Genomic DNA, 124,641 nt, shown 5'->3' on the forward strand with positions numbered 1-124,641 from the left:
TCCCATGTACACCATAAGCCACGGCAAAGAATGGAACACCCCAGTCATAGTTCCTTCAGTCCTGCACCATAGCTTCCGCTCAGGCCTTTACCACGTCCCGCCTGGACTGTCCCAGTAACTGGTCTTTCTTCCACCAATACATCCTCCACACAACCAGAAAGTGATCGAAACATCAAAGCTAATCTTAAAACCCTTCATCTACCAGCCACTAAATCAAATCCCAATTCTTACATGGTATGAAAGACCACAAGGATCTGGTCCCTTTCCATTTCAACCATAGCCTTTGCCACCACCCCTCCATTCCACAGTCTAGGGGAAGCCAAACCTTCTCGGGCTCCCCTGCTCTTGCTCATATCCTGCTTCTCCACCTGATGCACTCAGCCTTGAAGACCCAGCACAGATGTTGCTCCTTGGTAAAGCCTTCCCTGATATCCTGGAGAAGTGAGTGTATCAGGTAAGAATGCTTCCAGCTGAAAGCAACAGAAAACCCAAGGAGCTTTTAAAAGTCCTCATCCACTGGACACATGCCAGACCAAGGTTAATCAGAATCTCTGTGGTGGGGGGCACCTGGGTGGCTCGGTCGTTGGGCGTCTGCCTTCGGCTCAGGTCATGGTCCCAGGGTCCTGGGATCGGGCCCCACATCGGGCTCCCTGCTCAGCGGGAAGCCTGCTTCTCCCTCTCCCACTCCCCCTGCTTGTGTTCCCTCTTTCGCTGTCTCTGTCAAATAAATAAATAAAATCTTTAAAAAAAAAAAAAAAAGAATCTCTGTGGTGGGCGCGGGCACCAGTAGTTTTCAAAACCTCCCCTATTCTAACGTGAAGCCAAGTTGAAAATCACTGAAGCAGGGGTTTATTTTTCTCACATAATGAAAGAAGCAGGCGGTTGCTAGTGTTGGTTGAGTGGCTCAGTGATATTCAGGCCAATTTCTCAGTGATACTCTTGGCCTTTCCTTCTTGCTTTGTTGCCTCATGGTCACAAGATAGCTATGGTTGACCCTCCATGTTCAAAGCAGGGAGAAAGCGGTAGGGAGAAGGATGGGGCCATCTTCGTTTATAAACAAATCAAAGACTGTCCCAGAAAGCCCTTCAGCAGACTTCCCCTTAGATGTCATTGAACTGGGCCAGCCCCCCAGCCATAAAGGAGGCTGGGAAAATGCGCAACAGGATTTCTGATAGACTGAGGGGACCAATCAGGCTCTATCAGGAGGGATCGAGTACATTGTTCCTCCCAAATCGGCGGGAGGTATAAAGGAAGGAAATAAGAAAGAGATATTGAAGGGGGGCAGAATACGCCACCCCAAAATATGTCACTTTGACATTACGATTATTTTGAGCTCAATTCACATTAAAAAAAAAAACAAAACAGATGCAAGAAGGGTATTCTAGTCTCCCCCCCTTTTTTCCCCTGAAAACAGGAGACAAAACTCCCATGTGAAAGATGCCCTCCTGGTACCATTCGATGGGGAGTCAAATCTGAGAGACTTCTGTACAAACAGACCTTGTTAAAAATAATCTTTCTCTTTCTCTAGCCTCTCCATATATTGTCTCTCTTTATTCAACCTAGCATAAAAGTATTCGCAACTTGCCACTTTTTTAGGTCTTCATTTCCTTACGAGGCTCCTAGGTGGCGTAAAGCTTACATAAATGTGTGTGCTTTTCTCCCGTTGATCTGTGTTGTGAGTTCAGTCCGCAGGCCCCGCTGAAAAGCCCTAAAGAGGGAAGAGGGAAAATGTCACCTCCCCGGCAACACGGCGTTGACAGCCGGCAGATTCTGCCACTGTTACTTATTCTCTCTCTGGGTCTGAAAGCTCCTCGTACTCACGTCAGACATCACGTGAACGCCCGGGGAGACATGGATCAACATGTCCGTGTCTTCCTTCTAGACGGGCAGTTCTCAGCTCTCAGCTCGGGCTGCACATGAGACATGCCTGCGGAGCTTGTGAAAAATACCAGCGCCTAGACCCCAGCCACCGAGAGTTGAATTTAATTGATCCGGGTGAAGAATAGCGAGCACAGTTCTTGGGACACGAAGCACACAGCACATCCTCGCTGAGCGGAGGAATGAATGGCAGAGAATTTCTGCCCCAAACTTGTCGACCCCCAGCCTGCACTGCGCACCATCCCCTGTGGTTCCCCCTTCCTCGGCGTTCCTTCTCTGCTCAGCACGGCCCTTAGCCACCCTCAGTTAACCACATGTGTGCTCCAGGTGGACCCTCCTGTCTACACATTGCCTGCTTCTCCTGCCCCTGTTGTGCTGGGCACCCCAGTCCTGCTCTCTCTCTCTCTCTCTCTCTCTCTCGGTAGCTGCCCTCGTCTGAGAAGGACATCCTTCCATCAACAGCCAGGCTCACTTCGGGCGCCTTAGTTAGCTAAACTCCTGCCCAGGGTGAGAGAAGAACAGTGTGAGGGGTAGGATTCCAAATGTTTGCTCTTCCACATTCAGCCACAATCCCAAAATGGACACGCAAGTTTTCAGTGGCAGAATGCCTAACAAGCAACTTAACAAGCAACCCACAGACAGAATTTTCGCTTCTCCTGCCCAAGTGTAGAAAATGTGTCTTATCTGATTTCTTGGACAAATGTGAGTCTGAGAAGTGCCTCTGTTGACGTCACAAGCATGAGTCACCGGTGAGTGTCTCCAGAGATGATATCATCCGATATCAGACTCTGGCCCTCATCACACTTCTGAAACTGCTTGATCAAAGGTCACCTGCAGGGCCAGCTTCACGGGCACGCGGCCTGTACTGTCCCACAGAGCCCCAGGCCCCGCACTCAGGAGGGTCCTGCACTTGGTTTTATAATCCGCTGTTGCCATCTCGAAATTCTTAACAGTTTTTGAACAAGGGGCCCTACATTTTCATTTGGCACTGGGCCCTGAAATTATGTATCAGCTTCTGGTCGCTCATAGTCTCTTACAAAATCCAGCGAGGTTTTTTCCTTCTTAGTAGGGTCTCCACAGCATATGACCTCAGCCTCCTTTGTGCAAGAAAGGAGGTGTCCTGTGACACCCCACTCCCCAGTTCTCTTTCACTGCATTAGGAGAGGGTGCTGTAATAGGGTTGCGTGGGGTGCAAATGACGGTTGAGATCAAGAGGCCCTGGGGAACGAGCCCTCCCTGGCTCCCAGACATGAGGGAGACTTAAAAGGACCAACTTGGGAGTCCAGGGCTCCAGCAAACAGAGACAACCGGAGTCAGCTCCAACCCAAAACAGAAAATCAGCAGGAAAACTTATAGGGGACCGTATCAGACTTCAGACACCTTGAAGAACCTGTTCCAACTCCTGGAGGGGCCATCCACCCATGGTGCAGAGGACAAACGAAAACTGAGCCACAGTGTCCTCTACCAGGCGAGAGCGTTGGGAGGAGTCAGGAGATGAGGTCCAAGTTTTGCAAGGAAAAGGCTGAGGGAAGTTCATTTACCACGGAAGAAGGTGGCCCAAGGCACCGTAGAAGGACAGAGAAGGAGAGTGGGGGAGGGACAGAACTGGGGGAGACGGCTGCTGGAGGCAGTGGATGTGAGATGGGGCCCACCCAAATTCTGCCCCGCGACCCCCACCCCAGGCCTGCCGAGCCGGGATCCTTCTGCTGGGCCAGGCTCTTGGCAAGCGGCAGAGGTTTTGGAAGGCAGAGTCTTAGCTCTGGCTCAGAGAAGAGGGACAGAAGATGGCGATGTTCAAGGCCTTAGGAGGGGAGCCTGAGGCAGAGAAAGGAATTGGGGCCTGGTCTCCCCATGGCAGAGTTCATCAGGGTCCAGGATCTGCCCTGTGTTGGCATCTCCTGGCCAGGCCATGGCTCAGGTATCTGACACCTGGGGCCCAGAGTCACATGCCAGGAAACCCAACACTCTTGGGCCCCAGCCCCCAATTTCCATCAGCTACAGGCAAACAGGGTTTCTGGAGGAGGAAGCGGGTCTCCGGAGTCGGGCAGCAGGGAGACAGACTACTTCCGGGGAGAGGACACACAGGAGAAGGCTCTCCCACCAACAGGGGTGAGAGGTTGAGAGGAGGAGAGAGGGGAGGGGCGAGGAAGAGCGGGGTGGAGAGGACAAAGCTGGGGCAGGCAGACGGGTGGGTGGTCCAGGAAAGGGGGGAGATGGCCATAGAAAGCAGGCCTTAGTCACCTAGCCTAGCTGAATGCCCTGAAGTCCGATCGCTGACTGGTCTTCCTTGTCTCTTTTATATGAGTGCCAACCTGGCCCTCTGGTGCCTTCGGGGCCCACCTGGCAGCCACCCAGGTAGCCTGGCAGAGAAAGACTTTATTCCAATAGGAAAAACTAATACATGCGTGGAAGCAGAGACTTGGAAGCCCCCAGACCCAAAGTGACCAACAGGGTCTTGGACCAAGAGACTTCATAGATTAACCCTCCAGAAACAAAGAGATGCTAGAAGAATCTCAGGCCCAGGGTACCTCTTACCCAAAGGGCCTAAAAAGGGAGCCTTAAACCCCAAAGAAGAAGCAAAAGTCAACCAGACCTGAATGAACCCCCAAAGGAAGGCCCCCGCCCTCAGAGCCCCCATGGGGGAAACCTCCAGAAGAGAGAGCTGGTGGTGGGGAATGTGTGGAATGGAATTCTCTCGACTCACTCTTCCTTTATGGGGCTTTTCTTCCCCAGCTCCTACTTCACTCCAGGACTATGCCAATCTTCAGCCATGCTCCCACCAGCCGGTCCCCTGCTGTCTCTCCTGCTGGTGATAGGCACATGTGGCACGGAGCCCAGGCCCCGGGGCCCTCCTCAGGGCTGCTACGTGGCCGAAGAAGCTGGTGAGCGGACATTCCGTTGCAGCCAGGCGGGCCTGAGTGCGCTGCCCACCGGCATCCCCAACGACACACGCAAGCTCTACCTGGACGCCAACCGGCTGGCCTCGGTGCCGGCAGGAGCCTTCCAGCACCTTCCTGTCCTGGAGGAGCTGGATCTGTCCCATAACGTCCTCGCCCACCTCTCGGGGGCCGCGTTCCGGGGCCTGGCGGGCACGCTGCGCCGCCTCGACCTCTCTGCCAACCGGCTGGCCTCGGTGCCCGTAGAGGCCTTCGTGGGCCTGCAGGTCCAAGTGAATCTGTCCGCCAACCCATGGCGCTGTGACTGTGCCCTGCGAGAGGTGCTCAGGCAGGTGAGGCTGACACCGGGCCCTGGAACAGGCATCGTGTGCGGCCCCGGAGCCCGCCCCGACCTCGTGGGGCAGGAGTTCCTGCCTCTGGCGGGCGAGGAGGAGCTGTGCGGGGCGGGGCGGGCCGGGGCCCAGCGGAGCACTGATGTGGCCCTGCTGGTCACCATGGGGGGCTGGCTGGTGCTCGTGGGGGCTTACCTGGCCCACTACGTGTGGCAGAACCGGGAGGAGCCCCGACGTCCCCTCAAGCGGGCCCCGGTGCTGCCCGGGCGCTCCGAGGACTCCTCCACCCTCAGCACAGTGGTCTGAGGACCGGGGCCACCCCTCCAGCCCCCTCTGATGACCTGGCCTACATTCCTCCCCCTCTGCCCTCTCCTTTCCCCTGACCCTCTCTGCCTCCTCTGCAGCCCCATCCCATCCCAATTCCACCCCCCTTCCTCTCCCATCTCCCCTAAAAACCCAATCTCTCTCTCAACCAACACCCTCTGTGGGGCCTGGAGTGTTTGGTGCCTACTCTATCTCGGAGACCCAAAGTTCCCAAGTCCCCACGGTGGGGGGCAACAGAACAGAGAATGACAGTAGATGGTACGAGTGCCCACTCAGAGGTAGGGGCAGGCGGCTGTGGGAACACAGAGGAAGAAGCCTCTACCCGGCTGAGTGATCTCCAGGCTTCACTGTGTGGATGTTTGAGCTGACTCTTCAAGAACGAGAAGGGCTTTGGGCAGAAGAGGGAGGACCCCAGCTACAAAGTGGTGAACAAAGGCAAAGAGGATGCAAACAACTCGGAAATTATGGGCAGAAACGAGACATTCCTGGGGGCTGAAGTAGAGGGTGCAGAGAGAGAGGAGGGGAGGCTGGGCCCTGTGGTCTCCTGCTCTCCTCTCTCCACCTCTCTCGAGAAGCTCCGCCCTCACTTCCTGCCTCTCTCTTGGCCCCAGGCTCCTCTCCCTCTGCCCTCTGTTGGGGACCGCCCTGGCTTAGAGGGCCCTGCTTCCTTTTCCAGAAATGCCCCATCTCTCTGCTCCCTCCTTTATACACTGACGGGCTTTCTGAACCCTTTCCCTTGGGAGAAGAGTGGTCTCCTCTATGTCGGAGCTGAAGATGGGTCACTGGGAGCTGGAGGGGGATGGGGACTAGGAGATCTCCCACCCCCAGAATATCACTGGACAACTCAATAAAGTCACTTTTATTAATGCCCCTGACCTCTTCCTTATTGCTCACCTCATTGAACGCCTGTGGCCTGACAATGAGGAGTGGGAGGGTGTTGAGCTCTTTACCACAGCTTCTGCCACCGCTTCGGTGGTGGGTGCTCCCACTGGGCTGGATGCCAACTCCTCTCTCCCCTCCCACCTCCCAGCTCCTGACACTGGAGTCTATCTGCTAGGGATGCCAGGGCCTGTGAATTAATGATGATGGAACCAGAATGGAGGATGGGAGGAGGCTGGAGGGAGGACAAAGGAGGAGGAGGGAAGGAGGACAACGTCCAGGCATCAGTCATCAGCTGGCAGCCTCCAGCCTGTGGACGGGGCAGAGGAAGCAAAGGGAGAGGGAGCTGTTCCCCTCTTGGCAATCTGTCTTTTCTCCCAGTGGGAGTCTGAGCAGGGGGTACAGAGAAATTAGATGTGCTCAAAGTTAATGAAGGAATTCCCGGGGTGGCAGAGACCAAGTCGGCCAAAGGAGGGGGGCCCTATGAGATATCCCTATCACCAAATTGGCTTCTCAAGGGACCAAAGGGGTCAACACACCCCATCCCTTGCCTCCATGTAGGGTGATCCAGCCATGCGGCCTCCGGGGAGGAAACAGCTGCTTTGGGGAAGCTCATGGGAACCCCAATAGAAGCTGAAGATAAAGCCACTGAACCAGTGCTCCACCCAGTTTGGGGCAGAGCCTGGGGTAGATGGGGCAGCCACTCAAGGAGAAGCAAAGAGGAACCCGTCACCTCCCCAGTCCCTCTGCCCCACCCTGACTTCCCTGTCTCCTTTCCACCACCACCACCCTTCCTGTTGCCATCTCTGAGGCTCCCTCCACCACTCCAAGGCTGAGCTCCCTCATATCATCCAGGAAGCTTCAACTTGACTCATCTCCGAAAAACCTGGGACCCGCCACCCCATCCTCTTTTTCAGGAGACATGGGCCTCCCACTTTCAGGGATGCTCAGGGGTGGGGAAAGAACGAGGATGTGGGAATTTTTGGGCTGCAGTTCGACCTCCACCCCAGCCACACCCCGGCCTGGGCCTTGGAATCTTGGCCCCAACCCTATCAAACCCTCCATCAGTTTCTCCCCTGCCACTGTCTGTCCCTCTCTGCTCACCTACCCATTCCTGAAATCAGGCCGGGACAACTCACTGGATGCTGGGAAACAGACCATGTAGACCCACGGGAGTGGGAGGCTGAGGGACAGGTGGGGCCCTGAGACTATCATCTATGCCCATCTCTGGAGCCTCGCTTGACTTCCTATCATCCTGAGCCGCAGAAATGGCATCTTTAAGATCTGCAGAGAATCGGTTCCCCCATCTGGACACCTAACACCAATTCCCCGAGGTAAGCTCAGGATGGGAAAGGATCCAGGGAGGGGAAACTGCCTGGAACCCAGGTCAGGAGGGGTCCTAGGGCCCTGGATAGTAAAAGTGATCTACTAGTTCTCCTGATGGCCCCCTCTGGCTCAAAGTCCTTTCTCTCTTGGGATCTAGGGCAGCAGAGGGAGAGGGAGGACAAGCAGGACAGAAGATGGAGGACTGGGGAGGTGCCAGGGAGAGACCCCTTCACCCCAGTCAGCTGGGGTCCCTGAGTCGGAAGTTGGTGGGGGGGGCATCAGAAGCTATAGCTTCAGCTCAGCGCATTACAGGACACTGGACAGAGCGGAGCCTCCACAGACTCGGAGATGCTCCCGCCTAGAGCAGAAGTCGCTGAACCCCTAAGCCCTTCCCTCTGCACCCTGGCCTCTGGGTCGTACTTGTCCAGTGGGCAGGCAGGAAGGGGTGGCATAACCAGTTTCTCCCCCGTCCTTCTCTCTACTGGCGACCAAGGATCATAGGACCCATGTTCTGAGATGCCAAGCCGGCAGCTGGACGGTTTCATTTTCGCTGCCTGCTTCTCACACTTCTGGCTGGTACAGATGCACTCTGTCAAAACCAACACTCCCACCGGCATGAGCGGGAGCCAGGAACAGCGCTGCCAGGAGCCAAGAGAGCCCAGCCACATATCTGGTCCAGAAGAACCTGAGAGGTCTGGGGCAGGACCCAGCTTGGCATCCACGTGCAGCGTCCTGGAACCAGCGGGCTGTAGGTAGGGGTGGGAGAAGAGAAGATGGCTCTGGAAGTCCCCCACTCAGCGCTCGCACACCAGTTTCTTCCTGCCCTGTGCAGCAGAAGCCTGGAGCGGCCCTGAGGGAGCTCCCAGTCTGAGGGGGAGAGACATGAACCTAACCCTCGGGGAACTCCCAGACTAATGGAAGAAATAGGATCTTTTCTCTTTGGGGAGCTCTGAACCTGGGGAGACCAAGACCTACCCCAGACACAGAGACTTGAGCATCTACAAAGCCTCGTTATCTACTAAAGGAAGTGAACAGGGAGCCAACTGTGGGTACCCAGGAGCTGAGGGAGGCAGTTAAGGAGCATCGGGTGGGGCGCAGCCCCCACCCTTCCTGTCCTGGGCTCACGTGCAGACATTTCAAGAGCAACACCGAGCTCTCCTGCAGAGGGAGGACATATCAGCCTCAAAACCAGAAGCAACCCGAGAGCTTACACCGAGGGGGGGGCTGCATCTCCCCCATTAGACTAAGGGGAGTTCCGACTACAAACAGCTTCACCTCATCTTGCTGGGACTTTGTCACCAGCAACCTCGCTGCCTATGAGGAACTGTGTCCCCAACCAGGAAGGCAGAAAACCAAGCAGAGCGAGGCCTCGAGCTGCCAAAAGAGATGCCACCACAAGCCCATTCATTCCTTCGACATTTATTGAGTTACTACTATGTGCCAGGCACTGCAGATACAAAAATGAGGAAGTCATGGGGGTATCCATCCTTGGGGACCTGACAGGTTAGCGACGGCAGCCGCCGTGACAGAGGCCGGCGGCAGGGGCCACGTGAGCCCAGTGGGGCACTGAAAGCAAACGCCGAGGTTCAAGCCAATCTTTGTTCGGATGGGTGAAGAAGATGGCTCTGGAATCTCCAGTACTGGGAGTGACTGCATCATGGCACTTCTCAGTTCTTGTCTCTCTGTCCCCGTTTAATGTCCTACTGCCGTCACTACTCCCACGCACCTGCCGGTCCCTGGACTCTAGCTTACCTGCACCCAGTCACAATACTCATTTCTGCACTTAGGGCCATCACTGTCTCCTCGAGTCTTTTGACTGAGTGTCTGAGTTCAGCCCTCAATTCTTCACTTGTGGGGTCAGGGGCAATTTATCATGCAGAGTCAGACCGTCAAGGAAGGTTCCTGCAAGAGATTGTGTGGGAACAAGCCCCTGTCCTCCAGAACCAAGAAAACACTGCAGAGTGAGGTAGGGAAGCCAGTTGAGGGTTCCAGGCCAGGTGAGAGGGGCTGCTCCTGAGGGCTGTTGCCCGCACCTGAGCAGCACAGGCTGTGAGAGCTGGCAGCGATCTTTATTTTACAAAAGGGCCCAGAGAGGGGCAGTGAGTTGTCCAAGGTCACACAGGGAGTCCGGGAAGAACTAGGACTAGAACCTACAGGGGCCCTGTCCCTCTGGGACACACACACACACACACACACACACCCTTCCAAGGGAAAGGGACAAGGGAGGGATAGGGAGAAACAAGGGTGGACCCAGGGATGCAAGTGAGGGAGCTGGAGGGGGATAGGAAGAGAGCCCCACCCACTCAGAGCCAGCCCCACTTCACACACCACAGGAGCTGAAGAAGCTTTGGGAGCATGAGAAGCTGTATGTTCTGGTGACCAAGGCTGTGGAGCCGCTGGAGGAAGGCACCCTGGAGAAGGGGGGAAAGCCTGGAGAGGGCATTCCATCCCCCTCCTCACTGCTGTGGGGTTCAAAGCTGGGAATCCTCAAAATGCTTCCTCTGCCCCACCCCCATGCACGCACACACTTGCCCCTCCCTTCCCCTCCCACAGCGCTGGACTCTCCCCTGCATCCCTGCCCACCATCAGGGCAACCTAACGTCTCTCCTCCTTACCTGCCTCTCACCCAGTTCCCCTAATAGCAACATCTTCATCTTTTACAATTCCCCTCTTCTCTTTCTAAGGACGTCTCCATCTAATGTCTCAACTTGAATCCTGTGAGGCAGGCTAGGTTACATTTGGAGTCCCCACCTCGGAGCGTTTGGGAAACTACCTCGGAAAAGTCTAGCGGCTTACCCAGGTTTCTGGGTCTCAGTGGGCTTTCCCTCCCAGCTCCACCCTCTGCCCAGTTCCCCTGTCTTCAGCCGTCCCCCAACCCCTCGTGGGGCTCTCCTGCTCTCCTGCTCCTCTATAGCAGCCACTCATGGTGACGGGGTGTGTCCCTTTGCCCTCTGCAGGATCCTCAGTGCCCCCTGGAAACTACTGTAAGGAGCTGAGCTCCCAGGCACCCCACACCAGACCTGCCCTGATCATCTTCCCCTGGGGAGGGGTACCTGAGGGAGGGCACAGGACGCCAAGGCCCAGAAGGGAGCCTCTGTGCCTGGGGGTGGGGGGCCCGCTCAGTGAAGTCACGTCGAGGCGGGTGGAGCGGGGTAGGGTCCTGGTCACCACTGTCCTGCACCCAGAGCTCAGTCTGGGCCTGAGCCGGGAGCACACGGAGTTTCAGGCGCTACGGGCTGCGGTGGAGAAGCGGCTGGAGCTGGAAGACCGGACCCGGGGACAGCGGCCGCCCAGCTAAGGCGTGGTGCGGCGGGAGTAGGGGACACGGCGGGGGCGGGGCGGAGGCTCCGGGGGCGGGTCAGGGGCGGGGCGAGCGGGCTTTCTCAGGCCGGGGGCGGGGTGATAAGGGAGATCCGGAGCGGGCCAAAGTGGTGGGGCCGGACTGTGAGCGCCAGGGGCGGGACCCGGGTGGAGATGATCGGGGGAGAGGGGCGGGGATTAAGAGGACAGGGGCGGGGCTTGGTGGCCTGGGCGGGGCTAAGGGTGGCTGGGGCGCGTGTGGGCTGGATGGGGGTGACGGACCTGCTTCCCCAGGGAGATCTCAGCGCACTGCAGGGAGGTTTCTTTAAGCTAAGCGAGAGACTGGGGCCTTGCCCTGACGGAGTCTTCTCTCTGAACGGGGAGAACTCTCTCCCTCCTCAGGGACTTCCCTGTCTCTCCAACTGTAGGAGTACCTAGCTGATCACTTCCCATATCTGCCAGGTGGATGGGGCCCTGATCTTAGTGAGCCAGAGGTTCTGGGGATCCAAGAGGCAGGGCTGGGGACTCAGTCCTCTGAATGACTGCAGGAGACTTCTGGTAAACCCAACCCCATACTGGCTGGTTACATGATCTACCTGTAGGGGCTCTGTGTGGTAAGGGTGGGGAGTGGGGTCGGGGTCCCTCCCTGACGTGACTGGCAGGTCTCCTGACTTAGACCCAATGGTACCAAGCCAGACCTACAACATAATTTACGGGTCTCAGTGCAAAGTGAAAACTACAGGAGTTCTTGCTTAAAATTATTAAGAATTAGGGGCGCCTGGGTAGCTCAGTCATTACGCATCTGCCTTCAGCTCAGGTCATGATCCCAGGGTCCTGGGATCGAGCCCCGCATCGGGCTCCCTGCTCTGCGGGAAGCCTGCTTCTCCCTCTCCCACTCCCCCTGCTTGTGTTCCTGCTCGCTATCTCTCTCTCTTTCAAATAAATAAATAAAATCTTTTAAAAAAAATTAAGAGTTAGTATTCTGCTGGCTGTGTCTGTGCAGAAAGAGTTCCTTCCTGACAGACAGAGCTGGTGAGGGGCCTGGGGGTTGCAGGACAGGTGTGAGGGGTGACAACTAGGGTAAAATCGAGTTTGAGCACAAGAAAGGATGCAAGAGCTCATGCAGCTCCACCCCCTCGGTCACAGATGATGTCTCTGGCCCTGAGAGGAAGGTACTTCTCCAGGGCCATACAGCGGGCTCCTAGCAGAGCTTTCAATGGAATTCAGGTCTCCAGACTCTTAATCTGTGCCCAACTCTGGCACTAATGGACAGAGGGGTCAAGGGTGGGAGCAGGGGCTATAATTTAAAATTTCACTGCAGACCACTTCTGAAGCTGGTGGTTCCCCAAAGCAAATCATCCCATGATATTTATTCCCTATTGTGCAGATGGAGACCTCCCTGGACTAGAATTTCATCTAGGGTGAGGTAGGGGTTTTCTGTCTTCACTTTAAGCTGCACAGGGACTTTCAGGTCAGAGCTGCAGGTGACCCGGGCCCTGGTAGGACCCCTCTATACCAGGGAGCACAATGCCTTGTCACCACTCTGTGCCCTCTATGCCACCCCCTCCATCCTTCAGGTGCTGGCCAAGAACACCTGGCTCTCCTTGACCAGGACTAGGGAAAGCAGAGTGGGCCTTTGTATAAACCCAGGGTTGCTGGTGAAATGGAGAGGCACTTTGGCTCCAAGTTCTCTTGGGGGGAGAACTTCAAAGGTTCCATCTGGGACCCAGTACCTTTTACAAGGATCTAGGGGCTCTGTCCCATCAGGAGGGGCCTAGCAATCATAGCTGAGGAGGAAAGTTTCTGTCTCATCAACCATGAAGTGGACCGGAGCTCCAACACCTCTTCCAGCTGCATCTCCAGGGGCTCAGGAAGAGCTGGGGTTCTGGGGGGAATCAGCTGACAGAGGAGGCATCTCTGGATTTGGGCTGGAACTGGCAGTGGACTCCATACCAGCCTCGTGGGTAGAGGGATTGGCAGTGGAGGGCTGGGGGCAGCGAGGGCTGACACCTTGAAGTATGACACATTTCTCTAATTCTTCAGCACAACTTCAAGTTGAACAAGTGTCACAAGACCCTGAACTTGTGACAAATGTCACAAGGCCCTGAACAGTATCACAAGACTTGTCTACTCAACCAGGAGTTCGGAGGTGTCTTGGGCCCCAAAGCTGATTTGGGAGTTTGGGAAGAAACCTCAAAGTATTTTAGAGGATAAGAAAGGATTCTGGCGGGGCACCTCGGTGGCTCAGTTGGTTAAGCATCTGCCTTCGGCTCAGGTCACGATCCTGGGATCCTGGGATTGAGTCCCGCATAGGGCTCCCTGCTCAGCGGGGAGCCTGCTTCTCCCTCTCCCTCTGCCTCTCCCTCTGCCTCTTCCCTCTGCTCGTGCTCTCTTGTTCGCTCTCACTCAAATAAATAAATCTTAAAAAAAGAAAAGAAAAGAAAGGATTCTGGGGGTTTTATTTTGTTCAGAAAGGAGAATTTATAGAAGTATAGCTCACAATCTGCAATCTGCACCCCAAGACTTCCAACCTCCCATAGGAAATATAAAATGCAACCCCCTTGGGGCCTGTTCTTCCTGCCTCTCCACCAGATAGTCACGCCTCCATTCCAGCCCATCTTCCTCCCTAGTTGGTTTTTACTCAGAGAAGATCTGGCAGTATGTCTGTGCCAGCTTCTTCTTGCCAGGATCAGTACCTTCCACCCTTGTGAACTCCACTAGCCTGTTCCCTCTCTGTCCTCTTTGGCCCCTTCCTAAGGAGAAAGTCAACAATCATAAAAGGAAAATGGGTAAGGAAATAACAGCCTGTTCCAACGTCTGCGTCTGCAGTGCACTCTATGGGTCAGAGAGACATTCAGGTTCCCAGAGAACAGGTGGCTTCCTCCCCTAGGTCAGCTCCCTTCCCTGATACCCATTTTCTAGCAACTACACACAAATCACAAGCTTGGTGCCCACGTTAGAGGTGATTATCGCAGTGACCACCGGAGGGAGATAGAGAGCAGAGCCTGCCGCCTACAACAGCACCCAGCCTCCTATTCTCAGTTAAGTCACTCTTAATTGACCTAAAGAGTTCTTACGAATTAGTCTAAATTAAACCTCTTCCAGCACAATTTAAATTATATCCCAGAGGGGCGCCTGGGTGGCTCAGTCGTTAAGCGTCTGCCTTTGGCTCAGGTCATGATCCCAGGGTCCTGGGATCTAGCCCCGCATCAGGCTCCCTGCTCCGCGGGACGCCTGCTTCTCCCTCTCCCACTCCCCCTGCTTGTGTTCCCTCTCTCGCTATCTCTCTCTCTGTCAAATAAATAAATAAAATCTTAAAAAAAATTATATCCCAGATTCCCCTGATTGTAAACCAAGACTCTGAGGAGAAGGAGCCTCTGGACTCTTAAGGGATTCTCTGGCCTCTCCCTAAGACTCCAAGGAAGGGGGACTGGAGAAGTAACAAAGAGACGGGATATTCTGGATGGGTGGGAGGAACAGTGCAGGGACAAAGCTGACATGGATATTTTTATTCCAAAAGCACAAGATTTTCAATCTGGCTGACCCCGCAAGCCCTTATTTCTTCTTTGCCTCAAACCCTCAAAGCTGCCTTCTTGGAATGCCATTAGGCAGTTTGGGGGATGATGTATTGGGACAGAGGTGGGATGGGGTGGCATAAAGAGAATGAGGACAGGCCTGGTAGAGTCCAGAGTGAATGAAGGAGGGCAAGAGAAATGAAAGGAGCAAGACTTCCGGGTCGGAGGAGAGAAAGCCGGCTACATGGACTTTAGAGGCCCCCAAAGAGAGCAGATACACATGTGGCTTCTAGAAATCACCGGTCTCCAGGTCTTTGGAGGATGACCTGGACTGGAAACTTTGGCCTGCAGCCAGTGGAAAGAGGGTAGACACCAGCAGGAAACTCCCAAAAGTCTCACTGAGGCAATGGTGGGCCAGTGGGAGGGTGGGGAGTGGGGCCACCTTCTCTGGAGCTGATTAAAGGATGAGAGACTGCACAGCCCAGGACGATGTGCTGGATGACAGGGGCATCACATCAAAGCACGGATTAAGAGATACAGAAAGGGAGAGATAGGTAGAGATGGAATGAATATAGCACATACACCTATTTCTGCACACATGTGCCCATGTGACAGGGACCAAATGACTAATGACTGCCTTCCCACACATCCAAGCCCTTGGTTGGAGCTGTTGAAGGAGGAAGTACTAGATAGTCACACAAGAAGGGCCTAGGGGATGGGAAGGAAGCTGAGCCAAAAGATAGGGGGCAGGGACCAGAGACCCCAGAGATTTTGTTTTATGACACAGAGAAGAGAGATTTGGGAGCATCTGTCATACTGAATGACACTTTGGAGAAAGAGGTATAATTTGGTTTTTAGGGAGTTTTGCTGAGCGTGGGATGGTCTGATCTTGGCATTCACCACTAGCCCCTGAAGAATACCTCCAGTAAAGACCTAGCTTCTCTTCATCTCATGGTTTTCGTTTCCAGAATTGAGGGGGGGGGTGCCTGGGTGGCTCAGTCAGTTGAGCATCTGCCTTCAGCTCAGGCCATGATCCCAGTGTTCTGGGATCAAGTCCCAAATTGGGCTCCCTGCTCAGCGGGGAGTCTGCTTCTCCCTCTCCCTCTGCCTCTCCCCCACCTTGTGCTCTCTCTTGCTCACTCTGTCTCAAATAAATAAATAAAATCTTTTAAAAAAATAGAAACAGAGAGAGAACAGAGTGGGGAGAGGACAGAGAGAGAGGGAGGGAGGAGAATCCTAAGCAGGCTCCATGCCCAGCTCGGAGCCCAGTGCTGGGCTCAGTCTCACCACCCTGAGATCATGACCTGAGCCGAAATCAAGAGTCGGACGCTTAACCAACTGAGCCGCCCAGGCGCCCCTCTTCATGGTTTTCAAGGCTCCATTTCCTTTTCGATGAGTGCTGAGGAGAGCCTCAAAGTTAGAGCATGAAGACAGACTCAGTTGTATTCAGGATAGACATAGACACATATCCCAACACTATAGGAGTCTTGCTTGGAAATGTCTTGATTTGTCATCTAGAAACCCGACCAGGTGCATAAAGTCCCCTTGAAAATTCCTATCAGGCACGGACTTCAGAACAACTCCCAAAGCAGACATGCCTTTTAGCCTTGCCACTAACTCACTCTGCCTCTGTATGTGTGCGTCTGTGTGGGTACAATACTCCAAGAGGAGCCGACGCGCTGAACACGACACACCAGGAAACCACTTGGTCTATCTCCGTCTCTGCCTACATAGACGTAGGCAGCTAGTGGTGCCATTGATATGTCTTTGTAGCTAAAACAAAGGGAGGGAGCGAATGATGTGCAGACAGACCAGCAGAAAGATGGAGGACAACTTTTCAGCCGCTCTGCTTTCTGCTGGAATCTGTGGACACACAGGATTTCTTACTCCCTTATCACACCCACAAGGCCTCGTCATGAATCCTAGATGCTTCCTGATGACCATGATGATGACAGAACAGAAATGCCTTCCCTCATCCCCCATCCACGTGCACACACACACATACACACACACACCCCTCCCACTGCCTCTCGGCTGCCCCTCTCCCAAAGGTGCCTTCCCTCCTCTCCTCTCTGCCCATCAAGCCAACCTTCAGTGGCCACCTGTCTCTGGTCTGGCTCCCTCCACCCACGCTGGCACCTCCCTGGCAGCTCCCCGCCCCCTCAGCCCTCAGGAGGCCAGGGCCCAGGGCCTGGGGCAGGGCACGCGTGGAACAGGTTGATGCTGTTCTCCTGGTAGTAGAGCAGGAGAAGGGTGGCGTCACCGGGGCAGGCGGGGTCCCTGGAAGCCTACATCCTTGCCTCCAGAGAGGCATAAAGCTGTAGCCCGTCCTGGTGAGGGACAGTAGCTCTCTCAACCTACAGGCTGAGTCCTGGGCCCTTATCCCAGATCCGGCTGCTAGAGAGGACCCAGAACTGCTCTCTGGTAAGAGCTTGATGACAGCAGGGGAGGTGGGGGTGTTCTAGGGATGAACAAGAACATGGGTGGGAAGAGACGGGCCTAGGAGTCCCCTCGAGCCCAGGGGAGTAGGTATCTTCATAAGCCTTGCGGGGAGAAACGAGATGTGGTCCTGTGAGCACATCTCTGGTAAGGAAGAGACAGAAGTCACCTGATCCCTTCCTGCGGGCATCAGACTGGCCCGTGGAGGTTGTCCTGTCCCACCCTGGCCCACTCGGGAATTAGAGGTGAAAAAGGCACCTTGGAGGTGGCCCATGCACCTGTGTGTGTGCCTCCCACTTCCCTGACTCTGCGAGGTGCCCACGGGGGCGGCGAGGCAGGTCCAGGCTAGCTGGTGCGTCCTCCCCCACCCATGGCTGTGCCTGCTGGCCGCCCAGCCACAGCACCTGGACTTGAACCTCAAAGGCAGGGACCTGAGGCTATGAAGTTCAGGCTCTTGCAGACCCCACATTCTCCAGGGCCCTCTCACCCCAGTATATGTCTCGCAGGGCCACGTTCATTCATTCATCTCTTCATTCATTCTGTGCACACACACTTGCCAGGCTCCGGGCCTGCACTGTGCTCAGTGCCAACGCTGCAGAGATGGCTAAGACTCATCTCCTGCCCTCTGGGAGGCCACAGTCGGGTAGGCGAGAGTCAGGTGAACAGATCATAACAACACGAACAACATGAGGCTACAGGTGTTTCGGGAGGGCACGTACAAAGTGTTCTGGGGACACAGGATAGAGTCACTAGCTGCCTGACGGGGAGTGAGAAAGGAGTCACAAAAGAGGTGACCCAAACTGAGTCTTAAAGGGTGAATAGGGATTCTTTAGATTGGGAGGGAGTGTACTACAAGCCAAGGCAAAGATTGAAAGGCCTGGGTGTATTGGGCGGCACCTGGGGGGAAGTGGGTCTGTTTAGAGCCAGGAGCCAGGAGGCGGACACAAAGGAAGTACAGGGTACGGAAGTGACCCCCACCCAAAGAAGGGGCCACTGGGGCAGGCCACTCCTCAGGCCCTCGGCACCAGTGGGGGCTGCCTGCCTCCCCGGCCTCCCTGGTCCCCGCTGTCAGAGTTCTCTGGGGAAGACAAGGTGGGCAGAGCTGTATGAGAGGAGCTTTACTTCCCTTACTCACAAAAGGCTCCAGCCCGGCCCCAAGTCCGTGAGGAAACTGAAGGAGGGGTGAGCCCAGAGCCCTTGACGGGGAAGGTCTGGCTTCTCTAACCAGCTGTGTGACTTCAGGCAAGTCGCTTCAGCCCTCGGGGCTGTGTGTCCTCATCATAAAGTGGAGGCTCCTTTGGTTGTTTTCAGCCCCGATACTCCGAGAGTCCAGGCATTTTTAAAGGAACCCCCTCCCCCAGAGCCAGGTGATCTCTCTCTGCCAGGGCCCCTACCATGTCCTGGTCGCCCAACTTGTCTGTCACTCTCCTGTCTCCCTCCACCCCCACAGAGAAAATGACCATCTTTGAAAATGTCACCCGGGCCCTGGCCAGACAGCTAAACCCTAGAGGGGACCTGACACCCCTCGACAGCCTCATAGACTTCAAGCGCTTCCACCCCTTCTGCCTGGTGCTGAGGAAGAGGAAGAGCACACTCTTCTGGGGTGCCCGCTACGTCCGCACTGACTACACCCTCCTGGATGTGCTTGAAGCCGGCAGCTCGCCTTCAGGTCAGGTCCGGCGCGGGGTTGGCTCTCGAAGGATGGGGGCCAGGCCCTGGCTTACGAGGAGGAACCCAAAGCTCCCTCTGTCCAGATGTGGCTTGGTGTCACGTAGCCCAAAGTTCTCCCAGAAGAGAGGGGAAGAGGCAGGCCTCTCAGCCTGGCCCCTTTCGTCTTCTCTCTCCTGCAGATCCAACAGACTCTGGGAACTTTAGCTTTAAGAATATGCTGGATGCCCGAGTGGAGGGAGAGGTGGATGTGCCAAAGACAGTCAAGGTCACGGGGACTGCCGGGCTGTCCAGGAGCAGTACCCTGGAGGTCCAGACACTCAGTGTGGCCCCTAAGGCTCTGGAGACCTTGCACCAGGAGAGGTGAGAGTGGTAGGGCTGGGGGGCTGCCAGGATGGGGTGGCTGGTGCTTGGAAAGGGTGCTTTGGGCCCTGAGTTAAAAGGCAGGGCCCTCACACTGCCCTTTACCTATGGGGTCATCACAGGAGGGCTCTTAAAGCTGACCATTCTGGGGGCGCCTGGGTGGCTTAGCCGGTTAAGCATCTGTTGTTGGCTCAGGTCATGATCCCAGGGTCCTGGGATCGAGCTCTGCATGAGGCTCCCTGCTTAGCTCAGAGTCTGTTTCTTCCTCTCTCTCTGCTGCTCCCCTTGCTTGTGCTTGCTTGCTCTTTCTGTCAAATAAATAAATAAAATCTTAAAAAAAAAAAAAATGACCATTCTGGCCCATGGGTGCATCTGGGACATCCCCTAACTACTCCCTCCCCCCATCCTTCCACTACTTCCAGTACCACTCCCCTGCTCTCTCTCTCTCTCACACACACACACACGAGAATGAGTATGTTCACATTAACTTGCCATGTGAACCTTGGCAAAGTCACTTCTCCTCTCAGGACCTCAGTTTTCTTTCCTGAACAATGATGGGGTTCCATGAAAATCTCTAGGGTTCCTTCCTAAACTATGAATCTATAAAAGGGAAAGGGTCTTATCTATTCCCTACTGAACCTTAGCCACAGTGTTCTGCTCCCATAAATCAAGCCATCTGCCCGGTCCCATACATACACCAGGCAGCCCTCGGGAATGTTGCCCCCGCAGCACAAGGGGTGTGGCAGATGCCATGTCGATGCTGGGCAGCTCAGATGTTGGGCTTGCCAGGGGAACTGACTTTTAAGTAGTTAAGTAGTGGTTGAAAGAAGTGAGGCAAGAAGGAAGAGCTAGGGTGCTTCAAAAGTCACCCTGTAAACATTCATACAGCCTCAAAGGAGTGCAAAACACCCCACTAGGAGCCGGGGTGCATTGGAACATCTTTGTCCAAGAACCTCGCAATCAGGAGTTGTAAAAAAAAAAATCTGTGCAACAGTAACTATAATCCAAGGCGAGAGGTAGTGCCTAGGAGGACTTTGCCTGAGTTTTGTGGCAGGCCAGACGGACTTCTGGCTGGGGAAATGAAGTGGAACTTCATGGAGGAGGCAGCCCATGATCCAGGCTTTGAAAGATGAGTAGAAATCGAACATGAAGGTCTGGGAGATGGACATTACAAAGGCACGTGGGCGAGAAACCTCAAAACCTCTAGGGAGCACGAAGAGCTGATTTGGCAGGAGCAGGAAAGGTAGGAGTGGAGCAAGTCAGAAGCAGAGGCTAAGGCCCAGATCATGGAGGACCCAGGTGCTTGGTCAAGGATGTGGAACTGTACCGTAGGCTTCAGGGGGCCCCCAAGGATGCCTTGATGTGTGTCGTGATTCATCTGGCCAGATGGAGGAAGTATGGCAGCCAGAGGATGAGAGGCAGGGGTTGGAAGCAGGCAGACGGGCAAGACACCGTTCCACTGTCCGTCAGAGATGCAAAATGAGGACCAGAGCTGGGAAGAGCAGTCAGAATAATGAGGGAGGAGCCATCAGGGCTGGGGCACTCTGGGGCGCCAGAATGGCCTGGACTTGGTAGCTGATTGCAGGTTGAGGGAGAAGGTTTTGTCAGAGATGACGCTGATGGAGATCCAATGTACAGCACAATGACTACAGTTAATAATTCTATACTGTCCACTGGAAATTTGTTAGGAGAGTAGATCACCACACATACACAAAATGGTACCTATGTGAGGAGCTAGATAGGTTCATTAGCTTCACTGTAGTAATCATTTCTCTATGTGGAGGTATATTGAAACATGTTGTGGGCGCCTGGCTGGCTCAGTTGGAAGAGCATGCCACTCTTGATCTTGGGGTTGTGAGTTCAAGCCCCGCGTTGGGTATAGAGTTTACTTAAAAACAAACAAACAAAAAAACAAAACTCTTAAAAAAATGTTGTATACCTTAAATAAATACAACTTTTTAAAAAATAAATAATTAAATATATGAGAATGTTAAAAAATGAACTCTGAGATTTGACCCAAGTGATGACATTAACAAACAAGAAGACAGACTTTAGAAGAAGTATTTGGAGAGAAAGACTGTGAGCTCCTTTGGGACATTTTGAGTTTGCGGGTCCAGTGAGACATTAGCTGAGTGACCACAGTTAACAACACTGCCTTGCATATGTTGTACACCTAAAACTAACATGATGCTATATGTCAATTTTATCTCATTTTATTTTTTTAAGATTTTATTTATTTAGTTAGTTAGTTAGTTATTGAGACCGAGTGGGGGGAGGGGCAAAGGGAGAGGAAGAGAAAGAGAATCCCAAGCAGACACCCCACCCCCAACACTGGGCCTGGAGCCCCACGTGGGGCCCAATCCCACAACCTCGAGATCATGACGTGAGCGGAAACCAAGAGCCAGATGCTCAACCGACTGAGCCACCCAAGTGCCCCAATTATATCTCATTTTAAAAGAAAAATTTTAAGGCAGTTGGAAACGAGGGCCCAGCGCTCAGGAGAGAAGTCAAGGTGAATATCCCTGTGGGGTGGTCGGCCATATAAAGATGGAAAACTATAGGAATGGAGTTGCAGGGAAGGGATGTTCTGGAAATCCAGACAGCAGAGAACTGCGAACAGAATCTCAGAGAACATGAAATTTGAAGGAACCGAAGAAACTAGCACAGGAGACGCAGACGGAACGGACAGGAATCAGAAGGCCAAAGCGGGGTGGCATGGTGGGACCAGAAGCCAGGAGAGGACCACGTCGCAGGGAGGCTTTGGGAGGCAGGGTCAGTGTTGTGCAGAGTGAGGGAAGGTCTGTGAATGTGGTGGGTGCGAGGTCGCTGGGATTTCAGTTGAGGAGTAGAAATGGAAGTCAAATGATGAAGAATTTAGGAGTAGACAGTGAGGAAGTAAGACGGTGTATATGGGCGCATCTTTCGAGAGACTTGCCAGTGAAGCAAAGGAAAGAAACAGGATGGTAATTTGAGGGAGTGGCAAGATCAAAGGACGGGTTTCTGGATGGCAGCAAGTGGGGAGGAGGGACTGGTGTTAATAGCAAGAGAGAGGGTAAGGGATGGGAACAAAGGGCCCCAGGAGAGAGGAACAGGACTAAGAACAGGGAAGAGGAAAGAAAAGGGAAGGCACCCCGAGGCAGAGGGAAAAGGGGGAAGGAGCAAGCAGGGGGGGCCTGTTCCGGGCCAGGAGCCATGCCAGATGATTTCCTAGTTTTCCTCTCAGCACCCCTGGAGGGAGGTGTTATTATCCTCATTTTATAGATGAGGCTCCCCGGACTCCGAGTGGCTGCCCTGCCAGTAAGCGGGACATCTGGGCTTCAGCCTCGGTCTCTTACTCCAGAGTCCTCACCCCTTTCCCTAACACCACCGTGCCTAGCTCCTGCGAATGACCGAGAAGAGAAGAGTATGATGGCCCAGGCGGGGAGAGGTTCTGACCCATCCCTTCACGTGTCTCCTGCCCCAGGAAGCTGTCCGCCGAGCACCCGTTCCTGAAGGAGATGCGAGACCGAGGGGAGAACCTGTATGTGGTCATGGAGGTGGTGGAGACCGTGCAGGAGGTCACTCTGGAGAGAGCCGGCAAGGCGGAGGGCTGCTTCTCCCTCCCGTTCTTCGCCCCTTTGGGACTACAGGTTTGGTTCTCTCTCTCTCTCACACACACACACACACACACACACACACGCACGCACGCACTTAACATTTAGCCTCTCCTTAGAGGCCGCATTAACACATTAACTTTGCCCGATCAGTGCCTACCCAGAATACTGAAAATGACCCACTCCTTCTTCCTGCTTTTCGAGATTCAGGCCCCTGTCGCCCAGACACAAGTCCTCTCTCTGGTCAAGGGTGCCCTGTGTGGGCAGATGCCTGTGCCAGATGCCACAGGGAGCTATCAGGGAAGGGGAAACTCTTAGTGGGTCATCCCTCATGGTGCTCCCAGTGCACAGGAGAGAGACATCCCTGCTCTCAGAAAAAGTTCTCAGTCTCATGGAGGAGACACACAGGTTAAAGCCCCGAGAACACAGGTTCTGAAGATTCGATGTAAATAAGTAATGCTCTACATACCTAAACCTAGTTTGTATAAATATTCAAGGGGTGAGTTGGAACTGAGAGTAGGGTTAGTCATGGAAGGCTTCCTGGAGGAGATGGCATGGGCCAGATGGTGAAGAGGAAGAAGGACTGGGGCCTGTGGAAACTCTCAGGTGGGTTGGAGATGCCCAGGCAGGTAGGTGATGGAGTGGGTCCGCCCAGTTCCTTCATGTGTCTGAACCAGGAAGAGAGATACACATCATTAGAGGGATGATGCAGAAGGGCTTTGAAGTGCATTCCATGGAGTCCAGACTGGGTGGAAAGGCAATCAGGGACACAAATGAAGGGTTTTCAATTTCTTATCTCTCCAGAGGTACTCGGCCTGCCCCTCCACATGCCCCTCCCTCACCCCTTGTCTCAGAATCTTGGTTCATAAATCTTCATTGTCTGATCCTAGGGATCCATAAACCACAAGGAGGCCATAACCATCCCCAAGGGCTGCATCCTGGCCTTTCGAGTGAGACAACTGATGGTCAAAGGCAAAGATGAATGGGGTGAGCGACACTGGCATGTTCTCCCCTCAAGACAAGAATTACCCGCATTAGCACTAAGGCATCCTGGTCCCCTCTGGTGGCAAGCCAGGGAAGGAGTGCTGGAGTGTATTGTATTGTGGCCCAGGGACAGAACAGCGGGGACTGCCCTGGAGAGGGAGTGAAGGAACCCCCTGGGTTCTGAGCACCTCCTGCGTGCTGGGCACTGCGTTAGCTGGAGGAAAGGGGCACGGAGATGAACAAGCACAGCTCTGCTCTAGAGAAGTCTGTGGCCAATGGAGGAAACAGACCCAGATATCAGCACTAGGATGCAAGGCAGAAAACAGTGTTGTCCTAGGATTTACAGAGGAAGAAAAGAGTTCTTTCAGCAACAGAGGTGGAGCAGGGGATTCGGTGGGGCCTTTGGGGACAGGGACTTAGCCCTTAGCGGAGCCCATGGACTTGAGAATAGAGAAGGGAAGGTGGGCAGCTATTTAAGGGTCCTCCTGCTCTCACCTCTCTTGCACCTTACAGATATTCCACATATCTACAATGATAACATGCAAACCTTCACTCCCGGAGGTAAGTGAAATTGCTTCCCCTTTCGCCCAACCCTGACATCATCTGCTAAAATCCTGCACCTCTAATAACATATACCATAATCCCTCAAGGAGCCCCTCGTTTTGTTTCCCAAGTGCCTTTATAAAAATATCTGTCCTAAACTTCTGGAAAGGCAGACAGAAGCACATAAATACTGCCCTAGAGAGACAGAGAAACAGAAAGAGACCGGAAGTCAGAAGCAGAAGCAGAAATAAGACTGAGAGATATTGTGTGTTCCCAAATTGGGGGAGCGGGGGGGCATGAGCTAACATAATCTCCATGTTTTTATAATGATCACTGATAAAGCTGCCTTGACATCCGCTCTAGATAAAAAGGCACAAATAGGTTTTATGCTGACATACGTACATTGTTTCTGTTTTCAGAAAAGCCAGAGGAGAAGTTCACCAGTAAGTGTTTCCTCTCATTTCTTTTTTTTTTTTTAAGATTTATTTATTTATTTTAGAGAGAGAGAGCGCAAGCAGGAGGGGCAGGGAGAGGGAGAGAGATTCTCAAACAGACTCCGAGCTGAGCACAGAGCCCTATGTGGGGCTCCATCCCACGACCCCAAGATCATGACCTGAGCCGAAACCAAGAGTTGCACGCTTAACCGACTGAGCCACCCAGGGGCCCCTTGACACAGAATTTTAAAACTCCAATCTTTTTCTTCTCTTCCCTGACGGACGGGGAACATGGCAGAGCAGGTCTCAGCAAACAACTGTCCCCAAAACATGGCAGAGATTCCAATAGCTGAGGAAAAAGTGGTGGCAGGGGGGAAGTCTTTGGACAGGATACCCAGGTAGTCTGATGTGTCAGACCTCTGTCCTCGAGGGCATCCTTAGCTGTAACCTGTCCCACGCATATCTGCTGCTCAGCCACCCAACATCCGGGACGGATGAGTCACTAAGTCACAGTGATGCCAACTCAATCAATCCAGGAGCTCCTTTTCACATTGCATTAGCTTCTCTCCTGCCCCATTCCTGCCTCCCATGAATGGAGCAAGTGTAGCCTTAAGATAGCTGAGATATCCCAGGAGACAGGATATATTTCCTAACCCCCATTAATGTTTCATCCCCTGGGCATGGCTACCATTTTGGAAGAATAGATTCTTGTCTTTTCTTTCCCCCCTTATCGTGGCACCTGATGCTGGTAAGGAATTTTCTGAGTTTCTCCCAAGACTTTGGCATGGAGGCAATGAGGTGGAGGGAGGGAAAGACAAGTGCTGAGTCCCAGGTCTGGGCAACTGGAGCCACTTCCAGGAGCTTCCAGAAGCTGCTCCCCTGGTCATATTCTTAGGATGCCAGGCCCTTAGAGGGTCAGGCGAAGATTCAAGGTAACGCTGATCCATCCACATCCCTGGATAAAGACCCACCCATCCTAGCCTTCACTCAGTCACCAAAGTCATTCTTCTTTGTCGAATAACTCCTAAGAAGGGGAAATAGACTTTCCTTCTCAACTTTAAGCTAGAGTCTTAGAGAAAGGGAAGTTAATTGTCTACTGTCACGGGATGGGGCTTGGGAGCCTGGGGAGAATCAACTGCCTGCTTAGACGATAATGTGGGTCCTGCTCCACCTCCTTGCCCCAGACCATCCCCCACAAGTCAGGGCTCGTGGAAACTTCATAATCATGTTCCCTGATCAAGAAGAAAGGGAGGCCAGGCTCAGGCTGGGAGCAGAGCACAGGGACGGGAGGGGGCTGAATGGGAAGGCTGCCAGATGGAGGGCGCTTGGCTTACCATGTTCACCGTCTCAATAGAGGAGGAACATGGGGACTTCAAGACACTAAAAGAAGAAGTTCAAAGAGAGATCCAAGAAGTGAAGAAGCTAAGCCGGGTAGGGCAAAGCTCCCTGCTCACCTCCCTCAGCAAACTTCTCGGGAAGAAAAAGGAGCTACAGGACCTGGAGCTCATGGTGAGGCCCCAGAGGAAGGTGGTTGGTGGATGTGTGGGTGGGTGTTGCAACTGGCAGGGGATCTGACAGGATAGAAGGTGGTCAGCGGCCAGGAGAATCCATAGTGGGTGTCTTCCTCGAGGCTGGCCAGGTGCCCCCCAGCCTGCCCGGCTGCCACTGCTCTGGAAAAGGGCACACAGGGCAGATTCCCTCAAAGCACATGCTCCCCGCGGACAGACAGAGGGTAGGCAGTGGGCCAGCAGGGCCCTTTCTTGGAAAGGGGACTGGAACCTTTCCTTCCCAGAGTTCAAGGCTCAGGGACCAAGAAATCCAGGAGTCCGGTACTTTTCAGGACTTGACACCTTGAAAAAGAAACAAGGAAAAGAGAGATAGTTAGCACATCTCAAGAGACTGTGATGTGCCAGGCACTGTGCTGGGCCCCTTACCCGTGTTATCTTAAATAGTTGCCCACCTTTCCCCGCAGCTTGAAGGGGCTCTAGACAAAGGACATGAAGTGACCCCGGAGGCACTCCCAAAAGATGTCTTGGTATCAAAGGAGGCTATGGGTGGCATCCTGTATTTCCTTGGAGCCCTAATAGGTAAGTAGAGAATAAAGTCTTCATTTATATACCTTTTTGGTGATAGGAATGAATCACTGGATGAATTCCCAGATATATGAATGAATGAATGAATGAATGCATGCATGCATGCATGCCAGGCAAATTATACCACAGTTAAAGTAGTTTATATCTACATTTAAAGAAATTGGTTATAGGATCACCTGGCTGGCTGTTGGTAGAGCATGCAACTCTTTATCTTGGGGTTGTGAGTTCGAGCCCCACACTGGGAACAGAGATTGCCTTAATAAAATAAAATATTAAAAATTTAAAAAATTGTTTACCTTCCCAAGGATTCATCTGGGCACCTTGGATAATCTGAGAAGGTGGCCTAGTCTTGCTAATAGAGGTTGGGAAATAACCCTAGTTTTACCAGCCACATATTTAAAATTTCTACATATGGCTAAACTCATCACTTCTTAAAAAAAGATTATCTTATTTATTTATTTATTTGAGAGAGAAAGAGAGCAGAGTGAGAGAGAACAGGAGCGGGGGGAGGGCAGAAGGAGAGGGAGAAGCAGGCTCCCAGCTGAGCAGGGAGCCCGGTGTGGGGCTTGATCCCAGGACCCTGGGGTCATACCCTGAGCTGAAGGCAGACACTTAACTGAGTCACCCAGGCGTCCCTAATCTCATCACTTTTATATAGAAATTTGTTAGCTTTAATTTCAGAGAGTAACATCTTCTCATCTTGCCCTGAACTCTCTTCTTCCCTCTCCACGAAACATTGCCCCACTTAGAAAAACTCTCTGGTCCTTCAGGAGTAAGCTGAGATGTCTGTCCCCTTAAAAAGCCTGCCCTCAAATGCCAAGTCCAAAGTAGACCCCTCAGCTATCGCTCTCTTAACACCCTGTACTGTCCCTGCACATGGCTTAGTCTTCTCCGCTGGCCTGCAAGTTCCCTGAGTGAAGGGATATGATTTTTACCCAACACCCCCAGCAAAGGTGCACAGCATAGAGCAGCATTCAACCTTGGATAAATGTATGGATTAATTAATGCTGAAATTCTGGAAGTGTACCTCTTTGGAGTCTGGAGTCTCCCTTTGCACCAGCACCACATGTTCATTTCTCTGTTTTTTTTTTTTTTTTCTCCCTCCAGAGCTAAGTGAAGCCCAACAGAAGCTGCTGATAAAATCAGTGGAGAAAAAGATCCTCCCCATGCAGCTAAAGCTGGTGAGAGAAAACAGCAGGTGCTGGGGAGAGCTTGGGAGGGAGTCAGCTGGAACCAGTGCAAAGATACGGACTTAGCCTAACGACAGACTGTCCTGGAGAGCCTCTGTCTGTCCTGGAGAGCCTCTGTTGTAGGGCAGGGGCTCTTGCCCACGGCTCATTTGTCTCCATGTTCTCCCTTGTTTGCTATTTCGCAACTGGAAGTAAAAGAGTGAATTTCTGGGCAGTTATCTGGGTTTTTCAGCTTGAAAAGACAGAAAACCCGGGCTTTGCTTCTCCACAGCCAAGTGATGTGAGCAAATCTCTTCATGTCTCTGAGTCTGTCTCAATTCACTCCTCTGTGAAATAGGGCTTAAAAAAAAAAAAGGGCTGCCCACAGTACAGGGTGGTTAAAAGGCCCACATGGAGCTGTAATGGAAAGAGTTATAATAAGAGACAGGTAGCCCTCTTCGTGGTTTTTATGAGTTAGGAGAAAGGAGGGCAGGTTTCCGGTTCTTTCTTTTCATGTTATTTTGGTTCCTTGCAGGTGGAGAGCACAATGGAACAAAGTTTCCTACAGGATAAAGACGGTGTTTTCCCCCTGCAGCCTGACCTGCTCTCCTCCCTTGGGGAAGAGGAATTGACCCTCACAGAAGCCCTAGTGGGGCTGAGTGGCCTCGAAGTGCAGAGATCGGGCCCCCAGTACACATGGGACCCAGACACCCTCCCCCGCCTCTGTGCCCTTTATGCTGGCCTCTCCCTCCTGCAGCTGCTGACCAAGGCCTCCTAACTGGCCTTTTCCACCTGCTTCCTGCCTCCTAATGCCTTCCCGACCTCACTGTGCTGTGTTCTTAACACCCAAGGGCATTTTAGAGCCCCCAGGCTGAAGATGATGGAGACCCTAGCTGATCACCCAAGATAAGCGATTTCCACTTGTCCAGCTCTACCTCTTCCCCTACCCCTTCAGCTCCGCAACCCATCTGCTGATGCTTAAATCCTTTAAAAGTGGAAAAGTGCAAATTTTTAAAACTATGAATAATTTCAGCAAAACCAAAAATAATTAATTTCCTATCCCAATTCCTCATGCGTATGCTTCCACAAATCAAGTTTTACTGGAATTAATGGAAAATATGATTCCACTTTGGATGAAATGTCTTTTGGTGTTTTTCTTAACTTCTGCCAGGAAAAAAAATAGACATTATCATACTACATACAGATCATGTGTACATGAGTTCTATTATACTGTCCACGGGTCAGCTGGAAAATGCCCAGAGAACTATGAGGGTGTAGAATGTAGAATCTAAATTCTAAAGTGAGAAGATCATCAAAGAAGCTTGTCTTCAAAGAGGAGGGTTTAGGATCCTCTGGACTCAGGTTAAGGGACTAGGACAGGCTTATTTGTGGTACAAACCCAAAACAAGAGTAAGACAACTTTCAAGTATATCAAAAAGAAAATGCAGGTAAGTCTTTTTAAAAAATAGTACCCAAGAATAAGACTGACCCATAACTTTTAAAAAGAAATTGTGATATTATCTTATTTCACCTTTCCCTCTTTTGACCTCAATTCAGGGTGGTTGTAGGAGGAAGTAATGTGGGCTTGCCATATGGACCTGCAAATATGGATATTGCAATCTTATAAAACTAGTGGGTTTATACCATCCTCCTCTGCCTAAAGCTGGGTTTTAACATCTTTCGCCAATTTCTTTTAAAGTAGTTTTATGCGTGGAATAATTTCTCCAAGGTTTTTGGCCCCAGGAATCAGACTCACCCCTTTCCTAGGCACCCCCTCCCCTGGCTAGTTCCCTCACTAAACAGGAATTCATGATCAACTGCCAAAAGCTTTCTGTTAAGCCATCCTCCCCCGTTCTGGGGCATCTTCCAATGCCTCACTACATTGCTCAAAGACATCCTGAGTAATTATCTGCTGACCTCGTTGTTTTTCTCTTGTGATGTACACTTAATAAAGAGGTGAGCTAACACCCTAACTATCCAGAAGGGTAACTTCGTAAGGATGAACAACAAAGCTCATCTGTTTTCTGTTTTCTTCCTTTACCCTTCTCGCCCACTTTCAGTTAGATAGGGTGTTATGAAGAAGAGGCTTTAATGAGTTTATTCCAGCGATGATTCAAAACTCCTGTTATCTGTCCCATAGCCCAAGGGGGCAGAGAGACAGGGAGGAATTGGTCAAGGCACGTTCCCTAAAACCGGACAAAATGTTTTTCCTTCAGCAAGCAGTTGTTCAGTGCAAGGAGTTATTTGCTGCAGTAGTATGACAAGGAGGAGACAAAAAATATCCTCTCTATATATGAATATAAAGAATATGGTCGAAACATATTCTCTGCCCTCTATGACCTTACAGCAGAGCTAGACTGCCTTGTAGGGTCTGACCTGGTTTAAAATTTAGGACTTCCAACTACAGAAGAGAGGAAAGTTCAAAGAAGGGGGGGGTAGTTTTTGTTTTGTGTCTTAAGAAGTTGGAACCTGTATCTTCCTCCTGCAGAATCACTGGAGGATTCCTTTGAAAAATAAATGGACAGGATTTCTGGTTCAATTTCCTTCCCCTGGGGATTCTTAGATTCTCTTTAGGTACACTATTATTCCGCTCCCCATTTCACTACGGTGTCTGTCTGGATGCAAACAGACGCCCCGACCGACTCCCTGAAGCCTCTGCCAATAGGGGCTTCCACCTGCTTTCCTCCCGCCTCACCTTCCGCGGCAGAGCAGAGCCTCCAGCAGACTACATTCTGGAGCTGTTTTTAAGAACTCCGCGCCCCGAACGTGCGAGCTCTGGGCCGTACAGAGAGTGGACCCGTGTATTTTATACTGCAGTGCTGGTACACAAACGCACTCTCCCCCCGTCCACACTCCCAGGCTGCAGGATTTTATGCCTTATTTTCAGCTCCTGCTAAAATCTGACAAGGAAGTCTGAATCCCAATGATTTCTCCTACTCCCCCAGTTCGGTGCTCACATCCCTCTTTCCCGGCTTCTTCCCTCGCGCCGGATGCAGTGGGCGGCGGTTGAGTACGAGCCTCGAGAATCTGGACCGAGACCCCCAAACAGGAGGCGGAGGACGGGGGGGCGCAGACTGAGCGAGGTGGGGCCTCATGACGTCATCACGCCCTGCGCTGCGACAGGCCTTACTCCACGCTGGCTGGGGTGCTCTTAAGACTCCGATGTAACCCACATTGGAGCCTGAGGGGACATCTCGTGGACGCGCACGGAAAAGCAGTCCAGAGGAACACAGAAGAAAATAACACACTGAAGCACTCCAAATGCCGGGCTGACGCACACAAGCTCCTCCCAGCTCCTTCCTCGAAGGTCCGCCTCCATCCTGCACCTCGGCTGTTGATTTCTTTTCCTTTTGTGGACTCGGCCTTCGGCCTGCCGGGCCTGGCGTTTCCCAGAAGGCCCAGCGTCGGGAAGGGGTTTGCAGCTGCTCCGTCATCGTGCGGCCCGTCGCGAGCCCGCGCTCGTGTGCAGGCCCGGCTCGGTTCCTGGTCTCTGGTGCGAGGATTCACGCGAGGCCCTGGTCTCGGTCCCCGGAGTAGGCCGCGACCCCGGGCGCCATGAAACAGGAGGGCTCGGCGCGGCGCCGCGGCGCGGACAAGGCGAAGCCGCCGCCGGGCGGAGGGGAACAAGAACCACCGCCGCCCCCGACCCCCCAGGATGTGGAGATGAAAGAGGAGGCGACGGCGGGTGGCGGGTCATCGGGGGAGCCTGACAGCAAAGCGGCGGCGGCGGCGGCGGCGGCGGCGGCGGCGGCTGAGCACTCCCAGCGAGAGCTGGACACCGTCACCTTGGAGGGTACGAGAGCCCGGGCCGGGGACGTGCCGTGGTCACGGATGACAGCGCCCCGGTGATCCAGCCTATCCTCGGGACCCCAGCGCAGATTCCACCACTCCCGATTCCTTAGGATCACCCCCAGTGCCCGCCCCCTACCACCCTGACACTCCTGACTCCAGCCCCAGTAATGAACCTTCTCTCCAGGCTCTGGATTTCTCCCTGAACATACCTCCTCCCTCCTTACCTGGGTTGCATCTAGAAGTGGGTCTCACTGGGCCTGTGGACTCCCTCCCTCTTCTAAGTCCTCTCCGACCTACTCTATTTACATCCACCGAACTGATTCTGACGCCCCCAGTATGTGATAGGTCCCTCTAGAAACCGGTGTTTGTATTTATGTGTGTAAAGGGGGTCAGGGTGACGCAGAATACTGGCCCCTGAATTTTAAGACTGTACAAAAGTTTTCTGTTGCCTTAGCTACCTCTGGGAAGCTCCCCTAAGACAAGCCTTTCTACTCGGTATCTTGCTTCCTTGTTTCTGTAATTAAGGTGCCTTTACAGTCCCGTTGCTCATTCTCTCCCTTCAGGCCTTTACTTCTGTTCCTAAAGAGTTGAAACACATTACAGACTTTCAAGTTTTTAGGTGTCATCTTTGAGTTCCTAATACTCACCTTCCACCTAAACTATGTATCAATCCCCCCATTTCTTTTCTCCTAGGTACTTGTTCCCAGTTTCTTACTACCGTCTTGGTCCTCCAAGTTCACATTTCACTTTTCTCAGAGCATCCTGTCCACGTTTGGAGTGGGCAGAGTGAGAGCTTCCCACTGTGAACCTGGTGCTGTTTTCCCAGCTCTGGATCAAGTGGAACCAGACTATTTATTGGGTTTTCTCTCTAACTGCATGAGAACCTTGCTCAAAAACATGGAGATAAGCAAAGTTAGGCTCCTGGGTGATGTTTTTGAGGATGTAATGTTGACTGCGTCAGCCCCTACTCTAAAGTTGGGCGACAGGCTCAGTATCTAATCAAGACCCTTTTACCTAAAATAATGATAGCGACGGCAGAGGTGCGACTGGGTACATACATATGTTTCTTATAAAGCGCTTCATTTTGTTAATATGAAGTAGTCCACGTTTCACTGTAGAAATTTTGGAAAATACGAGACGTCTAAAGTAGCAGGGTATAACATCGACCATGGTTAACATTTTTTCCTATGAATTTTTGAGTTGCTCTCCTGTAATTGAGATCAAGTTATATAGACAGTTTGGAACAAGGCATAACTAAATACAGATGACTTTGTGTTCTTTCATCTAACATATCCATAAACATAGTGTTCAATTTATTCCAGAAACGTTTATTGAATACCCAATATAGTGGCTAAGCATACAAGCTCTGGAATTCGTTTCCTCATCTCTATAAATGAGAGTAACAGTACCTACTTCACTGGGTCAGTGTAAAGATTAAAATGCTTAGAACGGGGCACCTGGGTGGCTCAGTCGTTAAGCGTCTGCCTTCGGCTCAGGTCATGATCCCAGGGTCCTGGGATCGAGCCCCGCATCGGGCTCCTGCTCAGCGGGAAGCCTGCTTCTCCCTCTCCCGCTTCCCCTGCTTGTGTTCCTCTCTCGCTGCGTCTCTCTCTGTCAAATAAATAAATTAAAATCTTAAATAAATAAATAAAATGCTTAGAACTGTGCCTAGCACATGATGAACACATAGTAAACCCTCTGTAATGTTAGCAGTTATCATTATTATGTCAAGGGGACCCAGGCACTCTATGCTAAGTGTACAAAGGTAACTAAGAAACTACCAATTCATGTGTTCCCTTATTCCTGGACACTTGAGTTGCTTCCAGTTTTTTACCATTATATATAGCTTTGCAGCAGTCATCTTTGTGACCCAAGTTTTTAATCTACCTTTATGATTATTTCTTTAGTACAGATTCTCAATATGCCTGAGTTGAGAAGGCAGATATTTTTAGGGTTTTGGATGGGTATTGTTCAGAGAAACTGTACTGATTTACATTATACCAACAGAAATGTCCTGTTCACCCCTGACTCTATATTTTTTTATAAGACACAAACTTTAAATATTAAGACATAGAATAGTTCAAAGTAATGTTATGATTTTTTTCTAAAGATTTATTTTAGAGAGAGCACAAGCGCACAAGCGGGAAGGGCAGAGGAAAAGGGAGAAGGAATCTCAAGCAGACTCCACGCTGAGCGTGGAGCCTGATGCAGGGCTCAATCCCAGGACCCTGAGGTAATGACCTGAGCCGAAACCAAGAATCAGACGCTCAACAAACTGCACCACCCAGGCACCCCTCTGTGTTACCAGTTTGGTAGTTGAAAACATTTCCATTTGCAGTTATTCAAATGCTAGTGAAATATATTTTCATATCGGTTAGCTGTCTGTCTGCTTTTTGCATTGTCTATTTGTGTTCATTTTTACTTATCCTAATTTATGCAAGCTCTTTGTAAAATAAGAATATGTCTCTGGTCACATTTGTTGCAAATATTTTTGTTTACACAGTTATTCAGAAGGATTTTTTGCAGAGTGGAGTTCATCATTCGTGTGTGTGTGTGTGTGTGTGTGTGTGTGTGTGATTTCTCCCATTATTTACATTTAGAAAGTCTTTTCCTATTTAGAAAACTGATAAATCTCCATGTGTTTGTCTTTTTTTTTTTTTTTAAGATTTTATTTATTTATTTGACAGAGAGCGAGCGAGAGAGGGAACACAAGCAGGGGGAGTGGGAGAGGGAGAAGCAGGCTTCCTGCCGAGCAGGGAGCCTGATGCAGGGCTCGATCCCACGACCCTGGGATCATGACCTGAGCCAAAGGCAGACGCTTAACGACTGAGCCACCCAGGCGTCCCTCCATGTGTTTGTCGTTGTTGTTTCTCATCGTTGCTTTTCCTTTCTTCCTCTTTCTGTCACCCTCTACCCTTTCCCCTACCCCAGCTTTATTTTTCTTTGTCTCTTGGTTATGTCTTAAAATCATTGTATGGCATCTGTAAGTATTGCTTAACCGTATTAGGCAAAAGAAATGACTGGCTACATCTTGCCCTTTAAAAGAGGTTCCCTAGAACTTCTTGCCTAGAGTGGTGGGAGAATAGGAAGAGTTAGAAGTAACATTTTTTTTCTTCTGTGGTCCTCCACAGACATCAAGGAGCACGTGAAACAGCTGGAGAAGGCAGTTTCGGGCAAGGAGCCTCGATTTGTGCTGAGGGCCCTGCGGATGCTACCTTCCACATCACGCCGCCTCAACCACTATGTTCTCTATAAGGCTGTGCATGGCTTCTTCACCTCAAATAATGCCACTCGAGACTTCTTGCTGCCCTTCCTGGAAGAGGTAAGTGAGTCAGGTGCTTAAAGGGTACAGGCTTGGCCTCAGACCACACCCCACCCCCACCTCTCGATGTAATTGTTTCTCATCCTAAAGACCTGTCTTACTACCTGCTGTAGCTGACTGGTGAAACAAAGCAGCTCGTTTTAATACTCATTTGCCCACTAACAAGGGAACCATCCTGCCCTGTAGTATCATTCTTCTGAGTCAGGGAAAAGAGCTGGGAATCAGGACCCTTTGAACCAAACTCCGTTCCCACTGCTCCCCAACACCAACACTCTCCTCCAGTTGGGTGGTGTCTCCATGGTCCTAGGAGAAGGTACCCCCACCTCTCTGCCTCCGAAGCCTCACCGTGGAGGACGTATAAAACAGTGGTTAAGAGCACAGGTTCTGGGCGCCTGGGTGGCTCAGTTGGTTAAGCAACTGCCTTCGGCTCAGGTCATGATCCTGGAGTCCCGAGATCGAGTCCCACATCGGGCTCCCTGCTCAGCGGGGAGTCTGCTTCTCCCTCTGACCCTCCCCCCTCATGCTCTCTCTCTCTCCCATTCTCTCTCTCAGATAAATAAATAAAATCTTTAAAAAAAAAAAAGAGCACAGGTTCTGGAGGTAGAGTTGAATTTGAAAACCAGCTCTACCATTTGGTACATGTGGGACTTGGACAAGTGATCTAATCTCCTGATGCTTCATTTTCTTCCTTTGTTAAATGTGGTGAACAGATTTGGGGGATGAAGGGGAGGAAAGGAATATGTGTAAAACTCTTAGAACCGTGCCTGGCACATAATGAATGCTGAGGAAGTTTGTTTGTTGCTGGCAGTGGACTCCGTGTCAGGAAAGACCCCTCCTTTTCCTTTCTGGCTGTAAAATCCCCCTTATGTCCAGGTCCTGCCCCTTCTCACACCTCATTGTCCCTTCAGCCATCTCCCTATATGCTCATGGGCTGTTCCATAGAACAGACTCAAAAAATCCCTTGAGGTGGAATGATGAAGAATTTATTGTCTGGGAACAGGGAAAAGCACCCTCTTCCTACTTCACCTGGAAAATTTTTTTTTAACCTATGTATCTCTGAATTCACCCCAACGTGTTTGTTTTTGAGCTGTTGCATATTATTCCAGTTTGGATGACTAGATCCAATAATAAGTACGATGTATATGTCAATTTCCCCCAAATTTCCTTTGTTCCCACCAAAAAAAAAATTATATCTCATTATTCTTGACCTCATCCCTAGAATTATATTACCTTGTTAAACCCTCTCTGATAAAATTGCAGTGGTTCCAGGTGTGGTGGTTTAATCTCTCTACTTAGATTGTAGACTCTTTGAGGGGTCTTCGTAATATCCTTTCTGTCCCCATTATATTCTGTAAAGATGTCTGTTATACTCCTGTCAGCCTTTTTTTTGCTTCTATTGCCAGCCTCCTTGACTTCCTTTGGAAGGGGACGGTGCCATCTTTATTTTTATATCCCAGTACCTAGAAAAATCTTGCATATAATAGGCACTCAGTGAATATTTGTTGAAATACATTGTGAGTGCTTAATAAATTCTTAATTGGTTGATCTGACTGAGCTTTTCCACAGTAATTCCTGTCTTCTCCTAGCCCATGGACACCGAAGCTGATTTACAGTTCCGTCCCCGAACAGGAAAAGCTGCGTCAACCCCCCTCCTGCCTGAAGTGGAAGCCTACCTGCAGCTCCTCATGGTCATCTTCCTGATGAACAGCAAGCGTTACAAAGAGGTATCCAGGACCAGAGCATGGGGTTTGCGGGAGAGATTGTCTCTGGTGAAGAACTGGAGAGAGTCCCTGGGCTCTTCTTCGTGCCCCCAGACCCTTTCCCCCATGTGGGAATGTACCAACCCCACATCCAGGGAAGCCCCCTTGGCTCGTGCTGAGACTCCGTGGGAAGTGGCAGGCATCTCTCTGGCACAGTACCGGTGCGGTGGGTTCTGTTAGGAAAGGGAGATTTAGAGACAGAAACCTGAGTTCAAATCCTAGCTGTACCTTATGGCAAATTAATTTCTCCTGGCTTTACGTCAGATGGGGGAAAACAATGCCCAACTCACAACATCATTGTTGGCATTAAATAAAATACTAGCACGGTGATCTGCATATAGTAAGTTTTCACGGTATTTTCATAAGTGGCAGCTCTGATGACGGGACTGAGCCACCCTCCCCCCGCCCCGGCTGGGGCCAGCTTCTTTGTCAGTCACAGCCACTATCCAAAGAACATGCTCAAGAAATGACAGGACTGGGGCGTCTGGGTGCCTCAGTCGGTTGAGCATCCGACTCTTGATTTGGGCTCAGGTCATGATCTCAGAGTCGTGGGATCAAGCCCTGAGTTCAGCTCCATGCTCAACAGGGGTCTGCCTGAGATTCTCTCTCTCCCTCCCCCTGGCTAGGACCCCCGCTCTTGAGTGTGTGCACGTGCCTACCCACGCGCTCGCTCTCCCAAATAAGTAAATCTTTTGGAAAAAAAAAAAAGAAAGAAATGACAGTTCCCCCTGTTCCATTCCCTGTTTTGTTTTTTTCTTGCTTGCCACGAATCGGTTTTTGTTTGTTTTTAGATATAATTCACCCCCTTTAAAGTGTACAGTTCAGGGGCGCCTGGCTGGCTTAGTCAGTAGAGCATCCGACTCCTGATCTCTGGGTCATGAGTTTGAGCCCGACATTGGGTGCAGAGATTACTTAAAATAAATAAATTAATTAACTAAATTAAATACATTAAAAAAAAAACTTAGGGTACAGTTCAGTGGGTTTTGATGTGTTCACAGTGTTGTGCGACCATCATCACTGTCTAATTCTAGAATAATTTCATCACCCCAAAAAGAAACCCCATTACGGTTAGTAGTCACTCCCCATTCTCCCCTCACCCCAGCCTCTGGCAACTACTCATCTACATTTTCTGGCTCATGGATTTTCCTATTCTGGACATTTCCTATAAATGGAATTATGTAACACATGGCCTTTTGTGTCTGGCTGCTTTGACTTAGCATAATGTTTTCTAGGTTTATCTGTGTTGTAGTGTATATCTGGATTCCAGCCCTTTTTATGGATGAATAATATTCCCGTTGTATGGATAATTATGAATAATGCTGCTGTGAACATTTGTGTACAAGCTTTTATGTGAACATACGTTTCCAGTTCTTCTGGATTCGTGCCTAGGAGGGGAGTTGCTGGCTCATATGAGAGCTCCCTGTTTAACTTTTTGAGGAACTCCCACTTGATTCTCTTGTGGCTGCCTCCCCAGGCACAGAAGATCTCTGACGACCTGATGCAGAAGATCAGCACTCAGAACCGCCGGGCCCTGGACCTCGTGGCCGCAAAGTGTTACTATTATCACGCCCGGGTCTATGAGTTTCTGGACAAGCTGGATGTGGTGCGCAGGTACAGGTGGCCAAGGGCTGACGCCAAGGTTAACAGCTGTCCCCCGGGCTCTTCCCTACACTCCACAGCAAGGGAGCATTGGTAGGTCAAGGGTAGAAGGACAGGCTGGAAAGCATTTCACTCCTCGGCTTAAAACTTGTGGTGGCTCCCGTGTTCCTCATGGAAGAGCTGACGTCACCATAGCATGTGAGGCCTGACGTGCTCTGGCCCCTGCTAACTGCCTTCCTGACTCTACCTCCCCCCGCTCCCCCCGGCTCACTCCTCCGCCACACTGGCCTCCCTGCCCTCCTGGGGCATGCCAGGCACACTCTTCTCTCTGCTGACGCTGCTCCTCTCCCTACTTCCTTTAAGCCTTTGTTACCTTTTCAGAAGTGAGTCCTGTCCTGATGAAGCTATTTAAAACTGCATCCCCATCCTCCTCGCCTCCTGCGTTTCCCGCTGCACTTTCCCTGGTTTCCCCACAGCCCTGACCTCCTCCTGTCATGCTACCTACGACACTCATCTGTCACAGTCGTCGGCTGTCTCGCCCGTTCGGATGCGGAGCTGTGGCCTCTTTGTGCGCCTGGAATAGCGCATCCCGCCACAGGCGCTCCAGGGTTGAAGAGTCAGTGAATAGCCAGAAAAGCAGTTTGTGCCACTTTTTTTTTTTTTTTGCAATTGAGAGAATAGAGCGTTCAAAGCCGTTCAAAGAGTTGTTCTTTGAGGCGTTTGACATGCTTTTTCTTGCCTTCGCGAAGCTTCTTGCACGCTCGGCTCCGGACGGCCACGCTCCGGCACGACGCAGACGGCCAGGCCACTCTGCTCAACCTCCTGCTGCGGAACTACCTGCACTACAGCCTGTATGACCAGGCCGAGAAGCTGGTGTCCAAGTCCGTGTTCCCCGAGCAGGCCAACAACAACGAGTGGGCCAGGTACCTCTACTACACAGGTGAGCGAGGGGCCCGGGGGGTGTCGGGCCCACGCGGTGCGGAGGTCCGCAAAATCGGGTGCACTTGGTGCCCGGGAGGCCCAGAGGCCCGTTCGGCGCCCTGGTTTGCAAGGGGCTCTGGAGGACGCCGTCCTGCTGACGCGCCCTCTCCTCCGCACCCAGGGCGAATCAAAGCCATTCAGCTGGAGTACTCAGAGGCCCGGAGGACGATGACCAATGCCCTTCGCAAGGCCCCGCAGCACACAGCTGTCGGCTTCAAACAGACGGTGAGCAGCGCTTCGCATGCCCGCGCCGCTCCCTCATCTGATAATGCTTTCGCTCTCCTTCCCTGCGCAGGGGCCCGGGAAGGCCTCCTGAACCTTCATTATCCAGAAGTTGCATCGCATGTCCGTTTGTGCGTAGCACTGATCAGAGCACATGAAGCAGACTCTGCTGCACCTCCCGTGGTTACGTTCAGAGTACTATCCTTCCTAGATAGCTTTTAGAATATTCCTGTTTCCCCGGCGCTCCTTATAGTCATTCCAGTCATGGGCCTGGGTTGTGTTGAGAAACCCCAGGCTCTTTCCTGGTCCCTCACATGCCCATTCGGGAGCAGTGTTTTCTTTGGCCAAGGAGCCCAGAAAATCGCCATCAGGCTGACTGATTCGGGGGCAGATAAATCTTGGCCACCCGAGAGCCGTCAGTCACCAAGTATTTTTTGAGTGCTGACCTTGGTGTTGGGCGCTGTGATCTAGGTAAACAGCGTTGACTCAGCAAGGCTTGAGGGCCCATGTAAAGTCACAGAGCCTGGTAGCCAGAATTTGGACCCAGCTTTCCTAACTACGGACCTCTGTTCCCACTTTAACATGACCTCCACCTCCTCGTGCCCTTGAAAGAGAACCAGATGGAGAAGTGCAATGATTAGGTCCGTGTGGTCAAGATTTGGTTTCAAGATTTGGTTTGTTTCTGTTCAGAAGTTCAGAGAAAGACAGGTTTGGTTTTGGTCAAATAATTAAAGACATCTTTAAAAAGTTAAATTTAATCTGGTTTTTGAAGATGGGTAGAATTTCACAGAAAGGAATGGCTTTTCAGACATACACGGTATGTGTACAGAGTATTAGATTGCTTACAACATATGACATACGCTAAAGTTTCTAAAAATACAGGTAATCAGTATAGAAGCGGTGTCGTGTACTGGGGAGCGGCATTGTGGGGTAAAGCAGAGTTTTCAAACCAGACTTCACTATGGATGGATGAGGGATAAGGTTTCAGGGGTTTCTGTGGTAGAGCCAGGTGGCAGGAAGGAGCAAAGAGAGCTGGAGTGAGGTCTTTGGCCAGCAGACTGTCGGCGGGAGCCACCCCCCACCCCTCCTTCCCCATCACTAAGTCGCCTCCATGTCTTTTGTATTTGTCTCCTCTCTGGTATCACCAGTGCCCTTGTTTGAGCCACTAGCATTTCTGGTCGTCTTCCTCCCCGTTCTGAGCCCAGTTTCCACACGCCTGCCTGACGAAACAGAGCTCCAGGCCCATCTCTTTGCCCAGGAAGCTTGCATTGCTCCCCATTACCTGCCCAGGAGAGTATTACAAGTCTTGTGAGGGAGGCAGGCGGGGGTTATGATGACACTGGATGACACTGCTGTGGCCACCGTTGCCGCCCATTGTAGGGACCAGGAAACCGAGGACTTGGTTGCTCAGCTTTTCTGAGCTAGTGAGTGAAGACTAGCATTCTGTCCTCAAACTCCGAACTCAGCCTGGCATTCAAAACAGCACGTCCCCAGACGGGCCCAGCCTCCCCCATGAAAGCCTTCCAAACTTCTTGAGACGTGTGCTCACACTTGTCCAGTCTGTTCCCTCGGCCAAAACATCCTCCTTTTTCTGCTTCATCCAAATCCTTACGGCGTGTCTTAACTTCTGCCCTTCGCCTGGGTTTCCCCTCACTCCTGGATTCTCCAGGGAACGGGGCAGCATTGCAAGTGTATGGGGCTGAGTGTCGGCATGATCACCCACCACCCATCTTTTTTTTTTTTTAAGATTTTTTTGGGGGGGGCGCCTGGGTGGCTCAGTCAATTAAGTGTCTGCTTTCAGCTCAGGTCATGATCCCAGGGTCCTGGGATTGAGCCCCGTGTCAGGCTCCCTGCTCAGTGGGGGAGCCTGCTTCTCCCTCTCCCTCTGCCCCTGCTCGTGTGCTCTCTCTCTCACTCACTCTATATCTCAAATAAATAAAAATCTTAAAAAAATATATATCTATTTATTAGGGAGCGAGAGAGAGAGAGAGAGCACACGCAGGGGGAGGGGCAGAGGGAGAGGGAGAAGCAGACTCCCCACTGAGCAGGGAGCCCGCCGCGAGGCTCCATCACGGGACTCTGGGATCGTGGCCTGAGCCAAAGGCAGGCGCTTAACCGACTGAGCCACCCAGGCGCCCCAACCCACCACCCATCTTAACCCCTTACTTCCCTCACGACTCTTGCTGTCACGTGATGTGGCCCTGTCCATCCTACTTGGTGGGCGGCTCCTTCATCGCTGGCATCATCCCCTCCGTTGTAATTTTCCTCACTTTGTGCCAAGTCCATGGTAGGCACTATTCAGAAATCCCTGAGTTTTATGGAGAAGGAAGGGCTGGATTTCCCAGGCAGCCTCCTGCATCCGCACACGGCCCATTCGCTGAGGTTCTGCCCGTCCCCTTCCCACGCTTCTGCCTCTGGCCAGGTGCCGAGTTCTCCACACTCACCTCCTCTTCTCCAGTATCGATCCACCTCCCTAAGCAGCATCTTTGGCTGATCCTGTTCCATTCCCTAGATCTCTGGGCCCTGTCCCCTCACCGTTTCTGAGCCACAGGACCTGCCCGTTTGGCCTGAACTTCCAGAGCGTTGCCGTTGCAGCGTGGTGTGCCGTGGACCTTAGGGCTCAGTGTGGTCAAAGGGGCAGCTCTTCCAGGACCTGGCTCTGGGCACAGGCCCAGCTCTGCATGGGCCTAATCTTAGCAGGGCCATTTTCCCTGTTTCGCAGTGTGGCTGCACTGAAGCCCCGTTTCTCTCCCTCCCCCCCCCCCCCCACTGGGGCTTCCTGCCCCCTGTGCTCCCGTGTCACACACCTCCAGGTGCACAAGCTTCTGATTGTGGTGGAGCTGCTGCTCGGGGAGATCCCGGACCGGCTACAGTTCCGTCAGCCGTCCCTCAAGCGCTCGCTCATGCCCTACTTCCTCCTGACTCAAGGTAAGGCCGGCCCCGCTCCCAGAGCTGGCCGGACCCCGGGCGCCGTGGCCTCCTCGGTGGGTTTGCCCGTTGGCGTCATCCGACCCACTCCTCTCCCCCTCCAGCTGTCAGGACCGGAAACCTAGCCAAGTTCAACCAGGTCTTGGACCAGTTTGGGGAGAAGTTTCAAGCAGATGGGACCTATACCCTAATCATCCGACTGCGGCACAACGTCATTAAGACAGGTGCGGGTGGGAGTCTGAGGGGCCGCTGGAAGAGCAGGACCCAGAAGAGACTTCTGCAAGGGATGGGGACAGCCCTAGGGGTGTCCGTGGGTGGGTGAAGGGGCTGTGCCCACCATGCCCACCCCACTGCTCCTTCCTCTCCCAGGTGTGCGCATGATCAGCCTCTCGTATTCCCGAATCTCCCTGGCTGACATTGCGCAGAAGCTGCAGCTGGATAGCCCAGAGGACGCGGAGTTCATTGTTGCCAAGGTGGGGCTGGCTCGGGGACTACACTTACCGCGCTCCTGCCGCATTTCAGGGGGCGGGAATGAGAGGAGATTGGTCAAGGAGGGGGTGGCATGGTCTTTTCAGGGAGTGCCAGTCTTAGAGTGAAGCCAGGAAGTTTCCAGAGAGAATGTGTACTCAAGTGAGCGTGTGAGAGTGTAAGGAGGAAAGGAACAGAATGTTCTCAGATTTAGAAGAAGGGCTCTCTGGTGACTTTGCGTCCCCCTGGGGACCTGCAGGCCATCCGGGATGGCGTCATTGAGGCCAGCATCAACCACGAGAAGGGCTACGTCCAGTCCAAGGAGATGATTGATATCTATTCTACCCGTGAGCCCCAGCTGGCCTTCCACCAGCGGATCTCCTTCTGCCTCGATATCCACAACATGTCCGTCAAGGTGAGAAGCTGGGGCTGCAGAGCGGGGTTTGGCAGCACCCAAGGATTCCTCAGAGATTAGCCTAGTTCCCAGCCCTTCTCTGTAAAGTTGCTGAATGGCAGGGCAGGGGGCCCAGAGGGAACAAAGGACTCGGCATGTGGGCCTGGAAGACCTTCGACTGCTTCTAAGGGCCTGGTTTCCAGGGGACCAGACGGATTCAGAGTGCAGGGCTCCAGATTTGCTTCCAAATTTGAGTCATTCGCCTTCTCTGAGACTGTTTCTCCATCTGTGAAGCTGATGGTGAGAGTGAGAGGACCTGCCCTGCGTGCTTCAGGCTTGATGACATTAAATGCAATCAGTGTCTCAAGGCACTTAGTGAAGTCTGAACTGTGGGAAGGCAGGGTGGGTGTCTAGTTCCACAGAGGCTGTTAAGCCCTTATCCTGTGGCAGGCACTGACTTGGGGGCTGGTACCGTGTGTCAGATTTTTTCCTGGTCTCTTCTTGCCCCGAGAAACTAGGGATGTTGTTGCCTTGCTTAAAATCAGGTAAATGCTGTGCTCAGGGAAGCAGGGAAGGCCAGGCCTTTTCACACATTGAAACCTCTGCCTGGACTGCCTTTCCTCCATTCGCACACCAGTCTGTTCCTTTCCTCCTTTCCCTCCTCAGTGCCAGTCCCCCTCCCTGCCCATTCAGGAGCATTAGTCACTTACACCTCCGGGGTCTCCTGATTCTCTCCTTTAGCAGTTAGCACGTGGTGTAGTAGTAATTCGCTTGCATGCCTAGCTCCCCACTAGACTCCACTGGAGAGCGAATAACCTTATTCATGTCGTGGTGCCCAGTACACAGAAGGAGCACGATAAACGTAAGTTAAGTGCGTGCCTTCTCTTCATCTTGTTCCTCTCTCTGCTGTGCTTTAGGCCATGAGGTTTCCTCCCAAATCGTACAACAAGGACTTGGAGTCTGCAGAGGTAAGGTGCCTTCTACTTTAGAGAAGACTGAAAGGTCAGACTTCCCTACAGAGAGGGAAGAGGGAGGCGGTTTCTGGAAGGGCTCGGAGCAGCTCTGAAGCTTTGGCAGTCCCTGACCTTGGGGTGGGCTGGGCTGGGTGAAGCACTGTGTGAGAGAGCCCCACTGGTCCCCAGCAGCCCAGCCCTCACCCCACCTCTTGCCCCAGGAACGGCGTGAGCGAGAACAGCAAGACTTGGAGTTTGCCAAGGAGATGGCAGAAGATGATGACGACAGCTTTCCTTGAGCTGGGGGGCTGGGGAGGAGTGGGGTGAGTGGGGACTGGCTCATTATCTTTCCCCCTTGGGGTCCCCTGCCCAGGGAACTGGCCCCTTTCCCCTACATGCCTCACAGACTGCGTATGTGCAGGGGGTGAGGGGTGCAGGGAGCCAGCCACCCCCCCCCACCCCAGGACCCCTCCCCAGCCAGTGACATAGCGCACGGTGGGCAGGAGGGTGGGCAGGCGGCCTCCCCAGGGCAGGGTCCTGGCTAGTGGTGTGGGCAGCAGGATGGGAGGGAATAGCCCCGTGCTCTCCAGGGAGTCGGGGACTGGAATTGGGACACGTGTTGGGTTGTATGTTTTTTGAAGCTTCAATTATGATTTTTAAACAATAAAAAGTTCTCCAAAGTTCTTTGTGCATCGTTTAATGACTCTACTTCGCTCTCGCACCTGCAGTACTGACAGAGCCAGATTTTTCTTTCCTGGTCTTGGGAGGACCAGCCCAGTGTGATCACCCAGGGCGACAGTGGATGAGGATGAAGCCAAGGGCAGGGTGAAGGGATGCTGATCTGGCACCAGAAGGGCCTGTCTCCTCTCTAACTGGCTGGCCAGTGTTGGGCAAGTCGCTAAACCTCTCAGGCTCCTTCCCCACACCTGTCCAATAAAGGGTTAGACTCCGTGCCCTGGCTCTAAAGTTAGAAATCTAGAGCTCTGGAGGGTCAAAGGAAAGGCCAGGGTCTGGCCCTCGGGTGAGGTTTGCAGAGGAGAGAAGGGGCTCTGACGGGTCTGCAGCCGGAGAGGGAGAGCCTGGCTTTGCCCAGTTGGCCCTCACCGAATGGGAGACAAGCTCCCCAGGGAGAGCAGACCTGGGTCAGGCAGCAGGGGGCTCCCTGGGGCCCCGCCCACTTACTCCAGCTGTGGGGGCGGGGGGGTGTCTGCTTAGGTCTTGAAGTCTCCCGGCTCCTAACAGCACTGCTCCCCATCGCGGGTCACTGAATTATTGCTGTGTCCCCCGGCAGCCCCTGGGACGCTGCCATACATGTTCTCCGCTCCGTCCAAGTGCTGTTACCTGAACACGGCCTTGTGGGTTTCCGCCTCTGCTTAACTGTTCCCTCTCCAGCCGTGCTCTGGCTCTCCACCCCATGGATTTCTACTCCAGGCTTCCTGCCTCGCAGTGTGATGGATCCCCCTGGCTTCTGGAACACTCACTTGAGATCAGATACTCTTAGGAGGTCGTGTGAAAGTCTTATCTTCCTGACTCGTAGGTTCTTAGAGAGCATGAGGCATTTGTGTCCTCCCGGGGCTTTGCCCAGTGCCTGGCACACTGGGTCCAATGAAGTCTTGTTTGGTAGGAAAGGTACGCTCCGTTCATCACCAGCTGAAGCTTTTCATCCCCCAGTATCCCTAATTTCCACTAAAGGCGTGTTTTAGACAGGCCTTGCTTTGGTTCCTGATCGCATGCCAGCCTTGGTCACAGTGACCTGGCATCACCCACTTCATTTAAAAAGCTACTGCCACCTCTCAGGGTAATGAAACTCTTTTTTTTTTTTTTTTTTTTAAGATTTTATTTATTTGAGAGAAAGCATGAGAGGGGAGAGGGTCAGAAGGAGAAGCAGACTCCCCGCTGAGCCAGGAGCCTGATGTGGGACTCGATCCTGGGACTCCGGGATCATGACCTGAGGTCAAGGCAGTCGCTTAACCAACTGAGCCACCCAGGCACCCAGTGTAATGAAACTCTTAAAAAAAAAAAAAAAAAAGACTATTTTGGGGGCACCTGGGTGGCTCAGTTGGTTAAGCATCTGATTCTTGATTTCGGCTGGGGTCATGATCTCAGGGTTGTGAGATCGAGCCCTGTGTGGGGCTCTGCACTGGTCGTGGAGCCCGCTGAAGATTCTCTCTCTGCCCCCCGCCATGTGATCGCTTGAGTCCACACGGTCTCTCTCTAAAAAAAAAAAATAATACTTCATTTTTAAGTAATCCCTGCACCCAACGTAGGGCATGAACCTACAACCCCAAGATCAAGTGTCACATGCTCTACCGACTAAGCCACCCAGATGCCCCAGGTTATAAATCTTAAAGTTAGCACCTGGCCCAAAGTGCCTCAGACCCTCTCCTGGTTGGTAACAGATTGGAGAGTGTGTCACCCTGGTCCAGAGAGCCGGGGTCATTTGCCATGATTTCCTGGTTCTCACCCACCTTGAGTCTATGGACTGTTTTTCTGTCTGCTCGCCGTCTGGAAGTTTCTTGTAATTCATACCCATTGGCTTGGTTTTCTCTTCCTGGAGAAGCTTAGTGTCCTTTTTATGCTTAGGGAGTTCACTGTGTTCACTTTCTAGGTTTTTTTGTTTGTTTTGTTTTGTTTTATTTTTTAATTAGAGAACTACAGAGAAGCATGAAGAATATCGTAACAAATACCCATGTATTTCCACGCAAGTTTAATAAATGGTGACATTTGGTTATCAAGTTTTCTCAACCGAGGAAAACCATCACAGATCAGTTGGAAGCCCATCTTGTTCCTTTCCCAGGCCCTTCCCAACCTTCCCTAGAGGCAGGCACTCCAATGAGTTCAGGGGGTAGCCTTCTAGTTTATGTTTTTATACCTTATGTTATGCAAAATATAGTAGTGTTTTGCGTTTTTAAATCTTTTAAATGATGTATCACATGAACGTAACTTGCTCTGTTCACTCAGTCTTGGTTTTGAGATCTAGTCGTGTTGATGCCATGCCCAGCACTGTCTTAGGCGCTTCGAAACAGCATAAATAAAGCAAATTCCTTTCCTCACGGTTTTTTATTCCTTGAGGGCTTGGGGCGGGGGTGGGGGAGGCGTATGCGGTATGAATGGACCACGATTTATTTAGCCCTTTCCTGACTGGTGCGCGTCGATTTGCTCTGACGGTCAGTGCCCCGGAGGACAGCTGTGTGTGTCCCCTCGTATGCAGGGACTGTATGTGGTGTGCAAACTTTTCTCAAAGGGCCAGATTGCACATTTTTTAGGCTCGTGAGCCATGTGGTCTGTCACAACTATTCATTTCAGTTCTGCCCTTCTTGAAAGCGGCTATAAACAATATGTAAACAAATTAAGAACACTGGGGTTTGAATTTCATATGATGATTACATGTTAGGAAATACCCTTTTGATTTTTTTCCCCCCAACCACTTAAAAATGTAAAACCCATTCTTGACTCGAGGTGTCCATATCTTGGCTCACAGGCTGAGTCTGCAACAAATGAGTCACCCCGGAGCCCTTTGAAAGATGCTCCAAGTCCAGTACCAGCTGAAAACAGGAAGCGTGAGGGGAAGTCGCTGACCAGTTCTAGCCATTGAGAAACACCTGGGAAAGCCTTTAGCAAGCTGGAAGGCAGAATGACAGCCAGAGGTCTCCGGAGCCAGGCCCTTTGCCAGAAGATCGTTCTGGTCTAGCTCAGCCTGTGCAACAGGGCCAGTAACAAGCCCTGCCTCTATCGTCCCATGGGTAGGGCTGACGTCTGGATCGAGCCATCAGCCTCCAAGAAGAACAGCTACCTGAACAGGAAGGTAGTGTAATGGGGACGGCGCAGGTTGGGGAAGCCTGACTGCACATCCCGCCTGGCTGGGCCACCGACGCCTTCTGTGATCTGGGGCAAGACCCTTCGCTGTCTCTAACGGGAGTAATCCGCATCCCTCCACTCGGTTTGTAGGATGACGTGACGAAAAGTGTGATGGAAGATGCCTGACATACGAGAGGTGTCCGATAACTGCTAGCCAACATTTGGATTCTCTCCCCCACGGAGTGGAGGCCAGGACACTTCCCGGGACGGGAGCAGCCCGCTCCGTCTTCTAACACTTCTGACCGCTGGAAAAGCTCGTTCCTTCCGTTGAGCTGAAAACTCGCTGGCTGTGTCTTGCACTCCCTGTCCCACTTCCAGCCCCTGAGAGCAGGCAACAACCCGCTCCCTCGCTTCCCCAGTCAAGACAGCCCGTTTTCTTCAAGTTGTGATCCTGAGTCCTCTCGCCATTCTGGCCACCGTCGTTAGAATTAACAAACATCCTACACACTTGAACTGTAGGTAAAGATAAGAGTCTGGGTCACCCACTCTGGCCGTGGGTGAGGAAGGCCAAACATTGGTTAAGAGATTCGATGGTTAAGGGGCACCTGGGTGGATAACTCGGTTGAGCGTCCAACTCTTGATTTTGGCTCCAGCCCTGCTCTCAGGGTGGTGGAATCAGGCCCGACATCAGCTCCATGCTCCCGGGGAGCCTGCTTGGGACTCTCTCTCCCTCTCCCTCTGCCCCTCCCCCCCCAAAAATAATTTTTTTTAAAAAAAGAGTTTAAGACTACGGCACAGGGCAGACCTTGGTTCTGCTACTTGGGCAAGTTACTCAACCTCTTTGAGGTCAGATTCATCTTCTGTAAAAGGGGAAATGGTTCTAGTACGTTCCTCATAGACTTATGGAAAGGCCTACACCCGATAATGAATGGAGAGTGCTCAGCACAGCGTCTGGGACCAGCTGAGTCCCTGGAGGTTCTTTGAGGGAGGGTGAAGGGACATGGCTGCGAAAGTGAATCTCTTGCCCTCCACAGCTCTAAACCCACCCCTCTGCTCTTGCGGAGCCACGCACAGAGCTGGCCTCAGTCCGTGCATGGTGGCAACCTGCATGGGGCGGAGTGAGGGGCCCCAGCCTCCCAGTGGACTGGGGACCAGAGGTGGGAGGTGGACAGATCAGCAGGTGAAGTCCCTGCCAGCTGTGGCCACCAGGGGGCAACCCCGCCCCAGAGATGGCCTCACCCAGGCGGACACACCGACTCATCAGAAGGCGTCTGTTCCTTGGCTCGCGCTGAGGTAAATTGGGACAGAAAGTGACAGCCTTGGGTGTGGTCAGCCAGCCCGCTAGGCAGGCCCGTGGCCTGTAGGGAACCCTCAAGCCTGAGGCGAAGGCCCAGGCGGTAACTCTGAGTCTGCTAGCCGTGACCCTGGGCAAGGCACTTCCCTCTCTGGCCCAGTTCACAGGGTGTAGAACAGACCCCAAGACTGGCACGGTTCTAGGATTCGAGGCTGGGGCAGTTTCTTCTTTCTCACCCCCAGCCCTTCTCCACCTCAGGGCAGCACACACTTGGGCAGGCGGGGAATCTGGCCAGGGAAGCCACGGGCCACAGACCATCCCCCAGCTCCAAGGCGCTGGGACACCATTGGAGGGAGGGGAACCCCGGGTGAGGAGGAGGAAGGGCAAGGTCAGGTGAACCAAGAGACCCAGAGCCTCAAGGGTCTTGCTTCATTTGGGACAGACATCCGGTTTCCTCTGGTTTCTGCCAGGATTCTGGGGGCTTAAGGGAATGAGTCACGGGGGGGATTGGGGAGTTCCCAGCTAACCAGTTCAGGACAGGAACCTGGGATGATGCCCATCAAAGTGTGGGGTGGAGACAGGAGGCAAGACCCCAATGTCCCTGCCTCAGGCCCCTGGCCCCTCAGGAAGGGACTCAGGAAGGCAGCCTCCTGGGAGTTTGGGGGGTAGAAATGGGGGCAGCTAGGTTCTTCCCTCTCAGAATTTGGGGTCTCGGGAGCAGGTAGCTTGGGAATCCCAAGGGAGAGTGCAAGTGGGCTGCTCCAGCTGACCCGCCAGGGGAGGGAGTGGGGAGGGGCCGCCTGGAGGCCTGCCTCTCCCCCCACACACCCCTCCCGGGTCAGTGTGACCAGCCTCCAGCCTCCAGGGCTTTTATCAGTGGCTCAGCCTTCATTCAGCCGTTTTGATCAAACACCCTGGGGCAATTTCGGGCCTGGGTGGGGCCGAGGGGAGGAAGAGAGTTTGAGGGGGACCAGACGTCAAAGAAGGATCAGGGATTCCACAATTTCACAAAACTTTCGCAAACAGCTTCTTGTCCCAGCCCCCCTGCATTGTCCTGGACACCAAATTTGCATAAATCCTGGGAAGTCATTACTAAGCCTCCATCGTGGCACCAGGTAATTTCCTCCCAGGCCTCCATGGGCTTCCATATAAAGGTCCTCTGGAGCCGGTCCCTGCCAGAACCCAGAGCCTGCCGACCCACGCAGACCTTCGGCTAAGCCTGCTGCCCAGAGCCCCATGAAGCTGACGGGTGAGTGTCCTGGCCCCCGGGGAGGGAGGCTGGAGTGGCCGAGGGGCTGCGGGGGCCCCAGGTGGGAGCAGTCGGCCTGTCTCCTGAGCCCCCCGTCTGCTGTCAGCCCTTCAGCTGCTGCTGTGGCAGAGCGCACTCTGGCTGGTGCAAGCAGCCGCCCCCCTGCGCCCGACCAGCTCGCTGCCCCAGAGCTTCCTGCTCAAGTGCCTGGAGCAAATGCGGAAGGTGCAGGCTGATGGCACGGTGCTGCAGGAGAGGCTGGTGAGTGAGAGGCGCGGAGGGGACGCGGGTGCTGGACAGGGGTGGAGGAGGGAAGAAGCCCCAGAGGCCTGAGCTGCAGGGAGGGAGGAAGGGGTGAGGGCTGAGGGAGGGGAAGGGAATGGCGAGAAGACATCATCAGGGAGGCGCGTGGGAGAGGAGAGACCCAGGGGGAAAGGGAAGAACATCGGGAGAGGTGGAGCCGGGGAAGGCTGGCTAGGAACTGGGGGAAGAGGGTGTCTCGGGGACGGTGCCCGGATGGCCAGGATCGCAGCGGAGGGCAGAATGGGGCTGAGCAGCCCAGCAGGACTGGGAGGGAGGGGAAGACCTCGGAGAACTGGGGAGGACTTGGGAAACAGGAGCAGCCGGGCCCCATCAGGTCCCCCTCACTCAGCATCCTTCCTGTCCCCAGTGCGCCACCCACAAGCTGTGCCACCCCGAGGAGCTGGTGCTGCTCGGACACGCCCTGGGCATCCCCCAGCCTCCCCTGAGCAGCTGCTCCAGCCAGGCCCTGCAGCTGGTGAGTTTCCAGAGGGGAGGAGGGGGCGGAGGGGAGGGAAGAATGGTCTGGAAGTCTCTCTGGACCTCCAGGGCTTGAAAGGAGCGCCCCGGGCAGCACCCCCTAACTCCCCTACTCCGTCCCCCAGACGGGCTGCTTGCATCAACTCCACAGCGGCCTCGTCCTCTACCAGGGCCTCCTGCAGGCTCTGGCGGGGATAACCCCCGAGTTAGCCCCCACCTTGGACACGCTGCAGCTGGACATCGGCGACTTTGCTCTCAATATCTGGCAGCAGGTAAGCCCCACTGGGAGCGGCAAGTGTTAGGGGCCTGGACTGGGCTGGTCCCCAAAGACCAGGCTGCAAGCCTGGGGGTCCCAGTTCTTTAGGGCCAGGGTGGGAGCCTTCTCGGGACCCTCTTGCTGCCAGCCCTTCCCCACCCTCCCTAGTGGAGGACGGGAGCCGGGTCATGGGCCCTGATGCAGACCTGGGTTCAAGGCCACCATTAACTGTGTGGCGTGAAGGCAGCCCTTCGCATTTCCTTAATCACGCCCACTCAGCAGGGCCTGAGTGCTGATCTCTTTGCCCCCACAGATGGAAGAGCTGGGGCTGGCCCAGGCAGTGCCGCCCAGCCAGGGCACCATGCCAACCTTCACCTCGGCCTTCCAGCGCCGGGCCGGAGGGGTCCTGGTGGTCTCCAACCTGCAGAGCTTCCTGGAGCTGGCCTACCGCGCTCTGCGCTGCTTTGCCAAACCCTGAGCAAAACCCTCCCCAACCAGTGTATTTATCTTTATTTAATATTTATGCTTATTTAAATCTAATATTTAAAGACAAGGAAGAGCGGGATGGAGCCCCGGACTCTCGGGTCCTTCCTGCCGTCTCCAAGTTCCATTCTCCTGCTTGTGGCAGGGAGAAAAGCCCCCGTCTTCCTGTCCCCTGGACTGGGAGGTAGCTATAGGTAAATACCGCGTATTGAGTCCTGTGACTGCTCCCTGGCCTGGCTCCACAGTGGGCACTGGGAAGAACCCCAGTGAACTCCTTACCCCAGCGGTACCCACCTTGAGGCCCCTGGAAGCATCAGGAAGTCTCCCATGTGGGAGACAAGACAACCCTGTTTAATATTTAAACAGCAGTGTTCCCCTCCTGGGTCCCCCTCGCTCTGGCCTCACCAGCTTGGCTTGCGCATGCCCGGTGCGCCAGGTCTTGCTTCTCCTCACGTCCCCTTCGCCACCAGCATTAGGCCCCACGGGAGGTGGAGAGCCTGGGCATCGTTGACATTTCTCATCTTTCTGGATGCCCTAGAGTGACAATGACAGGCTCCTGACGCCTGCCCCAGCCTCATTAGGGTCAGGATTCTGACTTTTCAAGGGCTGGGCAGAGGCTCATGTATCGGCCTTGCTGGGGGGGTGGGGGGGTGGGACTGGGAGGGTGGGAGGGGGAGATGTGGGGGGGTTATATGACGAGGTATATGAGAGGAATGCTCAGCTCTTCACCCTCCACCTCTGCCCCCACTTTCTCTCTGTAGCCAAACTTTGTGATAATAAAATATTTTGTTTGTCTCCGCTAAGTGTCTTTTCCTCCTTCTTGAGTCCAGCTGGTGCCCAGCCAGGGGTGGGGGGGGCGGGGAGTTGAATGGTGAATGAGGCCAAAGGGAGGGAAAGAGGAGGTGCAGGGAGGAAGGGGGCAGTCCTCTAGCTCCTCAACATTGATGCCTTTGGCACGGATTTCTCTTGTACCTACTCTGTGCAAGCACCAGGCTAAGTGTTAGGGACACGGCAGTGGACAAGGCAGGCAAGGTCCCTGCCCTCACGGAGACCCAGCCTAGTGGGAAGACAGAAGGCAGACGGGCCACCATACTGGGAGAGGAGAACGTGGGGTTGGGGGCAGGGGGGAGTCTTAATAGTCCAGGCGCAGACAGACACCGAAGCAAGGGAGGATTTAATACTTGCCATCTTCCATAAACTCCAGCCCACCCGCGCTCACCGTTGCCCACAGAGATAGAATGAGAAGTGCCCTTTACAGATCAGGCTCTGAGTTCAAGGTGACAACTTGGGTCAGAACGCAAATTCCCAGCCCTGCACTTCTCTCCCTCAAGCTCTGCCTCTGATCGGGCCAGGAGCAACCTCATGCCACCCGTCACTTTCCTGCTGGTCTCAGCCTCATGGGGCGGGAGGGCAGGTGCGTGTGTGAGAGAGAAGCAGAGAGCGGAGGGGCTGCTTCACATCACAGGCCGGAAGCACTCCTCCCTGTGTCCTCAGCCCAGACACACCTGTGGTCCCAGGGTGCCTCCACAAGACCCGGAAAGTCCAGATGGCCAACCGGTCCCCCACCTCAGGGCTTCCCCTGGGCTCCTCAGCGGCCTCCCACTTCCCCTCTCCATCTGGCTCCTTAGAAAGGAAGGTCTGGCTGAGCAGGGCCAGAACCCCCAGCTGCGTGGCTTAGAGCCCTCCCTCTGCTTGGTCCTGAAGAAACCGGGGCTTGGAGATGTGTGGAGAAGACAAGCAAGGGTTAAACAGATCCTGCCCCTCATCGCCCAGTCCTCTTCTGGAGAGAGATCAAACTCGGGGCCAGTCAGACTCTGGGTGGGATTGGGTCTAGTGGGAGAGGGTCAGAAGGACAGGACACCCTACCCCAGCAGCAGCGGGGCCTTTCGCCAAAACCTCTCCCTTCTCAGAGTTAAATCCGACTTTGGGGTGTGGGGTAGGCGGCACGCGTGCGTGTTGACTCCTTGTCGCCCAGTGTGGGTCTGAGGAAGGGAAGCCCTGCCCCTGCGGAGTGGACAGACACAGGAACCTGAGCCCAGCCCTCCTCCGTGCACCCCTCCCGCCCCCCTCAGCCACAGGACTGAGCCTCTTCCTAGGCCACAGCACATGGGATTCCAAGGAGATGATGTCTCCTGCCTCCGTGGGACGTGGACACTGACACCACTTGGGACTCTCACACAGGGACCCATGAAGATCTTTATTTACAAATGAGCTGAGGGGAACTTCCCTCATGTGTTACAAAAATATAAATATACCTACTCTGCACCTGCAAAGTTCCCAGAGCTACATCTACTGTTGGAAGGGGGAGGCGGGCAAGGCAGGGGTATGGGGTGCTGAGGGCCCTGGGCTAAGAGCCAGGCTGCGCACACTCTTTAGGTGCTGGCTGTGGGCAGAGGAAATTATGAAAGAAACTGGGAGACGTCTTAGAGGTCAGATGTCAGGATAGGGGAATGATCTGGAAATGACATAGGGCTCTTACATCATGTGGATATGAGCAATGATGTCTCATCTTTCCTCACTGTTCCCTTCTGAGGCACCTGGGGCTGTGGTCCCCCAGACGGCCCCTGCGGCCCCCCCAAGCCCGTCAGAGCGCAGCAATGGCCTTGGCAGCCACCTGGCGGCCCAGGGACAGGCTGAGGTCCGTGATGGCCAGAACCACCTTGGGGCTGGACATGGCTGACACCTTCACCAGTTCTGATACCTGCCACAGACAGACAAATGGCTGCTCGCTGGGGCTGCCTGGTGGTGGCTGCCAGGTCCGGGGAGGAAGGGCTCCTACTCCGAGGGCTGCCCCCGAACCCCAGGCTCTGCTGCCCCCATCTGAGCTGCGGGGGGGCCCCGCCCGCACCTGGGGGTGAAGCACTCACGGTGGTAAAGGGCATGAACTGCAGGATGCTGCCCCGGCTGCCTTGCTCCAGGCAGTCCACACACTCCTCCATGAACCACTGCACAAACTGAGTGTGCGGGCCGGCGGTCCGCGACCCCAGGATGGAGGAGATGAGCAGGAACAGGTTGGCTGTGTGGAATGGGGGGAGAGGGAGCACTCCGTGAGCAGGGTCTGAGAAGACGTGAGGCTGGGAGGTGGTGGCACCAAAAAGCAAAAAGAAAGAAGTGCTCAGAGTGCCCCCCTGGGGGGGGGGGTCAAAAAGAGGAAATGTGAAAGGAAAGCGAGCCGGGGGTCGGGGGGTGGGGAGAGGGACTAAATGGGGGCCTGGGGGTGACAGGAGAGCCAGAGCCTGGGGAGATGGAGGAACGAGGTGGGGACACTAACAAGGGTGAAGGGACACCAAGAGGCCCCCCCTCTAGCTGGCAAAGCCTCAGCCCCTCGGGCCGGAGGGCGGTGGGAGGACTCACCCAGGACTCGGTTCAGCGGGTCTCTCATGTTAACCGTGTGCAGCTGGGAGGCTGACAGGGAGCTGCTCATGGAGCGGTCGGCTGTGGGGCCAAGTGGAGGGTGACTGAGGGAAAGGTCCCCCAGCTTCAAAACCCCTCTGCCCAGGGGACACCCTCATCTGTCAGGTGTGGAGCCCCCCGCCCCAGGGGGGGTCCAGGATCCAGAGTCACAGAGGGGCCCTGAATACAGGTATCTCAGAGGGAGATGAGAGAGTACATTTGGTGAGCACTGCCAGGTGCCAGTCTGCGGGCTACACACAGATCAGGCCGCATAATCCTCACACCCCCACTTCACGGACAAAGAAACCGAGACTCAGATTTGCTGAGTAACCAGCCAAAGGTCATAAGGTTTGTGGGTGGCAGACGTAGCATCTCTCCTCTACTCAACTGCACAGTTGGCGCCCTAATGCCCAGAAGGCCTTAGAGAAACTTCTAGACTCAAGAGAAATTTCTGGAAACAGGAAAAATTAAATGCCATAGAAGAAGCCCTTGGCAGGGAGAGGTAATAACATCAAGGGGAGCCTGAGGGGGAGGGGTGCTCTTTAGGCAGGAAAAGTGGGGAGCGGCCCCAGGCCAGGCCGCAGGGCCTGTTGCAGGGGAAGGAAGGACACAGCTGGTGAGTCAAAGGCACAGACTGCCCAAGGCAGTGAACTCACTTGTGGTGAGTAAAGGGTAGGGAAGGGACAGCGGGGTGTCCAGGGCTGGGGGGGGTCTGGACAGAAGAGCTTCAGTCTTTTGGACGAGGTGCCCGGCAACCTCACTGGTCTCTCCGCAGGTAGAAAACAGAGCAGCAGTGGGGGGCAGAACGGGACAAACTCCCACCACACTCTGACCGGCAAAGATGCCAGCGGCCGGTTCTACGCCAAGCAGCTTTTCCAGGCAGGAGTGAGTTCCCAGAAAAGGAGCCCACCCAGCCCAGTCTGCACGCTCACTGGGACTCGAAAGGATGTTGGCGTCTTCCTCATTGGAGCTCAGCAGTCGCATCAGCTTTGAGGGCTGCATGTCATCCAAGGGGAAGAGGCTGATATAATCCTGGAGGGCGAGAGAGTCACTATTACCCACTAGGCCCCAAATTTCCCGATACCAGAGAAGAGAGCTAGAGCTCATACGGGAGGAAGAGTCCAGTCCCCACAGGCCTTGGCTGGCATCTCCAGTAGGGCCAGCTTCCGTCACCCTCCCACAGCCCTAGTGAGACACCCCCTCCTCACACCGTCACCCCTGGAGACGCTCAACCAGCTGAGCCGTGACGCAGCCGCCCAGGGGCAGGGCCTGGGCCTGGGAAGGTGCCTCTTACCCGCAAAAGGCTCAGCACATGTCTGCTGAGCACATGAACAAGTGAATGGAGGGGTCCCCTACCTCAATGTCTTCACGGTGTCTCTTCTTTTGGCGGGAGGACGCCTGTCCCTTATGGGAGGAATAGGAACTCAGGGCACACCAGACGGCTAGCCTGGCAAAGGGTTCCAGGAAAAGAGGGTAAAGTCAGGGGGCCCCAGAGAGGCCCTCTGTGCCAGGGCTGCCAGGGCTCCCCCACAGCCCAGCCTCCCGGGGCGGCCCAAGGTGAGGGGCACCCGGCACTGCGCCGTGGGGACCTGCGGCTCCGAGAGAATCCTACTTGGCAAGAGCGGTGCCGGGGGGGTCCATGAGGCTGTGCCACTTGGAGGAATCGGTGAGCAGCCCCGGCAGGATGTGGCCCAGCAGGACCAGGGTCACCTGCTGCATGTCCAGACAGAAGATGGAGTAGAGCAGCTCCACCGCCCGCAGCGTGTGCTCCTTCCGCGTCTCCTTCAACAGCTCCTGGACGCGCAGGGCAGGGAGATTAGGAGCTGAGGACCCCAACACGGGGTTCTCTGAGAGGGGACAGAGGAGCGGCCCCAGGTGCAGCTCCATCCCTTACTCCGCATCAGCCTCTGGCCACCGCTCCCTGAGGAGGTGGCCCCCCTCAGAGCCCAGGAGCCCCGAGACCAAGCCCTGCGGACCAGGCTGGGTGTAGGATGCTGGTTCTGCCCGGTATTCTCTCAGCTGTCTCCCTGAGTCCGAGGAGACCTGCTCCCCCAGCCTAGGTCTCCCAGGTACCTTAATCAGGTTGTTGCAGAACCAGTAGACACCTCCCATGTGCAGCAGGGTGTCAAAGATGTGGATGGAGCGGCTGTCCACCCAGCCCTTCTCCAGCACCTTGGCGAATATGTCCGTCAGCACCTCCTTGATGGGCCGCTTGGGGGGCAGCAGGTTCCAGTAGGGCATCGTGTCCACGCCCGTGGACGGGAACTTGATCTGGGCGGCCGTCTGCTGCAGCACGTCAGCGCACATGTGCTCCAGGATCGAGCTCATGATCACCACCCTGCGGACGGGGGGACGGCCTGACGTGCAGGTTCAGGCAACACCAGGTTCAAGAACAGAGCAACATCCAGGCCAGACTTTTCCCAGGACTTGAGTTACAGAAATATTCCTGGGGAATTAACCCCATTCTTCGCCACCGGAGGAGACAAGAGGAAGTCACAACCCCCTAGCAGACCTGACCCTACCGGTCCGGCTTCTGGCAGGCCACTCACCTGCTGGGCACAAAGCCTGGGGGGTGGGGGCGGGGGAGCAGTTTGCTCTCCTCCCCCAGGTTATTCCAGCGATATATTCATATTTCCTCTCTCACTGTCTCCAACTGCCCCCTTCCCCCAGACCTGAGCCCTGCCAATCCCTGGACATAAATAAATATAATCACTTCCCTCTGTGCTGAGTGCTGGGGGGAGTCCCCACCCAGCCCTGGCCTCCTCCCAAAATAAACTGTTACTTCCAGGACAGGGGCCCAAGGGCTGCCCCACTCGACTCTTCCCGGCCTTTGGTAGCTGGGCAAATAGAAGCGTATATCCAGGAATGTTCTCACGAGCAGTCTTTGACTGAGTTAGCGCTCACACTGGGGTGAGTGCTCACCGCTCCTGGAACCCTGGGTGGGTCTAAGAGCTGCTGCGACTTTCAGCGCCGCTTTCCCACCTGCATGATGCACCCACGGGTGTCCCACTGTTCCTCAACCAGGGTCAGGGTCAGGGTGCTTAGCACGGATTCTGTCAGAGCAAACCCTCCATTACTCGTGGGAGGAAGGATGTGAGGGAAGAAGAGAGAAGGAGGGAGGAAAAAGGTCACAACCTCACAGACCCTCTCCCACCACATCTTGGCACGATGTTCCCACTTCTCCCCTCTAAGGCACCTGGGTGGCTACCTGGGGAGTCCTCTCTCCTAGCTTACTGGTCGTGCATGCTCACCGCCTCGCAGCACTATTCCCAACAGCCAAGAGGCGGAAACTACCCAAGTGTCCATCCACCGATGCATGGATAAACAAAACGTGGCGCATACATACAATGGAATATTATTCTGAAGGGAATTCTGACACAGGCTACGACATGGATGAACCTTGGGAACATTATGCTAAGTGGAACACGCCAGGCACAGAGAGACAAGCACTGCAGGATTCCACTTAGTGGGGTACCTAAAGTAGTCAAATTCAGAGAAACAGAAAGTAGAATGGTGGTTACCAGAAGCTAAGGGAGGTAAAAGGGGTGAACTGTTACTTAATGGGTATAAAGTCTCAGATTTACAAGATGAAAAGGTTCTAGAGATCTGTTTCACAACAATGTGAATACCTCACACTGCTGAACTATATACTGGACTAAGATAGTAAACGCTATGTTAGGTATTTTTTTTACCACAATTAAAAAAAAAAAGTTATTGGATGGGGGAATCAACCAACACCACTGAACTCCACATGGATGAAGTCACCAGGGAGGTCCTCCAAGCCTCTGAAAAGCCAAGGCAGCAAAACGTCACAAGAGAGGGGCAGGGGGGAGGATGACGAGGGTGGGTGGGCCCAAGGCTCACAGATCTACGGATGGGCCCCTGGGGCCTACACTGGGCCGCAGCTAAGACAACCACTCTGTTCTTCCGGTAAGCTAGTTCTCCACAACTTGAGCTCTCTGAAGACAGGAATCATAGCAATTCGGGGGCTGTGTTTCTGGGACACGGCAGGTGCTGGGTCGTAAACACTCCCGGCACAGAGACACACACTCAGTGTCGCCGAGTCAGTGCGTGAACACGTAAATAAGAATGGGAGTGAGCGAGCAGCCTGTCTAGGAACGTTAAGAGGAGAGGGGGCTACTGGTTACTGGAGGTGCACCGGCCCACGGCAGGCCCTCGGCGCTCCCGGAGGGAGGGGACGGTTACTGACCTCTCGTTGTAGAACTGCAGAGTGTTCTCACTGTACAGGGGCCCCGCCAGCTGGCGGATCATCTGCAGCGACTTCTCACGCTCGTCCAGCCCCAGCATCCGCACATGGGCCACGAGCCAAGCCACAGCACACACTGCCAGACTGCATACCTTCCCCTTGATGTTATCTGTGATTTTCTGGGGGGAGGGGAAAGGGTGACTGAGGCCACGCTCTCCCCCTCCCTGACCATCACTTTCCCCGGCCTCTGTGGGCAGCTGAGTTTAGCAGGTGGAGTCCTGGACCGCATCCCACACCTCTTTTCCCCACAAATATGCTTTTCCCGAAGTTACCTGGGTGGGAGGGAGTGGCTAAGCCTATGATTACAAGGAAGATCAACATCCAAGCATGAGCTCCTGGATTTAAGGGTCTTCTTGTTCTTATAAAGTGTAACAAGCTATCAAACACTGGCTCTGTGTCTCAGGGAAGAGAGAAGGCTGCTGGAAAGGTGGGGCTACCTGGATGGACTCGAAGGCCAGTACCCCATTCTCCCAGGCATTGAGGATCTCCAAGATGGCCGCTGAAATGCTGAGACAGGCTTCGTGCCACTTCATCTGCCTATGAGGGGGTGGGGTGGGAGAAAAATCACCACGGGGGAGTGTGGGATGGACTGAGGGACAGGGTCGTGGCCTGCCCCCACCGCCACCCTTGGAGCGGGCACCCGGCCACTGACACCAGCTTCATCTCCGAGGAGTTGTTGAGCAAGGCCACCAAGGACTCCACTTTGGTGGAGTCAGGCCAGAAGCAGGGGTGGTCAGGGTTCAGGATTTTGCCCTCCTCGGGCATGCAAGTCTGCATCCACGTTTCAAAAAAGGGCACCTGTGCTCCTGTGCTCGACTCGGACAGAATCACCTGGAAAGGAAGGGGGCATCAGCAGCCAGTGCCCTGTGCCTCAGTTTCCTGCCCCACTGCTTCTACTTTCCAGCCTGAAGAACTGAAGACGAAGGAGTTGGTTGAAGGGAGAAAGACGGGGGCTGTGCTGCCACCTAGTGGTGGGTGTGGATGTGACACTGAAGGATTCAGGATGTGACCCAGGGGGCATCCATGGACCCGCCAAGGGTGGGGGCACCTGCATTCTGCAGGCAGCAGAACGAACTGGCTTGGGAGACCGGGAAGGCCAAGTTACTGGTCACTTCCTTCCCCTTCTCCCCGCCCCTAATCCTGGTGTCCCTAATCCTGACTGTTCTCCTCTCACTCACCTCTGAACCATAGGTCTGGGCCACGTGGCACAACATGAGGAAGGAGATGTCGAAGAGCAAGGCGCGAACGGAGGCTGCTTTGGCTACAGAGAACAAGACGGCTGACCCCACAGCCCCGAAGAGGGCCCAGAGCCCTCATCTGAATCGGGAGGGGATCAGGATTTGCCTCAAGGAAGGTCAGTGACCAAGTGGCTCCTTCAAAGCTCTGAGGCTCAGAATCCTTTTCTTGAGTCTCAATTAGAACATCATCCCTTCCTTGGAATCAAAGACTCCTGATACCCTCCTTCTTCTTCCCAGTACCCAGCCAAATCATAAAGGGGGAGGGCAAGAGACAGAGGTGGTTTTGGAAGAATTCTTTTCCCAGCATTCCCCCGTCAAGGCTCCACAAAAGCTTCAGTCAGTCATTGCTCAGAGGAGAAAACAGCCTCCCCAGGAGAAGCAATGGGCCCTCTGCCCTCCCCTGTTCTCTCCCTCCACCACTCCTCCCACAGTGCCGGGTCTGGGGGTGCAAAGAGCTGACTTACCGAGTTCTTCATTGCCGTGTGTGGTAAATTCATTCAAACTGGGGGAGGAATGGAGACAGGTCACAGCAAGCAGGGCAGGGGTCAGGGGGCTATACCTGTCCAGAAAGCATCACTAGAGTCTGAATTAGGGGTTAAACTTCAAATGAACACCACCGTTACACAGAAAAAAAATGCTTTCTGTTTTTAAAAGATTTCCAAGGCAGGGCGCCTGGCTGGCTCGGTCAGTAGAGCATATGACTCTTGATCTCAGGGCTGTGAGTCTGAGCCTCACAATGGGTGTAGAGATTAGTTAAAAATCTTAAAAGAAAAAAAAAAAAAAAAAAGATTTCCAAGGCCCAGAGAATGGCTCACTGGATGGAACAAAGTTCTGTATATCAAATTCCAGGTCAACCAAAAAAGTCAACAGTGTTTGAGAGCCCCTTATTAACAACTGGGCGCACCCGAATCCCTCCACGTCCACCATTCAATGCCTCTCATCTCATCAAACACCTCCACCTCGTGCTCAGCTGCAAAGAAAAGAACACTTGACACCCAAAGACCTGGCCCTTCCCCCAGAGTCTCCCACTGGGATGCTCTGGCTTGCCCTAGGCATCTCCAGGGAGACCCAGACCCCAGTGCCTTGCCCCTATTCTGCGACACTCCCTCCTTCAGACCTGCCTCCCTGACCCTGGACAGGGGCCCAGCCTTCCTTACTTGATGAATTTCCGGGCGAAGGATTTAAGCTTCCCCGTGGCAGCAGCGGCAGCCAGCAGCAGATCCAGACTCTTCCCGGACAGCATGTGGCCCAGGACTCCTAGCAGGCCCTCTGGGGACTTGGAGTGGTCTGCATCCATCGTCTGGGGACAGGACAGGAAATCAAGTCCTGAAGAACAACTGCAAAGCCCCCAAGATAGAGCCCAACCACAGCTTCCCTCCCTGCACGTCTCCATTAAATGGCATACCGCAACCTCCATCTGCAATTCAATCTACATCCTTCTGACTCCAATCTGGAAAACCATTTCCCAAATCTATCCTTGCTCTCTGATCCATCCCTCCCAACTAAACTGCGATTGTGGCAGTGGGGGTGGGGAGGGAAGATTCTCCACTGCTTCCGAGGGAGCAGGTGGAAGCCCCCCTACCACAGGGCCTGCCTTCCAAGTAATGCTCAACAAATGTGAGTTTTCAATGGCAGCTTCCCTGCCTTGCCTGTTTCTCTAGCCAAAAGATAGGGAGGTCTACGGCCTCAGTTTATCTATCTGGAAGCAGAGGCAAAAGTGGAAAAAAGGAAGAGATGACCCTGGAGGCAAGAGAAGGGCACACTCACCTTAAGGATATTCGTGACAGTGGGCTCCGCCCGGAGGATCAGCCCAGGATTGGGCTGGATGTTGGCATTTTCTCCTGATTTCAGCTGGGGTGCATGCTCCCGGTCTGCCGCGCTGTGGCCAGAAGCCGTTGGCCAAGAGAAGGGAAAAGAAATGGAGACTGGTTCCTGACGTGCTCCCTAGTCCGGCCCCAGAAGCAGAGGCTCAGGGAAGGTGGGGAGCACAGGAGAAGCTCTGGGGACATGGTGATGTTTATGAAAGCATATCCACTGTTGCAATTGCTTGTCTGTCACTAGGTAATTACCTCAATTTTGAAAGTTCACTTCAGATTAAAGGAAGATTTAGGATTTTTACTTTGCTCACAGAGGAGGGTGGGAATTCAAGTGCAGCCCGTAAGAGTGCAGAAGCGTGTCTGCTGCTCCTGGTAACCCCAGGCATGGCCCCAGGCACCTGGACGGGGTGGGGGGGGGGCACCCAGTGCTCCAGGGTGGACACGAGGGAAGGAGAGCAAGCAGCCCCGCGGCCAGCCCAAGGGAGCTCACGCTTACCGCTTGGCCATGAGGTTGGTCACACTGGCTTCAGACAGAAGCCCCTGCTTGCTACATTCTTGGAGTAGGAATTTTGTACAGTCACAGCTGTGAGGGAAAAAGATCATGAGGGGCCGGGGCACACGGCAGGGATTACTGAGGGGAGGGAACAATAGGCACCTGCCTGGTCTCCTCCCTCCTTCAGGACGAAGACTGTTTTGAGTGCCTGAGGGATGGGAGACGGGCTCAGGCACTCAAGGGCCTGAAGGGGCTCAGGCTGCTGTCTCCTGCCCCTGCCAAGGGGCACGAACCAGGTGACAGCCCCCTGAGGTCTGTCTGGCACAGAGGAGCAGGGGAAGAGCCCATAACACCTTCCAGCAGAGCAGGGGTGAGCAGGGGAGTTCGTACTTGCAGCGCTGGTCAGCTTTGTCCAGCAAGGGTGTGAGCTTCAGCAGGAACTCAAAAGCACAGCTGACGTCCTCGGTAAAGTCCTACAAAGAGCCAGGAGCTGCCATCCGGCTTCTAGGCCCTCCAGTCCACCCATAGCTTGTGATGCAGGCTCACAAGGACACCCCGCTGGATAGAAACCCCGACAAGCCGGTCACACCCACCACCGGCTTGCAGTGACACGAGGGGGAGGAGTGTAGAGCACCAGCACTCTACACTAGCCCTGGTCACCTTGGCCACCACGCATCCTGTGTGGCCCGGCCGCCTCTGTCTGGAGAACAGGTGTGTGCGCGTGGACACATGCAGATGTCAGGTGCACTCACATTTCCAGCCAGCCCCCAGGTGCAGGGACGCAAGACTGACCCTTCCCTTGCCCCTTTCCTCCCTTGCCCTTGTGGAAACAAGGATTCACCAACTCATTTCTCCAACTTACCTTGTCTCCGTGACAGTATTTCTTTAACTTCACCAAAACCTGTGGGATCTAGAGAGTGAGGCAAGAGGAGAAACAGGAAGAGCAATTTCTTCTCTTCCACTCAGAACTAAAGGCATCCCCTCCATCTCCCTGCTCCAAGCAGAGAGACAGAAACCCTTCCACCCTGGAAATGAAAGCACTCTCAGGGCCAAGTTAGAAGCTGGCAGGCATCCAAGCATCCGGTGCCTGATGCCTACAGGACACAGGGACCCCTCACTTCTGCTGGCTCCACAAGGAATCACCATAAGCCAAGGAAACCCTAATTCAAGGACTGGGGCCACTTCCCTGGCTCCCATAACTGCCCTGTGCCAATCTGGCTGATGACTGAGCTAAACGGCACCTGTGTGCTAAGAGATGGCAGGCGCCTGCCAAGTCAGCTAAATATAGCCCTGGGACTTTCAGAGAAAAGACTCGATGGGAACTTGCGCTGGGGGGCCTGGCAGGCTGCGGACGATGCCGGTGGGGAGAAACGCGGGACAAAGATCCTGGGTGTCGCTGCTTTTCCTGAGAACCATTTCTAGACTGGGCGCTCTGCTGCTCCCACGTCCCAGGTACCTTAACCAACTGAGCCACCCAGGTGTCCCTCACGGCCCAGGTACCTTGAGGAAGGTGAAAGCTGTCCACTTGAGCTCCTCCGTACCCTCGGGAGACTCGATGAGCCCCACAAAGCAAGCTTTCCAGATCTCCAGGACAAAAAGTGGGGTGGGAATATGCTGTGGGATGATCCGAGAGTGAAGCCTAAGAGGGTGCCCATCCCCCTTCATCTTCTGAAGGCCCCAGGGTGGGGGGAAGGTGGGGGCTGGTCAGGCAAGCTCAGAGACGGTGCAAGACAGGTACTGCCCCACTCCAGGGTGAGAAGCAGGGATGTCACGTGAAATGGCACCACCGCGCATGACAGGGATCCGCTTTCCACGGCGAATCAGGAGAAATCCCCTTTCTCCCAAGAAGTACCAGAAGAATCCTCCCCATTGCCCCACGTAGCCAGCCCGCCATGTTGACAGAGAAGCAGCTCTGGGCCCCCCACCTGCATACGCTTCACCATCATCAACTGTTCCACCAGGGGCTGTGTCTCGCCTGTCAAGTTCATGGTGCCCTCGAGCAGGACCACCGCGTGGACCGTGGGGTAGCCAGTCTTATGCAGCTGCTCCGAGTGCACAGCCAGCATTGTGGGGATGCTGAAGGGAACAGATATACAGGGGACAGTGTGAGCAGCCAGGAAGAGGTGGAGAGCAGGTGAGAGCAGAGGGGTGGAGGCCAGGGGCCACAACTCCCCACCCACACCCAGGGCCCGATCAGCCTGGGAGCCTGGTACCTCCTAATGAGCGTGCCACACTGCTCAGCCTGGCTCCGGAGCTGGGGGTTGCTGAGACTGGCCAGGATCTCCCCAAGCTTCAAGAGAGAATGCTCAATGGCAGTCCAGGAGGCTGGTGAAGAAGAGGAAATGCAGACACACGATGGGAAACAGAGGAGAGGAAGACACTGGCCCTGAGCTCAAAAACTTTGGCCCCCCTGGGCCCTCAAAACCACACATGGAGGTTTCCCCTGAGGATGACATGGAGGCCAGGGGCCTGAGGGCAGCATGCACTGTTTCTAGAAGGGGGGTGAGCACCAACAGTGAAGGCCCTAGAAACTAGCCCCAGAGGCCTGCCTTCTAGTGGAAGCACGCAGCCGACCTTAGAGCCCACGTATGGCCTAACACAGGCAGTGGCAGAGAGAGGCACAGCAGGGTTGGGGTCCAGTGGCTGGAACAGGGAGGCAGCCGCAAATCGCATCAGGAGTGGCCAGCCTTGCAAGTGGGCACCACTCTCTACGGCTGTCGAGCTAGGTTCCAAACCAGCCTCCTGGATTCACCCCTGCCTCACCCTGCTGAGGCCTCTGCTCTCACCGCCCACCCTCTGTAGGTGCCCCAGCTTGGCTCATTGCCACCTCTCAAACTCACTCTCCTCAAGCCTTTGTTCAAGCCCGGATACTTCAACAACTCACCCAATTGGTCCAACCCACTGACCTCTCTTCCTAAATGCTTGAAATGGTCTATACCGCATTATTTTGCACTTAATTATGAGTCACTTATCCTAGTTACAACTCCACAGGGTCAAATGATGAATATTGGCACCAACTAGCCCGTTAACCTCCATGTGGCATGGGGGGAAAAAAACAAAAAGATAAGACCTGAGATCCATTAAAATTAAGTTAAATATTCATTTACTTTTCAAGCCACTAAACATTTGTCAAGGGCTCAAGATAGGTAAGACACTGTCAACACAGCCCATTTTTATGGAGGGGTCACCTCTCTGGACTTTTGACAGTAACAAATATACTTTGAGATGTAACAAATATACTAATCCTAATAATAAATTCTGCAAACAGGTCCTGAAGACCTGGGTGTGACCCATTCTAGCATTCTTGTTACTGGGAGTGTAAGAGAGCCTTAGGTGGTCTCAAGCCACTACAAGACCATGGCCTTGGGCCCCATGTCCAGAAACACCAGAGTCTCCCCTCCCACCAGGTGATCTGTCTCCTCTCAGACTCTGGAGGGTTCCAACATTTCACATCTGCACTTGAGTCAAGAGGTGCATGATCCAACAGGCCTGACAGCAGACAGGTACCATGTTTAAAGGGACGTGTTAGGCAACACTCAAACCCAAGAGTCATGTGCTTTCAGACGAGTAGTGTGAAGACAAACACAAGGATGGATGGTGTGCTTCTCTCGTCCTCTAATTTCTTCCATGTATGTTAATGTACTGGTCTTGCTCCCCACTAGCATGTATGTTTGTTGAGGGCAGGGACCCTGCCCCATGCTCCTTTGGTAGCCCCCCGCCCCCCCGCCCCCAGCACCTGGCACAGTGCTGGGCGTACAATAATGCTCAGTAAATACCTGTTGGTTGATTGGCTCGGGTGCCACCCTGCCCAAGTCCCTGGGATGTATGCAATGCTTATGGGGAGAAAAAAAAGGAAGTGGGATGATTTCAGATCCTCCTGGAAAGAAGTGGGATGGCATCCTGCCTCTCCCCTCTCAATTAAAGAACCGGCTATGGGAAGAGCGGCAGGCGGGGCTCAGGGGACCCAGGGGGACATACAGGCCTCCTCTAGCTTGGCGATGTGGAGCAGGGCCCGGTTCTTGGTGCTGCTGAGGGTCTTCTCCAGGCGCAGCAGACACATGGCAAGCTGCTTCTCCCCGGCCGCTGGAGCTGGAGCGCCGGCCTCCAGCCCCTCCCGGAGCCGCTCAGCAGAGGCTGCAGTACAGCGCAGCAGCCAGTGGAGGGCGCTGAGAAGGGCCCGGCATAGCCCGATGCACTCCTCGGCTTTGCCATGACAGCTACCGGGGAAAGGGTACAAAATCTGTCTCGGCTCCAAAGGCTGAAACATGACCCACACCACTGTTCCCCAGAGTGGCCGGCACACCCCTCCTAGGGAAGAGAGCTGGGAAGCTAGCAAAGTCCTAGGGAAGACAGCCCCATCGGCTTCCACCGGACAAGATTTCAAATGAGCCACTCCAAAGAGAAAAGGCCTTTTGTCCTAGGGGACTAAGGAGAAAAGGATGGGGATGGGTGGGTGCAGATGAGCAAGAGGGAAGAAGAAGTGCGGGACCCCATCGAGTTGGTGTCAGTCTATGGACTAGGAGCTTCTCCCTGACACTAAGATAATGCTGGAAGGTTACGAGCCCTGCCATTACCTCAGTCGGTCACAAAACATGTCCATGATATCCAGCAAAGCCTGGACACACAACTCCCGGGAAAAGTCATCAAACTGTGGAAAGAACAGTAACAATGCTACGGAACATCCCAGTCAACCCCTGGGCTCACACATGAGGCAGATGGCATATTCAGGATGCCTGCTCATCTTTCCTCCAACCTCAGGTTTCAGACTCGGCATTCTTTCTTTCTTTCTTTTTTTTTTTTTTTAGATTTATTTATTTGACACAGAGAGAGAGACAGCTAGAGAGGGAACACAAGCAGGGAGAGGGAGAAGCAGGCTCCTGGCTGAGCAGGGAGCCCGATGCGGGCTCAATCCCAGGACCCCGGGATCATGACCTGAGCCGAGGGCAGACACTTAATGACTGAGCCACCCAGCCGCCCCCGGCATTCTTTCAACATTGGAAATTGGCTCCTAATATCCAGCCTCCACTTGCCAGGATCCCCCTCCCTCCAATGGAACACAGCAATGCCATCATGTGCTGCCTGTCCAGCCTCAGAGTTTGCATGATCAGAGCAGTCAAGGAGGTGGGGTCCCACCTATGACTATTATCTCTCTGCCCCCCCGCCCTCCACCTAGCTCATGAGTGGCTATGGTCATACCTTACTGATTGCTGTGAGGACAGAGGAGTAGGACACCATCTGGAGGGAAAGAAGAAAGACAAAGTTCAGACAAGTGTCGCACAGCTGACAGGATCAAATACTGACACTTAAAAGTTTCTGCAGCTCTCCAAAAACCTCAACCCCTTCAAGAGGCCTTCCTCAACCCATTGAAAGAGAGGCATTGTCCCTATTCCTGCTTCTATCGGAATCACCGTAAATGACATCAGCAGCATACACCCACTGAGAAGATGAGGGTGGGCATTCAAAGGTACCGAGTTCCATGTTCACACGCCACTCACTGTCCACTACATACAAGGTTCAAATGACTGTTGGTAGGCAGAAGAATGGACAGGAATGAGGTTATGTTACTTTACTCCTACAAGTTCTATAAAGGGTACTTTTATTTGGACAAGAAACGGAGCCGAACAAACATCCCCTGCAATGAACAGGCAGCACCTGCACCGTGAAGTAGGTAGGGAATTTCATTATGCGCACGCTTCCTGATTCTCTAGGACCTGCTCTCCAGGACTCCTCCAGGACACCTTCTCTGATCAATCCCAACCTCCCACCGTGAAATTCTTCCCCGTGTGCTCCAAGTAATTGCCTTATACCCGTCACGACACAGTGGGTGCCTGTTGCCCCCACCAAACCAGGAGCTCCTTGAGGACAAGGACGCTTTGACTCAGTGACCCCCGTGAACTTGCTGAGAATGTCTGTAGAATGAGTAAGGAAAGACATACCCTGGATCAGCATTTCTCAAAGTAGCTTCCAAGGTTGCACTGTTCGATAGAGAAGCCATAAGCCACATGTGGCTGTTTAAATTTAAATTAAATAAAATTTAAAATTCAGTTCCTTAGTCAGACTAGCCACGTCGCTACATGTGGCTACGGCTACTGTATCGGACGGCACGGATGTAGAGCATTTCTGTTACTGTAGCAATTTCTATTGCATGATGTTATTCCAAAGATTCCCCAAGATGTTAAGAAATTTTACACACACACACACACACACACAGAGCTTCTGTGTGATATTAATTTGAGAAACTGTGGAATAAATAAATATAAAGAGCTTTCTTTACTATAGAGTATCTCTAAATCATAACATGCGTGTATACAATGAGAACCTCTAAGATAAACGGAGACAAAGTAAGCAATACTTTCCAAGCTTATTTGCCTAAGGGAAATCCTATCTGAACTGTGAGCTCCTTGGGAACAGAAATAGTGGTGAATTTACATCTGTTTCTCTAGAACCTAGCCTGCGCCTAGCACATAGTAGGTCCTCAGTAAGTCTTTACTGCTTTGGATTGGTGAATTCTCAGAACTAGCATTCTGAAAAAAATTGTACTTTAAAAATAAACCTCTGTTAGTAAAACCTATTCATCACCATCATAAGATTAGAGTTGTAGTTCAAAAGAAATAACTAATTTGTCCTGAATGAAATTAAAACCTACGGAAAGCCTTCTAAGTTGTCATATTTTTAAAAAATAGTTACAACATGCTGATAAAATATGAGTAATACTTTAGAAAGTAGTTACATTTATATACTCAACACCAGTGGCAAAATACACCAAAATAAAAAAGCAGAATACAATGATAGAAACTGTCAGGATAATCACCAGCCTTGTGGGCTATCCTCCCTAGAGGAATAGAGATTTCCAAAGATTTAAGGAGAAAGCAAAGTCAGCCTCAATGGCCTTAGTATGGTGAATTTTACATGCATGGCAATGCCTTCTGTGTATAATTTCTCCAACAGAGTGCTCTCTGTTCAGACACCTTTAACTACTATTCTTAAATAAACAAGAGCGAAACACACAGAGGACTTAAATACACAATTAGTGTTTAGCGCCCCTCTCAGCAAGATGTTCTGTGAACCCATAGCTGGTGTCTGATGGTGATCAGAAAGTTGGGAGCCTGCCTGGGCAGGATGACCGTAACGTTCCAGGCGAGTGTTTGTTTATTTATAACTGATGTCCCCATAGCAAGAGCTTGGCAGAGAACTGAACCTTGTTGGATACCAACCTGAAGGGGGAGCTGGATGTTCCCACTGAAACGGACCCCAAACTACCAGAAGAGCAACTCCCCCCCCCAATTCTGTATGTTCTGAGGGACGCTGTATGTTCTAATATATTTATGGTCTCCAAATTCAGAATTCCATCCAGTAAGTTTTTGCTAACAGTATCAATAAAGCACTGCTACTCTTGAGACCTAAAAATACTTTCCACATGGCGAACTGTTACTGTTTTTCACAACAGGATTTAACCTCTTTCACTCTTAATATACCTATCAACATAGGAGTTCTAAGCTACCACCAGCCCCTGAGGTGGGAGCCCCTCTATGTGGCCCACTGCACACCTGGCTAGCCCAGACTGACCTGCGGCTGCTCTCTCCTCTCCTCTGCTTTTGATAGTCAATACCCCCAACTACTCCTAAGTGCCCTCTACGTGCACAGCACTGGACCGAAGAGCTTTTGACTCTGAAGAATCAATGCCTAATTTTGCATAGCACTTTACAAGTACTGAAGCTCCCGCATATACATTTATTTCTCTCACTGTTACTTCAGCCTTGCTCTCCCTCTTGCCTTCCCATCAGTGTTTACACATCTCGAGATTCTTCTATCTTGAGAGAACTTCCCGCAGACCCCCCATTTCCAGTTAACCACCATGCTCTCTCTCCTGCTCTTAGACTTCTTTTCAGACTCTTATGAGGAATCCTTTTCCTATGTGTGTTCCCTACATGTGATTGGTTCCTCGGGGATTTGGCTTGGGTCATTTTTTTTGCTCACTCTCCACCCTCTCTGGGCACTATCGTCCATGTCCACAGCTTCAATTACCATCTGCAGTTGACAACTCCAAAATCAACAGGACCAGTCTAGGTCTCTTCTTCTAAGTTCCACACATGTATGTTCAACTGCCTACCAAGTATTTTCTCTTTGATAGTCCACACAGGCACCTTACTTAAGAAGGCCAAAATCAGGGGGGCCTGGGTGGCTCAGTTCATTGAGAGTCCAACTCTTGATTTCAGCTCAGGTCATAATCTCATGGTCGTGGGATCAAGCCCACATTGGGCTCTGTGCTCAGTTGGGAGTCTGCTTGAGATTCTCTTTCTCCTTCTCCCTCTGCCCATCCCCCTGCTCGTGCTCTAGCTCTCTAAAATAAATAAATCTTTAAATATATATATATATATATTTTTTTAAAGATTTTATTATTTATTTGGGGCGCCTGGGTGGCTCAGTTGGTTAAGCGACTGCCTTCGGCTCAGGTCATGATCCTGGAGTCCCGGGATCGAGTCCCGCATCGGGCTCCCTGCTCAGCAGGGAGTCTGCTTCTCCCTCTGACCCTCCTCCCTCTCATGCTCTCTGTCTCTCATTCTCTCTCTCTTAAATAAATAAATAAATAAAAAGGTTTTATTTATTTATTTTACAGAGAGAGAGACAGCGAGACAGGGAACACAAGCAGGGGGAGTGGGAGAGGGAAAAGCAGGCCTCCTGCTGAGCAGGGAGCCCGATTTGGGGCTCGATCCCAGGGTCCTGGGATCATGACCTGACCCGAAGACAGACGCTTAATGACTGAGCCACCCAGGCGCCCCTATACATATATATTTTTTAAAGATTTTATTTATTTATTTGACAGAGAGCAACACAGCGAGAGAGGGAACACAAGCAGGGGGAGTGGGAGAGGGAGAAGCAGGATTCCCACTGAGCAGGGAGCCTGATGTGGGACTCGAACCCAGGACCCTGGGATCATGACCTGAGCCAAAGGCAGACGCTTAATGACTGAGCCACCCAGATGCCCCTAAAAATATATATGATTAAAAAATGTATTAAATATTTAATATATATATATAATATATAAAATATATTTTAAGAAAAGAAAAGAAAAACTATTTAAAAAAAAAAAGGCCAGGGGCACCTAAGTGGTGCAGTTGGTTGAGTGTCCGACTCTTAGTTTCGGCTCAGGTCATGATCTCAGGGTTGTGAGATCGGGCCCTGCGTCAGGCTCCACACTTCGGCGTGGAGTCAGCTTGGAACTCTCTCTCCCTCTCCCTCTGCCCCTCCCGACCATGCCTGCTCTCTCTCTCAAATAAATAAATAAATCTTAAAAAAAAAAATAGCCAGGGGCGCCTGGGTGGCTCAGTCATTAGGCTTCTGCCTTTGGCTCAGGTCTTGATCCCAGGGTCCTGGGATCGAGCCCCACATCGGGCTCCCTGCTCCGCGGGAAGCCTGCTTCTCCCTCTCCCGCTCCCCCTGCTTGTGTTCCCTCTCTCACTGTCTCTCTCTCTGTCAAATAAATAAATAAAATCTTAAAAAAAAAAAAATAGCCAAAATCAATGTCCTCTCCCCGGCTCAGCTGCACCCCAACAACGGCCCTACACTTCTCTCACTGTCTCCTTATGATCCCATCAGCCATGATTTCTTCCTCTCTCTCATGCCCCTCATCCTGGCAATCACTAAACCCTCTCATTTGCCACCTCCTTGTTCTTGAATTCATCTTCTTCTCTGCTGCCACTTCCCATGCTTATGCTAATATCATCTCTTACCTGAATTACTGCAATAGCCTAAATCAGGAGTTGGAAAACCATGGCTCAAAAGCCAAATTGGACCCATCACCCTTTTTTGTAAATAAAGTTTCATCGGGGCGGGGGCGGGGGGGGGGGGGAGAGCGCCTGGGTGGCTCAGTTGGTTAACCATATGCCTTCAGCTCAGGTCATGATCCCAGTCCTGGGATCAAGCCCCATGTTGGGCTTCCCTGCTTAGCGGGCTCCCTGCTTAGCAAGGAGTCTGCTTCTTCCTCCCCCTCTGCCCCTCCCCCTGCTCCTCTCTCTCTCTTGCTCACTTTCAATCTCTCAAATAAAAAAAAAATAATAAAGTTTCATCAGACCACAGGCATGTCCATTTACTTATATACTATCTATATCTGCTTTCAAACTATAATGACAGAATAATGGTGACAGAGACCACATGGCCTGCAAAGTGGAACGTATTTACTATCTGATCCTTGGCAAAAAAAAAAGGAAAAAAAAAAAAAGCCTGGGTGCAAGGCTGGCTCAGTAGAAAAGCATGTGACTCTTCATCTCAGGGTCATGAGTTTGAGCCCCAGGATGGGGGTAGACATTACTTAAATAAATAAATAAGCTTTAAAAATATACATATGCCTGATTAAATGGTCTCCCTGCCTTCTGTCTTACCTCCCTCCAACTCATTCTTCAAACTACCACCACAGTGATCTAAAATTAATCCACAAATTCCCCAGATCCACAAAGTCAAGGAAATCTCCATCAAAATACAACTGGACTTTTTAAAAGAATTTAACAAGTTGATTTTAAAATTTGGAAAAGAAAATGCCTGAAAACAGCCAAGAAATTTTTGAAAAATAAAACAACTAAGGGAAGACTTGCCTAACCAGACATCAAACATACTATAAAAGTATAGTAATAAAACAGTAAAGTACTAGTGCAAGCAGAGACAAATATATCAATGAACTAAACTAAAATATCAAGAAATAGACCTTTGTAAGAGAATTTAGGATACGGGTGAATGGCCTATTCAATAAAGGCAGTTGAGCCAACTGTCCATCTATTTGGAAAAATAAGTAAGTTTGGATCTCTTCCTCACACCACAATAAATTCTAAATGGACTCCCATCCAAGTACTAACTAGGCCCGACCCTGCTTAGCTTCTGAGATCAGATGAGATCGGGCGCGTTCAGGGTGGTATGCAATCAGACAAGAAGAAGAAATAAAAGGCATCCGAATCAGCAAAGAAGTCAAACTCTCACTCTTTGCAGATGATATGATACTTTATGTGGAAAACCCAAAAGACCCCACCCCAAAACTGCTAGAACTCATACAGGAATTCAGTAAAGTGGCAGGATATAAAATCAATGCACAGAAATCGGTGGCATTCCTATACACCAACAACAAGACAGAAGAAAGAGAAATTAAGGAGTCGATCCCATTTACAATTGCACCCAAAACCATAAGATACCTAGGAATAAATCTAACCAAAGAGACAAAGAATCTGTACTCAGAAAACTATAAAAGACTCATGAAAGAAATTGAGGAAGACACAAAGAAATGGAAAAAGGTTTCATGCTCATGGACTGGAAGAACAAATATTGTGAAAATGTCTATGCTACCTAAAGCAATCTACACATTTAATGCAATCCCTATCAAAATACCATCAACTTTTTTTTTCAAAGAAATGGAACAAATAATCCTAAAATTTGTATGGAACCAAATAGCCAGAGGAATGTTGAAAAAGAAAAGCAAAGCTGGTGGCATCACAATTCCGGACTTCAAGCTCTATTACAAAGCTGTCATCATCAAGACAGTATGGTACTGGCACAAAAACAGACACAGATCAATGGAACAGAACAGAGAGCCCAGAAATGGACCCTCAATTCTACGGTCAACTAATCTTCGACAAAGCAGGAAACAACATCCAATGGAAAAAAGACAGTCTCTTCGGGCGCCTGGGTGGCTCAGTTGGTTAAGTGACTGCCTTCGGCTCAGGTTGTGATCCTGGAGTCACGGGATCGAGTCCCACATCAGGCTCTCTGCTCAGCAGGGAGTCTGCTTCTCCCTCTGACCCTCCTCCCTCTCATGCTCTCTGTCTCTCATTCTCTCTCTCGCAAATAAATAAAATCTTAAAAAAAAAATTAAAAAAAAAAAAAAGTCTCTTCAACAAATGGTGTTGGGGAAATTGGACAGCCACATGCAGAAGAATGAAACTGGACCATTTCCTTACACCACACACAAAAATAGACTCAAAATGGTTGAAAGACCTAAATGTGAGACAGGAGTCCATCAAAATCCTAAGGAGAACACAGGCAGCAACCTCTTCGACCTCAGCCGCAGCAACTTCTTCCTAGAAACATCGCCAAAGGCAAGAGAAGCAAGGGCAAAAATGAACTATTGGGACTTCATCAAGATAAAAAGCTTTTGCACAGCAAAAGAAACAACAAAACCAAAAGACAACTGACAGAATGGGAGAAGATATTTGCAAATGACATACCAGATAAAGGGCTAGTATCCAAAATCTATAAAGAACTTATCAAACTCAACACCCAAAGAACAAATGATCCAATCAAGAAATGGGCAGAAGACATGAACAGACATTTTTCCAAAGAAGACATCCAAATGGCCAACAGACACGTGAAAAAGTGCTCAACATCGCTTGGCATCAGGGAAATCCAAATCGAAACCTCAATGAGATACCACCTCACACCAGTCAGAATGGCTAAAATTAACAAGTCAGGAAACGACAGATGTTGGCGGGGATGCAGAGAAAGGGGAACCCTCCTACACTGTTGGTGGGAATGCAAACTGGTGCAGCCACTCTGGAAAACAGTATGGAGGTTCCTCAAAAAGTTGAAAATAGAGCTACCCTATGACCCAGCAATTGCACTACTGGGTATTTACCCCAAAGATACAAATGCAGGGATCCGAAGGGGTATGTGCACCCTGATGTTTATAGCAGCAATGTCCACAATAGCCAAACTGTGGAAAGAGCCAAGATGTCCATCGACAGATGAATGGATAAAGAAGATGTTGTATATATATACAATGGAATATTATGCAGCCATCAAAAGGAATGAAATCTTTTTTTTTTTTTTTTTAAGATTTTATTTATTTGACAGAGAGAGATAGTGAGAGCAGGAACACAAGCAGGGGGAGTGGGAGAGGGAGAAGCAGGCTTCCCGCGGAGCAGGGAGCCCAATGTGGGGCTCGATCCCAGGACCCTGGAATCATGACCTGAGCCGAAGGCAGGCGCTTAACAACTGAGCCACCCAGGCGCCCCAAAAAGGAATAAAATCTTGCCATTTGCAACAACGTGGATGGAACTGGAGGGTATTATGCTGAGCGAAATAAGTCAATCAGAGATAGACATGTATAATTCTTAATCTCAGGAAACAAACTGAGGGTTGCTGGAGTGGTGGGGGGTGGGAGGGATGGGGTGGCTGGGTGATAAACAATGGGGAGGGTATGTGCTATGGTGAGTGCTGTGAATTGTGTAAGACTGTTGAATCACAGACCTGTACCTCTGAAACAAATAATACATTGTATGTTAAAAAAAAAAAAAAAGAAGAAGAAGAAGAAGATAGCAGGAAGGGAAAAATAAAGGGGTAGAAATTGGAGGGGGAGACAAACCATGAGAGACTATGGACTTTGAGAAACAAACTGAGGGTTCTAGAGGGGAGGGGCGGTGGGGGGATGTGTTAGCCTGGTGATGGGTATTAAAGAGGGCACGTACTGCATGGAGCACTTGGTGTTACACGCAAACAATGAATCATGGAACACTACATCAAAAACTAATGATGTAATGTATGGTGATTAACATAACATAATAAAAAAATGGTAAAGTGAATTGTAAAAAAAAATTAAAAAATAAATTCTAAATAAATTAAACAAAATAAATACAAAAAATAAAAGCGAAGTGTTGGCAGAAATTGGAGAAGAACATATTTTGATGCTTGGAGCAGGGAAGCCCTTGAGCAAGACAAAAGCCATATAGGAAAAAATGGTTAAATCTGACAATAAAAACATTAAAAATTTCTGCATGCTAAGAAAATAAAACCAGGGGTGCCTGGGTGGCTCAGTCAGTTAAGTGTCTGCCTTCGGCTTGGGTCATAATCCCAGGGTTCTGGGATCCAGCCCCGAGTCAGGCTCCTTGCTTAGCAGGGAGCCTGCTTCTCCCTCTGCCTGCCACTCCCCCTGCTTGTGTGTGCTCTCTCTCTCTCTGTCAAATAAATAAATAAAACATTTTTAAAAACAAAAGAAAAAAAAAAACCAAAAAGTTAAAAAAAGTTATAGAAAATTTCAAACATAAATAACAGATAAAGATGACAAGATCAATTATATTAAGACACTTAAAAATCAGTAAGAATTTTTCTTGGGGTGATGAAATGTTCTCAGTTGACTGTGGTAGTGGTTGCACAACTCTGAAAATACTACAATTCAGTAAACTGTATACTTTAAGTGGGTAAATTGTATAGTATGTGATTTATATCTCAATAAAGCTTTTACAATAAAAAAACAAACAAAAGAAAAATGGGCAAATGATATGCGTAAGCAATTCCCAGAAGTCATACAGAGAGCCAATAAACATATAAAAAAAAGTGCTCAACATCACAGTTATGGAAATACAAATTATAATGTGATGTAATTTTTTCCTTCTGGAAAGGAATTTAAAAAAATTCTATCCAGGGGCACCTGGGTGGCTCAGTCGTTGAGCGTCTGCCTTCAGCTCAGGTCATGATCCCGGGGTCCTGGGATCGAGCCCCGCATTGGGCTCCCTGCTCAGCAGGAAGCCTGCTTCTCCCTCTCCCACTCCCCCCTGCTTGTGTTCCTGCTCTCGCTATATCTCTCTCTGTCAAATAAATAAATAAAATCTTAAAAAAAAAAAAAAATTCTATCCAGCATTGGAAAGGTGTTGGGAAACACTATCAAACACTATGGAGGGGGTGTAAACCAATACCATCCTTTCTAGAGGGCAATTTGCAGAATCTACTGCAACTGAATATGGAGGTATTCTTTTTCTTTCTTTATATTTTTTTTAGAGAGGGAGGGAGGGGGGAGGGGCAGAGGGAGAGGGAGAGAGAATCTTAAGCAGGCTCCAGGCCCAGCATGGAGCCTTACTCGGGGCACGATCTCACAACCCTGAGATCATGACCTGGGTCGAAATCAAATCAGATGCTTAACTGAGCCACCCAGGCACCCTGAATATGTGGGAATTCTTTATTTTTTTATTTATTTTTTTTTGAGAGCTGTCCCCTTCATTTTTTAATATTATTTTTTAAAGATTTTATTTATTTATTTGACAGAGACAGAGACAGTGAGAGTAGGAACACAAGCAGGGGAAGTGGGAGAGGGAGAAGCAGGCTTCCCGCAGAGCAGGGAGCCCGATGCAGGACTCCATCCCAGGACCCCGGGATCATGACCTGAGCCAAAGACAGACGCTTAACTGATTGAGCCACCCAGGCGCCCCTAGGGGAATTCTTTAAACTAGCAATTCCATTTCTAGGTATCTATACTAGGGAAACATTCCCAGAAGTGCAGACAAGTAAGTATAAGAATGTTCAATGAGGGGCTCCTGGGTGGCTCGGTCGGTTAAATGTCTGACTTTGGCTCAGGTCATGATCTCAGAGTCCTGGGACTGAGTCCTACATCGGGCTCCCCACTCAGCAGGGAGTCTGCTTCTCCCTCTGCCCCTCCCTCTGCTCGTGCTCTCTCTCTCTCTCAAATAAATAAAGTCTTTTTAAAAAAAAAAAAAGTTCAATGAAACAATGAGTATAACAGTAAAAAATTAAAAACCTCTATTACAGTACATATAGAACATTATGCAGCAGTTAAAAAGAATAAGGTAGATGAATATGTGCTCACATGGAAAGCAGACATAAGCCAAGAGGAAAAAGGAAGTGTAAGAACTACATGCCACCTGAGGGATACTACTCAGCAATTTAAAGAGAATGAACTGGGGCGCCTGGGTGGCTCAGTCGATTAATCGTCTGCCTTCGGCTTAGATCATGATCCCAAAGTCCTGGGATCAAGCCCCGAGTTGGGCTCCTTGCTCAGCAAGGAGCCTGCTTCTCCCTCTCCCTCTGCCTGCCGCTTCCCCTGCTTGTGCTCTCTCTCTCTCTCTGCCAAATAAATAAAAAAAATCTTAAATAAAAATAAAAGAGAATGAACTGATCACATAAACAACCACAGAGATAAATCTCAAAAACATTTATTTTTTTTAAAGACCTATTTATTTATTTGAGAGAGAGAGAATGAGAGCACAAGGGGCAGGAGCAGAGGAAGGGAGAGCCCCAAGGAGACTCCACACTGAGCACAGAACCCAGCACCGGGCCCCATCTCACAACCCTGAGACCACGACCTAAGCCAAAACCAACTGCGCCACCCACGCACCTCTCAAAAACATTTATGTTAAACAAAAGAAGACAGAGTATAGAGTGTTTGCTATATGATTCCATTTCTTTCTTTTTTTTTTTTTAAGATTTTATTTATTTATTTGACAGAGAGCGATACAGCGAGAGAGGGAACACAAGCAGGGGGAGTGGGAGAGGGAGAAGCAGGCTTCCTGCCGAGCAGGGAGCCCAATGCGGTGCTCGATCCCAGGACCTGGGATCATGACCTGAGCCGAAGGCAGACTCTTTTTTTTTTAATTTTTATTGTTATGTTAATCACCATACGTTACATCATTGGTTTTTGATGTAGTGTTCCATGATTCATTGTTTGTGTACAACACCCAGTGCTCCATGCAGAACGTGCCCTCTTTAATATCCATCACCAGGCTAACCCATCCTCCCACCCCCCTCCCCTCTAGAACCCTCAGTTTGTTTTTCAGAGTCCATTGTCTCTCATGGTTCGTCTCCCCCTCCGATGCCCCCCACCGCCGAAGGCAGACTCTTAATGACTGAGACACCCAGGCGCTCCATATATGATTCCATTTCTATGAAATCCGAATATAGACAAGACTAATCTACAGTGACAGAAAACATTTAGTGGTTGTAGGAGGACGGGCTAGAAAGGGGCACAAGAGAACTTTCTGGGAGAATGGAAATGTTCCGTATCTTATTTTGAACGTTAGTGACATGGGTATATACAATTGCTAAAACTCACTGAATTCATCTTAAGGTCTATGCATTTTTTTGCATGTTAAATATCTATACACACACACACACATAAATCCTACCACACCATTCCTCCACTTAAAACTCTTTAAATGATTACTCATCACCCTAGGATAAAGTCCAAACTCTTTAGCATCACCCACAGGTCCTTTATCACCCACAGGCCTCCCTATGTCTCCCTAAACCAGTCTCCTTCTTGAAGTGCTAGCCCAGTAGTTCTCAAAATATGGTCCAGGAACCCCTACAGTCTGTGAGATTAAAACTATTTTTTAGGGGCACCTGGGTGGCTCAGTCGTTAAGCGTCTTCCTTCGGCTCAGGTCATGATCCCAGGGTCCTGGGATCGAGTCCCGCATCGGGCTCCCTGCTCCGCAGGAAGCCTGCTTCTCCCTCTCCCACTCCCTGCTTGTGTTCCCTCTCTCACTGTGTGTCTCTCTGTCAAATAAACAAATAAAATCTTTAAAAATAAATAAATAATAAAACTATTTTTTAAATACTGCTAAGATGTTATTTGCCTTTTCTACTCTCATTCTCCCACAACAGCATGTGGAATGTCCCAGAGGCTCCATGACATGTGAATCATATAATTAAATGTGTCAACAATTGGAATATCTGTGTAACTCAGTAACAGATATTTTCCACATGACCAATTCATGATATTATAAAATCATGCATGAGTAACAAATCTGTTCAAAGTGCAAGACAGAGACCAATGGATTTTAATGTAACAGAGTATTAGAAGCTCATTGAGGGGCGCCTGGCTGGCTCAGTCGGTAGAGCATGTGTGACTCTTGATCTCAGGGTTGTGAGTTCAAGCCCCATGTCTCGTGTAGAGCTTACTTAAAAAATAATTAACTATTTTTTTTAAGTTCATTGATGTGGTTTCACATCACCTGTTGAATTCAGCGTGTCAATGAATATCCAGTTTATCTGAAAAGCTTATTAACATTCTCTGCCCTTTTCAAACTAAATAGCTGATGTGTGAGGACAGATTTTCTTCATACACTTCAACCAAAATAGCCTACTGCAACAACTGAATGCAGAAGCAGATATGAGAATTCAGCTGTCTTCTATTAAACCATTAAAGAGATTTGTAAAAACGTAGAACAAAGCCACTTTCCTCACTAGCTTTTCTGTTTTGGAAAATATGGTTTTCATCAAAATGTTATTTATATTAACATGTAATGTAACAGGCTTTATTTAATAGACTTTACTTTTTGTTACTTTTAAATAAGTTCATAAATATTTTTTAAATTTCTCAGTTTTCATTTCTAAAATGCTAAATATGGATAGATGTAATACATATAAACAAAAGCTTTGCGGGAGTCTCAATAGTTTTTAAGAGCAGGAAAGGGTCCTGAGACCAAAACTACTGCTCTAGCCATATAAATTATTTTCGGCTCCTAAACAACATGTGATTTTTGTCTCCCAGCCTTTACATATGCTTTTCTTTCTGCTTTGTACACTCTCACCAATCTGCTTGGCTCCTATTTAACAATAAGGTCTTGGTTTAAACATCACTTTCTCCAGAAAGCCTTCCCTGATTGCTCAGACTGAATTCCGTGCCTCTCTCACATACTCCCCTAGTACTGTCTTAACCTACATCATAAACCCATCCTGTGACTGACTGCTTATTTTCATGTCTGTTATTACCCACTAAATTCCTTGTGTGCTGGCATCAGGTCTTGCTCACAGCTATATCCCCAGGGCCTACACCACTATCTGACACATTCATGACTATTTACTGATAGAACAAGTTAATGTAACATTCATCACAACCAATGAAGTATTATTATTTTCACAAGAAAACAGGCTCAGAGAAGTGTTGTGTTCAAACAAATTCACCTAGAAAGTGTAAGCTGACAACTATACTCCAAGTCTTTTACCTTCAAATCCTCACTCTCTGGAATAGGTGGGGCAGTTTACCTGGGAACTAATGGCATACTTCAGGTAGGACAGGATGAGAGGATTGGGGGAAGGTCCAATCATGGCCTGCTCCAGTAGTGCTTCTGCAAGGGGAATAACAAAGCAAGACTGAGTGGTTATAGCTTTTCTGGGTTTAGCCCTCCCATCCTTCCTTCCTACTTCACTTGAGACCTGCTAGGTTGAGAATGTCCCAGGTGGCTCCTTTGGGAAAGAATTTCTTCATGTTGATTGCCCACTGGTAGTCACTCCATCGCTCCTTCCAGGCTTGCAAAATGGCTTGCTTCAAGTTCACTACCTTCATGATTTCACTCTGAGAAGGGGCCGGTGGCGGTCAGCTCTAAGGTGGAAGAAACTGAGCTAAGAGAAGGGGAGAGGGGATTCTGAAGGAAAGAACCGGGGAGGGCCGAGTTGAATGAAACGGATATAGGAAGATTTAAGGCAGGCAGAAGAATCAGAAAGAAAAAATGGGGAAGAGGATAAGGAAGGGATTCTGTCAGGTTCCTCCCTCCTGGATCAACTGGAGCACTAAGAAAAGGGTGTCAAAGGGGCTTAATAAAAAGAGTGAAGAGGGTGGCAAGGGGTTAAGCCTATTCCGATTGCCTAATTACGCCCTTAGCTCTGGCTGCGTCCCTCAGCCCCTACCACCCCAAATCCACAGTTTTTTCCACCATTTCCTCCACCTTCCCCAACCTTGAAACTATAACTCCCTATTTCCTTTTCATCCACCACCTCCCCAATTTTGAGCCTACCGTGCAAGCTAGTTCTAGATCCTAGGTATCGCCATCTTGGCACTTATCAAAGAGCTTAACTTCTATTGGCTGGGAATAACAAACATGAGCCAGTAAGAATGCAGCAAGAGACATGTCTTCTGGGAATTGTAGTTCCTTGGACTCGGTCTCCTGGGAATTGTAGTTCCTTGGACTGGGCTAGCAGGGAAGCTAAGGGACTCCGTTAGCCAGCCCGCATTGTCTCTCTGCTTTAGAGAAGGACAGGTACGAGCTGAAGTATCAGAGACTCAGGGAGCGGAGGGAGCGGAGAGCTCTCGAAAGACGGTTCGCAAGCAAGCATCGCCCAAAGACGTCACTGTCGACCAGGCATTTAAATGATATTCTGACACCCTTTCATTACATGCTAGTTACTAGGCATTGCAGGGGTGTGGCGTTCGTTCAGCAATACGTTTTCCTCTTTCTTGACCTTTTTTTTTCTTTTTTCCTTTTTGATTTTGGTTTTGGTTTTGGTTTGGTTTTCTTTTTGGTGTTTTTGGTTTTGGTTTTTGTGGTTTTGTTTTTGTTTTCGTTTTTGTTTTTGTTTTTTTTTTTGGTGCTCCTACACCTCTGGGTGTACCAGAGTTCTTATTTCCACATCTGTATTCCAGAGGCTACATTGGGGCTTGATCAGTTGCATTTAACGCCCAAATTTGGCAGTCCTCCCAAAATCTCCTGGCCCTGCATACTGCTTGAATAGGGGGAGAAGTAAGGAGGAAAGTAAGGAGGAAACTGAGGTTAAAGTTATCAAAACTAAGGAGAGTCTAAGAAACTGTCATAGCCAAGAGGGCTTAAGGAGACATAATTATTAAATGTAACTTGGCATCCCGGATGTCATCCTGGAACCGAAGAAGAACATTGGATGAAAACTAAGGAATATGAGTAAAGCATAGACATTAGTTAATAATGACTTATCAATATTCATTCATTAGTTGTAAAAAATACCATACTCATGTAAGAGGCTAATAAAAGGAGAAATTGGCTATGGCATACGTGGGGACCCCCTACTATCTTCAAATCTTTTCCTGTAAATCTAAAACTGTTCTTTTTTTGAAAGTTTATTAAAAACAACAGAGATGTCTTGCTTATCCTATGGAACCAAATCGTGCATAATTATATTCAGGGCTTTAGACATTAGCCCTCTTTTCCCCCTCCAGTGAGAAGCTCAGAAGCAAATGCTATTCACCTCTGGCTTCAATGGCTGAGCCTTCTCTATATACAGTCCTTATCCCTGCCCTGTCCTGGGGACAGATCGTCCCCAACATCTATAACCTAGGACAAGAGTAAACATGGAGGCCCCAGCCAGTGTTCTGCCACCCCCTACTTTCAGCTCCCCCATCCCATACCCTAAGTCTGATATCCCAGTCCATGAGGCCAAGTTCCATCCACATTCCCCAGCAACCATTATTTGGCCACCCTTTCACTGGCAAAATCAGTCATTAGGGGGATGAATCTGGGAGCGCAGTGCGCTCAGGCTCTGGAAGTAAACTTGTTGGCCCTTGGGGCAGAGAATAACAGGATCCTGGGTATGGGAGCAAAATCACAGCAGGGAGACAAGGACCCCTGTTCTGAGGGGTAGAGTGCAGCTGAAGGAGGGCCAGATCACAATCCTCTAAGTTTGTTACTGCCTATGGCCTTTCTCCCTCCCCATGCACCCATACACACCACCTCCATTCTGCTCCCCTTTGTGCCTACCCAAGTGACACCACTGGGAAATAGCATTTCTGCAAAACGGCTGCCAAATATATAGAGCCAAAGCTTCCAAAGCAGGAAGGAGGGAGAACCCAGACTTCTCACGCTTAACTTCCAAACTGCCCCCGGCCCCACTTGAGGCTATCACAAACCCCACATTCACTCACACTTGAGACGACCACAAACTCTGTTCCTCTGAAGCCTCACATGAACCTGGCCTCCCTTCTTCTCCCAGGCCCCAACTCTACCTTTGCCTGCTCCCTCTGCTCATTCCTTTCTGGTTACAGCAGCCCAGGGCCCCCCACCTTGAGCCATTCCTGGATCCTATAGCTCCTTTCCCATCCCTCGTAGCCCAAACTGCCCCTCTTAGAGAGAAGCTGTCAACTTTGTGACTGCTCTTGACTGAGTTAGTGGGTGTTGGGTACATTTGGGGGAATATCTGGGCCCTGAGGATAGTGATATTCTGAGCTTAAACCATCCCTCTCTGGCAGGAAGCCTGGCAGATCTCTGGGGGATGGAGGGGTGCCTTCTTCCCACTTCACAGTGGCAGGGAGGCGGCTTTTGTAGTCAGGCCATCTGCCTTCCCCGTCCCCCCACCTCTCACCAGCAGCTCCTTTTCTAGGTTTGGCAGAGTTCCCCCAAGGACTGGACTCCTAAGGGACTATGAGGACTCCCTTAGCTCTGGACATGGGCCATCTTCAATTTCTCTACTTTGACTGTCCTGCCTCTCTGGTCTGTCAATATCAGAGAGAGCCTTTCCATACACCACCTCTTCCCTCCACACCACATTAGCTTCCTAGGACCCACCTGCTCCCTGGCTGGATCCTCTCTCCCCAAGGATGGGACTCTCTGAAAATCCTCCTGTGGGTAAGAGAAGAAATACCAGCATGCCCTCTGGAAAGGAAACCCTCCCTCCACACAGCCCCTCTCAAAAACCCTTCTTAGCCCCACTTTCTTTTGCTGTCCATTTCTTCCCCCTCAGCACTGATAAAGGCTGAGCTCCCACCTCTGCTCCCTTAGTTCCAAGCCCCAACCTCTTCATCTCGTTGGCCAGTCTGGTGGGGGAGGGGTCCGCCCAGCAAAGTGAGGCAGATGGAAGCCACCCAGGTGGAGTGACATGGCAACATTGGAGCCATGGCAGAAAGGGAGCTGGTAGGCCAGAGTGAAGGGCTTGGAGCTGGGTAAGAGGCCGTGGGGGAATAGGGCTTTGTGGTACCCAAAGGGATGGGGACATTCCTTATCTAGGCTAGAAAGAAGTGTAAGGAAAAGTGGCAAGAGTCAAGACCCAGAAACATTGAAATACTTGGTAAGCGTACAAGGCACAAAGGGTTTCAGCATCCCTTCTCTCCACAGGGAAACTGAGTCATTCGCCTCCCCTAGCTGGGATATTTTCTTTAGAAGCTTGCCTGGGTCCCCCCACTCTGGGGAGTTAATTGGCAGCAGGTGCACGGAGAAAGAAAGACTTGTTCCCACAAACTCATACACAGCTGGTTCCAAACCAATTCCCTTCCCCGACCAGTCCCACATCCAAATCCCCACTTTCTATCTCTCTGGGGGAGAGAAGGAGGGGAGAGAAGCCTACAAGGTGGACCCACCTCAGGACAGTTTCTGGATCTCCCACAGTTCCCTGTGTCTGTCTTCCCACTGCCCCACGGAGGTCCAGAGAGAGACCAGCTGGGACGATGAAAAGCAGAATTTGAACTAATCATTGGAGTTTTCCTCTCTGGACCTGAAGTTTCCTCTCCAACACCCTGAAGGATGCCTTCCCTCTCTACTCTCTCTACTCCCAGCTCAGAGAAGAGACGTCCTGTGATCCTGAGGCCCGAGCAATAATGGGAAAGGAAGCCAGCCTGCCATTTCCTTTGCACCACCCCTCCCTCCGGGCCCTGAGAACCGCTCTATACTCTTGGCCTCCACACCAGCTTGTCCCATCTCCTTTCATTGGAGGGGGGAGGGCTGCAGTATGGTAAGGTTCAAACTCTATGGTAAAGGACACTGTGCCCCTAGCTCTCCTCCCCTCTCTCCTGGCAAAGGCAGGATGAGGGGGCTCTGTGCAAGAGTATGAAACCAAAAGCTGGAAAATTTAGGGGGTCCAACATCTGGCACATATTAAATGCTTTAAAAAAAAAAAAGGTATCAAAAGAATGAATAAAAGTAGAAGAACCCCTAAAAGGCAACCTGGAGAAGGTGTCAGCTTCTTTTTCCACTTCTTCCCTCAGCTACCAAGAGCAAGGCTCAGCCAGGCCTGAGTCCCTTCCCAGGCCCTCTGCTTTGTGACCCATACCCAGGGCACGTGATGGCACAAAGATGATTGGGAGGAGGACATTAAGTAGCCCCTTTACCCTTAGCAGGTCAATTATTGGTGAATTTCCCAGTCTCTCGTCTCTGCCAGCCACCTGATCCCCAACTCCCATAAACTGTCCCCCCCTTTCTTTTCTCCATTTCCACTACCTTTTCTTGATTGAAAGATCACTAAGGGGGAGAAACACCTGAGGATTAGGTTCTCTTAGCTGGTTTCCCCTGCTGTCTTTCCAGAACTCCCCAATAAGTGGGCCTGTGTCTGCAGAGTCAAGGGGTATCTGCTGGACACCTCATCACTTGCTGACATCACCCAGAGCCCAGGAACTCCAGGTGGGGGAGGGGTGGATTACTGAGGCCCAGGCCACGGAGGTGTTCCAGGGCAGGCTGGTAGAGGGCCTGTCCCCTGTTTCAATCCTCACCCCCCCCCCCCCCGCACCGCCCCAACTGTTTGTGGCTTCTTGGCAGGGGTGGAGGATGCTGTGTGGGGTCTTGGCTTCCAGGCTTTTGGGGAAGCTCTTCAGAAAGATATCTGGATCCCCTGGTTTCTAGGGATGGGACCCTGAGAAATCTTGGGGTGCTTCCTAGCAACAGTCTGGGAGGGAAGGAAGGGAGAGAGGGCGGGGCCCAGGCCTAGCTGCTCCGATGGGAGCCCAGAGAACAGGCTGTTCCTGCTGCCTCCTTGGCAACCAAAATCTGAGAGGGAGGGGGCCATCAGGCAGATCCCCTTGGAGGGTCTCTATCCATCCTTACTTGTGCCCCACCCCCCCTGCTCTCCTCAGGGATTCAGCCCTGAAGCAGAGGTGGGGGGGATGGGAGGAAACAGCCTGAGTGGGGGTTTCCTGGCAAAGAGACAACAGAAGCTGGGGCTGAAATGACTCTGAGAGAAGCTAGAAGCTTCAAGAAATGGGGGTAGGCAGGATGAGTGGGGTGGAAAGGGGGCTGATGCGACACCAGGCAGGGGCTATAAGCCCAGACCTGGGCTGGATCCCGGCATCTGGCGGGATGCCTGCTTTGGAGGCCGTGTGCCCTTCACTTTGCCCTTGCCCAGGTCTATTACCAGCCCATGTTGGGAGCCAAGGAAGAGAGGTAAGGAAAAGATGGGAATGGTAAACTCTTACCTTTGAGTTCAAGGTGCCCCACTCTGCCCCTGGTGGGGGGGTGGGGAGGTAGATCAGGATGCACTTCATTTTCTATGGCTTTGGGTCTAGGATTTCAAAAAGTCTCCCTTACCAGGTATCTTTAGGGCCTTTCGTCAGAGAAACGTGGAGGAAGCCAGAATGGAAGGGAGACAAAACCATAGCACTTTTGTGTTCCCGCTCTGGACTCTGTCACCCTGTCCTAATCCAGATTAGTGCTAGACTTCCCCATGGCCTCCTTGTTCCGCCTGATGGATGCAGAGTATAAATGTAGCTCATCTCATAAATGTATCCCATGCATAGGGCTTCTATCTCAACTCCTTGGGCAGCTCAATCCCAAGAGACTATTTCCATACAGGGTAGAGCATGCACCCTAAGCACGGCACATCACAGACTTGTTCCCTCGGGTTTCAGCCAAACATGATCACTGAGGACGTGGCATTGACTGGCAGCCAGCCAGCCTCAGTGCACCTCGAACTGCACACTGCCCTGACTGCACGATGCAGCCTCCCACCCCACACTGCCACTGTTGCATGTCCACTGCAAGCCCAGGCTGAACCCACAGGTTCACTTACTGCATGCTGACTCTGCACACTGCAGCCTCAATTCTCCAGTGTGGCTGCCACTGCGCACTGCAGGCTTCCTTCTCCCCCTGCATACCCCTCATCACCACCCACTCTGCAACCCTCATGTTTCATCCCAGCTGCCCTTGTTATCCCCAAGATTCCCAGGGGTCCCAAGAGAGGCACCCTCCCCTCCCCTATGCATTGCAGACCCCAATTATGCTCCACCCCCCCACCCCAAGAGAAGTGGCTCCAACAGAGCTGAGGATGCAAGAGCCTGAGACTGATATGAACAAGGGCAGTCCTACTCAGATAGACTTAGAACCCCACACATAGCCAAGTGATTGTGCCTAGTATAAACTAGGCAAGTGGTAGAGCAGTTCCCCTTAACACACACACACAAACACACCTCCCCAAGAGCAGACTGTGGAGACAGGGCCCCGCCCTGGGAGCCAAGGAAAGGCTGTGGCCCCCGCTGGTAAAACTGGGCTAATGACAGTGGGGGAACCGGCGGGGCCGGGGGTGGGGGGAGCTGGGGTAATTAGGGTTCTGCCTGGCGCTGGGAGATCCCGAGATGAAAGGGGCTCTGGCGTCACTGAGATGGTTTTATGTCCATGAATGCAGGTGTGTGTGTGTGTACATGGGGGGTGGGGCTGGCATGTCCTCTCCTTTGGGGAAGGAGATCCATTTTTATGCAGCCTGCCCTCCTCCTTAGATTGGCCCCGGTACCATTTGGATTTTGGTGGGGGCAAACCCAGGAGGAAATATCACCACTGTGGAGTGAGAGTGGAGGAGGTAGGGCAAGCCTTGCCCCCTCCCCAGCTCACCAAGGGGACCAGATTGTTGAGGAAATAGCTGGTGACGGTGAATAGAAAGCCTATATTGGAAGAGGGTGACATTTGAAAGAGGAGGCAGTGGATCCGGTAATACCGTTAAAAAGGAGAGGGAAAGGGAGGTAATAGGGAGTAAACCTTCCAAAAGGATTAAAAACGTGGGATGATTGAGGTAAAAAGGACCTCAGGGGTCACTTGCCCAACCCTCACATTTTAAGGTTGAGGAAACTCTGTCCCCGAGAGCGGTGGTGATTTGCTCAAGGTCACACAGTGAGTTACTGGCAAAGAAGGGCCCCGAACTGAGATACAAATTCTAAAGCTCCTTAGGGTCTGGTATTTAGACTTTCTCGCCAACTTATAAGGAAGGTGCAGGCGGCCCGTCGATACTCCCTTCTCCATCCCCATGGTGCAAACCCCAAAACCTCTGATTCTTCCAGCAAGCCAAGGCTATTTTTTTAAAATATGTCACCGAGCACCACTCCCGCCGGCGGCGCCTGGAGTGGGGCGGGCGAGCGCAAGCGGGGCGGGGGCAGAGGCGGCCCAGGGGCGGCCGGGCGGCTGGCCGGGGTCCCGGGGCGCGGCGGGGGGCGGGGGGCGGGGGCCGGCGGCGGCGGCGGCGGCGGCGGCGGCGAGGCGGCCTGCAGGGAGCAGCCGTGAGCCGGCCGGGCGCGCCGAGCCCGAGCCCCAGCCGGAGCGGGGCGGGGGAGGGAGGAGCCAAGAGCGGCCGCCGCCTCTGCCGGAGGAGCCGCGGGGCCGCCACACTCGCCCCCCGCCCCCCCCCCGCGCTCGCTCGCACTCACACCCGGGCGCTGGAGGCGGGCGGCCCGGGCCCCACCGGCCCCCCATGGACGCCCCCGGCACGGGGCGCTGAGACCCCCGCGTCGTTGCCCAGCCCTGTCCAGCGCGCCACGCCGAGGTAAGGGGGAGGGAGCGAGGGGGCATTAATATGCAAATGCCTCGCGATTGATTATGCAAAGCCGTGGGGCTCTAGGGCCAGCTCCCTGGCGGGCTGGGGGCGCCCGGGGGGTACCCGCTGCCAGCCTCAGCTTTCCCCGGCGCCCCGGTCACCCTGTCACAGTCCGGGAGCTCGCAACTTACGCCCTGGGGAAGGGAGGTGTTGCTGGGAGGTCGGTGGGCCCCGGGGTTCGCCGGCAGAGATGGCGTCCAGGCCTCCCCCTCGAGGGCCCGCCCGGCCTCTGTCCGGCCCGTCTGCTGCGCACTCCCGGGCCCGGCCCCGCTGCCGGCCGCCGGAGCTCCCCCGCCCGCCGCGGTTTGTTTACGGTGCGCCGGAGGCCTGCCCCCCCCAGCCCCCCCCCCCTAGCCTCCGAGGCAGAGGCCGAGGCCGAGGCCGAGTGGCCTTTGCAAAGCCGCCTCCAGTTGCGGAGGGCTGTATGAGTGGGATGGGGGGTGGGCTTGCACAGGCCCCGGGAGAGGGAAGTCTCCCCCCCACCACCATTCCACCCGCCTCCCCAATTGAGCATGGCTCTCTGGTTGCAACACTCCTAATTGCAAAAACGCAGCTTGGAGGGGAGGGAGTGTGTGTGTGTAGGGGGGAGTGTATGTGAGGGTCCCTAGGTGATCTGGAGAGTTGCAAGCTAGTGCGGTTGGGGAAGAGAGGGAGGAAGGGACCTGTGTGGTGTGCCTCCCCGCCTTGTTTCCCTCCTCTTGCAACGTGTCTCTGGTGCCCCTTCTGTGCCTGGGGCCCTCCCTTGTCCGGTGTGAAAGAAAGGCCTGGGGCGGGGGGCAGGGATGATAGGGCCAATGGAGAGAGCCACCCTTTACAGGGGTGGAGGTCGCAGAAGAAAAGCCAGTGGGATAGGAGCCTGCCCCTCAATGCTGGCTCTGGCCCCAGGAAAGGGAAGGGATGCAGGGGGCTGTTGTCCCCGACGAGGGAGGGGAAGCAAATGTGACATGCAGACACAGAGATATGCCCACACAGACAGCCACATGCATGCACACCCAGGGACACCCAGGCAGACTCAAGGACAGGAACTGCTGGACACACCCACATGGGGACAAGGGAAGAGGCAGGCTGCCGCTGCACCGGGGAGCTCTAAGGGGTGGGACACACCCACGGGAGACCAAGAGCAAGGAGACCGATCCATGCACATACCCACGCACAGGGTCACACGGAGATGCTGTCACACACAGGGGCAAGGAGGAGTCGCTGTCACCCACACAGAAAAAGTCACTATCATCGAACGCATGCATGAACACAGAGCAATTGCACACAGCCGCACATTACAAAAGACCCTGTCACTCACAGGCACACACGTGCTAGCATGAGCCCAGTCCCACAGGCATCATCCCCTGCCTTGACAGTGACTGTCACTCAGTCAAACGCAAAGGCAGTTACACATCAACACATGTATACACAACTTAGCAACAAGTATTTTCCTGGACTCTTACTGTGGATCTCTAAGGTTCCGTGTACAACAAAACCTCTACTCCAAGGAAAAGCAAATTCGTCTCTGTGAAAAGACTTTCCTGCATAATGGTGCAAGACATGCATTCCTGATAATATTCTCAGTCTCTGTCGCTTGTCATTTCCCACCCCCCCTCAATGGTGAGCTCCTTGAGACCTGGGAGAATCACTCCAAGAGCTCTGGATCCCACCCAGAGCCTAGCACAGGAAGTGCTCTGTAAATACTTGTTAATTGATTGCCTGGGAACTCCAGACACAGGTGTACTCATTTGCACACAGTCCCAGGGACTCAGGTGCAGAAGGCATTCACAAGGCTCTGGTCCACACAGTCACAGGTCCACGTGGACAGCCGTGTCCAGACATCCCCAGACTTGCACACTATAGCTGTGCAGTCAGGCGCACCCCTAGATGCACACACAGTTGTAGATTTTTTTTCCCTCAAGCTTCCTCCTGTCTTCCTCTAGGCTCAGCTTTTTTTTTTTTTTTTTTTTTTTTTTTGAGGGACAGAGAAACAAGAGCAAAGAGAGCAGGGGCAGGGGGGTTCCAGAGGGCCGAGTCATGGGGCTGAAACAATGTCCAGTGACTTCCAGCAGCTGAGATTATCCTAGCTGCTGTGGTGGGGGGAGGAGTTGGGGAGAGCCAGCTCCTAGGGAGCGGTCCCTCTCTCTACCTTGAAAGCAAACGCGGGATCTAGCTGCTCCTGCCAGGGTCGTTTGTCTGAGCCTTTCCTGGGACCATTGACTTGCCCTCGCCCCCTCCCAGAGGAGTTCCTGCCTCCCACCATGAGTCTGGCCCCTTGTCCCACCTCTGCCCTCCTGTCTAAACTTGGAAGCCTTCCTTAGGAGGCCGTATGCTGGTGAGTGTCTGGGTGAGTGATGTGTATTTTTGACTTGGAATTTCTCTCTAACGCTGTCTCCCTTTTGCTCTGTCTTGCTGTGTCTGATTCTCCCTCTCCTCGTTTATCTGACAGTCTGGAACTCTCACCCGGGTCGCCGCCCCTGTCTACCCCTGCTCTTGTCTCTGCCACAGCCTCCTTTCTCAGAGCTGGGAACTGGCAGTGATGAGCTTCATACTTTTCCAGTTGTTAAGACTCAAACCCCGCCCCTCGCCCCGCCTGCCCTGCCTCTGGGGTCAGCAAGAGGTTGGGGTGGGGGGGGTTGGGGGGCTCAGCTGGCTGCTCAGGACATCCTGCGCTTCCTCAGCGCTGCAGCTGCAGCAGCAAGTTTTGGGGGCTGAGAGTGGGGGGAAGGGACGGGGGTCAGCTAGAGCTCACGCTGACCTCTTAGGCTGGCACGCTCAGCCAGGGCACACCAGCTGGGTGGAAGCCCCGGGTCTGCGGGCTCCAGCCAGCTAGCTCCTAAGCGAGCCAGCCAGGAGGCTCCCCCGCACACTGACCCACTGGAAAATTGTCACCCCCATGGGCAGTGGCGGGAGTTGGCAGGGCCCGACTGAGCAGGGTCAGTGGCACTGCTCACAATGGCCTTTCTCCACACCCCTGGCAGCTGAGATCCACCTCGGAGATGCCCAACAGCTGTGCCCTCTGCCCAGCCTCAGAGCTTGGTTCTGAAGGTACAGCTGCCCAGATTAGGTGGGGGGCTGAGTGAGGCCCTGTCTCATGAATGTAGGCTCCAGCCCGGAGTGGGAATTTGAGCCAGGGGGTAGTGGGGCAGGGGCCCCAGAGCCCAGGGGGGCACCAAGCGTTTCTGGCCATGCTCCCCTCCAGCCATGACCTGTTTGGATGAGGAGGCACTGGTAGTGATTCTACCCTAGATAATCCATAGGCTGCTACAGAAGGGGAAATTGAGGCTCAGTCACAGGGGAGACAGAGCTGGATCAAAGAACAAGCTCTGGTTCCTTTCGCGGATAATATACTCTCATGGTTAAGAGGAGGGATTTTTTTTTCTTTTCTTTTTTTGGAGCTGGAGTGCCTGGGTTTGAATCCCAGCTCTGCCACTTGCTGGTTGTATAACCTTGGGCAATCGATTTAACCTCTCCCATGCCTTGTCGGTAAATTGAGGATGAGAATACCCATCTCGTTCAGTTGTTTTGAGGATTCGAGGAGCTAGAATATATAAAATGCTTTTAAAAGTGCCTGGTGCATAAGAAGCACCGTATGTGTTAGCTGTTACAATGAGGAAGCCTGTGGGTCTGGGGTCCCCTGGATTTCTTGGAGAAGCTGGGTGAAGAAGTGGATCTCCAGATGTCACAGGAATGGGATGGGGGTTGGGGAGGACAGTGGGTCCCTAAGCTCCAGCCTCCTCACCCTTGCTGTCACATCTCTCTCCCCACAAGTTTTTGCAGCCTGGAGCCCCTCTGCCTCTTGCATGTCGAGTGTACAGCACCCTACCTGTCCACTAGGGACACAGCATCCCAGCCACCTACCGTCAGTCAGTCACCCAGGACCTAGTGCTGGCTGATGGATACCCGATTCCCCATCCCTGCACCGAGGGGGCATTAGTGTGACGGGTGGTGGCACTGAGTAAGGACCAGTGGGTGGGTGTGGCACCTTGAGGGCCAGAGCCTGTCCTGGGTTGCCTCTCTTCCCCTGTGAGTCTGGTGATAAGACTCCTCTCTCCCCCAAATCCCTTTTCGTCAGCCCCTCCCCTTCAAGATGCAGCAAGGACAGTGGAGGACAGTGGTGGGCCACTGGGGAGCCGCTGGGGTGGGAAGCGAATCTTAACTCAAGTTCTCACGGTTGCAAAGGGGACTTGTGCCTCTTGGGGAGGGAGGCAAGCATGCCTATAGTGGAAAGAGCACTGGCTGGGAGCTGGAGGCTGGGTTTGTGCCATTCCCTGGTTGCTGACTTTGGCCTGGATTTTCCTCATCTGGAGACAATGATGCCCTACCTCACTCCCAGTGGAGGGTAAATAACATAATGTGGCCTGACACCTGTGTTCAATCCGGGTCGCATCCTGGCTTCATAAGCAATGCCTGTGGATTCTTCTGGGGCCTGGCGTGCTCCAGGGAGGGGATCTACATGCCCCCCTGGAACCAGAGACAGTTTCCAGTCTCTCACAGGGGCATCTGGGGCTGGTGTGTGCTGATGGGGGGGGGGAACATATGGTTTTCAGGCATAGGGGGTGTTGTCTGCCCTCCTCCCTGGCAGGCCAAGGTCGGGGTAACAAAGGGGACCTCCTTCTAGTATGCCTTTGTATGAGGTGGTCCAGAGGGAGGGGTCAGAAGTTCTCTGGGTAGGCAAGGAAAGCAAGGTGGAACTTACTGGTGCCCAGGAAATGCTATCCTTGCTCCCCTGCTCTGAGGATGAGCACTTAGTCTAGGGACTAGGGACTGGGGTTAAAGGTTAGGGCCAAAGGCAAAGCCTCGCCCCCCCCCCGCCCCCCAGCAGTGGCAAAGAGCAGCCCCAGCCCACCTCCCCTTCTTCCTCCTGTCTTCCTCTTGTAAGGAAGAGACGAGTTCTTGGCTCCCAGAGCCTGAGCTGTCTGTTTCATTTTCTCTTTTACCCGGGCGCGTGGGCGGGGGAAAGGGAGCGCGGAGCCGAGGCTATGGGCTATTGGTGGCTATCGGAGTTTTTGTACACATCAGTGAGTGGGTGTGTTGTGCGCGCATCCATGTGTGCGTGTTTTATGCATGTGTGGGCTGGGGAGGGCTCTGAATATCTGCTGGAACCCGGCACCGGGAGCCCGCGGCTCTGCGCATGCGCGGTGAGTGTGTGTGTCTGCACGTGTTCGTGTGTGTGCCGGAGACTCAGCTGCATTCACTTGCTCGCGCGCTCTCTCTCTCGCTCTCTCCCGCTCTCTCCTGTGTCTTTCGCGCGCGCACACACACACACACGTACACACACACAATTTTCAATCTCTCTCTCCCCATTCCCTCCCTCCCCCTCTCCTCCTTCTCTAGCCCTCGCCGCGCGCTGTCTCTCTCCCCCCTCCCTCCCTCTTTCCCTCTCCCTCCCTCCCTCTCTCCCTCTTTCACTCTCCCTCCCTCCCTCTCTCTCCCTCTCCCCGCCCCCTCCCTCTGCCTCTGCCAGTTCTGCTTGGGTGGGGGCTAACTCCCGCGTCCCTGGGGTGCTTGGGAGAACATCCCTGCCTTTCTCTTTGCCTCTACCATTCCCTTCCCTCCTGGACTGTGCTCCCCAGGGCTTGCAGACAGCTCCTCTCTATGGCCTCCTGGGTAGAAGGGAGTGGGGAAGGGAGGACCCCAAGCCCTGTGCCCATGGTGCCATCTGCAGCAAGTGCCTTGGCCCCGTGACATTCATGCCTCCAGCATTCAGCTGCCCTAGCTCCCAGCTCCGATTACCCTACCCCGCTGGCTGCTGGGGGGAGGGTGGGGAAAATGTGCCATGCCCAGCTTGGGGGGGCTCCTAGCTGCCTTCTTGGCTACTTGGATCTCCCGCTTCCGTTCCTGAGGGGAACTGGGGCAGAGGCAAGAAGTTCTGTGGGTTGGCAGGGAAGGGGCTGAGTTCTTGAGCGTGGGTGTGGGCTTGGGGGATGGAGTTGACCTCTGGACCTGGACACCCACCTTGATGCCTGACTGGAGCTGGCCTGGGGTGGGAAGAGGGAGAGGAGAGCAACAGGTGGTTAAGGTTATGGGGGGGGGGGTGTGAGGGATGCACAGTCTTTCCAGTCTTTGATGTTAATACTGGGCATCTGGCCCAAGTCAAGGCTGCTGTTTATGTCTTTCTGTCTCTGATCTGCAGGGGGGAGTTTCCTGTTATATTCTTTGGGGGGAGAGGATCTTTTGTTTAAGTAACCATTCGCCCCCTGTCATATCCCCCACCCCCATCTCCCATTCTCTAGCCTCCAGGGCCCCTTGGTGAGCTAGGAGATCAGACTTAAGGCTCTATGCCCTTAAGCTCCAGAATCGCATCTCACAGGGCCCCCGGTGAGAGCCCACCAAGGAGTACTGCCTCCCTCTTCACCTCCCTCCTGCTTGCCAAGCCGGTGCGTCTGTGTATTCCTCTGCCATCTCATACCTGCCAAATAGTACCTTCCTTCCCGCCTTCACTCCCTTCTTTCCTGGCACTAGAATAATAGTGAGTTGGGTGGGGCTGGCTATTCAGTCCATACCTGAGAATAGAACAGGGTGACCTGGGAAAGGAGAAAGAGGTCCTGGCCCTGAATGGGACCTACCCCTTCGCGGAGGGGGGGGGACCCTGTGTTCTGCTGCAGCCTTCGCTCTCACCAGACTCCCAGGGGCTGTTGGTGTTTGTGGCTGCCCGTGGGAGCCCACGTTGGCATCGGCGGTGGTTTGCACACAGATGCCTGTGTTTGCCTGTGCATGCCCCTGTGTATGTTTGGGCTGCAGTGGCCACCCGGGCCCCTTAGCATCACCCTTCTTGGCACCCGTGGTGTGGAGTCAGGGCCTCAATGCCAGGTTATTGGGGGGGGAGTATCTCCCCCACCCCTAGCATCAGGCAAAGGGGAAGGGGAAAGGGAGGCGTGAACCTACCCACAGCACTATTAATAGCCCACATGCCAGGCCACCAAGAACCAGCTGTCACCGTGGAAACCATTTCTACTCCCCCCCTCCCCCAGCCTCCATGGGGTGGGACTTAGGCGGGGCATGAAGCACCCCCCACCCATCTTTCTTTGTTACCTTTCTCTCTTTGTCTCCCCTCTCCTTCATTTGTCTCTCCTCCCTTCCTCACCCCTTCTGTCCCCCATCCCCCATCTCATCGCTGCCTTTCCCTCTACTTCATTGTCATCCCAGCTCTACCCCCCCATCCCTGCCCATCTCTTTGTTCTTGCCCCTCCCCTTCCTCCATCATCCCTTTTGCCCCTCTCCTCCTCTTTCTTCACTTTTCTCAGCCCCCCTCTACCCGTGTGTGTCTTTTCCTCTGTGGTTGGCAAGGAGGAGGGCTGGGCTTTCTTTAGAGCATTAAGGACAAAGTCCAGGGGCCCCAGACAGATGAGGCGAAAGCCCAGAGCAGACACTCGGAGGAGTAGTGTGTGTAGAATTTGGGGCTAGGTTCTGGGGACAGAGAGTCCCCTTGGGCCTGCAGGACTGCGGAATGGGGCAGTCCAGCAGTGGGAACCTGGCGTGGTGCCCACGGATGCCGCATTGGCCTCTTGTCTCTGTCCCCCCATCGCAGAAGCACTTAAGCTTAATGAAATGCTTCCCCCTCCGTGGGCACCTTGCCCATACTGCCACCCAACCGCTCTTATCTGACAAAGAAGGAGTGGGTGGCCGGCCCACCCGACAGGTGGGTCTTGCCATCCGGCTGTCCAGTCTAGTCTCAGAACCCCCCAGCTCCACCTCCCCTTCTTCAGGCTGAGCCTCCCACCTCTGCAGGGCAGGTGCCAGGAGGGAGCTTGAGGAATTAAGCTGGACTCCAGGAAGAGGGGAGAGACGCTGCCCTTCAGGGCGGACATCCCTACCTCACCGCCCCCCCCCCCCCCCGCCTCCCCACTGCCCTTTTCCTGCCCACAGCTAACACAGGCTCACAGGGTCTATGCCTCCCTGCATGCTGGGCCTTCTGCTTGCTCTGGGTTGCCTCAGAGGCCCAGGTATGTCCCTAGAGACCAGGGGTCCCCAGGGGTTGGTTCTCCAGGCTCTTGCTTGGTGCCACGTGAGGGTGCCCCGAGCACTGGGGCAGCACCTTGCTCCTCTGCCGTTGCCAGGGGTCAGTGTGGCCCGGCTGCACCGATGGGCGCCGGGGCGCCATGCGGCTCGGCACAGAGGTGGGGCAGAGAGGGAGCTCGCCCCTCCCCCCAGCAGGCACGTGCAAGCCCTTGGCAGTGCCCAGACACATTTGGAGTTAAGGCCGGGGCGGGGGAAGGGAAAATAAACATGGTGGCCTAGGTTGGCGCTACCCCAGGTGTGCCTGTGACAACCGGCAGTGGTAGGGGTGCGGGAGGAGGGGGTCCTCCGGGGCGCCGGCCCCGAGGCAGGAGCCGCCCGGGCCATGTGGCTGCCGCTGGTGTTCCCGCCCGGCCTGGCCCCCGCCGGCCAGTGCCCATGCGCTCCGCCCTGGCCCTCTTTGCCTGCCCCCAGGGCCTGCTCCCCAGGGCTGCCCCTCTCTCAGCGTGCCCACTCCGGTGCTTGCCTCCTCCCATCCCTGGGGGCGCTCGGGCCTCCGGCTGGCGAGTGGATTTTTCCAGCTTCTGTAAACAAGTGGTGGCTGCGTGCCAGGTGGGCAGGAGACAGGCGGGGGCTGCACCGCAGCCAGGGTGTGCCAAGCACCGAGGCACAGCCTCGGGGGGGGGGGGGACAGGGAGACACCCAGAGCCAGAGAGAGCGAGACACTCAGATGCAGACGGACGGACCGAAGGAAGCCTCGCCGGGCACAGATAGAAGTGGAAACAGAGGCAACAGAAAATGGCCCTCTATTGTCCAGCCCAAGCCCCATGACTTCCCTGGCCCCCGACCCCTCAGTGCGCTGGCGAAGAGCGGCAGGCCCCGGTGCCCAGTCCCTGGGCATCCCCACCCACTCCTTCTCCTCCCCCTACCTCCACCCCTTAGGGCTGGCTACGCCATTATAAATTTATAACAGGAATTTCTTCACAAGCCAAGAAAAACTTGACCTACTTTCTTGACGGCTCCCTGGGCTAAGGCTCCCTGCTCATTGCCCCCCCCCCCCCAAACCCCAGTCTCCTGTCCAGTCCCCGGTGCCCAGTCCTGGTCTAAGGGGGTAGCAGAGGCACCAGGGGCCACCTTTCTGCGCTCCTGCCATGTTCCTCATGCGGGGGGGCTCGCCTGGGTGCAGAGGCCCTGTCCTGTCGCCCTGCCCTGCCCAATGACCTGACTTATCTCTGTTTCCCCTCCCACCCTGGCTCCTTATCAGTTCCTGGGGGTGGGGCGGGGGGCCCAGGGCTGAGGTCTCTGGTATAGCAGCCACGTGAGGGAGGCTGCGTGTGGGCAACTGCACCCTTTGTCCCCCTCTCCCAGGCTCACACCAGCCGGTGTGTGCAGACAGTACGCCTCCGGTCTGTAGCCCGTGGTCAGAGGGGCAGTGTAGACGGGAGGGTGGGCCCAGGCTGGCCCTGCCCTGGACCCCAGCTAGTGGACGGACGCTAGCGTTTGAGGCAGGTTGTGAGGTGCTGCTCCCCGAGCCACCTGCTTGCTAGCTGGGTGGGTGGGAGCGAGTGACCCAGCTGTCAGAGCGAGTGACCCAGCTGTCAGAGCCTGCGTCTTCGTCTGTAGGGTTCTGGTGCCCACTTCAGAGGGGCACATGTTATCCATTCAGATGGCCTGGTAGTTTCCTTTTTCCTTTCCCTTGCTGTCCTGGTGGGTGGCAACCCAGCTAAACCAACTGGGAAGCCTGGCCCTCAGACTGGGAAGTGTGATTTGGGACCTTGTACAGGAAGTTCTGAAGTCCTGGGCGGGGGTGGGGGGGTGGGGGTGGTGGTGGCTGGGATTGGGGAGTCATAATTTGGTCAGCAGCAGAGGGGAGGTCAGCTCCCCACTGTTTTCAGCACCTCTCTCCATGAAGGCACTCAGGTGGGCACTCCCGATCCCTGCGTGCTGCCCCCACGCCCCACCCTTCCTTCTCAGATACCCCCCACGCCTGGGCTGAAAACTGCTCATCTTGGGTCCCCTCTTGCCTTATAATACCGATACATCTTACAAAAACTCAGCTAGAGGGGTGGTAACAATAGCCAACGACTAATGGACGCTTATCAAGGGCCAGGCCCTTAACTGAATGTCAGGCTTGAGACATGGTCCATGGTTGCCTTCATTCTTTCCCTCCATACCTTTCCAAGTTAGGATGTGTATCCCCAGTGTTGCCTGCTGCACCTGTTGATCTGACAGGTTGTCCTGGTCCCCTCTCTGTGCTTGCCCCCCATGCCCGCCACCATCTTGTGATGAGCCCCCCTAAGAGCCCAAAATGTTGCAACCAAAGGAATCCTTCTGCCCACTCCCACCATGGCGCTGCCTTATCCCTGCCTCTCTCCTCTCTTTGCAGGGACTTCTGGACAGGACAAGACTCTAGAGCTACTCCCTCAGTCCAAGACAACCCCCCCTCGGACCCAGCTTGCCCTCAGCCCTACCACCTGCCACTCCCTGGCCCCTCTCACCGCCCACCCCCCTCTTGGGGCACAGGGCATGGTGTGACAGGCCAAGTGCTGAGGCGGGCACCATGGGTGCTGTGCCCTAGGGCCTGGGTGGCAGGGGGTGGGTGGCCTGTGGGTGTGCCGGGGGGGCCATTGTGCCCACCCCAGTCTCTTGGCGTGCTGGAGGGCATCCTGGATGGAATTGAAGTGAATGGAACAGAAGCCAAGCAAGGTGGAGTGTGGGTCAGACCCAGAGGAGAACAGGTAATGGGTCTAGCAGCCAGGACGTGCCAGTTCCTGGGGAGCAGGCATGTTCATCACCGGCCTGGGCAAACGAGAGCTGAGCTTGGGCCTTTTAAGCACCTCCGGAGGGATGGGCATGAGACCAGCAAGCCTGCTGTCTACCTTTGCCCAGGAGATGAGGTCATGGCCACATGTGGCAGGGAATTAGGCACCTGGATTGAGAGGTGTCCATTTCTGAGGGGGAAGGTAATGCAGAGCAATGACAGGTGGCAGGCACGTGGCTCCTCGACAGTGCTGGGGAATCTCACGTGCCCTCCCAGTGTCCCTCCGCTGCCCTCATCTGAGCATGTGCAATGCAAACAGCCTTGCCGCTTTCCCCCTCTCCTTACCAGACCAGCGTGTGGTCCAGAAGCCATGGCGCGTGGGACATGACATTTCAGGGCACGTGCACCAGTGACTGTTGGTCCCAGCCCATGCTTATATTTGGAACCTATTGGGAGCCCCACGAGCTCTTCCTTGTTCATGGGCAAGAGCGGGCACTGCCATGGGGCTCCTCCCAGGAAGTGGAAGTGAATGCCAACTCTGAAGGGTTTACTCACACGTGAGGGAGGAATCAGCCCTGCACACACAACTAGGGATGCGTTACCTGTGATCTGCATGGCTCTTGAGGAGCCCAGAGGGTCTCCGCTTCTCCCATCGGCCCCAAGTGGCACAGAGCTCTGTCCCAGTTGGCACGAAGCCCCAAGAGCTGGGTACAGCCTGTGCCTATGGCCAGGGAGAGGGTGGGGGTGGGGGTGCTCTGGGGAGGAGTGTGGCTGTTGCCTTGGAGACCAGATCTTGAGCCAAGAGGCCAGAGGCTTGGCCAGGCAAAGCCTTGGGGCCCAAGTCTAGGTCCCTGGAGGGATGGAGGAGGTGGATGAAGCTGACAGTTCGGTGGGACACCCCAGGTATCCCTCCCCAAAGCCTCACCCCAGGCGGGCTCTGAAAAAGATCTGGCCTGTCACTGCATGGCTCTCACTTGCAGCCTCTGTACCTCCCTGCCCAGACTTCTGTGAGTCTGGGCGAGTCTGCTCCTAATTCACAGAAAAACAGGAATGCATGTTCCGGGTCCCCCAGAGCTGCATCCCCTCCCCCTAGCCTCCTCCCCTCCCCCATGTCCCTGCGCCACCTTGTGGCTGTCCCTGGGACTGCACCCAGAGGCTGTGAGGCGTCATCGTTGAAAACCGCAAGCTCAACTGGAGGGTTAGACTGGGCCTGGAGTTCTCCCATACCCACTCCTGCTGGCGGCAGGAGGGAGATCTGAATCTCCAGTGGTTGTAGAAATCAGACAGGGGTAATCCCCAGGGGGCCCGGAACACAGACCCATCTGTGATTGTGACCCTGGCCAAGGTCACTGTGTCAGTGTGTTGGGCCCTGCATCAGGCTCCAGGGGGCGGAGCCCTGCCACATGCCACACGCAGGGTGGGTATGGGAGGTTATACAATCCGTGCATGCATGTAGAGGCTTATGTAACCTGTGTGTGCTGAGGTTATGTAACACGTATGGGCCGAGGCTGGTGACATACATGTGCAGTGACTGAGGGTTGCTAATACCTCGCATGGAGGAGCTCAGAGCGCTTGTCCCGGCTCTGACTCCTGGGCGAGGCGTCACCAGGCACAAGTGGACCTTCGGTTTGTGGCTCTGCTAAATGGAGGCCACGAACAGGGTGACGCTGGAAGTCTCTTCTTACTCTCAGATTCCAGGTTCTAGGTTCTAGTCGCTCGGCACTGTGTGTTTTCAATCACTGCGGTTATTCACCATGTGCGCATGACCTGGAAATCAGGCAACACGTTCACTGGGGGGAGGGGGTGGTATTATTAGGTGTCTGTCCAGAGGGTTGTGTAACACATGGGCATATCTAGAGGTCAGATAACGCATTTGAGAATGCCCTGAAAATTTCATGGGTATATAGATCCTGGTGCGTATTTACTATGCTTAGGTTTACACTGAAGGCTGCATAGTTATTCAGATGCGCTGGTCTTATGTTACGTATGTGGGTGTGTTCTAAAGGTTATATAGCTCTAAGCATGTCTTAGAGATTCTTTCTGCATGAGTGTCATGTTATTGAAGGCTTAACCCTGTGGATATCTTGCAGATTATTGGTGTTTAAGGTTCTATAATGTGCACGTGTGCACACACGCACGTGCGTGTGTGTGTGTACGTGTGTGTTTGGGCTCTAGAACATGCCTGTGTCCCAGCCAAGCCCTGTATCTCTCTCCCCAAAGCTTGTAGATAGCTGGACCCTTCTCGGTGTTGTCAGCTGACCTAGGGGTGGAGGTAGAATGAGGACACAAAATGGAGGGAGTTGGGCCTGGGGGATTATATAAAGCTATTGGATAAGAAGGGGGCTGCCCAAAGACTGGTCTGTGATTCTGCCCACTTTGCCCCCATGCAGTGCCAGGTCACCAGATGGAAAGCGAAAAAGAAAGAACGGCCAATGTTCCCTGAAAACCAGCATGTCAGGTGAGCCTGGCTGTGTGTGCCCTTCTTCCCCACCCTCAACCCCGCCAAACCAGCCCAGGGCTCTTTCGGGGCCTGGGCATGGACCAGCAGCTCCTGTGTCCCTTGGGGAGAGCCTCCTAGAGGGCTTGGGACGGACTTGTCTGGAGGTGAGGGGGGTGATAAGGGCATGCCCCAGCCTTTGAGGATGGATTAGGTCAAGAAGGTCCTCTTCCCTTCTCCGATAACCCCCTTGCCTGAGCCCAACCCCCCTGCACCCCTGGATCAGGGTCTGGGCTAAAGGGCCAAGGGACTGTATTCCCCTGAGACGAGCTGCTGACAGGTGCTTCTCCTCCTCCTGCATCCCCCGCCCCTCAGATGCAGCAAGAGAAAATCCCCAAATGGGCAGTCGGAAGAACTGGGATTCTTGTTCTTAGGGAAGGGGATGGACAAGGTGACCTCTGATGTGTCTCCAGGATTCCGCCTGGACACAAAACCCTGTCAAGGAGGCTGGGCTAGGGGATGGGCCAGGAAGGAAAAGTTGGGGGATGAAAAAGTGTAGGAGCCTCTCTGCTGGGGGCCCAAACCATGCCTGCCTGCCTGCCTCCCTTCCTCCCTCCCAGGGTATATCCCTAGTTACCTGGACAAAGACGAGCAGTGTGTCGTGTGTGGGGACAAGGCAACCGGTTATCACTACCGCTGCATCACTTGTGAGGGCTGCAAGGTACGGACCAGCCAGCTCCTGCCCCTCCCCCGCCACCCGAGCCCCCATCTCACCCGCGTTAAGGCCCTCAGCACCTGGCAAGGACAGCCCTGTAAACATGCCACCTAAAGCCCACCTGTTGCACCACCATTGCTCTCTCTCATCCATTTGTTCATTCACAGTCTCTGCTCTGCCACTCATACGTACGATGCCTAATTTCTCTGGGCCTCAGTTTCTTCATCTATAAAATGGGGATAATCCTGCTACCTACTTCAGAGAGCTGTCGGGAGAATTAAATGAGCTAATTCATACAGAGTATTTAAAACCGTGCCAGGCACGTCAGAAGCGCTCAGTAAACCCCAGCTATCGTCCATCCATTTGGTGGATCAGGTATGAGGGATGTAGTACACGCCCTGCCCTCCAGCTGCTCACAGCCTACCAGAGAGAGGCACACTAGAAACGAACACTGTGTTGCAAAATGTGGTCCGGGGCCACCCTCAGTACGAGCTCAGTGCAGAGCCCCGGGCCCCATCCCACCCCTACTCAATCAGAACTTTTCGTGGTGAAGCCTTTGTGGACTCTGCCTTGAAACGGGTTCCCCAGTTGCTTCTCCTTGCACGTAGAAGGGAGAGAACCAGTGCTGGGGAGGGGGACATGGTGGGGCCCAGAGCGGGAGGGGATGCCAGGGTGTCCCTGGGCAGAAGGGACAAGGTCATAGGCTTGGGGGGGCCTTAGTTAGATCTCACTTTGCTCATTTTAACCTGCAAGGGTTTTCCAGGGTCATCACCTCGTGAAAATGTAAGACTTGCCAAGAAACAAAAGTATTTAAAACTATGTTAAGGCTTCCAGTTGCGCTCTCTCTTAGTATCAACCAAGCCAAGAGCCCCAGGGACTTAGGGTCCCGTAGCAGGGTTCCTGGAGGCATTTGCAAGCAGTGTAACATAGAGCAAGGATCCTCACCCTCCAGGACAGCCGAGTCCCAGAGGAGCATCCCAGAAAGCCAGAAATGCCTCGGTCCCCGCCCCTCCGGAGTCTGATGTTGTAGGTCTAGAGTGAGACCCAGGAATTGGTATTTTTCGTTAAGTGCATTAGATGAGTTCAATGCACCGCAGGATCTGTGAACTCGGACCTTGTGTCCCGTAGCTCAGGTCCAGTTCTGGCTCTCCTGCCCATTTAACTAAGATGACTTTGGGCAGATTGCTTAATCTCTCCAAACTTCAGATTCCTAGTCTCAAAATGGGTTCCTACCTCATGGGGTTGGCACAGCATCAAATGCAATGATGCACCAAAAATAAATAAATAAATAAATAAATAAATAAATAAGGCTTATAAGTGCCTCATACTGAGCATTCAGCACATATTAGCTCTTGGTATTGTTACTGCCATCTTGATTCTTGAGGTTTTACCTTTAAAGCAAAGACAAAACCCGATACATAGAATTAAACAGTTTCTCTTAAAGCTACTAGAAGTGTCCATACACAGTGCCTTTTCTTGATTTTTTTAACCCCCCCCCCATTTCAAGAATTCCACCTGCATGAGCAGCAAGCAGCATGTATAAGGATGGTTTGGGGGGCAGGGGTCAGTTTTATTTTCCGAGTTGTTTAGCAAGATGGAAAATGAGGTACCCGTTGGACTTCCAAAGCTGCTGTTCCTTCAGGCGTCATAGCACCTAGCACCATCCCAGGCTCATGTCTCTGTACTATGATCCTCATCCTTACCCCTGCCACTGCCACCACCCACACGCCCCTGCCCCCCCACAGCCTAGGAGCTGAGGACACGTATTTCTAAGGTCCTTTGGCCCAGCCAAGTGATCCTGGGCTTGCTGGTGTCAGGAGGATGCCAGGTCCCCTCACTAACCCTCCACGCCCCAGTGAACTGCATGGTCAGTTAGGGAAGGGGAGGTCACGATCACTCCGTGCTCCAATCTCCCTCCACCCCAGGGCTTCTTTCGCCGCACAATCCAGAAGAACCTCCATCCCACCTACTCCTGCAAATATGACAGCTGTTGTGTCATCGACAAGATCACCCGCAACCAGTGCCAGCTGTGTCGTTTCAAGAAGTGCATCGCCGTGGGCATGGCCATGGACTGTAAGGGGACGGGGGTGGGGTGGGGGGGTGGAGCCAAGTGGCTGTGGCTGGGCGGGCGGGGGAGGGGGGGCTGGTTCAGGTATGACTGCTTCCTGCCAGGGGATCCTCAGGGCCCACAGCACAGAGTGACGATCCAGGTCAGGCGGATGGTGGAGTGAGTGTTCAGGATCTTGGTCCCTGCTGCCCTTATCCCTGGGGAAAAGGAAGCAGGAACCCTCCATGAGCCCTACTTCCTCCCGGTGCCTACCTGCCTTGCAGCAGGCCAGGGCCTTAGAGTTGTCAGGTAGAAAGAAGTCCTGAGGACCCCGGCCTAGCACAGTGTTCTTGACTACAAGAGAAGGCACCCCACTTCTGGGTGAGAGAGGGCATCTTGCATCGGCTAGGGATCAGGTAGCAGGGTCTTCTAGTAACCACTGCCGTCGTCACCCTTTAGACCAGGATGTGATAATCGTCTGGATCAGCTCAAATTGGGAGTTGATGTGGTCCCAGCTGATTATCATGATCCAGGTTGTACCACCCAACTTCCAGGTGATCTGGGAAGTCACTTAACCTTTCCGGCCCTCAGTTTCCCAACCTGTACATTGGGAAGAGTAGTTTCTGAGCAGGTTGTGGAGAGTGGCATGCAAAGGGCGCCGCGTCTCTCTGCCGTTGACAGTGGTTCTAGATGACTCGAAGCGGGTGGCCAAGCGCAAGCTGATTGAGCAGAACCGGGAGCGGCGACGGAAGGAGGAAATGATCCGATCACTGCAGCAGCGACCAGAGCCCACTCCCGAAGAGTGGGACCTGATCCATGTTGCCACAGAGGCCCATCGCAGCACGAATGCCCAGGGCAGCCACTGGAAGCAGAGGCGGAAATTCCTGGTAAGGAGGGAGGGGGCTCGCGGAGGGCGGCAGCCAAGTGCCCAGGAGGGAGAACGAGCTCAGAGCCTTGCCTCCTTCGGGAAGCCTTCTTAGTTTAATCTGACCCGAAGCTAATGCTCTCTGCAACTTGGCGATCCTGAGTCATGCACCCGTGTGTGGGTTGCTGCTGTCAGAGGCCTGCCTGGTCCATCCGACTGGGGGCTCCAGGAGGACAGGGCCTGGCCCTCCTCATTGAATTTCCAGAGAGCAGGGGCAACCTCTCCCTTTTTTCCTGCCCACAGTGACTGGGAGGAGAGGGTGAGGACACAGTTATGTAACAGCATTTGGGGGCACCTGATGGGTGCCAGGCATTGTGTTAGGGCCCTGGCAAAACTGAGTGCTGAGTGAATGGTCGGCTAGGGAAGAGATGGACAGTTGGTTGTATATGGCGAGTGAAGGCAAGGGAACTGGCGCCTGGTTCCTGGGGGGGTGTGCCAGTGGGTGGAACAGTATATTGCCAAGAGCACAGGCTCCAAGACCAAGCACATGTGGGTATAATGGTCAGGAGTCAGGCTGCCTGGGTTCTGATCCTGGTTCTACCACTTACTAGTCTTGTGACCTTGGGCTTATTACTTAGCTGCCCTATGCCTCAGTTTCCTCATCTGTCAAACGGTGGTAAGTAGAACATCCTCCTCATAAGGTTAAATGAGATATATAAAACCTGTCGCCTCGTGCCTACCTGCGTATTAAATATTCAATAAACATAGCTTCTATTATTATGATATTACTTCTACTACTGTTGTGATCATTGTTATTATTAGCCGACTTGTTGGTCTGGCTCTGATCTATTCTCTGCCCCAAGGTGAAGGAGAAGCGTTAGGCCCGGGACACAGCAGTCCCCGGGACACTGGCGGCCCCTCGTCCCCAACCTGCCTTGGAGCTCCCCCTGGTGGGCAGGGAGCCTCAGTGAGAGGTGGAAAGGGGTCTGCAGCCCCAGCTGACCCCTGTCTCTTCCCTTAGCCGGATGACATCGGCCAGTCACCCATCGTCTCTATGCCGGATGGAGACAAGGTGGACCTAGAGGCCTTCAGCGAGTTTACCAAGATCATCACCCCGGCCATCACCCGTGTGGTGGACTTTGCCAAAAAACTGCCCATGTTCTCCGAGGTGAGTGGCGGATGGGAAGAGGCATGGTGCCACACTGGAGGGGAACTGGGCCTGCTCCCTGGGTCACCCAGTGTCAGCACATGCTCATCTGAGGTTCTCTGGACAGGGAGCAGTTCCTGTAGGTCAACACATAGCGAACACGCACGCACGCATGTACACATGGACGTGCATACGCACGCACGCACACGCACGCACGCACGGCTAGCCAGTGCCTAAGGAACCAAGAGGCTCCCAAGTGTCCAGCCTCCCAACCCCTCCCTGCCCCTTTCCCCCCACATCTCCATGACCATCCTGGCTCCAGCAGCTTGAACGTTCTCATTTTCAAGAGCACTAACTCTGGGCGCAGGCTGTCTTACTAGCTGTGTGTCCTTGGCCACGTTACCCAACCGCGTACCTCACTTCCGCCCTCTGCAGTCGGGCTGCAGATAATGATGGGAGCTAACTCATAGGCATGATTGTGAGGTTTAACGACGAAGGGCATGCCCGCGGCCCAGAGCAAGGTTAGCTGTTCGGAGTACACCTTACTGGCTGAGGCCGGTGGGGACCTCACAGCTCCCAAAGCACACCCCCAGGGGACACTCGCGGGGAGGCAGGGGCGTGCTGAGCCTCCCTGTGGCCCTGCCACTCCGCAGCTGCCTTGCGAAGACCAGATCATCCTCCTGAAGGGGTGCTGCATGGAGATCATGTCCCTGCGGGCGGCTGTCCGCTATGACCCCGAGAGCGACACCCTGACGCTGAGTGGGGAGATGGCCGTCAAGCGGGAGCAGCTCAAGAATGGCGGCCTGGGCGTAGTCTCGGACGCCATCTTTGAACTGGGCAAGTCACTCTCTGCCTTTAACCTGGATGATACGGAAGTGGCTCTGCTGCAGGCTGTGCTGCTAATGTCAACAGGTACCTGCCTCCTGGCTGGGAGGGCTCAGAAGCTTCCAGGGGCCTGGAGCTTGGCCGGGCCCTGGGCCCCGCACTCTCCTCTTCCCTGAATGCTACAGTCTTTGTCTGTCCCCCAAGCTTACCTCTGTCCCTGGGCCCATTCTCTGTCCCCTGTCCCCTCCTCTGACACCCATCCCCTCCTTGGTTCTGATGTCCAGGCCCATCTGTTGCCTCTCCATGCCTCCTCTGCTCCTTGTCCCATCTTCACCCCGTTCTTTCTCTCGGCCCCCTCATCCGCTCTCTGTTGCCCACATTTGCCTTTGTTCCCCCACCCCCCCCAGGTACCTTCTGTCCCCCATCCCTCCTCTGTCCTCAGTCCCTTCTCCCTGCCCCTCTTCCCACCAACCCTTCTCTTTGCCCCCTCGTCCTGCCCTGTCTCCAGGTTTCCCCTCTCTTCCCACCTCTCAGTCCCTCTGTCTTCTTTATTCGTTACCTCTCCAAACCCCCGGCGCCCCAGCCTCCTCCTCAGCCCTAGCTCTTGCTCGTGTACGCGCCCCGCCCTGTCTGTGTCTCTCTCCCCCTCCCCGCCTTAGCCTCTCTGCCTCCGTCTCCCTCCACTCACTCGCCCTCATGCCGCTTCTCCCCTGCAGACCGCTCGGGCCTGCTGTGTGTGGACAAGATCGAGAAGAGTCAGGAGGCGTACCTGCTGGCGTTCGAGCATTACGTCAACCACCGCAAACACAACATTCCGCACTTCTGGCCCAAGCTGCTGATGAAGGTGACTGACCTCCGCATGATCGGGGCCTGCCACGCCAGCCGCTTCCTCCACATGAAAGTCGAGTGCCCCACCGAACTGTTCCCCCCACTCTTCCTCGAGGTCTTTGAGGATCAGGAAGTCTAAAGCCTCAGGCGGCCAGAGGGTGTGCGGAGCTGGTGGGGAGGAGCCTGGAGAGAAGGGGCAGAGCTGGGGGCTGAGGGAGGCCCCCCACCCCTCTTCTCTCCTTCCTCTCGTCCTCGGATAGATTCAGCTCCCACACACACCCCTGCACTGCCCGTCCCTCCTCAGAACCTCCAGCCCTGGGACAGGGCAAACACATGAACTTGCTATGAAAAGGACAGTGTGGGAGGCTGGGGGACCGTGTCCTGCAGTTCCCAGGACCCCGTCCTCTAAGAAGGTAGGGGAAGGGAGGGAGAACTAAGAGGGGACAAGCCATCTTGACCGTAGGGGATGGAGGAATGTGGGGTGGGGGGAAGATGCCCTCAACTCAGCCCCTACACACACACAAGAGAGAGCCCCCCTGCCCAGTTCCTTGACCGAGGTTCCCCCTCCAGGCTAAGAGCCTCTCTGCTCCCCCAGATGCCTGGGTGCAAAGAAAGGCTTGGCTTGGCTCCTCCCCCCTGGAGGTTAAAAATTAGTCATTCTAACTGCACTTTGGAAACCAGGCAAGGGGAGAAGATAAATGAAGAAAAACTAGACAGAGAGAAAAAGAAAAAAAAGAGTGAGCGACTGATAGAGAGAGAGAGAGAGATGATATTAAGTTATTAACCGAGGCTGGCCCCCTACCACCCCTAAGCACTTTGAGAGCTGCCCCTCCTCCCCCCAAATCAGAGAGAACTGCCCCCCATACCAGGTCCCCAAGGGTAGGGCTGCCGATCAGAGCTGTGAGTTAACACAACAGGGTCCTGGCCGTCCCTCCTTGCCTTGCCCCTCCCTCTGTGCCCCTTCGGCACCCCCCCCCCCAGCCCAGTGCTCCCTCTGCTCTCTGCCACTCGTGCCCGCTGAGTTCCATCTACCTCTCACGCTGGATGCCAGCTGGCCCCTCACCAGCCTGCCCTGCTGCCCACACAGCTCCCCTCTCAAGTGCCCAGCCCCAGGGGCCTCTCCCTGCCCCCCCACTCCTTCCACACCTTGGCACCCACACAGGAAAAACTGTGGCTCCAACTCCTGCCCTCCTCACATCTGCAGTATTAGCTACAATCCAGATGCTGCTGCGCTGGGGGAGGGGGCGGGGGGGGCGGTGTGTGTGAGCTTCTCCCAGAGCCTCCACTCCCTTAGGACCCTGTCCCGCTCTGTCTTCTGGGCTCTCTCTAACCTCTGCCCTCTTCCCCACTCCCACTCAATGCACTAACCCAGACTCGGGGCGGGCAGGCACCAGAATGGGGGTGCCTAGACAAATGGCACTTAGTTGGGGCCCCAGGGGAGGGGGCGGTTGGTGCTCCTCCTTTTTTCTTTGAAGCTCTTTAGGCCAGCCGCCCCTCTGCCCCTAGGACCCCTTTCCCCTCTTCTTTTCTCTAATTCAGGGACTTTGGCTTGAGCCACCTCCCACCCTCCTGGTGAGGAGTGCTCTGTTGGTCTGCACTTGGGTGAGCTGCCCTCCTCCTCTTCCTTTGGCTATTGCCCACTGCCCACTCCACAGGGGAGAGAGGGAGGGAGGAGGTAGCCCTCCCATGGGTGGGGGGAGGAGGGTGGGGCGGGACAGAGCAGACCAGAGGGCCCTGGGCTCAGGGCTGCATGTCGGCAGGGATGGATGGGTGGACCTAGATGCCCCCGGAAGCCATGGGGAATGGGGCAGGGGCAGGGGGAGGGGTGCCAGGGCTTCCTGCGCTTTGCACTATTGGGGCAAAAATGTCTTAAGCTGTGGGGAACCTGCCATCCCACCCTGACCCTCAGCCTGCCACAGCCCCCTACACACACGTACACACACACACACGCACACACACACACACACACACATACGCGCGCACACACACACACGGGAAGGCAATGCTATGCCGCCCAACAGGGCATGTCCTTCCCCCACCGTGCAGGTGTTCTGACGGGGGCGGAGGGCCTGGAAGAACATCTGCGGTCACCTGTGCATGTGCCTGCCCGGCCCCCCTTGGGCTCGTGGGCTGCCCCTGCTGTCTTTGTCTGTCTCTCTCCTCTCTCTCTCCTGGGGTACTGATTCCTGTATTACTCCAGTCCCATGGGTAAGCCCTCTTGTACCCTCCTCTGGGGGTGCACCACCCCTGGGGGCCCAGTGGAATTCCTGACCTGTCTGCTGTCTCCCCCATCCTTCCATCCCCACCTCAACTCTCCCCCCCCATCCCCATTCTCAGCCATGGACATGGTGGAGAAAAGGCCTTGAAGGGGCTTGGCCTCTTACAGGCACTTGGGAATCCCTCCCCCGCTCCCCCCCTCCCCCAATCATATGAGCTGTGATCCCCTACTCCTCCCCCCCATCTCTGACCCCTCCCCCTCACTCTAGGTGATGTGGGGTGTATGTGTGTGTTTCTCTGCGTGAATGTGTGAGCAAGGACACGTGGTGGGGCAGGGGCCAGGGGACTCAGGAGCACCACGCACCTGCTCTAGAGGCAGCTGTCCCAGTCCCTGCTTTGGAAGTGGGGGACAGGGCCCTCTCCTGGGGGCCATTGGTGCTAATGTGGGGGATGGCCTTGACGTGGGTGCTTAGCATGCCTCCCCCAGTATTGGCCCGGGGCACTAGGGCAGGTGGGGCGGGGCAGCAGGTGCAGTATTGGTGGGAGGAGGGACTGCTGGGAATGGGCCAGGCCAGGACAAGGGGGTGCCAGAGCCATGACCACTCCCCCGTGCCCACCACCCCGCCTCTCCATCTCAGTATCCCCCCCATCACTCAGAACACACATACCTCATCCAGCCTCCTCCCTGCTCAGCCTTGGGGAGGGTGGGGGTGGAGGAGCCCCTACCCCTTCCCCTGGTGGCGGGTCTACAGGGCTGGGAGAGGGCAGGGCGTGTGACACAGACACCGTCCATAAGGGGGACAGTAATTCCTGCCCCAGGAACTCCTGGGTGGGGGGAGGGGGCACTTCCCTGGAGGCGCTACTGAATGTATGAGAAGCTGGTGCTGGGGTGGGGGGAGGGGGGTCGTGGCCAGAAACAGGGAAGGAGGTAGGTCCCCTTTCCCCAGGGAGGGGGGAGGGGGGCCGGTAGGGGTGACTTGGGGGGCTCCTACTCCTGCCCCACGTTGACAATCAGTATGTCTGTTACGTGCGATTTTTCACCCCGTTGTGTTTTGGGTCAGGATTTTAAAGAAAGATATTTTTATGGTAATTGTTGCTCGTCTATTTTACTATATATTTATGTAATAAATATATGATGAAAATAACCCCCTTGGGCACCCCCCTTAGATTTGTGTGCTGTTTCCCTGTATCCTCCCATCTGCTGGCAGAGTACCCACCCCACCAACTGACCAGATGGAGAGGTGTGCCCCAGGCTTGGCAATATTTCCACCCAGCCCCCCCAAACGAGCACACACCACAGAAGCCAGCTCAGCTGTGAACTATTGGATTTGAGACAGGAATAGAACAAATCGGGGGGCTAGAGAATAAGGTGGGGGGAGGGAAGAGTGATTTAAATAGGGGAGGCCGGGAGGGTCAGTGATGGGGGGAGGGAGGCAGTTATTTACAAGAAGGCTCGGGGGGCCAGAGGCTCATCTTGGAATATTTTATAACAATATAAATAAGATTCTGGTTTGCTTTTCCTTTTCGTCTCGTAAAGGAGAGAGAAGTGCAGAGTTCGATTCTGTACAAGGGGGCAGCGGCAGAAGGCCGGCCGGGCGGGTCACTGGGCGTCCACCCGGAAGGACAGCAGCTTCTCGGAATGCATGTTGTTCAGGGTCCGCAGGTCCGGCAGCTTGAGCAGCAGCTTGGTGAAGCGGGAAGTCTCCGAGGGCCGGTTCTTCAGCACCAGAGCCCGAAGAGCCCGCAGCAGCGTCTCCTGGAGCTGCTCCACCGAAGCGGAATTCTCCATGCCCGAGCGGTCTGTGGGGAAGACGACAGCAGTGAGGCAGGCTCCCCGAGCTCCTCTGAGGAGGAACCGGAGGAGGTCTCCGAGGAGGTCCCCGAGGAGGTCCCCGAGGAGGTCCCCGAGGAGGAGGAGGACGCGGCCGCTGCCGCTGCCGCTGCTGGTGCACCCTCTCCCTGACGCCCCTCAGAGGGCCCACGGGGGGAAGGCGGAGGAGGGGAGCGCAACTCCTCCTCCCCGGCCTCTGCCCCGAGAGCAGGAGGTGGCTGAAAGCTGGGAGCGCAGGCTCAGCGGGGCTGGTCACCTCCCAGCCCACAAGGCCACTCTCCTTCCCTGAACAGGCCAAACGCATCCAGGCTCCCTTGCTTTTTGCTCTGTAGTTCCCTCTGCCCGGGATGCCCTTCCCCCTCTCTGCCTGGCAATACCTTACTTGTCCTGTGAGGCCCCACTCAAGTGTCACCTCTTTCCCCAGCTCCCCCAGGCAGAAATAGTTGTCTGTGCTTCCAAAGCCCTTGGTTCATGCTTCTACTGTGACACTGATCTCACTGTTTTATAATTAGGCGGGCATGAGTCTGTCTCCCCAGCTAGACTGTGTCTGAATCATGTCTGTACCCCCAGTGCCCGGTGCAGGGCCTGGCGTAGAGTAGGTGCTCCATAAAAGGTGTGTTGAATTGAACTGCGTCCGCCTCCTCCCCCGGGGTCAGGCTCAGGCGGGAGCTTGACCTACCTGCAGAGACAAGCACCACCGCGGTGAAGAGGCCCAGCTCCTCCTCGGTAAGCGCCAGGGAGTTGAGCTTCTCGCTGAAGTCAAACATGGCATTGAGCAGGTCCCCCATGCCCATGGCTCCGAGTTCCTGCAGGCTGTAGGTGGTGCGGCTCAGGAACATCACTGTCTGGTCCTTCACGTTGAACAGCGATGCAAAGCGCACCATCAACACCTAAGGGGGGGTGGGGAGGACAGGGACCGTCATCCTCGGGTGGGGGGGGGGAGCACTTGCCAAATTGCCCCTAAAGTTTTCCAGAGGGTTTAAGTGGTGCTGCCTTAGATTTCTCAGGAAAGAGTGGGGTTGGTTTCTGAATGGGCAGTGGGGTGGGGGTGGGGGAGAGAGAGAGGGATGGCCAGCAGACCTGGATCTGAGTCTTAGCTTTGTCACTCCCCGTGACCTTGGGCAAGGTCACAAAAGTTCACCCAACTGAATTTGCTCATGCCTGGAAGGGGGTAGCAATGTGCCCGAAGGTGTTATTTTAAGGTAATGGGATGTGATTAGACCCCAGCTGAGATGACAGGAGACCCAGCCATCCCAAGGCAGGACGGGGAGGGATTCTGCCCCCTCCTTCGGCAGTCAGAGTCTGCCAGAACAGAGATACCGGGGTTCCAAAGCCTTTCAGAGCCCCTGCCTATCCCAGACACCAAGTCTTTCCACTGGATCCTTCCCAAGGTAAAGAGCAGGGAGCACAAAGGGTCACTCACCTCAAAGGTGCCAGCCTTAAGCAACGTGACCTGGTCGTGCTGAGAAAGATCACGGAAGCCAGGGATGTGCTTGGCAAACTCTACCACCTCCCGCACAGCGGGTGTGAAGCTCATGGAGAAATCCTCCCAGATCTCTTGCACGGTTCTTCCACTGCGTCCGTGTGGGTACATGTTCATGGGACACGCCTGGAGAAGGAAGGGGTTTGGGGAAGGGAGTATCAACCAGGCTGGCTCAGATGGGTTCCCCCAGCAGGGCTGGACCCCAGCTTCTGCCTGGGTTAGGGGCTGTGGCCCCGGAGGATGGGTCTTTTAGGTAAAGTAGCAATCAGGTGCCAGGTGGAGATCGGGGATTCGCAGGCAGAGCCCTTACTGCAGGGCTGAGCATCCTCCCCTGGCAAGAGGATATTCCTGCATTAGCGTCCAGGCACACCCAGCTGCCTTCTGCTAAATCCAGTCTCCCAGGCCCCCTGCCCACCTCACCCCCAGTGCCCTCACCAGCAGAACGTTCTTGGAGTTGCCCTGCCGTGGACTGCTGGCAGGGGCTTCACCTTCTGGGGCTGGGTACCCGTGGGTGGGGCAGAGACGGTGCCCGTTGCTGTTGGGTTGCTGGCAGCTGTGGTGGGCAGGGCCAGGGGGCCAGGCGGGAGGGTAGGAGGAGGAAGCCTGGCGTAAACCATTCAGGGCCTCATTATGATGCTGGGCAGCCATGACGTTGTTGTCATTGGGGACAGGAGGGCAGCCCTGACTCTCCCAGCAGTGTGGGGTGGTGGCCGGAGGGCTGCCGGATGCATGGTTGGCATTGAAGTTGCCGGGTGAGGTGCCCAGCTTGTCGTGGGCATAGGTGAAGATTTCTCGGTGGGCCCGGGCCACCTGGGATATCACATCCTCCACCGTGGGCTCAGGACTTGGGGACCGGGGAGGCGTCAGCTGTTGTGGGAATTGGGAGAAGCCCACCAAGGGTGAGGGGGCCGGAGCGGGAGGTGGTGAGGGGCCCATGGGGCCTGGGGCCGGGTGCTGGGCGGGCGAGGTTTCCAACGGGCACTGGCTGCTCAGCTGGTTGTTGGCCAGGTTCATGGCGCTCTGCATCTCGGCAAGCATCCGCTGCTTCTCTCGTTTGGGGATGCGCCCGAAGCGCACAGCTGTGGCGGGATGAGAGCAGCGTCAGGAAGTTCTCATACACGCTCACGTGCTTCTCTTCCTTCCTTCCTCCTGAAAGGGCAAGGCCCTCAAGGCTTGGGGTTCCACATCAAAACCAGAACCAAGGCCACGCCCACTGAGGGGGGTTTTCCAAGTAGGGAAGGAGCTAACAGGAGAGAAGTGTGTTTACCCGAGAGGATGAAAGATGGGCGTCCCCGACGCAAAGGAGCCTCACAGTATGACGGGTCTCCGTTGGGACATTTTAAAAGGAGGGATGAACTCAGGAACTTTGGGTGGAAGGGGGGGGCGTGGGGGGGATGCTTGTGGGGCAACGGTGCCGCCCTACCGTCTCGAGACATGCCCACAGAGAGACACTTCTTGAAGCGACACTGCTGGCAGCGGTTCCGATTGATGCGGACAATGGAGCAATTCTCGTTCTTCAGACACCTTTTGTACTGGATGTTCTGCTGGATGCTCCGACGGAAAAAGCCCTGGGAGGATAGGGGCAGCTAGTGAGCATCTCTGTCCGGGCCAGGCCTGCGCGCCCGCCCTTACCCCCACCCCACCTCACCTTGCAGCCCTCACAGGCATGCACGCCGTAGTGGAAGCCCGAGGCCACGTCCCCGCACACTTTACACAGGAGCACCATGCCATTCAGCTCTGTGGGAAGAGAGAGGCCGCGGCTGAGCAGGAGGGCCGTCTGAGCAGCCAGAGATGGCTGGACAGCGGTTGGTGCAACTCTAGGAGAAAGCCCCCGCGAATAACGGTGTCACGGGAACGCCAAGTCCCAACCTAGGCCTGGCCGCTTTCCCCAGATCAGCTGGAAATTTACGCACTGGTGATGTTGCTGGTGCTCTTGCTGGGGGACACTCGGCTGCTATCTTCCAGGGCCACTTGTAGACCCCCTGGGGGGCTCCCATTATAGAAGGAGGAGGAGGACGATGATGAGGAAGATGAAGAAGGGGAGCCATCATCACTTAAGCTGGGTGGAATGCTCCCAAAGGAGCGAGCTGGGTCCTGGGTGAGGGAGCCCGTGGGTGACGGTGGGAAGTAGGCAGGGCAGCCTTGAGTCAGGGACTGGAAGCTGCCATTTGAGCTGTCGCTGTAGAGAGACTCAGGGCTGGTGCGGCTTGGGGAGGAGCCGCTGGAGCCAATGTAGGTGATGACACCACCTGGCAGGAGAACACAAGGGAAGGGGGTGTCAGCCGCCAAATATCTTTGGTCCCAGGGCACCACTCTGCTCATCCCCCCCCCACCTTCCTCTCCCAAACACTGCTGGATGCTCAGAAGTTAACTATGTGGAACCCTGAATCTTGGGAGTCCCAGGAAGAGCCGCAGTGAGCAACTCCCCAACACGTACCAGACATGACATGGCCAACCAACACCCCAAGACCCTTTGCAGGGCACATTCAGCTTCTGCCTTGGGTGTGAGGTGCCTCCCTAGAGGCAGGACCTCTGCAGGCATCTCACGTATGTACCCCCCCGACCCCTGCCCAGGACGCCTTCCCTGGGAATATCGCCTGCAGCTAATGATTGAGTTGTCAGAGGCAGACCTGACAATGGGATGAGCCTTTGAGACCCATTCAGAATGCCCAGTTTCCCCTACCCCCCCAAAAAAAAAACCAGCTGCCAATGTTAACACCAAGACCATTCCAGGGATGAGACTATGGAGGGCCAGCTAGCCAACACTGACGAGAGTAGAGGTCTTAACAAGAGTAAGCCAGTCACATTCCCCCAAAACTGGAAGACATATTCTCCCAAGATACTGAAGGTACTGAACCTGCCCAGGCTGGTTCCCCTGGCCTCCAAGAGCAAGAGTCAGAGCAGATTCTCCCTCCGAGTCCAAGAAAGACTTAGCAGTGCACATTGCGGGAGGTGGACATGAAAAAAAAAATTGTCCAGCCTAAGGCTTTGGAAATTCCCTTCTAGATCTCTCAGCCTGGTGACAATGACCTTGGCTCTCCAGCCATTTAGGGACTTTGGCCCTCTGGTTACATTGCCAACCAGGTGGCTGTGTTCCCGTGGTATTAGGAGGAGAAAAGGTGACCTGCCTGCCACACCTTTGCCAGGCACCTAGCTTGGCCTGCCACAGGAGGGGTGGGAGAAGGGAGGAGACACGTGTGAGCCGACACAAGCCATGTCACCGTGTATCCAGAGGCACATGTCTTGCTCACCCACTGACACACACTGAGCTGGGCAGGGCAACCTTAAAATAGCTCAAGGTTGGTCAGGGTGAACCCAGTTCCCAGTAAAATAGTTGCACAACAGATCAGCTCCTACAGTTTCAGGGTTCAGGTGGGAGGGGAAATGGGATATTATTTGGTGGTAAATGAACCTGACCTAATTCACCCATCCCCCAAAAGGGAGTAAGACCTTCATCCAAAGATAATCCGAACCTGGAAGTGAGGGGCATGCCCAAAAGAGTCTAGTTCTAGATTTAGATCTATCACAACCAACTTGATTTGTGACCTAGAGGAAATTAACTCCCCTCCCTGGGTCTCAGTTTTCCTTTCTGTAAAGAGAAAAAAAAAAAGGAAAAAAAGGTGAAAGCTTCAGTTACGATTCTGGGATGTAGCTGTTCTGGGGAAGTCCTTCGTGACAAACTGCTGCTTGCTTGGTGGGGGTGGGGAGTAAGACAGTGTTTGCAGGACTAAGGAAAGAGATGCTCCAGGAACAGCAAGAATTTGGAACGCGGCGAAACTGAGTCTAAAGGCAGTAAAGTGAAGTAGGTGCAAACAGAATAAAAAGGAAAAGAACGAGGAGAAGGGTGGCTAGATGTGAGGTACCATTGAGGAGTGTAAACATGAGGCCACGAGAGGTCACGGATGGCTCCATCTTACTCTGCTTCGGTGATGGGGAGAAAGGGGGCCCCAGGCAGGCGGACAGGAAAAGGAGGCAGGCGGGGGCGGTGAGTCAGCCCAGCTTCACCCAGATCTTGGCGGGGCGGGGCGGGAGCCGGGCCCTCAGCCGGCCTCACGTCCCCACTCCACGTGTGCCTCCTGCACGTGGCTCCCCAACGAGGAACCCCGGAACTCGGGGCCCCGCCCTCTCCCCTTCCCGTCAATCGGGAGCAGCAGCCCCGCCCCCGTCCCGCCCCTCCCGGGCCTCCGGGTCCTGGGCTGGGCCCCAAACGCCAGCCGGGCCGGGGCAACTGAGGGGAGGAGAGAAGGGAACACGCGTTGCCGGGGCGACCCGGGGGGGCGGAGCTCATTATGTAACGGGGCCGGAAGGCAACGACCAATGGGGTGGCGGCCACGGCTTCTGCTGAATGAAAACAAACGCAGCACGTGGGCCCGACTCCGCAGCCATGTGAGCCCTCCGGGCCTCCCGATCGCTGTGGGTGTCCTCCCTGGGGCAGGGCACCACTCTGCTGGCGCCTCAAGTGCCGCTCCCTACTGTCACTGAGGATTCCCCAGTGAGATCCGACCCATTCCCCCCAGTCCCTCCCGCCTGGAGCCCCTATCGCCCCACTGCTTCTCAGGTTCCCTTGAGCTTGCAGGAACTAGGGGAGGAGGAAGAGAAGAAGGAGAGGGGTCCTCTTTCCGAGAAAGCCAGGCATGCCACAGCTGCAGCGAGGGGGGAGGGGGAGGTAGGGGCGTTTGGGGCTCTGCTCCAAAGCTCCCAGTCCCTCAAAACTGTGCATCTTACCACACGTACCCGCTCTCCATTACCTCCTGCCCGGGATCCGAGTCTTTCGGGCTAAAAGGAGCTTTGGGACTCTGAGAGGTGGTGGTGGGGCGCCTCTGGGCGCATTCCCAGGACGAACAACTCGCTCTTGAAATCCCAGCCTATGGTCCCCATTATGCTAGCAAATCCCCGGGCCGAGGGAGTCCCCAGTCCCTTACAAAGTTCCTCTTGTTCTAAGGCATATATGGAAGTGAGGAGACAGTGACAAAGAATGATGATAGTAAAGGAACCCCGGTACCTGTGTTATTGTTGGAGTCCAGGGTCGTCATGTCTTCACCGGCTGAGAGCGGTCATTCAAACTGGACCTTGACACAAACTGGAGGTTGCAATTGCCGCTGTCGCCCCCTGGGCAGTGACTGAGGGCGGGGAATGGACCCCGCGGATCACAAGCAGGATCCGAGGCACCCTGCAGCAAGGTCTCAGGGTGGCCGGACTGCAGCCCTGCAGAAGGGTAGGACGCAGAGGCAACGGAGGTCTGCTTTGCATGGGAAGAGCAGAGTGTGGGGGAGGGGGGAAATCAGCCTGCTGTAGTTCTGGCTGGAAGGTAGCAAGGAGGGTCGGGTCTCTGCAGTGCACGGGGTGCCACTGCCTGACGGCTTCACAGCGCTGCAGGGTAGCGAATCTGGAGCTCCCGGTGCAAAAGTCCCAGAGGGAGAGAGGATGCAGTCAGGAAGTAAGTAGGTGATGGGGAGAAAGGGGGCACCCAGGCGCAAAGAAGCGAGACGTGTGCCCTGCTACGTTCCCTCGGCAGCAATATTTCACTCTGCCAATCTCAGCCGCCTTTTGCCCCAGCCTTTTTCCCTGGGACAGAGGGCTCTGCGCAGGCGCCAGCAACCCAGGGTTCCCGGGCCGCACGCGGCACTGGAGCAGGTACCATGTGATCCCAGGGAGCGCCTCGTGCCCCAGTGACACACTTTTCCAGCAGCAGGCACGTTGAGCTCCGTGCGCCTGCGTAACGCTAAGCCTGTCGGGATTTGTAGTCCACTGGCAAAGTGGGCGGACTGCGTTTATTTCCCTTTCTGCCTTGCAAAAGCCGTTGCTGGGGCCGGGGAGGAGCTAAGAGCCGAATGGGGTGGGGTGCACTGAAAAGTCAGGGTGGCGTGTTTGGAAAGCCTGTATGGCAGAGGCATGTGAATTCCTGGGGAGGGACTGGCCAGCTTGGCTGCTCCCTGGGAGATCAAAGCTAACAGGCTCTTTCTGCAAACCTTGCAAACGTGAGGGCTTCACGTGATTGCAGGACTGACCTCGCCTTGAGGTTCCTGGTGACACAGGGAGAGATGACAAGTAGCCGGGGGAGATATCCCCAGAGTAAGGAACTTAAGCTGAGTTTCTGCTGCAGGGCCAAGTCCTGAGACCAAAAGGAAATGTGACCCCTTTTCCCTTCTAGTCTCCTTAGGGAGAACACCCCTAGGGAAAGGAGTTGTTGCCATGGGGGTGACGTTGTCCCTAGGGACTCCCTGTTTGCTTGTATGACACCACCCCACTCATTTGAGGTGACTTTGCGGTGAGTCATTTCCCTTTGTCTGGGAAATAAAAAAGACCAGGGAGGGGAACTTCATGGTGAAAGTGCTTTGAGGTCCTAAAGTAATGGGGCCAAAGGTGAGGCAGGGGTCTGGGGGCAGAGTGACACCCCATCCCCCCACCACCAATGCTTGAGTGCAGCATGTAGATCCCACAGAAGGGAACTCAGAAGGGAACTTGAAGATCACCTTAACCCCTGCCCCCTTTCCTCAGTATCCTTTCCTTGGTAAGAAGAAAATGAGGCCTAGAAGAAGTGGGTGGCCCAAGGTCAGACATTCATTCCTAGTTCCCTCCGCCCACCCTAAACAGCAGGGAGATGGGCAGACATGCAAGGGAAACACTGACCAGGGGTTAGAAACAGCCAGCTCTCCCTTCAGAGCAGCAATTATCCCACTGGTGGAAATGGGTCTCTCCTGCTCGAGGACTTGGGACTGTGGGGAGAGATGGGGCCTCTTCTTCAAGCAGCCAAGTGAGCCTGAGCCACCTGCTGCTTCCTGCTAATTCCTCCTTGTCCCATCGCTTCTAGGGAGGTTTTTGTTTTTGTTTTTGTTTCCCTGCACAGGAAGCCCTTCCCCACTTGTTCACAGACAGCTCCTGGGGCAGCACTGAGGGATGCCTGGAAACATGACAGTCACCAGAGAGGTGGAAAAAAGGAGGAGTGTGGGCACCAAGGAAGGAGGAACCTGGGTAGTGAGGAAGCGCGCGAACCAAGAGAGGACAGTGAGGTTGACTGAGAGGAGGTGACTGAGTAGCTGGCTTGACCACTGACCCTCTGACTCCCAGGAGATGTGCTCCCTCAAATGGGCTCCTTAGAATAGTCTGGACTTCAGCTTTATGCCCCCACCCCCAAGGAAAAGTGGGAGAGAGAAGACGGTGGGCTCTTCCCTGGCCTGTCCTGGGCCTCTGGCCCAGGGCTGGGAAGCTGTAGCCCAGCGAGCCTGGGAGGGCCTGGGAGGGGCTAGGACAAACAAGGAAAGAGGCTTTTCAGGAAAAACTTGGTTCTGACCTCAGCCTTCTCCCCTCCCCCTCCTGCTGGGCTCTGGAGGGAATGCTGGGAGGTGAGCTGCTGTGTCCAGTACTGCATGCTCTCTGTGCTCTTCCTGGCTCTTCCTCATGGCCAGGGCCAGGGCTCAGGTATCTGCCAGGGCTGGATTCAAGATCAGGGCCCTTGGCGTGACCTCTAGTGCCCCACCAGCCCCAGCACCCACACCAGCACACTCCCCTTAGTTGTCCTGGACCCTCCCTGAGGCCCACAGCTCTGTTCATTGCTCATGATTCTGTCCACCCCCTGTTCTACTTGTTGCTCTTTTTCCCTATAGGGAAAGGGCCAAGGGTCAAGAATCTCTCCCTGAGTTTGCAGCCAGGGAGAGGGAAGAGGAAGCAAAGGCAGGGAGAGCTGAAATTCAGTCAGCCTAACTCTTGGCAAGGAGCTGGGTTGTTTTGCAGTCTGAGTGAGGTATGAAGGCGGAGGCTGGGAGGGAGGAAGCAAAGGGGAGGGGGTTACCTCTGCTCCCTCCTTCCCCTGCAGCACTTCTTATAGGGCCCCCCCTTTTTTTTCCCTGACAAAGAAGTAACTTTGGGATCTTTCTTCTACAATTGGAGGGAAAGATATAGAAGAATGAAGAGGCAGGACTCTTTCTTGGCTCCAGAAGCTTCTAGTCTATCCACCCCATTCCTTCTACTACCAGCAGCTACTGGCAGAAGGACAGAGACCTATGGGACCCAGAGCCACCAAAGGGAGGGGGGAAAAGGCTGAGTAGTCTGGCCTTTGGGGACCTGGACTGGAATCTAGCTTTGGCCTCTCTTTGACCTCAACCTTGACCTTAAGACAACAGGTGCAATTCAACACAGACTCCCACCTCTCCTGACAGCTGGACATTCCAGTTCACTTCTATACACACACACACACACACACACACACACACACACACACCCCGTTCCTCCTATAGCCAAATTCAGCCCAAGAAGGAACTGGACTCTTAATAAACAGTGCTCAGCTTAGAACCGTATGGAATGGATGCACATCCAAGACCTGGCACAGCAAGGCACAGCCCAGGCTCCATGTTGCACACACTTCTTTCTACTCAGATTCCTCAGAGTCTGAGGACTGACCTCACTATTGTGGGACAGGGTTGGATCATGTGTGTTTCCAAATATGTCTTTAAATTCTCCTGGATTTCTTTGGACAGCACAGATAAAGCAGGGGAAGGAAAGGGATCAAGAGCTCTAAATTCTAGTCAGAGTATGCATATGATCGTAAGAGTGAGAGACTGCGTGTGTGGATGTGTGTAAAAGGTATGAGTGTGCACAGATGTGTGTGTTTGATCCAGGATCTAAGCTCCTTGCCAGTGTGTTGTTCTGGGTAATAGGGCAACGCCCTGGGCAAATCCTGGGTGGCCTAAATCTTGGGCTGACTGCTTGACTGACTGACTGACTGACTGACTGACTGACTGAGGGTGGGTCCTTGCTGGAAACCAGGTCAGGCTTCAGCCTTCTCTTCCCCCTCCTTTCTCACCAAGCAAATCATTGCCCAGGGGACTAACCTCCCTGCCCAGGTGATGCAAACCTGGGTCAGAAACCCTGGGGATGCTCCAGAATCAGGGAAGCAGCCCTGTGCCTGGGAGAGATTCATGCCTTGCCCTCCTAGATTCTTCTCCTATTCTCTAAAGGGCCAGCTGGCTTTCCTTCACCCACCCAAAGCGTTGATGTCTTGGGGAGAATTTCAAGAACATACCACAGGAGGGCCCAAGTCTGAGCTGATTTGTTCTTTGGTGGAGCTGGAGAAAGAGAGGGTGAAGCATGGTCTAGGGCTGAGTTCCACAGACGTGTTTTTGCCTCAGATTCTATTCCTACCTCACTACTCCTTTCTCCAAGGAAAGGAAATAACAAGCATGTATTAAGTACCAACTGTATGCCAGGCTCTGGGCTAAGTGGTTTACATATATTATCTAATTTAATATCCATAACAACACTATGCTGCAGGTCTCATTCTCCTTTTAGAGATAGGGAACCTGAGACTTTGAGATGTTTG

The 124,641-nt window shown here is 53.5% G+C and overlaps 7 protein-coding genes, 2 long non-coding RNA genes and 1 other non-coding gene across 17 annotated transcripts; 6 read left to right on the forward strand and 4 right to left on the reverse strand.

Moving 5' to 3' along the window:
• The first annotated feature begins 2,961 nt into the window (after window positions 1-2,961).
• Window positions 2,962-6,245, forward strand: LRRC3C (leucine rich repeat containing 3C). Its single transcript, XM_078066458.1, has 2 exons — window positions 2,962-2,981; window positions 4,612-6,245. The coding sequence occupies exons 1-2, from the start codon at window positions 2,962-2,964 to the stop codon at window positions 5,411-5,413; spliced, it is 822 nt and encodes a 273-aa protein (XP_077922584.1). The 3' UTR covers window positions 5,414-6,245.
• An 854-nt stretch (window positions 6,246-7,099) lies between these two features.
• LOC118527886 (uncharacterized) lies at window positions 7,100-9,428 on the forward strand. The gene is made up of 2 exons (XR_004913324.2): window positions 7,100-7,644; window positions 8,130-9,428. It is a non-coding gene; the product is annotated as an uncharacterized LOC118527886 (long non-coding RNA).
• Window positions 9,429-16,704: 7,276 nt separating this feature from the next.
• On the forward strand, window positions 16,705-28,876 carry GSDMA (gasdermin A). Its single transcript, XM_036079986.2, has 11 exons — window positions 16,705-16,875; window positions 18,341-18,559; window positions 18,741-18,921; window positions 22,385-22,550; window positions 23,405-23,501; window positions 24,012-24,059; window positions 24,461-24,484; window positions 25,830-25,984; window positions 26,448-26,562; window positions 27,676-27,749; window positions 28,273-28,876. Exons 2-11 carry the CDS (start codon window positions 18,346-18,348, stop codon window positions 28,513-28,515), a joined length of 1,317 nt encoding a protein of 438 aa, XP_035935879.1. The 5' UTR covers window positions 16,705-16,875; window positions 18,341-18,345; the 3' UTR covers window positions 28,516-28,876.
• On the reverse strand, window positions 16,907-31,015 carry LOC118527893 (uncharacterized). Its single transcript, XR_004913326.2, has 4 exons — window positions 30,433-31,015; window positions 26,436-26,555; window positions 22,984-26,325; window positions 16,907-19,229 (listed from the first exon to the last, which is right to left on the reverse strand). It is a non-coding gene; the product is annotated as an uncharacterized LOC118527893 (long non-coding RNA).
• A 126-nt stretch (window positions 31,016-31,141) lies between these two features.
• On the forward strand, window positions 31,142-44,839 carry PSMD3 (proteasome 26S subunit, non-ATPase 3). Its single transcript, XM_036079984.2, has 12 exons — window positions 31,142-31,530; window positions 34,661-34,851; window positions 36,438-36,575; window positions 38,086-38,222; window positions 38,960-39,150; window positions 39,313-39,416; window positions 42,227-42,341; window positions 42,446-42,565; window positions 42,711-42,814; window positions 43,069-43,224; window positions 44,121-44,171; window positions 44,378-44,839. Exons 1-12 carry the CDS (start codon window positions 31,293-31,295, stop codon window positions 44,453-44,455), a joined length of 1,623 nt encoding a protein of 540 aa, XP_035935877.2. The 5' UTR covers window positions 31,142-31,292; the 3' UTR covers window positions 44,456-44,839.
• A 5,645-nt stretch (window positions 44,840-50,484) lies between these two features.
• Window positions 50,485-52,639, forward strand: CSF3 (colony stimulating factor 3). Its single transcript, XM_078066375.1, has 5 exons — window positions 50,485-50,497; window positions 50,586-50,758; window positions 51,168-51,275; window positions 51,403-51,549; window positions 51,847-52,639. The coding sequence occupies exons 1-5, from the start codon at window positions 50,485-50,487 to the stop codon at window positions 52,009-52,011; spliced, it is 606 nt and encodes a 201-aa protein (XP_077922501.1). The 3' UTR covers window positions 52,012-52,639.
• A 534-nt stretch (window positions 52,640-53,173) lies between these two features.
• On the reverse strand, window positions 53,174-90,511 carry MED24 (mediator complex subunit 24). 7 transcript variants are annotated; one of them, XM_078065684.1, is made up of 27 exons: window positions 90,363-90,511; window positions 82,147-82,312; window positions 81,976-82,058; window positions 68,421-68,459; window positions 67,799-67,872; window positions 67,203-67,441; window positions 67,001-67,057; window positions 65,438-65,549; window positions 65,150-65,300; window positions 64,725-64,838; window positions 64,087-64,134; window positions 63,615-63,697; window positions 63,228-63,314; window positions 62,682-62,793; window positions 62,072-62,214; window positions 61,379-61,416; window positions 60,855-60,937; window positions 60,329-60,507; window positions 60,114-60,213; window positions 59,620-59,795; window positions 57,483-57,747; window positions 57,022-57,203; window positions 56,766-56,856; window positions 56,342-56,441; window positions 55,371-55,451; window positions 54,884-55,032; window positions 53,174-54,020 (listed from the first exon to the last, which is right to left on the reverse strand). In XM_078065684.1, exons 2-27 carry the CDS (start codon window positions 82,274-82,276, stop codon window positions 53,847-53,849), a joined length of 3,090 nt encoding a protein of 1,029 aa, XP_077921810.1. In that variant the 5' UTR covers window positions 82,277-82,312; window positions 90,363-90,511; the 3' UTR covers window positions 53,174-53,846. The 7 variants fall into 7 exon arrangements, with proteins under 7 accessions (XP_077921810.1, XP_077921809.1, XP_077921811.1 ...); XM_078065683.1 differs by lacking the exon at window positions 90,363-90,511 and adding an exon at window positions 82,725-82,809; XM_078065685.1 differs by lacking the exon at window positions 90,363-90,511 and adding an exon at window positions 82,725-82,754 and having other exon boundaries at window positions 82,147-82,355.
• On the reverse strand, window positions 61,016-61,119 carry LOC118527909 (small nucleolar RNA SNORD124). Its single transcript, XR_004913337.1, has one exon. It is a non-coding gene; the product is annotated as a small nucleolar RNA SNORD124 (small nucleolar RNA).
• Window positions 90,005-113,156, forward strand: THRA (thyroid hormone receptor alpha). 2 transcript variants are annotated; one of them, XM_078065689.1, is made up of 10 exons: window positions 90,005-90,180; window positions 100,556-100,907; window positions 103,321-103,388; window positions 103,988-104,088; window positions 106,008-106,155; window positions 106,811-107,016; window positions 108,016-108,162; window positions 108,795-109,053; window positions 109,683-109,810; window positions 111,334-113,156. In XM_078065689.1, exons 2-10 carry the CDS (start codon window positions 100,855-100,857, stop codon window positions 111,694-111,696), a joined length of 1,473 nt encoding a protein of 490 aa, XP_077921815.1. In that variant the 5' UTR covers window positions 90,005-90,180; window positions 100,556-100,854; the 3' UTR covers window positions 111,697-113,156. The 2 variants fall into 2 exon arrangements, with proteins under 2 accessions (XP_077921815.1, XP_035935881.1); XM_036079988.2 differs by lacking the exon at window positions 111,334-113,156 and having other exon boundaries at window positions 90,021-90,180; window positions 109,683-111,322.
• A 324-nt stretch (window positions 113,157-113,480) lies between these two features.
• Window positions 113,481-120,929, reverse strand: NR1D1 (nuclear receptor subfamily 1 group D member 1). Its single transcript, XM_036079983.2, has 8 exons — window positions 120,328-120,929; window positions 117,239-117,574; window positions 116,974-117,062; window positions 116,749-116,893; window positions 115,761-116,404; window positions 115,266-115,451; window positions 114,522-114,732; window positions 113,481-113,811 (listed from the first exon to the last, which is right to left on the reverse strand). Exons 1-8 carry the CDS (start codon window positions 120,356-120,358, stop codon window positions 113,612-113,614), a joined length of 1,842 nt encoding a protein of 613 aa, XP_035935876.1. The 5' UTR covers window positions 120,359-120,929; the 3' UTR covers window positions 113,481-113,611.
• Between the last annotated feature and the right edge of the window lie 3,712 nt (window positions 120,930-124,641).

This window comes from Halichoerus grypus, chromosome 2 (assembly GCF_964656455.1).
Source record: "Halichoerus grypus chromosome 2, mHalGry1.hap1.1, whole genome shotgun sequence".
Lineage (NCBI taxonomy): Eukaryota > Metazoa > Chordata > Mammalia > Carnivora > Phocidae > Halichoerus > Halichoerus grypus.

What these genes read in the sequence shown, in the direction of transcription:
- LRRC3C (XM_078066458.1), top strand. Translation starts at nt 2,962, where the DNA reads ATGACCTCAGCCTCCTTTGT. An exon ending in ATGACCTCAGCCTCCTTTGT is followed by an intron (nt 2,982 to 4,611) that starts GCAAGAAAGGAG and finishes TTTCTTCCCCAG; the next exon opens with CTCCTACTTCACTCCAGGAC.
- PSMD3 (XM_036079984.2), top strand. Translation starts at nt 31,293, where the DNA reads ATGAAACAGGAGGGCTCGGCGCGGCGCCGCGGCGCGGACAAGGCGAAG. An exon ending in ACAGCAAGCGTTACAAAGAG is followed by an intron (nt 36,576 to 38,085) that starts GTATCCAGGACC and finishes CTGCCTCCCCAG; the next exon opens with GCACAGAAGATCTCTGACGA. An exon ending in AGGACTTGGAGTCTGCAGAG is followed by an intron (nt 44,172 to 44,377) that starts GTAAGGTGCCTT and finishes CTCTTGCCCCAG; the next exon opens with GAACGGCGTGAGCGAGAACA.
- NR1D1 (XM_036079983.2), bottom strand. Translation starts at nt 120,358, where the DNA reads ATGACGACCCTGGACTCCAACAATAACACAG. An exon ending in ATGCCTGTGAGGGCTGCAAG is followed by an intron (nt 116,894 to 116,973) that starts GTGAGGTGGGGT and finishes CTATCCTCCCAG; the next exon opens with GGCTTTTTCCGTCGGAGCAT. An exon ending in TTAAGGCTGGCACCTTTGAG is followed by an intron (nt 114,733 to 115,265) that starts GTGAGTGACCCT and finishes ACCCCCCCTTAG; the next exon opens with GTGTTGATGGTGCGCTTTGC.
- THRA (XM_078065689.1), top strand. Translation starts at nt 100,855, where the DNA reads ATGGAACAGAAGCCAAGCAAGGTGGAGTGTGGGTCAGACCCAGAGGAG. An exon ending in CCTGAAAACCAGCATGTCAG is followed by an intron (nt 103,389 to 103,987) that starts GTGAGCCTGGCT and finishes CCTCCCTCCCAG; the next exon opens with GGTATATCCCTAGTTACCTG. An exon ending in GGCCCAAGCTGCTGATGAAG is followed by an intron (nt 109,811 to 111,333) that starts GTGACTGACCTC and finishes TCTCTAATTCAG; the next exon opens with GGACTTTGGCTTGAGCCACC.
- GSDMA (XM_036079986.2), top strand. Translation starts at nt 18,346, where the DNA reads ATGACCATCTTTGAAAATGTCACCCGGGCCCTGGCCAGACAGCTAAAC. An exon ending in GAGACCTTGCACCAGGAGAG is followed by an intron (nt 18,922 to 22,384) that starts GTGAGAGTGGTA and finishes CTCCTGCCCCAG; the next exon opens with GAAGCTGTCCGCCGAGCACC. An exon ending in TTTCCTTGGAGCCCTAATAG is followed by an intron (nt 26,563 to 27,675) that starts GTAAGTAGAGAA and finishes TTCTCCCTCCAG; the next exon opens with AGCTAAGTGAAGCCCAACAG.
- CSF3 (XM_078066375.1), top strand. An exon ending in CCAGCCAGGCCCTGCAGCTG is followed by an intron (nt 51,276 to 51,402) that starts GTGAGTTTCCAG and finishes TCCGTCCCCCAG; the next exon opens with ACGGGCTGCTTGCATCAACT. An exon ending in CTCTCAATATCTGGCAGCAG is followed by an intron (nt 51,550 to 51,846) that starts GTAAGCCCCACT and finishes TTGCCCCCACAG; the next exon opens with ATGGAAGAGCTGGGGCTGGC.
- MED24 (XM_078065684.1), bottom strand. Translation starts at nt 82,276, where the DNA reads ATGAAGGTAGTGAACTTGAAGCAAGCCATTTTGCAAGCCTGGAAGGAG. An exon ending in CCCAGACCTATGGTTCAGAG is followed by an intron (nt 60,508 to 60,854) that starts GTGAGTGAGAGG and finishes CTTCCTTTCCAG; the next exon opens with GTGATTCTGTCCGAGTCGAG. An exon ending in CCCGCTGAACCGAGTCCTGG is followed by an intron (nt 55,033 to 55,370) that starts GTGAGTCCTCCC and finishes CATTCCACACAG; the next exon opens with CCAACCTGTTCCTGCTCATC.